The sequence below is a fragment of the Anopheles nili genome, chromosome 2 (assembly GCF_943737925.1).
Source record: "Anopheles nili chromosome 2, idAnoNiliSN_F5_01, whole genome shotgun sequence".
Taxonomy (NCBI): domain Eukaryota; kingdom Metazoa; phylum Arthropoda; class Insecta; order Diptera; family Culicidae; genus Anopheles; species Anopheles nili.
Genome location: NC_071291.1, coordinates 32,400,582 through 32,522,477, shown reverse-complemented (window position 1 = coordinate 32,522,477; position 121,896 = coordinate 32,400,582). Strand labels below are relative to the sequence as shown.

Here is a 121,896-nt window from a genome sequence, read left to right as displayed (position 1 = left end):
TCTTCCTTGTTACTTGCTTACTTCCAAACGCACCAACATCATGTTCCAGCATTCAATCGGATACTGGGGATGAATGTTTTTCTATATAAAATTACGTACGCCATTCCTCTGCGTGCATCTTTTTTTTTGTTGTACAAGCATCATTTTTCATCTAGTCGACGGAACCTACTCGAATGGACCAACGCATCGTTATAAACAATTTTCCCACAGCCCCTGTCATTCCTACTTCTGTCGAAATTCATCCCTCCAGTGCTTCTAGGCAGCGTCGTAAATCTACTTAGTGTGTGCAAGTTCGTAAACCATTGTTGTTGGTCCTCTAGGACCTAGTCCGCGGTAGTGGAGCAACTGTAGGGTGTGATTTGCCCGGAAGAACACACTTTAGTGTGGACAGTGAATACGTGAACCATACGGTAAAAGGACACAACGGGTCAGAGTTGTTTCGCGATTTATTCTTTGACCCGAGAATACGTGTGTGCATGGGGTTTTCTCTCGTTCATTTTCCAAGTGTGCTGTCCTAAAGGTTCCTGTGAGTTTTACATTCCAAATTAGTCCCGGAATAGGTTCGTCGAGCGCGCCTTTCCGCTTTCTTCCTCAACGGGTAGTGCATATTGTGCGGATTGCGTTTCCCGAGGTATTTGTGTACAGGCAAGTGCGCGTGTGCATGTGTGTTTTGGGACGCGCGGGCGGATTCCAGATTATCATCAGTGCATTCTCTTAATGTTAACCTCACCCAAAAGTGAACGAAAGTTTCATGTGTGCAATTTCCAATCTCTACCAAAGGTACAGCATACTCAAAGGATTTGCCTACAGCATCTAAAAATCTGATCTGTGTGTTTGTGTGAATGTGTGTGTTCACTTGCGTGTGTGTGTGCTATGTGTAAGTGTGTCGTGCTTGTGTTTAGTGGAAGATAAATAAAATAGAAAACAATATCGAGTGCATTAGAGAACCTTACATAGCGAATCACAGGATAGCTACTTCTCCCGAGTGCTCCCGGAAGTAGATGCAGGTGAGTTAGCGCCATAAACTGTCCCGAGCACTGCCGGAAGTAGATGTGAGTTGACTTGACTGTCTCAACTTACCTTTCGTGTTTTTTTCGTCTACTATAGGAAACATCATCTGCCAGTACATCAGAAGCTACAGCCGGAGAAGAAGATACGGACAGGGCGCCAGAATGTCACGCAATAAAGACAAGTATGAAAGCAACAACCCCCGGCGACAGCAAACATTTCTGACCGCCGAGGACATTGCCGCCGGAAAGAAGACGTGCTGGCATGGCATCGAGATAACGGGAAGCGTGCGCAACCTCAGCCCCACGCTTTGGAAGTTTGACCATCTAACTGCACTCTTCCTCAACGATAACTCTTTGCCGCGCTTGCCGCACCAGGTCGGCCAGCTGGTCAACCTCCGGACGCTCGATCTGTCCGCGAACAAGCTACGCAGCCTACCGGCCGAGCTAGGCGAACTCATACAGCTAAGGTAGGCACAGTCCGCTAGACCGCTTTTATGCTAAAAGACGCACTAGAGCTCGCATTTACGTTTTTGTTTCCTTTTAGGGAGCTCCTGTTAAATAACAACTATCTTCGAGTGCTACCGTATGAGCTTGGAAAGCTCTTTAATCTGCATGTACTCGGGTTGCATGGAAACCCACTCAACAAAGAAGTGCTCTCGCTGTACAACGAACCGAACGGGACGTCCAAGCTGCTAACATACATGTTGGATAATCTGTCAGGTATGATCACATTCCTTCCGGTTATTTTTCGCCCGATTATGATATCCTTACGTCTATTCTTAGTGGGAATACTTGAACAAGAGTGAACACACATTCTAAACATGTGCCATCAGAGGTTGGCATTACATGGAAAAGTTATTGTGTAGGAAGAATGTTGCAAGTAGTTGCAATTCTAAAATTCAATTTTATCAAACTTTTGTAAACGTTGTATTTATCTGGAATGTAACATAATTGTTGATATGTTTTATAAATAAGTTGCAATGAACCCTAGATACATCATTTATAAGTTTATAAGTTGCTCGAAGGTATTTTTTCTTCTTAAATGGCTCATCAACTAGTGTACATTCGAGGCCTGGCTTGCTGAGCTAAGATTTTTTTATGTCTTGAAATGTTCACGTAGCTGGACAGTCAGTCCAGCGTACGGGGGAGGCTCAATCGAGATTTGAACCAGATATCATCGTGTGTTTGTGTCACTCTCTAATATGTAATTCTGACAATATTATATTTAATACATGTAATATTACTTTAGCAACCGGATAATTCGTCGCATTCATTAATTATGAGTTGAGTTTTATCTTAAAATGCTTCCTCAATATAATATTCGATTCGTTTATTTAGCATTAGATATAATAGTTCTTTTCATAGCATTTAAATTTAACATTTATCCATTTAGCTCAATTAAGATCAATAAGGAGAACAAAAATCTATATGAAAAAGTATCTATGTGCAACCGTTTAAAGCTTTGAGAACATTTTTTAATTTTTTCATGAATACTGTTGTTTTTATGAAATAGGACTAGAATTTTTCCACCTAGAATTTGAATTTATTCGTGTCTGTATCTCTATTTTACAACATGAAGCTGTGCTATGGCCGTCCGAAGAGACTTGTAACTATCGTCTAGATAGTTTCTTTTCAATATTTTATTGTAAATGTTATTATGCTTAAATAGACGAGTGCACTTTCGAAGCCGTAAATACTTGACCTATTTTAGGTCTAAAGTCAGCAGCGACAACAATATTGAAACTTAAAAAGCGCTAGCGTGACATTTGGGCATGCTACAGTCTGAGGACATCCTCAACTCAAACTACTTGTGATAACGGTTGAAGGCAGAGCTATAAAAAAACATGTATTGTTCAGGCGTGACTCTGATGAGCCAACATTTTGTTCAAATTTATCACTATCCTCCTAGCCGTGTTCGACGCTTTAGAGGATTTCAAATAAAAAATACGCTTAAAAGATTTTAGGTTCTGTTTTTAAAAAAGTATCCATTCGTATGACGAAATATATATGAGCTGGACGTTAGTTTGGCTGCCGCGAAATTTACTTTTTTGACCTTTTGCCTGCCGTAAAGTTTTTGAGGACCTTTTACATGGACAGAGGCTGTGTGTTGAGTCCAAATTTAGATAGAGATTTAGATTTAGATTTAGAGCGATGGTGATGTTTGCTAGAAAGTCCGGGATTTGTGGTTGGTAGTTAACGGCACTCTGTCGCGAGCGGTTCCGGTTTTTCCTGGAATACACCATGACCATACAACAGTGTAGGAACAGGCCATGTTTACACCGTCGATGAATAATTTCTCTCACTATTTTGTATGCGTACCCTGCGGTGAATTTACGCATAAACTGGATTGGTTATCACCGAGAAATGTCATCAGAAAGTGTCTGTGTACTAAAAAGCACATCCTGAACTTGTTGGTATCATCGACCGGAAAGGCCGCCGGGTGATCACGTTTATGTAGATAGGTTTAATTTTAATTGTTAATCACACAATCGAGATCGATCAAGTCGATAGATGTACGTGACGTAGAAGCATCAAGAAAGTGGCATGTTAACGGCAGCTTTTTTCTCTTGTGTTGTTTTTTTTATACCAGAGGATTCCGTCCAGCATTGGATGCTGTATAGGAGTGCATAGCCTTAGAGAGAATGCGCGACTTCCGTATGCGCGATATCCTGTCTTTACAGCTTAAAAACTCATTTTGCAAAACGATGATAATAATTATGTTCGAATGCGCAAGCTCAGCTTCTTGTTTGACGTGCATTATTTGCAACGACGATATCATACACAATCCATGCAACGCTTGTCTTTGAATCCTCAGCAGCTCGAACGTTCGGGCACGCTTGGATATAATGATCAGTTTTGTGGGGCCTAATTTTCGTGCATCTTCGCGCAAACGTTTTTGCAACCTTGAATGAGCCGGACGTAGTTGTTAAGGCGGTGTACTTAAAGCGTGAAGGCTCGAAACCTTCATTCAATTCGCTTTGGTATGGGGAATGAAAAATATTGGACCACCCAACGGGTGCTTGCAAGCAGCGATATCCAGGCGAGACGAGTAGCAATCGTTGTGGAAGTTCATAAACATCGTTGGTTTTTGAATAATTAGTAAAGACAAACCTCCTACTCACGATGCAATCTATCACTGCAGTGGGAATCATTTCCACTTCTAGTTGAGTCAGAATAGTATCGATTATCCTTTTTAAAACCTAAACTTTAACAAAGTCTTTTCGGATGAGAACCGAAGCATTTTAGAACGTGCATAATATAACTGGTGCACCAGAATAGAATATATTGGGGAGAACCACCTTAATCTGAATCTGCTATAAAAGCATTCGTAGTATCCATTTGGTGGAATTCGCTTCTGAAGCTAATGATCTGTTTGCCTTGTGGCGTGCGGGTGGATAGTTAGGCATTCAAAAAAAAAAAAAAAATTCCCATGCATCGTGCCCTTGGGAAAAGTTTCATTGTATCTGTACCTTTTTCTTCATTTGGCAGTGTAGAACAAAGTCCTTTGCTGGAACTGGTTCGAAATGCATGCTCCTCGGCATATGGGGGCACTATTTTGCTTTTCATCCTATAATTTACGTTCGCTCGCCGTAAATGTCAGGTTGTGTTGAACCATCGAGCGGAAAGCGAAAAGAGCATCCGAGCACGTGAGGACGATAATTGTAGGGGTTCGATGGACTGAAGACTCTGTTTGTATTGCCATCTAAGACTAGCCTAGCCTCATGAAGCAACGTTCTCTAAGTTAGTGTGGCTTTGTTCAGCTTCTCTTGGTTTGGGGTGTTTCATCTATGCATTTCACCCACTAATGAGTATTGTCTTTTGATTTGATGTCATTTTTCTGAAGCTTAATTTTGTCCGTCCGAGTCCGGCAGTGTGCGAGTTCGTTGGTTGATTGTATTAAAATTCGAAACCGGTAGTAGGCGCCAGTGAGAAAAACGAAAGTGAAACCACTGCACACTTGTGGGGTCGCCTCGATGTTGTCCGACGGTGGTACACCTGCTGCCTGAAACCTCCTCTTAACTTTAGTCCCTCAATGCCAACCTCTCTGCTCATCTGGTTTGCTTCCTTTCCTGCGCGTTTTCCTTCTTGTGTGGCTCGCTATTCAGCTGGGTGTTTGCGAGGAAAGTTTGGCGTGAAAGTGTACGGCTGGGGATGGATTTTTTTGCATCATCGTGCGTGCCATGTGTAAAGGAGTTAGTCTCAAAAGCATGCCTAAAATGCTTCACTTTTTAGCAATTTTGCTACTCTGCTTTCTTCGTGGAATGGAGTTCTTCCCTGACACGAGACAAATATGATCGCATCCTTCTTTTGTTTGTATCGTAGGAGTATTATCCACAAAATCCTACGTACTTCAATGGAAAAAGATTGTTTGATTTCTTAAAAAAGTACAGTAACTAGTATCTCCGTATACTACATTTATTGCCATTTGCTACTCATTTTTTGTATTAATTCTGTACCCAATTATTTGCCCTCTGCTTTTCACGTCACTAAAATGTCAGAGTTTCCCATGGTGTGCACCTAAAGGTGTCACAATTTGGAGCTTTCCAAGGGTAGCAAAGAAAAGTGCGCATGGAAAGTGAAAACATTTCGTTTCCATGAGCGTTGTTGCGCGAATGCGCGATGCTCGATTCGTTACTTTTTTGCTCTCGTACCTTCACCAGAGCGAGTGCATCAGGGAGGAACGAGCTTCTGCCGTGCCGTGACGATGAGGGTTGCTTTGTTTTTGTGTGCAAACTTTCGCGACTTCAAGTCTTGCCTTTTCTCTTCTGCGCGCCTTTCCGTGGAAGAACCACACACCTGGTTCGTCTGGGCGCGTTCAATCCGCCTGTGGGTGCGCGCTTATCGGGCACTTTCTTTCGCTTGCCAGAATCGTGAACCGGGCCAAAGTTCACGGCAACCCTCGTGGCCCCGGGGACGGGATGATGGTGCGAAGCGTAAGTGAAACTTTAATGCCAATCGCCATTTGCTTCTCGCCGGCTGCTAATTGAGATGCGTTGTACGGACTTCGTGGGACTGTTTATATTCCATTTCACGTTGCAACGCACCAAAGTGCCTCCGGTTTTTTTACTACGGTTGGTCCAACGTCGCTCTGAGGAGTGTTTTTTTATGTGGGTTTATAGATTTTTGGTTAAATATTTAACATTTAACAAATTCATCCTTTTGAGTTGTTAATCATCTTCCTTGTAACAGTCCGTGGAAAATCTGACGTTAAAAATTGTTTGTTACTCTTTTGTTGGACCATAATGAAACTGGCCTAAAAAGGATAATAGTGACTTTAAAATTTTTATGTTTTTCCCTTGTTTGGCGAATAGATTGTTTTACTTCTTAATTGAAGGTAGCAGTTTTGGTTATTGATACATTTGATGATCTTGCTTCTTGCACGTGTGTAATATAAGACACGCAAGAAAACGTAAAATAAAGCTCAATAGTAGGTAATATAGCTACCAGTTTTAGTTGCCATGTAGTTTATGTTTATGATTTATGCTTTATGGTTGCTTTTTGAAAAAAAAACATCCTGTTTTTCCCGGTTATATGGATCAATCTGCTACAATTTGTTTCCCAGGGTACAGCTATCAGCAGTACTCGCCATCCCGCCATTCCCAAACTACGATCAAACGTACAACGACATTGTGATCGCGCGATCGAAATCAATAGTTGACGAAGAGCGATCTTCGATCGAAAACGATCGACAGAACACACTGGCGATGGCTTCAACGTTGCGCCCACGGTAGCAATTTTCTTCGACTTTCCCCTGCTTGGGGCAGGGTTTTTCTTTCACCGTCTCGGCTTGCCTGTTTCGTTGCCTTTTTTTTCGTGTGACTACGGGCTCGTTTCGTAAAAGCGCGAAGTGGCAGGAGGCAGGTGGTGGTCCCGTAGTTTAATTCCGAAATTACCGGAACAGATGATTTTATTGATTTTTCTCCCAGCTTTTTCAAACCGGCTCGCTTTCGGTCGTGGGTCCGTTGCGAATGGAGCTCTTTGGGGGAGCCCTCGAGATGAAATTGATTTTTGCTGCACCACACCACCAAGCGGCAACATCGACCCATCCCTTTAGCAATGGGTGGCAAAGGAGGGAGGGTTACGTATTTGGGGAGCGATTCTTTTTCGTTCTCCCTCCCGCTCTTTCTCGATTTGGCCCATTTTGGTTTTCGTATGATTTTTTGTTAGTCTCGGTTGCTGGTTATGGCTCCAGCCAACACCCTTGCCAAGGGGTTGACGATGCAGTTACTGAAGCCAAGCCCCCCCCCCCCCCCAGTCCCTTTTCTCTGACTCCCTGTCTCCCACTTGAACCGTGCATACGTTCAATAACGCTTCATGGCGCTGGTAAATGGTCGCTTCCGTCACGGATTTTTCAAATTTCCTTGCCAGTGGCTGAACTTTAGCGAAGGGGAAACAAAACAAAATCTGCACCGGAAAGGCGCACTCCGTTTCTCTTCGAAAGTGTAACCAACGAATGTAATTGCAAAATCAATTAAATAATTTTTGCCATTCGTCACCAACGCCGGCGCCATCGCCTTCTCTTGCAGCGCCAGCCCAGCCCGCCTGCGAACCGCTGAGGTTTTTGTTATTTTGCCAAGATTTGTATTACTTTGAGGTCATAATTTTTCATCCTACATTTATTTTCTTTCCGTTTCTCTCTCTCTCTCTTTTTCTTCGCAGGTAGGTGACGTCTCTTTTTGGCTTTTCGTTTATTCTGGATGCGCCTTTTCGGCGGTAGCTTTGTGGCTCGAAACCACCCAGAGCTGGGTAGGGAAAATGCGGATTCCACACCACCCCCCAGCGGTCGTTGAGGAGGGGGTAAGCGAGCGTTTCTATCTACTTTTTTGTGTTATTTATTTTTCCTCCAAAGTCGGCGCAATTGCAGCCGCGTTTGAGTGCCGCCAACATTTGGGTTATTCGTGGGCTGTGGAAGATTTCCTCTCCTTGCTTCAGACTGTGGCTCAGGACAATGGGCAAAATGGTGCCGAATGCGGATTAGTTTCCGGTCGGGTACTTTGTAAAGAAGGAGGAGGCGAGAAGGGAGCTAAATTCTCATGCCTTCCGATCAATATGCTTTTCATTTTCGATCACTTGGCTACCGTAAAGGTAGGCAAGGATTAATGGCATCCAATAGTTGACAAGCTCAATTTTTTAAAAATTTGTGAATTAGGACGATTCAACATACAAATTGTCATTTAGCATGTTTGTATAGCAAGTGTGTATTTAAGCGATCCTTTCCACGTTAACACATATGCACTCCCTAAAGCTGCATGATATAAGTTGTGGAAAACCAGGGCTACTTAAAATGTATCAGGCAGCTTTCGATCGGATACAAGGATTGCTGGGAACATTACCGTCTCCACCAGGTGAATGTGTAGTTCCGCAACTTAAATCGACCAAGGCTCTATTATAACAGCTCTCTCCCGCATGAAGGTGACGCATTCTTAAGTGCCCTTTCTTTGGTTGCGGAGGAGAGTGTAGTATTTTTTTTTGTTGAGCAGTTTTCTCTTTTCCAGATCCGGGTTTGATCATTCGGGTGGAAATAAAAAATGAACGCCTCAAAACAATAAAAAATATAATGCGTTCAGTGGTACGGATGCGCTTGGTTTGTGAATGTTTTTGTGTTCACTTAGCTAGTGATTGTTTTCGTTTAGTTTACGATCTAAATGATACAGCTCCTTATCGCATGCTTCGCAGGGCTAATAACGCATTTGCGTGTTCCAATGCTCTGAAAATAGATGAAATGTGAATCTTAATTTCGTCTCCTCGAAGGTCACAAAAACTCACCGTTAGAGTGACACTTTTATTCGCCATCAGCTATCTTGTGCTAGGGATTCCGTCGGCTCTGCAATGCGCAATGGGTGCGTGTGTGCGATGGCAAAGGAGTAGCATCCTTTGTGTCATCAGCTTCGCTTTCTTTGTGGCACTAATAGTGGTCAGATGGCATTGGTGCATCTTTTCAATAATTGTAACCGATGAGATCATTCCCTTTTTGCGAACGAGACTCGGTCACGGGTCGTGCTGTGTACCGTGAAAGAGAGAGAGAGAGAGAGAGAAAGTAGCGTAGGCTAGGGTGAAAAAAGTGAGTTTGTAGAAAGTAACAGAGAAGCTCTGGCTGCTCTGGCTCTTGCGGGGGTGTACTTTGTACCCCAATTGTCACGGTCGAATATCGCTCGCGTATTTGTCGCTGCGTTAGCAACTCAAACTCACGTGCGCCTGCAAAACACACAACACATTCAGGCAGGAAACCGAAGGGTTTGTCGCGTTTTATGCTGACTTCGGCAGAGCATAATCGAACAATCGGCTGATTGTTTCGCGCCTCCTCCTCCAACGGACCGTTTGATCGCGTCCCATCGCTACGCGTGTGAGCTGGGAATTTTTTTTTACCCATGAAATCATTTTCCCTTTCCCTTTCTCCAACGTCATGCCACGGATTCACAACCACCCAACGCGACATCATTATCACGATCTGGCGGGCTGGGTGGGAAATCCCTACATGCACCCCCGGTGTAAGTGAAAAGGGGTGGAACGTGCGAAGGAAAGAGCCACTCACTTTCGAATGTGGTCGAGATCCCCTTCCTTTCTCTTCCCCCCCCCCCCCTCCCGTCCTCTGGCGCTTGCTCTTGAGAGCGAACACTCGGTGAATTTTCTTATATAATCCCACCGCAAGCGAGAGAAAGAGAGCGGAGAACATGTGTGCGGTCGCACGCGAAGAAAGCAGCCGGCACAGTTTTGCGTGCGTTTGTTTTTATTCAGCATGCGTTCGCCCAGGCTCTCTCGCTCGCTCTCTCCCTGCTTTATTCTCTCTCTTTGTTGGGTCACTGTTGAAGTGAATTCACTGAGAGTCGCTGGGAAAAGGGCAGCTCCAGACGTTTGGAGCTCTCTTTCATTCCCACGTGCAACAGCGTCTCGAGCCCTGGTGAGAGTGGCACTCGTGAGAGTCGCGATCCTCGCTCTGATTGAGTGAGCGTACCGCGGGCTGCCCAGTGAACACAGACTGAGCGAGTTCATTCTGTGTTGGGTTTTCCGCCGAGCAAGTTCGGTCATCTCGCGAGGGCCATTTGAACGTGTGCCGGCATTTGTAGTGCGCCTTTCGAACGCACGGGATCGTTTCGTTCCGTTGCTGCGGTTGTTACGCGTTGCGTTTGGTGTTTCGATTTACGCCGGTCCGCGATCCGGTTCGCGGTTTTGAAGCAGTAACGTCCAGTAGTCGGGGTCGGGGTGTTTTCAGTGAAACAAGTGCGCTTGAAAGTCCTGCAAGACGCCTGCATTAACCAAGCGAACGGTGGTGTCAAAAAAGTGCTTCAGTTTTGTGTGTGTGTGTTTTTTCCGTGGCATTGTGCGCGCTTGGGACGATGACTCGGCGTGTCACCGGTTCGTGATTGTGTCGCGTCTGCGCAACCATGAACGGTGGCCTTCTACCGGCGAACGGTAGCGGCACCAGCTGCATGGAACGATACGCCAACCGTTACGTAGTGCATCAACAAGCGCCACCCTCCTCGCATCATCACCTCCGTTCGTCGCTGCCGAATCCCGCAACGGTGGCCTCTTCCGGGTACTATCATCCACCGCATCCCGGGTCTCATCCGCACCAGCACCCTCACCATCATCCCCAGCAGCCGCAACAGCAGCAGCAACAGCCGCCGGCCCATTTCCATCTGTCGTCGGCTCAAAACCACCCCAATCCACCGGTGGCGGCGACGAGTCCTGCGGCCGGTGGTGGCCATGCGCCTGGCTACATGGTTGGGGGATGTTACGGTGGGAGTGGTGGAGCGAGCGGGTGGACCGGTGTTCCATTGATTTCGACCGCCAGCAGCAACAGGCGGCCCCGAAAGGGCTTTGGAACCGGTGCCGGAACAAATCACTTCCAGCAGCAACAGCAACAGCAGCAGCAGCACTACAACAATCACACCCTCGCGAAGGGCGGTGAATTTGATGAAAATGCGAACCTCACCCGGTTGGCGCTGCACGCCCAGGGTGCCCCACTAATACTGTCCACGAATCGGTACCACCACGGCAACAACTCCAGCCATCACCACACGCGCAACCATAAATCATCGGTCGGTGGTGTGAAAGCGGGCGTCCCCTCCGGAGCCCCGGAAGGTTCGACAAATTGCCCGGTGCGATCTGTGTGTGGCACCTCACAATCGCGCGAACATCCGGCCTCAGGTTGCCGTGCCCCGGAAGTGGCACTCGCGGGTCAACAGCAACCCTACGATGTACCGCCAGCAGCTGGGCTTGAGTTGATGCCATCGAATGGTAGCGCCCCGGGCAACACAACGTCCGGCTCGACGATGTCTTCGTCGGTCTCGTCATCATCTTCCTCCTCATCCTCATCGACTGCTTCGACGACGACGACGACGACGGGGGCAGTGGTGGCTGCGGCGGAAACGACGTGCCTTCCGCGCATCATTAAACCCCGCAAGCGCCGAAAGAAGGATCGTAAACCGACAGCCCAGACCGGTGGAGTACCCGGTGCCGCCAGCTGCCCAGAGACCGGAGGCAATTTGGGGTGTTTGGAGTCGCACTTGTTGCTCCATGGCTGCAGCTCTGGTGGACAGCCGGTGGCGAACGGTGCCTTACTGCAGCCTCAGCATCCGCTGTACGGAACAATGGAACCACACGGTGGAGCCCCGAATGTGCGGGATCTTTTAAGCGAGCTAACCTATCTGGCCGCCCATGGTTCGGGTGTCCTTTTGCCCGAACGCTTGACAGCGGAATTGGCAAAGTTTCTCGCCGGTAGCAACACACCGGCACGGTTTCAACCCATGCCACATCAGCAACCACAGCAACAGTACTCGACACTGCACAGTCTGCTGTTGCAACTGCAACAACAGCAGCAACAACAGCAACAGCAGCAGCAGCAGCAGCAGCAGCAGCTAGAACACCAGCGGTTGCTGCAGCACGCACAACAACAGCAGCTACATCAGCAACCGACACCGCACCATCTCCAGGAGCAACATCAGCAGCTGCTGCTGCAACACCACCTCCAGCAGCAGTACATCTCGCAGGCTCATCAGTATCTGCAGCAACCGCATCAACAGCCAATGCATGATCAGCTGCCAACAGCTACGGTGCTGCCAAGTTACGCGTCTGTCAGCAGCGTCAGCAGTCCAGGGGCCGGAAGTGACTCGAATGACTCCGGGATAGCCTCGCTCGGTGTTGGAACCACTTCCGGGTTTTTCTTCCCACCAGCCGGACCGGTTGATACGACGCTTGCGCCGGAACCGACAACGTTTAACTGCGGTCCTGGCACGGTGTCACTTCCGGAACCGGCTAGTCCACCGTCGACCAGCTCGTCCAGTTGCAGCTGCCGGTTGTGTGATCCTTTCGGGCGTATTTGGGCGCATCCACTGCTGCACCGTTCGTCGGCAGATGGGCTTGATTCGGTGGAGATTGAGGGCCGTAAGAAGGATGTTGGTGTCATTGGGAGCAATCGGCACGGAGCTGGCCCGTTCCGGGGTGAGTGGCGCACGGCCACGGGTGGTGGCGGTGGGCTAGTGGCCACAAGCGGCTCATGCATCTCGCGAAAGGGCAGCTTTAGCGATTCCGGTTCCGATTCTGGGTGTGATTTGCTACTCAGCCGTTTGCCGGGGCTCTGCTCGACCGTGGAAGGCGAAGAAGAGGACGATGAGGAAGAAGAGGAAGACGAAGAGGAGGGTGTGCGGGAAATTGAGACGAGCAAGCGGGGCAAACGACATCCCGAGAGGGCAGGATGCGCCGGTGGAAAAGCGAACACCGAAGAAGACGACGAGTTGCTGGACGAGGGTCAAGAGGAAGAAGACGAAGAGGGCCAGGATAGCGGCTTCGTAGGTGGTGGACCCTTCCGAGGCTTGACTGCCGTATCCCGCACCTCCTGCCGAGGTCCTGCCGATGACGAACTCCTGCTGATCAGCGAACTCACGAAAAAGCTGCACGAAACGTTGGATCTCGTCGGTGAAGGAAGCTCAGATGTTGGCGCGGAGTTGGTGGGTCGTTTCCGGTCAAGCGGAAGCTCAGCGGCACCCGGGGAACCTCGGAGTGGAAGCTGCAGCAGCGGTAGTAGCAGCGGAGTGGATAGCCTGCTCGGAGGAGGCGTCTCGTCGCCATCGTCCTCGTCAGCATCGTCGGATGTAATGTTTGCGAGCTTCGACGCCGGTTCTAATCGACACCGCCATTTTGGTCGTCCGTTTGATGCCGAAAGCGGTGGGCATGTGATAAGTGTGGGTGGTGCGTGTGAAATGTTGCACAGTTTTTCCGCGAGTGATGCTCCTGCTGCTGGAACCATCGCGAACGATGGCCCGAGTGTTGAAGCAACAGCAGCAGCAGCAGCAGCAGCAGAAGCAGGTGTTGTTGGCGCGTTGTTAACGCGACGGGAAAGTGAGTTCGTGCAGTGTGAACAGCGCAATCCGCTCAGTCTGCGTCCTATCTCGGTTGTTGGTAGCCTGTTCTCGACGGTGGGCCCACAATCCAGTGTCGCCGCCCCAATTGGCAGCAGCTGGAAGGGCATGAGCAGCAGCAGCAACGCCAGCTGTCCGTTCGTGTTCGGCAGCAATAGTGATCATCATCAGCAACATCAGCTGTTTAGCGCGGAGTCGCAGGATTTCCGGCAGCTTCCTCGGCCATCGGGCATCGGTGATATGTTGAACTGCTTCGATACGGTGTGGAGTGGTGGCGATCACACGTAAGCAGCAGCTGGAAATAGTGCACACCACCGTCAACACCAACGATTCCAGCAACTGCTTCGGCAGGTTATCAGCGGCGGTAGTAAGCGGCATTTTTGTGGAGCGATTTTTCTGTTACGAATAGTGTTAAGCGATGCGTTTAGAGTTCCTAAAGCAAATAGGGAAAGGGCAGCGTAGTGTAACTGTTGCCTGGACTGTGGAGCAAATGATTCGTGCACATGCAACTCGGTATGAATGAAGCCCGGCGTGTTGGGTTTTGGCGTCAACCAAACCAACGACTGCTGCAGCAGCGAAGCTTTGGAGTTAGTTTGGGAAATTTGCTAACGAACAGTGACTTATGTTAGGGGAAATGGTGCCATTTTTGGTACTCGAGAGGCCACTTGTTGCAAATGGCTCAAAATGGTCGCACGAAATGATATCTCATGTCATTTGGAAATATTTTTCCTATCGGTTTGGCATAAAACGCATGCCTCTCATGTGTCTGGGTGTTGTAACTTATTACTATGAAATAAGAAAGGACTAGCTATGCGCGTGTGGTGATGAGAAGAATTCAAATTAGGGTTTTTATTTTGTTAATATTGTGTTTTTTTTATATTCGACCAGTGTCCCTAATGCATCACTTCGTTAACACACGGGCACGATTTAGGGAAGCCACGCGACGCCGTTTCTTCTTATTTGTAGCTAAGGCAAGAACTCCGGAAGACGCGCATAAAAAAACAAGAAAGCATGCACATAACGTTCATGCTTCTATAGGGTGTCGTCGTCGTCGTTGGATGGGAAATCGGGACGATTTTTGGGGTCCTAACACTAAAAACGCGACCAAACTCGGGCTGTTGACATGCAAACCGACCAGCCGTGGTTACCCGAAGCATTAACTTTTATGACCACCGGGTTGATATGAATGACAATTATCCTACGGAACATTAATCTCATTTCCCCCCGGGTCGTTTCCCGCTGTGGTGGGTTGTCGACGCGCGGATGGGGCCTGTTTTTTTTTCGTGGGTGATTTGTTTTCGAGTTCGCTTCGTTCGCTTTTTTGATGCACAACGGTCACATATCGTCGAGTAGAGCTCACAAATCTTTTCCTCGTCCCCTTTTCACCGCCAGTGAAACCAAACCATTGTCCTTTTCGGTTGCGGGGGTCTGCAGCTAGATTTAAAGGGTGACATTCGATAGGAAGAAGCTTCGTTCCTCTTCCTGTTCGCGTGTATTAGGGTGTGTGGAATAGGACAAATGCTCGAAGCGAATAGAAAAACAAAGTATTGTATGAGAAAAAAAAACTCAACCACCACGATCGCTCGATGGCGATAGAGGGTGCCGTAAGAAAAGCCTTTCCATGTTCGCCTGTCCACCAAGGGATATAGCCGAGTGTGTTGTCCGCGTTCGCGTCCGCGTCGGGATGAATTGTGACGCTTGTGACCTGATTTGTGGGCGGCGGTGCGTTTGTGACTCGAGTGTCCCAAAGCTCGGTTCGGTGCAGGACTGAACTATATGCGCACGCGCTTCCCAAACTGGTCGATGGAGGCGCGATGCTCACTGCCTACTAAGTAGCTATTGATCGTGGTGTTGAACGTAGAGCGGTTTCCCGGACCCCTACAATGTCGCGAAGCCTTTATTTTGTTGTTGGTTGAAGGCGCAAGTTCGATTATTCAAAACATATTTCTTCCCAAGCGCTAGTAGCTAGGAGAAGGTTTAACTCCTTCTCGCATGTGTTTCAGGAGGGAGGCATTTAGCTAAGCGTTTTTTATGTGCTTTTCAACTGAGCGTTAATGATCTCGCTAAAAAGAGTTTTTAGTTGCTTTGCTTTCGGGAGCACACTTTGCGGGAGCTTTGGCTACGCACGATCATCTGAGCTGACCGCCGCAGCAGCTTTCGAGGAAAGATCAGAAGCCTTTCCTTTCCCAACCAATTGCCACACGCATGACGCACTGTTGCAATGGTTGGCGGTGAGTTGTTTGAGGCGGCGGTGGTCAACCCATTGTGTCAAGGGGTAGCTGTTACGACAAGAAGAAAAAAAAATCATACAAATTTATGCTTCTCCTTCTTTCGCTAACCGGGGCTCAAACACAATCGACCCTCGCGCAAGAGAAAGAGGGCGTGAGTCGGTGGCTGTGTGAGTGTGTTTTGAAATTTTCTGCGAAGCATTAATTGTGGCCGCAAAAACAATCGAAAGCCTCCGCTGACGATGGGAGAAGCGACGGTTTCGAGGGTTTTGTTAAACAAAATCCCACATAAGCAAAAAAAAAAAGAAGTAGTCCACTCATGCCTCAGGTATGCAGAAACGTGTCCGACGTTCGAAAATATGCTCGCCATTTTCCTTAGCCCTGTTTCTTTTCTGTTTCCTAACTCGACTCGACGTTTTTGCAACTCTCGAACGGGGTGCGTCTGGCGAGCGTTATCAGGTCGGGTGTGCGTCAAGGCGAATTGTTTAGCGCGTAGAGATTAAAGAAAGAAGGCGTCCATCAAGAAACTAGTTGCGTTGTTTGTGTGACCCTGACGGGAGTGTGAGCTCGATGCCGCAATCGATGGCGAGCTACGAACGGTCCCGGGCGTAGAAAACACTTCGTAAGGCTGATAGCATGCGAATAGTTTATTGCTTTTTTGTTGTTGAGTAACTGCGCTCATGTTGTTTCGTTTTTCAAAGATATGTATAGCTAACGTTCAAGCGGCTCCAAAGCTACATCCTGTCAATATCATTATGAATTCTCTAATGTAAGAATTTTGTTGACATTTAATATCATTTTTCTACATTCGACACATAAAGTTGAAGTTAGGTTAGGTAGCAAATGGGTGAATAGAAAGTTTGAGCAAACAAAATACTGTTATATATGCACGAAATCATCTACGGCCATTGGAGAAGAACTTATGTAAATCTCTTCATTAGTCCACGTTAATTAATTAGAATCCATTTAGGCCGCTTGTCGTAGGCAATTCTCGAACGCTCGAGCATAGTAAAAAAAATGTATGCCGAGGTGTAGGAAGGGTTTCACGTAGGGGAAGCTTCGTTTTCGCTTCAATTTTCCAAACCAGATCACTTTTTCCCGGATGGTGGAACCGTGTTGAGGGCAGAAAGCGGAACAATTTTATGCACGTGTATGTGCGAGCGCGTGAGTGTATGTATGCACGGGAAGGTGTGCGCATCACCCCTCCCCCCTTCTCTCCTTCCTCCCACCGGTGGGATGTTTCGCTCGATGTGCAGCCAGCCAAATGCAGTCTCTTCGATGCCGTTCCCGATGTGCAGCGCCGGGTGAAATTCAAGTCAATTGGTCGCTGAAGGTGGCCTGGTGTGAAGGCTTTTTGGGGCTATGTTACTGATACGGGGGATCGATTAAGCCCGACAGCGGCAGCAGCAGCTGCACCCGGTCACGGACCTGAAGTCGAGTATGCCGCAGGAAATTAATAATTCAACAACCAACCCGGTTGAAAACGGGTTGCTCATTTTACGTTTCTCAAACCGACCGACAGACAGATCGTTTGAATTTATTTTTACCACACCACGCCGCTAATCGACGGCTCTGTGAGTAATCTTCCCCGGCAGCAGGGTGACTCATTTTTCCGGAAAGACATCAATGCGCGCGAAGTGACGAACCTCGAACAATTTTATTTTATTTAAACCAACTGCTGTTCGAAAATAGCTCGTCCGACTTTTTGCTCGCATTTGTTCTGATCGATCAACTCCGTGTGCGATATTGCCCTGCGCATGCCGCGCCCTTCCTGACAAGCCTCCGCACAGGAAGTCGTATTGAAGAAAAGCAAATAAACGAACACGTGCGGCGGGGGGCGAGCTTTCGCGCGCCATATTTTCTTTGCCCGTACTCGTGCCCGCGCACGGCCTACCCGTAATGACGTTTAATTGTCACTCGTGCTGGCCCAGAAAGCTGTTGATGCTTGGCACCGCGAGACGCGCCACAGGTGTTTCTGCTGGTGGCGCGCCCCAGTGTCAAGGTGAGCTGAAAGCCCGCGGTTGATGCGTTTTCGCTCTCCAATTACTAAATGTGTCTGCGGGTCGCCTCGGTGGCGAGCGCCACCTTGCGCCGGTGCAAGAAATAGCGCGCGGCGCTTGTACCTTGAAGCAGTTTTAAATGCTGCCTTCCTCCTCCGACCGGTAGCAGCCCATCGCGTGGGTATATGTGCATGCGGGAATCAAGGAGGAAAAAAAGAGAAATAAAAGACCGGCCGTAATAGCGCCTCATCTAATTGGAGACGCACTGAAAGCGCAATGTAGAGAGTGCGCACCAAACGAGTGAAAGCCCTTGAAACGTGCGCGAGCCGCGGGAAACGGGCGGATCCTCGGCGTGGTAAGCGATCGGAAAATTTGATACATGTGAGCCAAGCAGCCTGTTTCGGCACGCAGCACCGATGGCTTATCCGTTGGTGCTCTGTTTGCGCGAAGGGGCGCGAACGGCTCTAAAATAGGGCCCCCTCCTGGCCCTTTGCTACAAAGCCATCAAGCAATCAAGTACACACAAACGCTCACTATTGGTTTTCCGAGGAACGGCCGTTGAGGTCCAATTTCTCTTATTTGCAGTACATTTCAGGTCGCACTAATTTGTATTTGGGCGATGTTCAGACATCGGTGTGAGACTGTTCGGCGTAAAAAAAATGAGTGAAAGAATATGTTGAATGGTAGTAAACCACCCTAAAGGTTGATGGGGCGAGCTTTAGTGTGCGAAAATAATATGGTTTCAGTGTCGACTCTCGGTTTCACACGCACTTCACCTGGTTGTCCTTCATGTAAATCGACACACGGGCAGTATCGATTGATCGGTTCGTGTTGTCTCGTCGCATATTTTGCCTCCAGCAACGCCTAATCGAGATGTGGCACGGCTGAGATGTAGATTTTTGCCCGGCCAAAATGGTTTTGCAGCTGCTACCATTCGACAATGACCTCGTCGCAGATGTTGCGAACCGCACAGGGACAGCAACTGAATGACCATCTCGCTGTCGGAACGTGAACCACAGCCGGGCGAACCTGTTTCAGTAGCCCTAGGACATTTTTGTTGAATTTTGCTCCCCTGTCGCGCTATCCAGCTTCAGTATTCCGCACGGCATCCGAGTTTTTGTCTCGCTTTTGGATCGATGTTGTATTTTTTGTATTTTTTGTTTGTCCTGATCTGTTCGTGCATTGTTTTTTGGATCATTTTCCGAAACAAAAACGATCGGAAATTTATTGCACCTTGGATGAACGGCTTGCGACCGTGTATGTGACAGTTTGCAGGCTGGGCAAGCAGGTTTTTGGACGTGCTGCAGAATGATTCCGTGCAGTGGGACAAAGGCACTGTAAAATGCAGCCTATGCGCTACCGTCGTTTAGGCATAACGTCTCCTCAGAGCCTTGGGATGACACGAAACCAGTGATCCTATTTTGGTAGCATGTTGGTTCAACCCGAAAACATCGCCAATGGTTCCGATGGTTGGGTTTCTTCGTTTGGCGTTCTTTCTCCTCCATTTTGTTGCTCCCGTCTGTTCTGCTTCGCTTTGCGCACCTGTCCCCGGGGCTACGGAGTTGAACATTTAATTTTGCCATTTGGCCAACAATTTTCATTCTCACAATTGATTGCGCTAATGTTAACGGCGATACCCGGGGAACGATGGGCTCCCATACATCCTGTCCTTCACCTCGGGCGCATCATTATGCTGTGGCCGAAAGCAGCATCTTTTCGGGGGAGCAACGTTCACGTGTGCGGTGGCATCTTGCAACTGAAGCTCGAAAATTAAAGTTAAAAAATACCCCCTCGCTGTCATTATCATTGCCTGGCGCATGATAATTGCATACGCAGCAGCCGGTGATTATGGGAGATGTGCAATTTCGTTCTCGAGCAGAGGGTGCACACCAAATTGAACGCTTCTTCAGCCCAAGTGATGTCCATTTGCCATACGACGATTAGTAATCGGACATAAAGGTGCAAGAGGCGTGACGGTGACCGAGGGCGGGCTGTCGGTAGAGAGAAAGGACGCATTCGAATGCATTCAATTTGGGCAAATTAATTTCGCTCGTGAGGAAATGGAAAAACAAACGCAAGCTGCGCACACACACACACACTTACCGCCGTGGGATGTGAATATTGCGTGTTTGGTGCTCGGATTTCGATTTCTTAACGATCGCATCCTTTGGGGGGTATGGGTTCAAACAGTCGTATTTATGCTGTCGGGATGAATTCGCTCGTATCGATAAACACTATCGCGGTCCATTTGCGCTGGCATAGTTGTTATTTTTTTCCAATTTCTTTTTCTTTATTTTGGCTTCCAAAGTCGTGTATGCTAAGCAGCTGTACATTCGAACGAAATGTAAGGAAACATCTTTTAAATTTACTGTCCGTTTTGCTTGTAGACGATCGATCGATCGGTGCTATCAAATGGGTTTCAGTTCGGCGTGATTCGCGATTCGTTTTAGCAAATGGCAATCGAACAAGCGTTGCCGTTAAAATCTCTTTTGCTTTAATTATACGGTTGCTCCAACAATTGGTTAGGATGTTTTTGACGTTGGCAAAGAGCATAATGGCTAGCAGACACGACGAAGGCGCTCGTCCTCGTGCTCAAAAAAAAAACGTTAAATTTAAATGGAGCGAAAAAGTGATTGTGCCGATGGGTGGACAATCATTGATTCTCTAGCCACTGCGGTAGCAACTTCGTTAAATTGAAGCATTTTTCGATTACGTTAACATTTGGACACGGGCACGGTTGAAAGAAGCGACGATCGGTCGTTTACGGAGCAGCCGTTGAATATGAAAGTGAAAGTGACGGCCACCAACAGCGCTAATCTTACACGTGTGGCTTCTGTTGCTTCGGGTACGCGATTTCACTTTTCTATATCTGTTGGCTTTAAAATTCGCCTTCCGCTTCGTGCAATAGGAATTTCCAACGTGACAGGAAGAACAAACTGCATTCATTGGAAGATTGTCAATTTGTTACAATTCAAGAAAACCAACTGAATTTTAACTATTCCGTTTGCCGTATATTTCTATCCAATCTGAATTGTAAAAATGTTTAAAACTTTTCGTCACTATGCTTGCGTAAAAATTCGCCGACTAGCTCCCACTTCCGGTACCCTGTGTTAACGTTTTTACGGGCTCGCTTTTTTTTTGGCTACGCCTGTAGACCAGCAAATGGGCGGTTTATGCTAATGCTGCCGTGGAGCATCATAAACATGACTAGGCTCTTGCGCACCGTCGATATCATTGGTGCGCAGGATTGCCCAAATCCCGAAATCCGTGCCCAAAGATGCCCTTGGAAAGCCGGTGTGCGTTGGTCCGGTTTGTCGCTAAAACCGGCCAAAAGCGAGCAAACCACCACGCGCTCCACACGATGCCACCCTGCGGGGGGGTCGTCCGGTCGAACGCCGAAAGGAGGAGGATTTAGTGGCTAGCCTTGGGCCGTGCCAGAGACTCGACAGAGTGCTGCTGTCGCTATTTCGTACTGGTGTGGTTCGTTTTGTGTGTACGGGAGGCAAGATAGTGGTCGCATTGGATCGGTGTTTTCCTCCCTTGATGAAAAAAAAAACAACGCCCCCTGTTGCGGGACGATCCCCGCGGCAGGATTCCGAAGGACGCGTGCACGTTTTTGATAGGTTTTCGTCGCTTTTTCTTTTTTTGCCAACGCCATTTTACGAGCTCATTGGGACCTGCTTCGGGCGACGACGGTTACCTTTGCCCTTAGATTGCTGCAAAGACGATCGGTTGGTACTCTGTGGGGATGTTGTTCTGTTTCACTAGGATCCAATTTGAACTACCATTCTTTAATTACGATTGAGGTATTAACGGGGTTTCGTAAAAAAGTAAAAAAAAAACTCTAAATATACACATTTTTTACGTGATAGGTTTCATGGAGCTGTTTTTGGCTGACATGCATGACCTCTTTTACGGTGTGTTGTTTTTACACGGGGGTTTGGTTTAATCTTTGCTTCGCGCTCGCTCGAGTAGTATTGATATTAATCAGTAGAATAAACATGAGTTCACCGAGACAAACGCCACGTTGAGAAGTCACTCTTGACAGTTTCGAACACACCCCAGCACGTACTCAAGAAATTAATCCCCAAGCGACCGTGGTGATGGGCTTGGTGCTATCCGCCCAACCGCTTTCAGCCCACCGAAGCTCAGTAATGGCGCGTAATAACACTTATCAATCAAAATTATCACCTTCGCGAGCGCGCGTTGAGATTATTCCGTGAGTCAACACAAAGCCGCCCTCCTAGCCGTGGCCGAAGCGGCTCACTCGACCCTTGTGTCGGTGCCTCTTTTTTTTTTGGGAGCTTCTCAAGAGGAAAGGGTTTTGTTCTTCTTTCTTCGTGTATTTTTTCCTCATCTATTCGGTTCTACGCATGCTGGAAGAGCAGACTTGAAACGCGCAGAGCCTGTGATGTGTTTAATTGCTCGCTGATGACCGATCGAGTCCCGACCTAGCGAATGAGAAGTTTTCCAAGTAAAATCGAAAGTCTTTGCCGCCGTTCGCTGTGGGGTGCTTTTGTGAAGTAGTGCACGCGTATAAAGCCGCATACGAAGCCCCGTACGAAGCACCAAAGTGAAGAAGAAACCCCGAGTAATAGAAAAATGATAGAGAAAGCGAAATCGGAGAAATAGGCTAGTTGGGAAAATGTTCTTTTTTTTTCCATCGTCCTCCGCTCGGCATGATCGTCACGACCATCAATCAAAGAGCAGCATCGAGGCAATTGTTGGCGGGATTCGGTTGTGGACGGTCGAGGATAGAATGAAGAGAAGAATGCCTGCCTTTCAATCTACGGGCGCTGGAGTGCGGCTGGTGTGCTGTAAATAGTTGCCTTTCCTCCACGCTCGATCACCCGTCCGCTGGTCGGTGTAGAGAGGCGTGTTTTTAAAAAATTCTTTCCCTCGCTGGCAAGCGGGGTAGATTTTTCCTTTTATTCCGTATACCCTGGGGCTGTAGCGAGATCGTTCGGCAGGCAGTTACGGCTACAGCTTGGATCGTTTCCGTTGCGTGTAAAACTAAGGAGAAAACTTTTACGTTGTTCGTAACGAGAATGTTAATTTTATTCAACAACCGCCAAGATACGGCCGCAACGCTTTCCCGATCAAACGGGCTCGATCGTAACCGTGTTCAACACCGCGTCACCTGCTTGCGATCGATCGAAAGTTTGTAATTTTTTCCCTCCCCATTACTCTGATGGCTGAAACATTGTACCGCGGCAGGTTAGTTGTCGCCGTGTGCTTGGTACACTGAAATTTTCGGGGAAGGTTTTTTCGTCATGTAAATGAAACCGCTCGATGAAAAAAATATATATATATATAAAAGAAGGCACACACCACCCGCGGGTTGTGACCGTTCGATGGTGGATATTGCCGTGGTAAAATTGCCTTTTAATGATCTTCGCGATCGGTGAAGCTGCACATAATTCTCCCGTGCCCATTAATTTATGATCGTTCTTGTGCGAGCCGCAGCGTATCGGGCAGAATTTTGTGGGAAAATGAAACGCGAATTTTGTGCGGGGTGGTGAACAAAGAAAGAGAGAGAGAAGCCGGGACGCTCTTACACGCACGCACGTACTTGTAAACTGCGTTTGCCGTAAAACCGACATAATATTCCGAAGTTTGGTAACACAAAGCATACACCCCCGAGGGTGGCGAGCAAATCATTACAATACCCAGAAGCAGCGTAGAGAAACGAAAGCGACTAGCGCCTAAAAAGCTCGTCGAAATCGGTTTTCTATCTCCATCGCAGCATAACCTGCGTGTGTGCGTGGGTGGGGGTCGGTCACATAAAAGTGAATGGCGGTGTGTCGCGTTAAGATGCCCAAGCACCCGAGCGATGGTTTGCCAGCATCACGCAACCGGCTGTGGCGTTGTGTGCGGTGTGGCCAATTTCATGGATCCCGTGGTGATCGAGCTGGCGAGGGATAGCTAGCTAGCTCTCTTTCTACGTTGCACCATTGGGGCGACACATTTATTTCAATCCCTTCGTGCGATAGAGGATAGCCACCCTCGGGGCTAACGAAATGAAAAGTTTTCAAGGTGGATGGGAGGATTACTGCATTCGTCGTTGCCGTGGCGACGGTGGCATAGCAATTGGCTTATCTGTTGCAATCGCAGATGAAACGGAACGATGGTTAGTGGCGGCTCGAGCAGAGCCTTTCTTTGTCAGTACGCCTGCAAGGGAAACCGATCATAAGCCGTAAAATATGACGTCTAGCTCCGGAGGCTTTCCGGTTTCTTGGCTGTGGCGTGGCGTGGCGCAGAGGTTTCGTCGCTTTGCCATTTATTGCTGCTGTTTATTGCACATTTACACTTTTAGCGTGCCGGTAGCGCTGACGCACGAATGCAAGCCTTCTTGTGGCGCGCTGGTGCCTGGTCGTGTCGTCGCCCGCATAGGCTCAAGGCTTTGGCATCAAATGGGGCCGCGTACGATCACCGGCAGAGGGCTTAGCCTAGCAAGTGGCAAATTATTATGCATTTATTTGCATGACTGTGGTGGTCGACGGTGCTGGTGAAGCTGGCTGGCCAGTTATTGCAGTACCGGCGTCCGTAAATGTGCGCTGTGCTGCCAATCGCTTGATGGCGAATCGAACGGACGGAAGGAACGGAGGCGTGCGGGTTTTATGGTTGCAAAATATTCATGCAGACTTCCCGCAGAATGGTGCAGTGTAAGAAAGAGAGGAAAAGTGGTGAAACGATCAGCCCAATCTGCCCCGATCAGACCGTCCCCGATCTCTCTCGTCCCCGTTTTTGTGCCGTTGCTTTGTTTCGTTTCGTTTCCATAATTCAATTAATGTTTAGCTGATTAGCGGTAATTGTGTTTATTTATGCTCGCCAGACCGCCTGTGGGGTGGACTTTGATGATTGGTATGCGCGTAGATGGTACGTCTAGAGTGCGCCGCGTAGGTGTGGAAGTGCAGCTGTCGGTGCAATTACCCGTTCAACAGGTTTGCATCGAATTGTCAATGTGTGGCTGCTAGATCGGGAAGCAAGTGTGCTAAGAATCAGCAGAAAGATGCTGCATGCTTTGGGCTGTAGATATTTCTATCGACACTATATTGCGAGATAAGAAATTGTAATATTGGATGTATTCATGCGACTGGTACGGAGGACTTTGTAGTTAAAAAATACTTGTGTTATTTTTTGTTAGGCTTTTCGACACAACAACACTTAAGCAAAACAACACGTGCAAGCACGTTTATGTTCGCCACTTTACCGTACATTGCAATTTGACCAATGCATGTTCATAATTTATGAGCAACCCTCCATGAGCCAGCTGGCTTCAAGGCAGAAAATAGCCTACATTGCTAACTTCATTTTTTATATTTTTTCCCTTTTTATTTCTAATGGCGGTGGGCAGCACCCTGCTGGGTTAGCCTGTGACTCACACAACACACGTGGCCACACAGCATCCATCCCGGCATGGTGCGATGGCGTTGTGTTTTGTTCCACGAACGTTGCGATGATGAAACGCCGACGAACGCGTCCTCTCCATCGGTCGTACCCTGCCGAAGCCCTTTGGCGAGAGAGCGAAACAGAAACAAAAAGGAAGAGGGTGGGCAGCTTTTTGAAAGGAAAATTAGATGCGCCATCCGCTACCTAATCTAATTGGCGTGCTCACATATTGATGGCGGATGGCGATGTGAATCTTGGAAGGGAAGCAAACAAAAAAAATCGTCCCAGATATGGCCCAGGTTAGCCGCGAGTCGACGTGTGAAGTCTTCCAGCCCCAGTGTACTGTTACGTTATGTAACCGGGTAACCCAAACGGGAAATCCCTCCCCATGTCCCACCTGCTGAGACGCGCACCCATTTGCATGGAACCGTCTTTACCACTCGATGACCGGTCGTTACCGACCATCGGAGAGCCGGTGGTTTGGGATATCCGTAACAGAGGGATGTATTCCGTATGGCCAAGGTGTTTTGCTCGTGGTTGGAATTTTCGTACAGCTGCTCGAACCACCATTACCGCACGCCCCATCAACCGGAAGCGCATTCGATGCGGGATTTTCGTGTGACGCGCACTGTGTGTGTGTGTGTAAAATATTGCGTGAGCTTCTCGAAGATGTTGCAAGATGAAACACTAAAAAAAAGCAATATGATTTACTCTATTTTTTTCGTCTGGTTCTAAACGCTTCATGTATTAGATAGTTAAAACGCTAATTTAATTACTGCTGACATAGATATTCATTTCGTGCTTTTCTTGCTGAATGTTCTTTAGTGCTTCTTCCATTCGTTCCATTCCACCGTTGGCATCATGGCACGGCATGTTTTAGTTTCACTTAAATGAAATGGAGCATGTGTTCAGTGTGCCGTCTAAATGGAATTGCAATTACATCGCGTGCAGATACGAATAAGTTTCCTGTCTGACTCCTGTAACGCGGAGAGCTCCATCCGTTAAGACGTAGAACATTGCGTTTGTTAGTTAAACCAACTTGCTTGTGTTATTGCACATGTATAAGGGTAGAGGAACAAGATTATGGTCTGAAGCATTAATGAAGCATTTTCGAACATGCAACTGGAAAATTTCAATTGAATTAAAAAACGAAAAAGTTTGCATTCATTGCTCGCGTTTGATATATAATTAACATTCAACGGGGGTGGAAATTTTCAATAAAAAATTCATTTTATCGCATGGTTCAATCGCAGATAGTGATTTTATTCGCGCTTCAATTTCCGTTTCTTACTGAGCTTGGTTGTGGGGTTTGTGTTGCGTACCAGTGCGCCCATACCAAGCCAAAATGTACAATGATGAAATACATTTTTATTGAAAAATGAATTATTGTTAACTGCATGAAACCGCGTCGAGGGAAAAGGCCCAATCATGTCCCGTGAGAACACGAGTGTGTCGATATATTATTGGCTCATTTGTTTCGTACCAGTTCGGGATCGGAACCGAGTGATTGGATGCCCGGATCGAGATGGTTCCGTTTTTACATAAGCTTTGCAAATTGTGCCGGTGCGCCAAATTTGGCTTGAGATTTCATCTAACTGGCCACGCGGAGACCCATTTCGAATTTGGACGTGTGGCGGGGTTGGCATCATCTCGCAGAGGTCGAGCCAGATCCCAACCGATCGATCGCGCGTGTGCCACTTTCTTATGAGGGCGATGATTATGATTCGATCGAACGATTGTAGGATCGAACAACCCTGGAACAGATGGGGTGGATCGGTTTCCCTTTTCCCACCACGCCTAATTGAGTGTTGATCGTTTTTGGCGTTTTCGCTAAGCATATGATTTTGCTCGAGGGGCTATTCGTAGCTTGGCATAGTGGCGTTATGCGATACGTTGTGATGCTGCTTGAGGAGGTGTGCATTGTGGCCATCACGAGAGTATCTATTGAAGCAGAAGAACAAAGGGAAAATGTCTAGGTATGAAGGTGCGTGTAGCAAACGAGAATATAAACGTTTTGTCGATGTGTTACCGAAGACACCCCAGACGGAACGAAATTAAGCAGTATCAAAATACGTCTCAAACGTACAGCCAGACCGCTAGGGGGCTGGACTCCGTTCGCTTTCCATCAGTGCGGCAATAGTGTAGCGTTTTCAACTGCGCCCCCAACGCGTGTGTTTCATTTGCGCCGAATCATTTGCTCCTCTTTTCTCTTCATTTTCCCCGGAGATCGAATGCGAAGTGGGTTCGCGGGCGACGCAGGGAAGATGAACAGAGGGTGTGCGGGTAGGCTTAATTAGTGGTATTATAGGTTAAGGTTCGTTAAATGTTACTTCCTTTTTTTTTTAATTCAACGTTACTTCACCACACTTTTATCCGATACCACCCTACATATGGACGCGCCATGTTGTGCTTCTGATTTAATAGCGAAGGGAAAAAAACACCACCCGCAGCAAGCTGTGGGTCGATCGATCATAATCTACGCCTAGAAAAGGGCGGTTTTTAGAATGGTAGTTACATGTAGCCGACACGAAGGGTTTGGAAAATATGGGAGCGAATCATCGCACGTTTGTTCCCCTAGTTTCCTTCGCAGGTGGTCTAATTTAAGCTGCGACGCGAATTCTAAAATAATATCTATAATTTCTAATCGCGCAAGAGACGAGCCGTGTTTCGTTTAAAGTTCGAAATGTTATGCTGTTGTTATTATCTTGTCGTCTGTGGACGATTTGGGCTAGAAGAGAGGCGAGGAAAAAGAGAGCTATTAAAGGAATAGAGCTTTTAAAAATCAGGATTGTAAACAAGCAACATTACGTTAAAAGATATGTAGAGCGCTTTTTCATCTTACTCAAAATGTCGGGAGGTGGTTTGTGATCGATCAAAGCAAAATTTGCTGATATTTTCAGACGCATGTATATAGGGCTTGAAAATTGGATGAAAAGTGGAAAAATAAAAATAATTTGCACCCGTGTTATGTAACCTGCAATACCGCGCATAAATATTTTATAATATCTCTATAGCTTTTAATATTGAGCTTAAGTTGTTATTGATTTAGTTGCTGCTCGTCCTTTGTTTCACGTATCACGAGTTTCATTTTTGAAAGTATATTGCGCACAGCAAGAGAAATAAACTTTATACCTACTCATACACCGCTGAAGGAAGTCAGAGTATTTAATTAACACTTAAAAAGTATTGTTTTAAATACGTATAAATTTTAGCTGTTGTATTCTAGATGGATGTACATTTCATTATATCCTTACGTGCATAGCTGTGTTATTCGAATTTTGTTCAACAATTGGCAGATTCTTGTCTGTATTTTTCTTTCTTATGTTCCCTGTCGTTTCAATGTTATTGTAGATCCATCAAACGAAATATTTGTTTTGTTTGATGCGCCGTATGCATTACGATATATTTTATCCCTCCAGTTTTTGTGTAAGCGTTTTGTCTCTTTTATTGTGCATAGCTCGTAAGATGCAGTTTCTAAACGAGACCAAGTATGGACACTATCAGCTAGGTTTTATTAATTATAAAGATATTGCGCGCATAAGTGTGTGGTGTGAATAACACAGCCTGGATATACCGAAATAAAAATGATGCCTTTAAAATAATAGATCTATGTTTAAATAGCAATGAAAGAAATCTGTTTGTACTTTTCTGTTTACATTTTTTGTTGTGTGTGTCTGTGAATCTACCAAAATTATGAACCAAACTGATGAAACGGACATCAATATAAGAGCCCTCATGATGATTTTGGATTGTTAATTTATGCATGGATTGACGCATTCCACAAAGATTATTTAACGCGCTTGTTCGAAGCGGGACCATATTATCATTTTACTGTAGCCTTGCAAATTATCGTCCTGTCCGTGGCTTCGGTTCAAGGTCTCTAGATAAGTTCATAAAATGGAACCGGTTAGAGGGTCCAAATTGCTGATTGGAAAGTTTTTTTTCCCTGAGCAACTCTCGCAGAGGAATTTTGGCTCATCGTCGTAAGAATTTCCAATTTGCCTTGGCTTCTTTTAGGATGACGAAATCGTCAAATCTCGTTTGCGCTCGTCTCCGTCTCTGTGGCATCAAGATTGGTTACCCGTGGCGATAGCTAGCAATCCAGTAGATAACCTGCCGCGCGCACGAAAGACTTCGATGCCGCCGCACGAAACGAACCCATGTGAACGTTGTGTCGATATTCGACACCGCGACGTGTGTTTGCTCGTCTCGTTAGTCATTTTGGGGACTTTCTCTTTCGCTAACTCTGAGTGAACCTAGGTGATTTGAATGCGAAATACTTGCCAACACATGAGCGAGCGCCTTAAGGCCGATGGAACGTTTGCGGTGGAGCTAGTTTGATTGAATGCAAGGGCTCACGAGTGCTTTGGTTGTGTTGTTGATTTTACAGGGTTTCTTTTTTATTTTTGGCCCCCCAGGCTTTTCTTTTTTTACTGAGAAAATTTCTCTAAATCGCAATTCTTTCGCTCTCTCGCTCACCTCGCTTTCCCTACATGCTTCGAACTCGCTCTTGCCCTTTAACAAACAGAAAGTGAAAAGAAAAGTGTGTGCGATGCGTTCACAACTAGCTGCTCGTTAGGGTGGTGGTATCGTGGAGACGAGATTTCATTTCCCCCGTCTATTCATCAGACGTCTTATATCTCTCGCTTTCCCGCATCGCAACACCGATTGTACCAGCGAGTTGGAGAACGATAAGTTGCGCTCACCGCATGATGAGGTTGTGGTTTGGATTTAATTTCTTTTCTCTCTCTTTCGCTTTTTTTTACATTTTTTATCGCTTATTGTGTCTCTGCCTCTTCTAAAGTTTCTGGCACGGTAACGTGCCGCTGGTATTGCGCGAGTTATCGATACGAATTTCAAGTTTCGCACAAAACATAAAACGTAGCACAGCTGCGAAGAAGATGCGTTGTTTTCCCTGCCCTGGTGGGGGGCGCCCGGACAAACCCGAACCAACCGGAGAATGGTCCGATTTCGGGAATGGCTCCGAGCTGGCGCCTAACAATTCCAATTCAATGCTAATTCGATTAATTTACAATCATTATCAGCACTGCGAGCGTTCTCCTCGTTAGGAGCGAAACTGCTTCGTGGGTAGAAACGCGTGCAGTTAAACGCCGTTGAGCGCTGGGAAGCTAGCACACTTTTCCGGTGGGAGAAAACTGCGACAGGTGCCTCGCGGAAGAGTTTCCATTTCAGCCGGTCGTTGGAAATTTGGATCAGACGTCAAAAATTTCCCATTGCCAATTTGACGGGTCAATTTCCACCTTTCCACGCTGCTCACCGGTGGTCCTCACCACCCGCCGCGTTGTTGATGACTCAGTTTTCTCTTTCTCTTTCTCTTGTCTTTCTCCTTTTCTGGCTGGTGTTTTGAAGGTTAAGTGAGAGTTTAAATTGGTGGTTTTAAGTGTTTCTGTCGGGTCGGATTTTTTCTTGTTCTTCGTGAACATTTCATCTCACAACCGACAAGAAGAAACAAGGGATGGAAGCTGTAGCGAAGTCGTGCTCCACAATTTGACACTGAAAATCATGCACCCCCTGCATGAAGTTGTAAAAAAACGTATATTATAATGAGCTGTCGTGTTTGATGCGTTTGTTTTTTGTGTGTATATTTCCACGTTAGTCTAATGTTGTCGTGGTTGCTAATTACCGATTTGTTTCTCTCCGGCAGAAGCAAGAGTTGACTGTGAAAGGTGAAAGTATGAGGAAGTGAAGAGTTGATGGGAGTTATACTGAAACCCTTTTTTTCCTCATCAATATATGTTCCATTTGCCATTTTTTTGCTTATAAACTAGGTTTTAGAGCGGAACTGCGTGGGAGGAAGTATCCGATCTTTTTTTCCTTCGTTTTTTTTCTAACCTTTTTGTAGCTTTTGCACAGTCGGGCCTTGCAGGGCAACGCCGCAACCTACAATTTTTGCTCAAAAAGTGTTTGGGCCGTGATTGGAAAAGATTTTACCGTTCACATTAAGCTGAGGTCGTAAACCAGGACGATCCTCTTATGCACCTGTCCAGGAATCTATGGTGGGAACCGAACGCCACCGTCCACAGCAAAGGCTGTAATTCGTGTGGGTCTAAACGAAAGAAATGACGGTTTGATGGAGGATTGTAACGTTAGGTGAAAATAATAACAAAAAATACCACCACCGCTAGCGCTCGTACCACACTAGCTAAGAGTGGTAAGGACAGTATAAAACTTAATCTCTATTAAAGCACAACATTATTGCCGTGGCTTTCCCGACGCCCCTATGGGTTAAGGATCGGGCTCGCACCAAAACGCGGTTAGATAGTGGGAACGCTTTTCGTCGCTGCAGCCATCAACACGCCATTTCTGTGAGCTTGCGGTCTCGTTGGTGGTCCGTAAAGCGGTAATGTATTTTTAAGTGCGCCTGCTAGGGCTCCTACTGGTCGCAAGCTAAGGCATGGTAAGTCTAGAATGCAGTCTGAAGCCAACGCCGACAGCAAGGATCGGGCAACATGGTTTACGGGACGATACGAGCGGCGAATGATTTATGGAAAAACTGATCGTAAAATTATAAATCCTTGCTGCTTTCTTTTTGCGCTGCCCCGTGGAACAATGTGCTGGAACAAATAATTCCGCTCAACCGCTGATTGTAGTGCAGTTTTGCACGGTTAGGTGTTGCTGTGTGTTTATTTTGTGCTACTAAACGTCACTGTAAGCGCTGCATGACATTGTGCTGAGACATTCACGGGGTTTCCTACTTTGTTGCAAAAAAAAAACTTCTTATGGTTTGCCGTTTTGATACTTGTAACAGCTTTATGTTGCCTTTTTAGTCACATGCCGCTTGTTAGCAAAACTACTTGCATAAAATACTGTAAGGTTTATTATCTTTCAACACATGGGTCTAAGGCAGAAAAATTCCTTTCTAAATCGTATCTAACAAATTTCGTTCTTCCCTTGTACAGTTACCAAGGTATACAAACAATCGAACAAACATTATGTCGGTTCCGATGCTTGAAACTTTGAATTGAATGAGCATCTACGAAGAACTAGATGATCTTGATCGTGCCAATCTTTTTCGATCGTGATGAGCAGGGCCAAACAGTGGTGGTTTTCAGAACTAGGGCAAACAATGCTCCTTCTCTACGCCATACTAGAACCGTCGCAGTATTTCGTTCATCCGTTTTTAAGATTCAATACGTAACGAAGAGGACGTGAGACGAGGAGGTAATTGTTTCCCGACGAGTGGATTGGCTTTTATTCGAGCCGAAATGTCAAACGCGTGGTGCGCTGGGAAAAAACGCTTCGTCAGCGTTGGCCCTTTCGATTTTCTTAGTCACGATCGCATGGTAGTAGGTTCTTCAGGTTGTTAAAAAAAACAGGATGAAATTTCGAAACAAGATCACTGTTTGTAACCAAGCTCGTGCAAACTCGTTCGCTTGTCTTCACTTAGTGAACGAAACATGAGAAAAAAATGTTCGAGAACAGTAGAGCATGCAAATGCAAACGGCGGTCGCGTCTTCGATCGGTACTTGACGTGTGTCTCATTGTCCCATTGCCGGTTCCATCGATCGAGATCACCTCATCGAAGCCTGAGTCATGCTTTTACGTGGTGTGTCGCTGGAGAGCGGTCATCATTTCACTTTCAAATCGTCGCGTCTACAAGCGGTCCACGATCGGATCGTGTCGCTTGAAGTAGCGCTTTCTATAGGTAGAAGCGATGCACGGATGCACATGCAGCTCTGGGGAAATTGAATTTTTATAACGAAACGAGCGGAAACGGGTGGTGGTTCGCGTTAAAAGAAACATATATAATTCAACTGTGTTAAAATATGTATCACAGCTTTACAAACGCTCACCGCGAGCCTTCTTTTCCAGCCGGTTAGAGTTGAACGGCCTCCTGTGAGTAGGAAGACTGCACACACACACACACATTGGTCGAAGGAGGGCTTGTGCACGTGGAAAGGTATCAAACCTGAACTGGACAAAAATACCTGAAAAAGGGCGCGTGCGCTCGATCGAAAACCGTCTCCACAGCAGGCTACTTTCACTTTCCGGCCAGGAAGCGGCCCGCTTGGGAGGCGGTTTTTTTTCACCTCGTCCCTAGAGCGAGACGGCGCGCGAGGGTGTCGCGAGTTCCGCGCCACGTCCCGCGACACTTTCTCCCGCGCACGTGCCCACCACCAAACCCCCCTTCGCCGTGGGTTTCGAAAGGCAGCAGGTCCGGGTTTTGCTCAACATCCGGTCGGCGATGGTGGCGAATCGAATCGTCGATCTCTCGCGGCTGCACCGGTTTCACTTTCGTTGATTTCTCCTGCGCCTTGGCAGGGTTGCTTCCTGCCACGAGGAGCTCTCGCCCCCCACCCCTCACGTCGTTCGCGGAGGCCCCGCATTTTGGTCGCGCCGTCTTTTGCGTTATTTATGGACCGGTCACTCGCTGCATCCGGTGGTGCTCGCGATCCACGTAAGTTGGGGGTTCCCTGGTTGTTTTTTTGTCCGCTCCCCGATCACTTTGAAGCCCGGCTAATGCACAATCACTTTTGCGGTGTGCGAGCGAGCCACAGATACTTCACACCACGACATTCTCGGTATATCCACGGGCAACACTTTTGCTTTCCCAATTGCGCTCCCCTTGGGCGTTGTTGCCGCGGCGCTAGAAATTGAAATTTTCCTCCTTCTCGGTTTCGCGTTCATGATAGGCGCAGTTGGCGGTTAGATTTAATTTCCAATCATTGCCCGCGTCTCGCAACTCTCTGCTCCACCGGCACACCAGGGCACGTACTGGCGCAAACGAAGATAATAAACGCGCGATTGAGAGACGAGCGAAATAAGCATCTCGAATCGGTTTTTCCCTGGCGTCGGATTCTCTTTTCTTTCCGCACGAGCTTTCCATTTCGACCGTGCGTGGGTGCCCGCTTAACTTTCCGCGGGGGTGGGGATTTTCCATCAACCTCCCCTCTCGCAACCCTTTTGGTTCTTTCCTTCCAACAAGTAGCCGGTGGATCGATTTTCCTGCGGACCGTGTTTGCGGGTGAAAAGGAAATTTTAACAAATCTTCGCCCACCAAAGTGGGGCGGCGCAGTGCGGTGAATTTCGGCACGATTTTCTGGGCCGTTCGCCCTCACCTCCCCGGCTGGTTTGAGGTTTCGTTTTTCTGCTCGCGTACGAAATGAGACGTGGTCATGTTTTTTTTTTGGAGCGAAGAAAATGCGGAGCAAGGTTAGACAATTGAATGGTGTCGTTCGGTGGCGGGTCTGAGTCGGGGAAGGAGGAGGGAGAACGCAATCACATTTTAATAAGCCACATTTTCCATTGCCCTCCTCCTTCCTCTCCCCTTCCGCTTCTCGTACCTCACAAAGGTGTTGGAGCAAAGCACGAGCGCTGCTTCTAAAATCTTCTCTTTTCGGGCATGGGATGGGGTTTGTAATTTGCTGCAGTTTCTGTTGCGTTATTCGAATTGCGATCGATCAATTGCTCTTCTGGCCTGTGGCTGTGTCGGAAGCAGCGAAAGAGCGGAGATTGTTTGCGCTCAAGGCAAACGCCGTTGCGTCTTTCGAAGTCGTTTCGGCAATGGGGGTGCGTTTCAATGTCCGCACGGTTGCGGTAATGTTGCCTACCCTAACATACAATTTGCTGCTTTTTCATAATAATTCTGCCATCGAATTCATTCAATCCTCCAAGCGTCATGTGCTCGATTTATTTGCATTATTGTGCCATCAACAAACATAGCCAAAATGCAAAAACCTTTGTCGAAAAAAAAAAATCGTTCTAGCTCGATCGACCCTCTTTAATCTTCCTGGAAATCACTCACGGTAGCTCCGGTGAGCGGTAAGGCCCACATTTGTTTAACGGTGTAGCGTGAATTAACCCGAAGTCGTTAGGCAAACGTGTGAACGCGCTAAAACCTTTCTTTTGGCGGACTTAGCACACCTCGGCCCAACTGAACGGCCGTTTCAAAATGCCTCATCTCCGTTAGGTCTCGCGAAGGGTGAGCAGCGACAAAGTTGGAAATGCTTGCGGGCACTTTCCATGCTCGCGTTCGGCAGGAGAGCTTTTAAAAGCCGACTTCTGAGGAAAAGCCATGAAGCCAACGACAAATTGTTTTTATCTCCTTTTTTGCCAGTCTCCACTCTGGGGTCGAGAGATAGCATCGCACGATTGCACGAGGACAGCGATCCGATCGGCCACGGGGTGAGACTGATTTTTTTTTTACACAACAATCCCACCTCACTCTGGACACCGCTGTGTGCCCTTCGCTCCGTGGTACCACTCTCTGTGGCAATCACCCCCAAAAAAGTCACTTAACGAGAGCCGCCTGGTTGAAGCTGTCGAAAGTAAGTCACTGGGGAAACGCATCCGTATCACCGCACATAAAACCGACGCTTTGATAGCGAGATCGGAAGATCTAGCGACGGCTTGTACCGGTGCCAGAGGACGAAACGCGTTAAGCAACAACCCCGAGGTCGGTTGTCTCACACGCCACGGGTGACATTTCAGGGTGCGCACGGAGAGGATCCATTGCGCATGGGAAAGAAATCTTTTTCGCTGGGAAATCACCGTTGGGGGCAGGTCTACCGAGTGATGGAAGGCGACGTGTGCGAACTCGAACTTACGGTCGATGTGAAACTACCGCGAGATGGAGACCGCGCAATTTGGTTCTGTCGAAAATCGCAATGTAGCGTTACGTAAAACAACCACAAAAAAAAAAATCAGCACAAATCTGAGCAACCATCGTCAGTTGCACAACACGCGAAGAAAGCAACGTGCGGCGATTGTAAAAGCGCCAAAATATTGCAGGAAGCCACACTCCAGCTGGTGGGAATGCGAGAACGTTCATTTTTCGGTTAAGGATGATTAGCCGAGCGCGCCGTGTGAAAGGAAAACAATTATTTGCTAATAGATTTCCAGTTTCACGCATGGTGGTCCGTCTGCGCTTGGTTTGCTTTTCTTGCGAAGGAGCCCGCGCGTTCCCGTGGGCAAGGGTGATTTTTTTTGCCCTCAATTTGCCCGTCACATTCAATAATGGGAAGGCAATCAGCGAGCGGTTAGAGCGTATAGAGCTTTTCCCGCACAATCCATACGCGGCGTTTACGTATTCGCAATTAAGCGAGGGATTATGAGATTACCATAAAAGTTCTTTTTTTTTAGCTTCTTTCTTCACTCGCGCTTTAAACCCTCCACGGCCCACAATGGAGGGCAATTGTTTCCCGATCGCGGGTACAGAGAAGGGAAAAACCACTAGGAGGGTATAGGTGTGCTCCTGGTGTTTGCTTTTCTCCTTTCAGCTTCCATTTTCGGAAGCCGAAGCCGTGTGCCGGTGCGTAGGGTCACTTTTCTCGCACCCGATTGCTGCGTACAAAATGGGGAATCGATGCTTCCGGAACGGGTGCGCGATGATGCGGAAGTAGTTTGCACTCAACGTCCCCGAGGTATCTTCTCGCAAAGCAGTACCTCGGACCGCGATGTCGGCCACACAAAAATGGAGAAGAAAAAAGAGCCCGTGCGGATGTGTGATGGACGGCGGCACACACGTTGGCGTTTTCTTATGTGGAAACGGCGGAAGAGAAACGCTCGAACGCGGCACCGAGACGAGAGCGTGCACTGAAGAGTCATCTGCCCCTTTTATGGTTGCTCATGGTGCGCATGGTTTTAGCATACTTCACCGTTCGGTGCGTCGGCTTTTCTCGCCATTTCCACGGCCACTGGGTGTTGTTTTTTTTTTGTTTCGAGGCCATCAAGTAACCGGAACATAACTTCCGTAATTCCGCCAACCGTGTGAGAGCACCCTCCCCGGGGAAACAGGACGAGCCGTCTTAAGGGCGCGCGCGCGGGCAATGGGATTGATCTGGTAGGGAGCAACCGGTCCGAAGTGGTGTCTTTAAAAATTACCTCAAGCGAAAACAAACTCATCAGCGCACCTCTCACGTGTCCATCTGTGTGCCGAAGCGGCAGCGAATCACCATCAGCTTCACTTTCTTTCCGTTTTCTGCGCCTGTCCGGTGCGGTGAAACGAGCTTAATCATGCAAACATGCATACAACACGCTAATTGCACTCTTGTTGTGATTCCGAGCACAGCCGAGAGGAGTCAAGGGTCGTGATTGTCGAATTCTCATAATCCCTGCCCTTTTTGGGTGTTGTGAATAATGATGGATTTTTGAAATGGAAAATTGAATTTTTAATTGCTTCGCAAACTTTTCGTGCTTCCTGTTTTTAGATGAACATGTGTTTTGAGCGTATGCTTCGTATGACCCGTTGTAAACGAACACAGGAGTAGCATTATGTTTGCCAAAGTAGAAAAAAGGCTTTGGAGGAGAATTGAATCAAAATGTGTGTGGAAAGGTTTAAAATATGTCACATGCATTTATGCGAGCTAAAATGACGATAAAACGTTGACAAACCGACCCCATAACCGACACACTCTCTCTTGCATTACAAGGTGTTTGTCGTTGTTGATTGTAAGCAGACTGTGTGTCTATGATTCAACTAAACCCAGGAATGTATTTCTCAAATCCCAAACAGTCTGTTACATTCCGTTGCAAGAGCCCCATTCTCTCAAGCAATGGTGATGAAAAATGGTTTAAAATAAGCATGAAAATTGGACCCCAGACTCAGGCTTTATGTGTGTGGGAGAGCTGTTTGTATTTTTCGTTCACTTTATTTCAAACGGTTCACTTGTGTGCCCATTTTTGGTGGCAACTGCTCTAGAGCACCATCGGCGTGCCAAGTCCGATATTGCCAATTTATGCATGTTTTTCGTGGGGGCTGTCCGTGGGGTCTGTCCCGTCCCGTGCGTGGGTCCTGCGTTCCTGCATTTTAACGCCGCTTGCCTGGCTGGCCGATCCGCAGAAGTGAAAAAAAAACTTGTTCACATTGAAGTCGCTGATCTCTCGGTAGGCTTTTGGTGGGCTTTTGGTGGGCTTTCGTGTACCACCGGTCGGTTGTAACGAAAGTTGCACGGATGGCGTGTGACGGTTAAGTGTTCGAATTTGGCGCCTGCCTACGGACGGGACGATGGGGTCCCTCGTTTGCCCTTTTTCTATAACTGGCCGTTTTACGAAGCCTCGCACCAATGCAGTCTGAGTAAAAACTGGTGAATGCAGTTTTGCGAAGGAAATCGAAAGCGTTTCCCCACGGTGCAACAGCCGTTGACCTTTCGGTTGGTGTACATTCCCGGCGCAAAATCGCGCGCCGTTCGAGTCACGCGGCACAGTAATAAGCGGACGACGAACTTCGGTCACTCTGTGGAGCGCATGCCCAAAGACGAAGACCTAAGCCCCCTCAGTAAGCGATCGGCTAAGCCCCAAAGGGGAGGCCAGTATCTTCTTTTCTTCTAAAGCGTGGAGTTCCGTCCTGCCGTGATGCAGCTCTTTCATACTTTCACTTTCGTGGGCTCCACGCTCGTGACTTGACACTTGCGTTTTGAGCAGGACTGCGACCGGGTGGCCGTCGCGCCTGACATTTGTCGGCAGGCTTGGCTCCGTTTTAGGAAATCACGTCGATCGGTGGTTCGGTTCGCGAACGATCAGCGAAAGTGAGGCCTTCAAACTGGTCATCAAGCTGTGATTGAATCATTTTTTGATTGCACTGCTACGCCGGATGGATACTATGATTATTGTCAAAGATCCGTCGCGGTCTCACCTTTTATTCTTCAAAAGTTTAAATGTGTACTATTCTGTTAATTTGTTGACAAAAAATTTTAGTTCATTAGCATGTGCCATAAGCTCTCTGATCCTTTTATTTTTGTTGCAGCAAACAATTTGTTTAATACTTTTTATTAGCTACCGAAAAGAGAAGTTAACAAATTTTCTAACTGATTTTATGAATCGATAATCATCTTAAGCGTATGCAGGTGCTTTTACAATTTCGAGAAGTTCTTCCCGCCTTGTGCGTTACAGCTATTTCGAATGTGTATCGGGAAGCGCTGCATAAGTGGCTTTTCAATTGATCGATCAAGAGCATACGGAAAAGCCCACAAGAAAAGCACCATACTGCCACCGACGATCAATCAACAGCGATGTGAATCCGCGTCGTTAAGCCCCGGAAAGATGAACGTTCAACACATCATCCGCTCATCACACGCTCTAGCTTCAGCCACGATATCGTGGGGATGCCGGCTTTGTGGTCATCTGCCGCTGTGTGTTTTCCTCTTTGACGCTGTCTCACATTTGCGCCCTTTTTCTCCTCATTCGCCTCACCAGCTCGACACTCGGCGTAACACGAGCATGACCATAAAAGCACACGATTTCTCAGGTGCAATGAGTATGTGACGACTGGATGCGTGCTGGTCAGGGCCGCTGAAGCTTCGTTTGTCACTTTGAACGCTTCGCAGCCTTTCGTTGATGGAATACGACGGCTTTTTAGTGTTCCTACCGTGCTTAATTCGTCCGTTTTTGTACAGTTCAGGCCGGAGAAAGAGGTGGGCTTTGCTTCTTTGTAATTGATTGCCAATCAATTGGCGCACTTTCGATGGAATTGGAAAGTTTCGTCTGCAAACAGCTAGATGAACCAGAGGTTGTTGATATTTTAAATTGCTGTTGGAGTCTTCATAAAAATTTATTCTTCGATTAAATTATTTTATCAAACCGTTTTAAGTTAAATATATTTCATTTTAACGATAATCGTGTCAAGCTAAATTTTTGATGAATAATGGCGCTTTAAAACGTATTTATTAACTTTTGGAAAGATTTGATTAGAAGCTATATACATCAAGCTAGATTTGTTTTGAAATTGGAACAAATCTAAGCCAGGAAGTATTGAACGTCGTAATCCGTTTAATATGTTATAATTAGCACAGATTCGTGATTTTATTGATGCAGCTATATGAGGAGCGAGTAGGAGTCCTTTGCATACAAGCCATGCTACCACTAAAATTCTAATGATTTCCATCGTTCCTGAAGCGATCCCGATCGCCATTTTTGAACGATCTCCTTAATCAGTATGCCCCAATTGGTTACACGACCACTTGCCAGAATTTGAACCAATCTGGCGACTTAGTGTCCGTTGTGGTCAGCATATTGTAAAAGATTGAAGGCGAAGGGTTAATTACAGCAAAAATCGGTCACCATCTCGAATCCCTACGGGGCACGAGCCATCCGTGCGTTTCGATGTCAATCTCCCAATAAATTCGCTCGCAGGATTGCCAATTAGCTTTGCCGAAGCTAGTAGGCCCAATAAATGCTCGATCAGGCAGTCTCAACCTCCTTCGTAGTGTGGCTAAAATGATGCCGCTGTTTATGGTTGGACGCTGGTTTTATGCAGCACCATGTGTACCTAAAAGCGCTCCAAAAGCTTTGTAGGATGTGTGAGCACACGTTCTCGGCGGGTGGGAATGACTGGGCTCGAAGTGTGTCCGTTTTTACAGCGGTTTCGTCACCAATTAAAGCCATTCCCGCTCCTTTATGCGCATCTCGCTGTAGGCCAACCACGCCCTAGTATTCCTATTGCTACAGTATTGGTATTCGCGGATTGTTGAGATATCGGTAATGCGGAGTGTTAAAAGTATGATTTAAAGTATGGTTTTGGGGTCAAGTAGATTGTTGATTCAGACTTGTTGGTAATTAGCGTTCCACTTGTATCGTCGTATGTGTGTCCACTGTTTCTTTTTATACACATGGCGCGTAGCTTTCGTTTTCGTACGTCAGGAATGTTCCATTTTGGGCTTCACAAATCATTATTACATTTCATTCATATAATCATGGGCTCGCATCCTGTTGCTCATTTGCCCTGTTTGTTCCTCTTTTATGCATCACTCGTGTCCCTCATTTTTATTTATTTTGTTGTGTTCCCTGTTCTTTGCAACGGGCTATCGTCCGACCTGTATAAACGTAGAACCATTTCGTAAAACAGTCGGCATAGTTTGACCTGTTTCGAATTGTATTGCAGTCGTAATGCACTGCATGAAGTGGGGTGAAAAGTACCTACTTATGCCACGCACTCATTCCATAACATTCTACCAGTATATAGCATCGTTGCGATAGTGCTTTTCCACGCGGCGGCATTTGTACTTTTGTGTTTGACATAGTTTATCAACCATCTGAACGCATTGCATCTCAAACAGAATCGAAACAGCTACTGGCTCTGGCCACGGTTTACCGCGGGATGGTGTTTTAATGTGTGTTCTCGTTCTACTTTGCCACCAGACTGCTGGGGGCTGTATCAAGAAGACAGGAAGTCTGCTCCGTAAAGTATGTTTAAATTTATGACATCTATGCACCTGTGTGTGGTTTTCGGAACACATTGGTTCCGGCATTTGTCAACAACTTGCGCGAGCTGATAATGTTCTGTTGGTTCTTATGCTGTTTTTCCTGGCTTAAATGGTGTTACTTTTTTTTTACTAGTGACGATGTATTGTATTAAATTTCAATTTTAGTTATATTGTTAACACACTAATTCGACCTGTTATTAATTTTAAACTATTTTACTGTCGTTACAGGTGCGTTTAATGAAAGATTGTAGTTGCAACTATATGATACTGAACACAGTGAGTAACAGATAAAACGAACATCAACATATGTGGTCTATTTGAATGCGGAAGCAGTCAAAGCACTTTTAGATAGCAATATTATTCACAGCCGACAGAGAGATTAGGAAAAGAAATTCGATTCGCGAACTAGTGACCCCTTAGGCCGTTCCATTTAACCCAGCTGCTCATGCAGTCATATGGGCCGGCGAAAGGAAATAAGGGGAGGATAAAAGATCACAGATCCGATCATAGGTCGATTTTGCACCGCTTTCCTAGGCGTAAATTATCGATGGAAACCAAAAAAAAAACCAGGATGAAAAAAAAAACCCTTTCTAGCTTATCATTAACACATTAGCCTGTCGGGCAGACCCCGATCCCGAGTGGGCGTAGGGCGGACATCGCTGGATACCGGAAGAGAAACACGTTGTTACTTGGCCGCGGTCATCCTCTTTCCCCACCTCTGGCTTAGTGGCCGCCCACTTCCTTGCTTCCGCCCAAGGCAGCCAGCAAATTGAAGGCGGGCTCTCGATCATAAAGACCACCCGGCCCAACCGCCCAATCAGCCAACTGCCGGCGGTGGAACCGCACCGATTGATCGTAATTTTCACCTTAGCCAATCTGATACGAGAGCACTTGAACCTTCTGGCCTTTCTGCTAAATAAAAAAAAAACGGTAGAAAAGGATTCACCCCTTCCTGGGGTGGTTCTCCTCAATGCGGCCTTTTAGAATGCTGCAACCCGCGGGCGTGGCATGCCGCCGCCATCGCCGCCGATATAGTTCGATTTTCGAGTGTGCAATCACTGGCAGCAGCAGCTGCTGCTGCTGCTGCATCGCGAAAGTGAACCCTTCTCGACTGCCCTACGGTGCATCAAATGCCACCCCCACCCGGGTGCACGGAGGAGGGGCCCTTGGATGGACGGCGCGGAGTTGCCGATGGACGAAAAACAAAATGCATCAAAGCAAAAGCGTGACTGGGATCGTGATTATGGTCATTAGGTAAACCCTTGTGCGCACGATTTCGGCATCTCGCGCCGGACCGTGTTGGGGGTTTTGACGGGGAAGCGTTACTGGGGAGTGGGAGGCTTTGGCTGAAGGGAGCCCGCAAGTATTTATTCCGTCTCCCTTCGCGGAACGAACGAATGACTCCATTTTCGTTTGCTCCAAGCGGGCTGGAATAATTCTGTCCGAGCATCTTTGGATGCCGTTTGGAGCCGGCAAAACGTGGCAGCACGCCGGGGTGCCCGAGCGCCTGTTGGCGTTTTTCACAATGTACACGAAGGAAATTATAATGCAAAAAAAACGGAGCCAAACCTTCAGCTTAAATGTCGGATTACCGGGGATCGAGCAAAGCGGAGCAGAAGTGAAGAGATCAGAAAAAAACACAAACTATCCAAACTGAGCTCAAACTGTCAAATGGAGAAGGAAAATGGGGAAAACGGGTCGATATGGGCAGGATATGTGTGGCCATGCAGAAGGAGCGCTTGTTTTTATGTTTCGTAGAGCGTAGGGTGAGCTACATTTTTAAAAACATTACATTACAGCAGTGAGTACAGTAGATTTCAATTTTTGTCAACATATGTCGTAAATCTGTGACGAAAAAAAAAACCGACGCAAAAACGCGCTTTCATACTTGCTCCTTGTAATCGGATGATCGGCTCGTATTCGTACATATTAGCGACAAAACGATCATACAACGATACCGATCGCGACCCGCAATCGACAGACGATCGATGTGTGGTGAACATATTATGCTCCCCCCAGCTCAGGAGTATCCAGGGGTGACTGAAAGCTGAAAGAAAGTCGCCCATCACCGGTTCGTTATCGGGCCCGTGTGGTTTTCGCAAGCCGATTGTGTGCCCGAACCCAGCGGCAACAACGTTTCGCCCTTTTTTTTTTGGTCCCAATCAGCCCTCAGGACTGGGCAGGGAAATTAGGGATCTCTGCCGTTGATTGGGTTGTTCCTCTCCCGCGGTGTTCGTGATGTATGTGTGTGTGTGTGTGTGTGCTTTGGCTTCGCATACGAAAGAACGTCGGGTGGCCGTGACCGGCTTTTCGGCGCATGATGAAATGTAACGTCCGCGGGCTTGTAAGGGGCCACACGCGCCGAGGGACTCGACCCAGTTTTACACGTTCTCGTATCTCCCGTCCTGTCGTCCGTCGTTGGCGTTGTATTGGCGATGATGGGTGGGACGTTACCGGTTCAGGAGGAGCACGTGCAGAGCGCTCTATGTGGAACAAAATGCCAGTGGGTCCTTCCGGGTCCACGCACACCGGGACTGCTGTGTGAGAAGTAAGCGCTTCGGGTTTTGTTCTCTCAACACTTCAGCCATTTTGTTGGACTGAACGGCAACGTGACGCTAAAACAATAATTTGCGCGGCGAGCAGGATAAGAGTGTCACAGGGAAAACATAAAAATTATCTTCATCCTGGCAGAAAGAAAAAGATGAATGCTTGACCCAGTAAAAGGCTTCACTGGATTTATGTTACATTCTACAAAAAGCTGTATTTCATTTAAAAAAACAACGAAAAAACAGGCAAACCTCTCTTCTGCTTCTCAAGGTTGGAAGTCATTTGGTGAACCGTCGGACCCTCCACTGCTGAACACGCTTTCGTGGGGTTTCGGCCCTTTTTCATGATGCTCCATCGTGCACTGAAATTTGCAAGCAGCAGTCGCGGTTTTTTGCCTGTTCCCGGTGGAGGGAGACGATTTGGCGAAGGCGCATAAAACGGAGCAGATTTTTGGCCGGGAGGCTTGCGAAAAGGGTGCCCATAAAAAGAACGGGCCGTTCTCCGTTTTTGTATGCCGGGCGAGAACGGTGCTCTAAAGCGACACTTTATAATGGCACCCCCTTGGCCTGTGCCGCTTATGGAAGGAAAGAAAGAATAACCAAAGCCGGTAATTACAATCTTACGGCTGTCGCATCTTACGTCACATCATTTGACCTGAATTTTTCGTTGCTATCCTTTTAAAATTACACGTCTTCACAATTATTAAAGGTCTTGATATCCGTTCATTTTGTTGGGTTTCCATGGTGTATGACATAGCTGTGTCGGATGCTTTTCTATACGTTTAACACATTTGTTATGATGTATTTCGTCGACAATATATGAAGGATGATCAAGAGGGATGCCCCTTAAAAATCAAATCGAAAGTTGCCAATTAAAAAGAAATAGTTATTTTTCTTCTGTATCAGTTTTTATATGATGTTCATTTCGTGGAAACTTATACAAGGAAATCGTTTACCGAAGCATCAAATGGATAAAAAAAAATTAAAAAAATCAACAGATAAAGACGATTTCCATCGACGCCAAATTGATGATGTAAAATTAACCCATCTTACGCACTTCCAATGTCTTTAGTTGATAGTTTTAGCCGCTATAAGTGCCATGTTAGTTTTGCGATTAACATCGCGCATTTTCAACGCGAAAGGCTAGCGAATGCTAATGAATCCAATTAGGTGCGTCCAAAAGAATTGGCCTCAGTCGCGCTTCGTGCGACGCTTAGTAAATCAAACTTTTCTCCTTTCGCTCTCTAATTAGTGGCGTTGACGCCGGCAAAAGCTGCCACTAGACGTTTGGATTAACTCCAACACAATCCATCCAATCAACTGTGGGATGGGGAACTGCTGGAAAGTGTGTCAGGATTTGGCCGATAAATTAGCAGGTTTGCTTTTAGCAGACATTCGCATTTGCCCAGGGTTATTGTATTGGATGCACTTGCATTTTTCGGCATATTTGCTTGCCCTAGGAGCTCAGGCAGAATAAATGCAATATTTCCTCGATCAGTCTTAACCCCTTTAGGTTAGTAATTGAAAATCCCCCCTTGCGTTATGATTCAAATCTGGCTTAGGGGGTTTTCGTTTTTTATTTTCCTTGCCCATTACGGCGCTGATAATGGATTCTGTTGGCTATTTTGGGCATTGATGAAGCGTTACGCGGAAATTAATCATAATCTCTAGCATGCAGATACACGAGCCGTCCTTCCAGTTTCAGCTCTCGACGGTTCTTCGGAAGCCGTAGTCAACATAGATAACACCCCCCTACAGATGGGTGGCCCACCTTCTGCGTTCGCGCCAGACTTTCTGCCCTAAATGTTTAGCTCCAGTTATCAAGTGCAGACATACGTTGTACTGGGAAATGGTAAGAAAAGAGGAACGAGTTGCGCAAATCATCGGCTAAACGCGAGATCACACGGGAGCTTTCCTTTCCGCCGGTTGCCTTCTATCTCACCCCCCTCACTCCCTTCCTCCCTCTCTATCTCTTTCTATTTTACCCCACGGGTGGTGAATGTGTAGACACATTAAAGCCGCTCTGCTCCGAGCGAGCCGTTTAATTGAAGTGTTTGAAATGTTGCGGAAAAAAACGTCGATCAGATGTAGATCATCATGGAAAGGAGGTGCTGTGGTGAGCTTTTGGGAGGGGCGGAGGATAATGAGAGAAAGGAAGCAAACGCCCATCGGCTGAGGAGAAGCCGCTTCGGTCGAACCGAACCGGAAAAAAGGGGGGTGCCCGGCTGAGCCGATTCAGATAATGAAATGTGTGAACATAGTTTCACTTTTTTCATAATTTCCATTTCTTTGCACCGGGCGGCTCCACAAGCTGGTATCGCAAGTCACCGCCGCCGGCCAGCAGCTGGTAGGAGATTGAAAGAGAACGATAGTGGCGCTTTTCCTCGCGGCGAGTGTCGCGGCATTTTTTGTTTCTTCTGCATTAACATACGCGCCTTTTTCTGTGCCGTGCTGTCTTTTTTTTTCTTGTTTCTCGCTCCCTCCCCAGTAGGTCTGCCCCTTTTCGACAGCTGCTTTATAAACGCGAAGTTATGCTGGGGCTGGAAGTGAAGCGCGATGGAGGAAGCAGCAAATAATCAGTTCAATTGCGTGTACGCGCGATCCGTCGTGCAAACAATGGACACTCATCTGCATCCTTACCGGGGCGCGGGTGTTTTCCCATCCGGTTGTGAGGGGTCGTGGTGCTTTCTTTTTGTTTTTCTCCACCACCATCGTATTTAGTGCGGTGTTGGGTGGTGGCGCAGACGCGCATTGTTTGCATTTAATGCCTTCCACCCGCTGGCGATCGACGGCCCTTTCGTTGGAGAGGGTGTTTTGGGTTCTGTTTCACTTTTTAACGAACACACGCAATGGGCCCATTGTTGGGCTTGCGATCGGAATCGCAATGGCACACCGGCTGGTTTTGGCTGTCGTTTTGGGAAATTTGTAATGTCCATGGTTTGGGTGGGAGGGGTGGTTGTAGACATTTGTTTTCGTTTTCTGTGGACAACTGGGAGGGCTATTTTTGCTTGCATTGGGTTTATTTGACAACCGCAAATACCGCTGGTGGCAAATTTGTTCTTCGAAGGTTATGTGCGAGCCCACCATCGACGATCTCTGCCAATTAAACATTTGGCTTAAATGATCATTTTGGCTTGATCCTCTTTTTTGCTGATTTTCTTTTTTTTTTACTCAAGAAATCAAATTCCATTTTGAATGAGATTTTATTTGTTTGTTTGGATGAAAAAAATCCATAAAGATAGGTTGGAGAGGAGTTAAGGTTTCAGTAAGGCGGCAATCCCACAAAAAAGCTCCACAGCGGTAATCCATAATAAAGGATACAATTTCCAGGAAGCGCCCTATGCATTTATTTCGTTCGTATCTCTTCCAGAAAATCGCAGCAAAAGAAAGTGTGCAAAAATGGCGCAAAAGTAAACGAAAAAAAAGGCTCTCCACTCGGAAGGGTCCATCGCGAACTAGCGGCAGACAATTTCGGCAAGGCTTAAGGACTTTTTTGGAACGTTGCCGAAGCGCAATATATTTTTGAGCCGTCGGTTCGGAGTGGTCTTATTCTTATTCAACAAAAAATTAATTCGAGATGATACTCCCTTAGGCGATTCGACGCCATGAGGCACATCGGTTTCTGTAAAGCACTCTTGAGGAAAATCCATTGGTTCTCTGTGCGAAATATTATTCATTTAAATTGTTATGCACTTTAAGGGCATTGGAAGGATTTTCGTGCGTATTCTCTTTTCGTGCAGTTTTCTGTATGTTTTAAGTCACCAAAAGCAAACCAAACGAACGCCTCCTCGTGCCCTCTAGCACCATTTTTTCTCTCCTTCAAAACCATTCCCGTCTCCATCGTTCTGCTGCCGCCCCCTGAAGCCCTTCGTAACAACATCCCGTTGGCAACGTTTTTTTTTCTTCGAATTCACATCCTGCCAACGTGCGCGGTGAAGCGTGCAAATGTGCATAAAACGGTCCTCTTGCCTGAGAAGGCTGGCAGCTCGTTGAACTGGACAGAAGAGAGACCGAATGCAGCACGCAAGCGGTGGTCTGGTCTGGTCACCCCTTGCAATCCTCCCTACTGCTGCTGCAAGCAACCCTCGGTGGGGTTGTTTTGGTTGGCATGAATGCAAGCCTTCAAGGGCGCTCTTCTGTGGGATGGAGCCGGCCCGATGGAATAGGGTGGGTACGCGGACGTACAAGCGAACACACGCATCTCTCGACCCCGAAACCCTTCAAAGCTGTAGGCCCCAATTGAAGCCCATCTTGGCCAAAGGCAGCAAAATGGTGCGGGAAGAAGGGTTGATTTTTTCGGCTTTTTTTTCTCCGGCTCCCTTGAACGATCGAGGATTAACAACTGCAGCGTATAGCGGCTCGCTTGTGTTGCTGGCTCGGAGTTTTTGAAACCGTATGGGGATGAGTTTGCTTCTTCTTTTCTTTTGAGGTATCATAAAACTGACAACTGGCATCCGCTAGTCTCCATCGCCCTTACCACGAGGGCGCTCAGCTTGCGGAAGCTCCCTTTCGAGAGATGCGTCCATCTGAGGGTTCCTTGGAGGCGGTGAGAACGCCGCTGGCTGTGGCCCTGTGTGTGCGGCAGGGTGTGAGGTCGAAAGGTCGTTGACCGTATTGGTGAACATTGCGAGCGAAGCATAGCTTTCTCGTGCATGTGCCGTTAGCGTGTTGAGGAGGTGCCACGAAAATGGTGTCGTCGTCGTTTAACCGTTGCGATTGCGAGGATGGCAACGGAGAGCAACATTCAGGTCCTTAAGCGTGTTTGAAGCGCATTATACGACGCTGGAAAATGAAATCCTTTCTCAGCATTATTATGCACCATGACACGGGTCTTCTTTCACGGGCAATCAATGGCGCGATCATTATCAGCACCAACAGCTAATTAATTTTTGGCCCATGGCCTTTCGGTTTCGTTTTGCACGCGGCGATCCCCATTTTCGAGCGTCTTTTGCTCATTCGCTGGTGTAGCCAAATGAGCCCCCATAATGCCGCAGCGATGGTAGCAACTAAAACCAATAACCATTATTCTATCTGCTAAAAGGGAAGTGCTCGTCACCGGAATGGCAAATCATTGATTCATTGAGGTCCGGTCTCGATCGTTAGCAGTTCGTTCCGGCATTCCTTGCTGCTGCCTTGCTGCGTTTCGTTTGGCAAGGGTGGATTTGTTGTTACCTTTTTGTTTCGTTTCATGGTTCAAGGTTAGCACACCGATCAACTCGCGCACCGATAGCAGAGCCCTCCTGCTAGTGCGTGTTCCCAACACCGTCAAGGCCCGTGCGTCCAATGCGCCGCGCAAACATTAATTATCGATTCAGGTCACATATCGCATTGCTCGGGCACTCGGACGCCATTCCGAAGGAACCCCCAAAAAGGTAGCGACTGGTCTGCGGACTCTTCAAGGGCGCCGGACGGAACAGAACGACGGTCTCGGGATCGGTTGGGAACAAGGACCAACGTTCGATGGAACGTTCGTGTTTCTCAATCCCAGGGGTAGCGGCGAAAATTCGCCTCCTCGCGTTATATCTCGTGCATCGCGAGCAGTCCTGGCGCGCCGTTTGGCCGGCGATAGAGATTGAGAGATATCGATACATCGGCCGACATCGTGCGCCATGGAGTATCGAATCTGAAATATCATCCAGCGCTAATCTTGCCGAAGGTGAAGCATAAACGGCCGTGACCGAGAACCGGCCTTTGGTTGGGCACTCCTGCTTCCCTATCTCGGTGGGGCGTGAAATTCGGTGCCGAGCTTTTTCGGTGTCGGGTCGGGTTGGTTGCCGCTTGCCGCGGTTGCTATTGTTTTGCCCCCGAGGTCGTACACCGATATCCGCCAGGTCTCGCGACAAGGGTAAGCCATTAAACGATCACTCCAGCCTGTCACTCGGTAATTAGATTTTAACTGAGATGATCGCTCTTGGAGGAGTAGGGCTCAGGCGATACGGCGTCCCAGGTGCCCGGTTTCTGCTCCGTCGGGGCTACATCAAACCGTAGCTAATGGCATTTTCAGAGCCTGTATGTAGCGAGGATAGCCGCTCATGGTGTTCGGGGTCCGTGGAGAGAAGCTTTTGGATCGTCATTTCCTGCAACGGTTCGAACTGCCGTTGGAAGCCATACGCGAGCGTTCATTAAGGAGCAGCAGCCGAAGCGTTTGTTCATATTATGTTGCAGCCCGGCCTTCTAATCTAGAATTGTGTAGGAGACTTATTGGGGAATTATTCGATTTAAACGAGTGCTTGTTGTAATAGATATGCTCTTTATATCATTATCATTATCAGAATCAATCGAGGTATAAATATCCTTACATTTTACAAATAATAGAAGGGCTACACCATCTTAGATCTTGCAATTGATGTTCTAATAAAAAAAGAAGTAGCTGAGCATTAGTCACGTTAGCTATGGCTTTAAAAGTACAAAATCTTGTTCGAATCATGTCCAAGGTCTCGGGTTTCGTGTGAGCGTGGGACAATTCCGCTATATTAATGACATAGTCGAACACAGACGGTGACTTTGTTTCTTTGAAATGAGTTCACACAGCAATTGTTAATGCTTTTTTGAACCAACGCACGATGTCGCACCCACGGGCAGGAACAAGTCTCCCATTGCTTCTGGAATTCGTTTACGGTCGATGCAAAACTTATCAAACGCGGCAACTTCGCACTGTAAAGCGATAAAATTCTCAACCATTCCGATTGATTCTTCTTCGAGTTTTTACTTTTACGATCGTTAACCGTTTTTCGCTGGATAAAAAAGCTGCACCGTTGTGGCGTGAAAAGGAACAGCAAATTCTTAGCTTTTCTTTCTGCCTTTGCCTCATGCGCCCATCAAACACCCATCAGCCGGGAAAGGTGTGATTCGCTACCGGCCTTTTTGCTGGCCGAGTAAATATTAATTCTACGCTTCCTGTCGTCTGGAGACCCTCGCCCAGCACACGCTACGTGCGAAGTGAAATTCCACACGCATCCGATTTATGATTGAATTAATTTTCACTTTTCCCATCCGCCTTCTCGGTCTCGAGCGGCGGCTGTCGGTGCTACTGGTTGGTTGCCAGATTCATCGTTGGCAGCTCGGCAACATTTTACTGCTCGTCGGCGCATCATCAAATCCGTTTCCTTTTGAGCTGCTTAGTCGATGCTGAGCGTTGGGAAGAAAAGCCACCATCACACACGCGCGCGCGGGAAAATGAACGTTCAGGGAGTCGCGCCACAAGTCGCTTCGGTCGGCAGTCTTCTCTTCTCCGGCAGCGGCGTTTGATGGGTCCGAGCATAAACACCGAGAGGCGTGAAGATCGCTTAGACGGCACAAATCTAAGCCGATGCTGCGCGAGATGTAGATTGCACCGGCGGGAACTAAGGGCAAAGACCGTTCGGTAGGGCTTTCGAGGTGGCTTGATTTATGGTGGCCCAAGTGGTCGGGTACTTTCTTGGGTTAATTTGTTTTCGTTCGCCAGTTGTGCGAGTTGTGCAACGCGCGATTCCAAGACTTCACTTGACGTGGCCCACTCCCGGCTCGGGATTTTGCTTCCCAGCTGGTTGACCCGGGCTGACAGTTTTTGATGGTCGCTTTTGATGTAGCACGTCATTCGGTTTATTTATTTTCCATTCCACTGATCAAGCCTCGTTCTCCCGGTCCGGGGGCCAGCGATAATCGCACGCGGAAGATCTCTGGCAATGGAAAAGCGAAGCGAGGGCGCGCAATAGAAGCAGCAGAATAGATCACGGGCTGGCGATAGGAAGAAGGGCTCGGTGAAATATTTTATCATGTCAGCGCGCTGACCTGACCCGGCAGGCCACAATGTTGTAGAATGATAATTAACTTGTGCTTTCAGGGGGAAAACGGGTTGCTTTTCTCGCTTACCACCCTTAGGGTTAGATCGGTGGCACACCTGTACGTCGGTCAATCGGGAAAAGCACCACTAAGCTAGCACGCTTTGTTGCCGATTGTTGCCTTGGAAATGCTGATGGAAAAAACAGGAAGATGCTTGTAAAATTGGGAAAACGTTAATACTTTGTTATTTTCGTTTACCTTTTCCGCTTCCTGTCGTAGAAGTGCACGGTTTCGGGGCATCAGTGTGAGCGGGTTTGCCCTACTATGTGCTTTTTATCATATTAATTTGTGTTTATTTGTGCATGGTTTTGATCGTAGTTATACGCTTCACGCCATCTTATGCTCGTTCTAACCGTAGGGTTGGAAGGTGCGTTCTAATTCTATTGCTAATTAAGTGGAGAAATCGGTGAAGAAATTAGAGTGCGTGATTACCCTTCCGAGTCCTGTGAAATGACTCTTGCTTTTAACCATCAGTACATATCCCTATTAGAGCTCCGATTCTACTGGATTCCCACCATGGATCAATGAATGTTACATAAAAGTAACATTATGTAGCACTTTGGCCGTTGTTTTCTTATTTCTTGTCTGTACACCTCCTCATATTCCGGCGAGCTTCCAGTGGCAACTACTGCTATATCTCCGCCAATCGAAGCTCATAAATAACGAACTAAACTACGAAAGAACGAGGGATAACTTGCTGCAGCACGATGGCCGTAATTGGCCACGAGTAATTGCTGGAATAGCTCCAATTCTAGACTCCGATCGCAAGTGTTGCAATGGATTGCGTCCGAGACGATGAAGCATCTGTGGCAAACGTCTAAGACAACGATGTGCACTTCGACGGGGGAATCTCGATGCCAAAACTGGTTTCTTCCACCCTCTACGGTGCATATTTATTGACTGGGAACTCCCAGGTCACCTCAGGGGTGGAATATGATCTTCCACCGTCCGCTTGAATGCCAGTTAGACCCAAGTCGGGTTGCCATTCAAACGTTTCTAGGCTCTCGATGGTGTAACACCTTGGCGATCCAGTGATCGAGCTTCCTGACACCGACTCAGCTGCCCGCTTCAGGTCAGGTCGCTTCCGCACACGGTGTGGGAATTCTAAGACACCCTCACACGCTTTACAACCCCTTCCTCTACACGACGAAATGGATGGATGTGGTTAGGGGAAAAAAACCCAACGATCACCACCCTGTTTGTGTTTGCCTTCGCTCGTAGTAGCAAGACGCCGTGGTACACATTTCCCGACAACACTCCCATGTCTAGCAGGCTAGGTGCGGCACCTTCACACACCTTCTGCCAAAGTGTGGCCACCTGCAAAATGGCGGGAGCACAGGCAAAAGCCACCGGCCGGGTGGTGGTGTAGCGAATTCATGCTTGAAATTACGGTTTCACCTATATCTGTATCCCCAACCGGCGTCATCCACGAACGGTGGGTGACGCGGACTGGCCAAACCGGTTCTCCTGCAGCCTGAGGCTTCCTCAGGTGCGGCAACACCTGCGGGGAGCAGCTACGTTCCCTTCGCGATCTCGTTGCGATCGTTTAGCGCAGAAGCCGCCCGTTGTTTCCGTCGAATGGCAAAATCGTCTGCCCTTCATTTCCCCTTCTAATCGAGGGAACCCCGCGTGCGTCGATCAACCCCGCTTTTACACACTTTAGCCCGCAAACACGCGAGTCCGATCGTGCACGAATCGGCCCTTTTGCGAGCCCACCGCCATTTCCCTCGGACGGGAGCAGCGGTGCGCTAATCGATCTTCAATGAATTGGCTGTTAGGCGCGAGGGTGTGCGTACTTCTACGCTTCTCTAGCTCCCTTTTTCTTTCGCCTGCGGAACTCTCCGACCTGACCGCAAAAACCCGGACGCTTCCGTCATTATCTGCCGCTTTTCGCATGCTGCTTCGGCGCTATGCTTTAGAACTTGCCGACCCGCGGATGGCTATCGGGAAAAGCACATGTTTCTTTCGTGCTCAGGAGTTGACAAATGAAGCTCGCAGTTCGGAGCACCTGCCGGACTGGATGTCCTTTGCTAATAGACTCCATGGAACCTTGCCAGTGCCGCTAAGGAATGCTGCACCATCGCTTACTGTCACGAGCGAGCGATCACGCACACGGGGACCACGTCTGTGTCGTGGTGTCGGCAATGAATCTGTCATCACAGTGGTACAGTGTGTCCTCGACAATCGCAACACCACGCGCGTCAGTTACAACTCTCCCTCCCTTCGGTCTAGATGATGTCCTTTTATGGCGTCGTTTATTCTCGCCCCACAGCTGCTTCTTGGTGTTGTTGAGCCAGGAAGTAGACCGTCTTGACAGTCTGAGTTATGATGCTATGGATGAGGCTCATTCCATCATTCGCCACCTCGAACTCTTGTGTGTAATCGAAGGATCACCGAACCGGTCACGGTGCGGTCGCGTATTCCAATTCCCTTTGATCGCTGAGAAGAAGCTAAAGCTCCCCCGCATGCGTTTCACTTTGGCTTTCACGCGAATTCTCGCTGCTGTCACCCTTGTGATGCGGGTTGACGGATTGTGTCCCAGAGCGCTTTCCCCATCCCACATTCTGTTCCGCTACGTCCGACCACCTTCTCTGGGTCATTGTGGAGGCGTTCAAAAGCGCCTTTCTTTCTGCTTCTGTGTGTATGGGGGTTGTTCATTTGTCACGGTCGGCTTAGCTTGAGACCTGCCCGTATAAGAGCAGATGAACTGCGATGTATCAATTAACGAATTCGATAGTTTTTTTGCCACCACACCCGGCCGGGAAGGAGTATCTGACGAAACGCTACAGCTAACTGATCAATCGCACGTATCATTTTCATCGCTCGCAGAACCCAAACAGAGGCGTCGAGTTCGTCAGTCACTCTGCTGATGGCTACATTTTCCTGGCCAGTCTTTCCTGTCAGTGAGGTGGTGGTGCCACCAGCCCGTAATTAATCGATATCGGTTTTAGTAGATCACGCACCACCACCACGCGGCAAGATCGAGTAGATCAACTGAGATCCCTTTCGGTTGGTGCGCCAGCTGGCAGCTTAACCGGGCAAAGATGAACGAGCCCCCCTCGGTCTGGTTTAGATGAGTTTCGTTTTTTTTCTTCCCTGTCTACTTCCCCTTTCGGCATAGCTCTTCATTCCACCCTTTTCACGATGGCGGCTAGACACGCGGCAAACGATTGCACCAGTTCGCTCCCAGCGCTTTCGCGCGTACGGATAAAACCTTGTAATTAGCGAACCCCCGTTTGGCGGGAGGAAACACCAGATAAGCTAACAACTTTCACATTCGCAAGGGGAGAGTTGCGAATGGTGGCCGCCTGCCACAGTGAAAGGGTTCGTTGTTCGATAAAGGAAGCAATGGAAAGCCCGTCTAGAGGCGGTGAAGAGGAAAAGGAGTATCGAACCCGTTCGCACAGGTCAGCATCACTCTCGATCTCTCTCACCCGGCGCGATATCATTTTCAATTCCTCTTCTTTCATCGACTCGTTTTGTGTATGGATGTGTGTGCATCTGCAGTGCGAAACGCAGCGGAACAGCGCGTCCGGCGGGAGCACTAGCATAACCAGATTGCTTATGCTGCTGATCATAAATTCAGCACCCCAGACATGGCAGGTCCCCTCGTGTCGTTCTCGTTCGTGATATTTCGCACAGGAGAAACACTGATGAACTGGTTCGCAACCGACAGGAAACGTTTCGAACGGTACCGCGGATGCACGGGTGACAGTTTTGCGAAAAGTGGTGGCCGCGCTGGTCGATCATTATGTTTTCACCAAGTGGCTCCAACCCCCGGGATCAGGTTCGCAGATGCGTTGAAACTGCGGTGCACTGATAGTGCAGCATTAAAACATGATTAAATAGGGGCAAACTCGATTGGAGTTGAACGATGACATGCATCGTTTGGTTCGCAAGAGACGTGCCTAATGAAAGCTGGACATTTAATATGAATACACTTGCTGTTGCACTAATAAAGCTGTCATACGTTTATTGAACAGTGTTGCAATGTAATACTTACTTTAAGGATTATAAAAATGAATTTGTTATTTCATATTTACTGTTTCAATTTTTCATCTAGATCGGCACTATCGTGACGGTTGAAAATGCATATAATTGATATAAAACAGCAACAGCAGTGAATTCTCCTGTTATAGCACTATTCGTGTCAATTGGATTAAAAATCCAATAATTTTATTTAATGGCTGCTAGAAGTAAAAAAATAAACCAAATAAAACATTAACGTAATTGAATGGGTAGAGCTTTAAAAGCTATTTCATACTTTGCATTAAATGACGGTTTGCGCTTAATATGGTCCATAAGTATGCTTTATTTGATAAACACACCTACTGTCGCTTCCGGAACCGCTGAATGAAGCGGGTTACTAAACAGTTCCCTGCGGCCATGGCTGCAACACTGTCTCGCTTTTCACGAAGCATCGGATGATCTGAGAGTGTTTGAATAAAAAAGAAAAAGAAAAAAAAAACAGTATATAATATATTTCTAGCTCATTCCCCACACCTGGCCCACTCCCTCCCTCCCTCCCACTTCCCTCCCGGAAGGGATGGATCAGATCGGGTTGTTTCACTTTTCGCAACAACCGGCCCCAAACCATTTGTCATAACGTTGTGACAGCGAAGCATAAACCGTTCATTTTTATTGCATTGCGGCGGCATCGGGGGCTCTGGTGGCTCGATCGCCTCCACCGCAATGTTGCAACCGCACCTTGGTTGGGGGCTTTGGACCGGCAGAGATCACAATAGTTTTGTGTGCTTTTCCTTGCCACCCCTCACTTTCCCCATTGCTAGGCAAACCCCTTTCGTCGTGAAGCCATTTTTTGCCGGGTTCACTTCGCCAAGCTCGAGGGTTCGTGTCAAAGGTGGCCGATGGGGTGAGGGCGATGGCCGGCGGGTGGAAATCATTTTAGCAACATTTTGCCGTCGGTTGGTGGTTCTGCCCCCTTCCTCGACCACTCTCCCCATCCTCGCCACAGAGGATGATCGATGAGATGATAACATTTCGCCGAAGCCCGGAAGGAGACAATTTCCCATGGTGCGGCACGAGAGTCAGGGTGGAGAGTAGAGAGACCACACGGAGGGCTGAATTATGGACCCCCTTTCGCCGGTTATTATCAGCGTCGATTTATGTCGTTAGCGCTCGACGAAGGTGTAGAGCGTGGCGTGCCCCGTTCCGTCATGATCGGACGGGAGCTTCCACGTTTCGCGATCGCGCTCATATTTCTCAGCCATTTTTCTTACCATAGCAGAGAGAGAGAGAGAGGGAGGAAGCTTTGCGTTCCCGCCAAGATGGTGCAAGCCATTGACCTCGTTATCTAGTGACCCAGTGTGTAAACCCTTTTCCGGCACCCCAACTCTCCAGTGCGACGCTACGAGCCCGCCGCTTCCAGCCGTTGGCGAAAATAAAACGACCTCCGCGAGAGAGCTCCATCGAAGGGGTGTCATCCTTTTCGGGAGCCTTCAGGGGGGAAATCGTGGGGGTAGATTTTCCGCTCCCTTAGCGCTTTAACGACGCCCGCGTTCGTGTGCGGTTTCGCTTTCCACCGTTGTGACGTTTCGCTTTCCGCGGCGCTGTAAAGAACGATTATTTGGATCGGTTGGTGGGCATTATGAGCGAGCGAGTGAGAACGAACGATCCGTGGCCTGCATTTCCGTGGCTTCTCCATCCATCATCATTTCGTGGTGGAGCATTTTTTTTTTGGCACCTAGCCCTTCAGAAGCGCCTCACGCGGCAGCAGCGCCTGTCGTTTCCGTTTTGCTTTAGGCGCACCATCGCGACCTCTCTAACGACGCCACGGCGCGGTTTATGGTCGATGATTAATTGCTTCTGACGTATGGAGCAATTGCTGCTGCTCGTCACCTCGATCGGTACCGAGGGGCATTGTTACCTTTCACCACCGTGGCTTCGGTGCTGTTTTTTTTCGGCTGTGGTTCATTTTCTTACCCACGCCACGCGCACGTTCGCTCGCGTGGCTTTTGTTCCGTTCCGGTGGTGAGCCGATCGGTTTGTTAGGGTGACATTTTTATTATGCTCATAGTTGCGCTGTCGTGGACTTGGAGGCTTCACAACGCCGCTTCACGATCTCGCGATCTCGAGCAGATGGTGATCTAAATTGTGTTTTCCGGTGCGATTATACGTTAGCCACGTTTTGTGGGCTCACGTTTTTGGGACTCAATCGCAACTCGCCATGCTTTCGGGTGCAACGATACCACCCACTCGTGAGGGTGGTGGGTGTCCTGGATTTAATTCACGAAAAGCTTTCGTTGTGGAAGTAATATGTGAATGTTTTCGAGACCTCGTTAACATTGTGTCTGGAGAGGACTAATTGTGCACGTTTCCCGTTTAGTCGTTTTTGTTGATTTACATACGTCAATTTTCGTTTATTAAAAACAATCAACAAGCAACAACGAAGTTTATATGTCATGATTTTCGGCTTTAAAATTTAAACTTATTAGATAGTGAAATAATGTCAGCAGAACACACAGAATTCGACGAATTCTTACAACCCTTTTTTTGGAGTTAATATAAAATCGTTTTTTGACTTCTTGCACCTTTGGATATAAAACTATATTCTTGTCCTTTTCTCCCAATTGCTGTGGGCGAGTCGATATCACTTGTGCTATATTCCCCCTCCAGAGCTACTCCTACTCCATCTCCTCTTATGTTAATGCCCTAACCTTTATGGCATTCTAGATCCGCCTCTCACCTGCCGGAGTGAATCAATCGCCTGCCATGCCAAGTGCTGTTTGAGAATGTGTTTTCTTCTATCTCACCCAGGGTGCCAATAACACACACGCGCGCTCGGTTCGGTGCTTATGGCCACTTAAAAGAGCATCAATTTGTCTAGCCCGCCGGCCGAGGGCTGGTCGTCGTTTTAGGGCTACAAGTGGAGAGCCCTCAACGCTACTCTCCCTCCCGTTCCGCGTGGCCACCATTCGCCATGTCATTCACACCCGATGTGGAACGATCGATTATAAATTGGCGTAGGTGGGGAACGGAAAATTCTCGCGCTTGATTTTCACATCGCCATCGCCGCGTACCGCAGTGCCATTGAATGGTAATTGCGACCCGCCGGTGGGTGCATAAATCGTACGTTGTTTCGCATGTGGCGACCGCGAGCGAGATCAGTTTGAACTAAATAGATGCAGATACACTCCCGGATATATGTGCAGGCGAACGTGGTACTGTGCCCTTTGGGTCATTGACACCGTAGAATGTCGTACCTTTATCGTGGCCGCCACGGCGAGAATTACCTCCAACGGCGGCAGTGGTGGTGTTGTAAGCAGTCACCCACCCGACAGCGATCTCTTTATTGCAGCCAATGCATGTGTTTTTTCTCCGCCTTTTTTTTCAAACGAAAAACGCAAAGGTACCAAGTGAATCCCATATCCGCGGGCGACGTGTTGTTTGTATACATTACCACCGAACACGGTGTGATAGGAACGAGCCTCCGGGCGCTATGGAATGGCCCCCGTCGTCGTTTTGTGGCTTGTGCAATTGGCAATTGCACTGCGACGCCATATTCAATGATAATTATTGCTTTCCATCCGTGGTGACAGCGGCGGCAAATGCAAACCGCTGCATTCCGCCGCCACAAGGCGCGCACGGATGGTAATGAAAATTCATTTTCTCCTTTGATTTTAATTCCATCTCATCTCTCGCTCATACGCTTCCCGGGTGTGGAAACCTTTGAAGCGAAAGGCTCAAGCGGGTGCGTGTAGGAGATAAGCGGTGGAATAGAAGGAGCTTCGGGAAGCAACAAAAAAATCATGTGGGCGGGTGTAGATGAGCTTGAAAATGAAAAGGACTGCTCAGGAACCGGTTCCCTTCGGTGCTTCTCTCACAGACGCGCAGGATAAAAAGGCTGCAAAGCAATCGCTCGGAACGTAGCGTGCCATCAAAATCTTCTGGGCTTTCCACCAGGCTGCTGCCCCTTGCTGCTCTGCCCCGGCGATCCCCAGAACTGACGCGTTGGTTAACATCTCTTTTTAAGCTTCTTTACAGCGACGACTATCGGTCGGATGGTGCTGGATGGGCTAGACGAAATTATCTAGACATTCTCTTGTGTTTGTGTGCGTGTGTGGACACGGCAGGATTCTTTTCATCTCCGTTCCTCCGCTTGTATCTTGGATGGTAAGGTTCGTCGCTTGTTCGCCCTCAGTAAAGAACAAATCTTTCGAATGTCTGAGACTAATGGAACCTCTGAATCTCGACAGACGATCGAGAACGATGCTTGAGGCTCGTAATAAAGTAAAAAAATTCATGGGACAACGAACTTCATGAATTCAGAACAGTATAAGCATATTCCGGCTGAATGGTAGGGATTTTTCTTTATCAATCGTAAGCCAAACCGCCGATCCATTGGGAGAGCCGCCTAACCAAATGGATACAGCAAACCAACCTCGCACACATTCATGCATCGATCAGAGAGCGTTCATATTGTTGCAAAGAATGCTAAAATGTCGGAATCGTTCCCGTTTCCCTGCTCGTTGCCACAGTTGCTGAAAATAGTTTCACTATTGTCGCTGGCAACGTCGAAAGGCGAAATTACAGACTGAAATCGATTTACGTCAGCCGACGCGCGCCAGCGTGATCTTTCGTTTCGGGTGCGAACAATCGCAGCTCTGCCGCCAAAGAAGAACGAGCAAATAATAGTTCATTCGAGAAGGGGAATACTTCTTAATTTGGGCTCACATAAACCGCGGCTAGAAATGAAAGCCTGAGCCCGTCATGCTGCGATGGGGGTGCGCATTCTTAGACGGCCAATCGCGGGGGCATCGTTACCTTTTAGCGGAGTTTGTTGAAAGGGAATCGGAAAAATAGAATGTCATGATGATGAGCGTCGCGACGGCATGCAGTGCTGATGGTGATCGATGAACTTTTAAATTTAGTAAAATTGGACCCATTCATTTTTCTTGCCGTACTAAAGCCTGGTGTTTGGCCTGCGTAAGAGATCCGAAGCGTCTGTAAGCGATATTCTAAATCATCCTCCTAATTGAATTATGTATACGGCTTCATATTTTCGAATTATGTTGTCTAACACTGATGCGCTTCTGAGAGATTTTCAAATTGATACGTCTATTTTGTTCAGCGGGATAATATTACTTATCTCAAAAGCAGTCAAAAAAGAATGTTAGTAGTCAAAATAAAGCATCGGAGGTGTAAGCATTTGACTGAAATCTTTCCGCCAGTGCTTTTATGTTGCCCTACTTTCGGATTCGGCCATTAGAAGCTCTCGTTTTATTGCTATATCCTCGCATTTACTAATGTCAGCAAAAAGAAATCATTGAACACACTCTAACTGATTCGCCCCCAGAAACGAACCTCTTTTAACTACACAGGTCGAAGCGGATGCGCCGTTTATGATGGCGCCCTTCAAACTTTCAACTTTCCTCACTCGAATAAAACGAATTTTATGTGCATCCCCTCAGGGTGGAACGAACTCGGACGAAGGTCCCGAACAGGTCGTGTGACAGAGTGCGTGCCCTTCTGAAGCCTATCTCTCTCTCCTTGCACGTTGCGCTGCGTGGTTTTTTTTCCTTAAAATTTCTAACCAACCCCCATTTTATGATTATCAGGAAAGAAGCGTTGACCAAGGTTGATGCCACCCAGCCACCTTGGGGGTTTTTGTTTTAACCAGCTCCAGTCCATTATAATCGCTGCGCTTGGGGAACCTTGGGATTATTTCGGTTTATTAGGAGAATGGTACAATCAACTCGAAATGTGGCGTTTTCCAGCACACACACACAAAATCACCATTTGCATATCTCGCAGACAATTGGGGAACGCGAGGAACGAAAAAATCCACAAAGGGGATGCGACCCAGTCGAACATCTTTTTCACTTTCACCCGTAAAACCCCAACGCCGTGAGGAGTGCGGGAGCATCCGATGGCATTTCCTGCTGTCAGCTTCCCTCGGGGCGTACCCCGGTGGTGATTTTATTTCTCTTAGCGTTTCGATTGGTCCCAGAGGGTGGTGTTTCATCGCGATGCTCAGGTTTGTGATCGATGCTTGCCGAGGGTAGTATTGAGAGCCGCACCGTCACCGTGTGAGGTTAGTTTGGAAAGAGCCGGTCTGTGGGATCCATCCCTTGAAAGTAAGGGACGTTCGGGGACGCTTGGGTGCTGGAACGCTACTTTGCCTATGCCGCACGATTTGATAGATTTCTCCCTGATCCATGACATGTCCGCGATGGTCCGTTGATTGGTTTCTTTGACTTTCTTCGTTATTAATGGGTTCATGCGCCGTTGGGTACGACCGTTGGGAAGATACTGAACGATGAGGGTTCTTCTCCTGACGGCGGTCTTTCGGTATCGAGGAATCTCTCCATAGCTCTGGAAGTTAACCGGATTGGAGCAATTAAGTCTGTCCGCTTTAATCGGATGAGCGTGGTTTAAGTGCCACGCTTTGGGGCAGGGTCGAGCATATGAAAACTGACCCGTATATTATGTACGCAACAGCTGATTTTCTTTTTCCAACGACGCCACCAGGTATTCTCATCCCTAAAGGTGTGCCCCGCTCAAATAGTAGTACCTCCCGACGTATCTCCAGACGCACGATATAGCGTGTCTTCTGGTCGGTTTGACATTTAACGTTCTTCGTGACATTTGCAAGAAAATCATTAGCTCCCGCACAACACAAGTGCTTGCGGTGGTTCTGTTGCGTCATTCCATGCAGTACTTTGTCCGCGGTGTCGGGTGGAACCTTCCGTAAAGGGGCCAAAAGTCGTGACGCGTCTCACTCACCACAAGTGTTCTAGAAACACTCCTAAACAATCGGCATGGCTTGGAGCGATCATCTCTGCTCGCATCACTAAACGGTGATTTGTTTGCCGTTCGAGTTTGCCGTTTCGCTCTTTATCTCAGCCCGCATCGGATAAGGTGTAGTAAAACTAATAAAGCTTGCGTCTCGAATTCCCGCAAAGCGAAGCACAACCAGAAAAAAACCTCCTCCAGAGTAGCCGGGCTCCCAGTCTACACGCTTCGCTAACAGTTAGGGGTACGAATCGCAAGCTCGTAAAGAAGTCTAATGTTTCTTTCCCGTCCATAAATCACGCCCCGTTTGTTCCGGGTTGGTGTGCCGGCGTTGGCGCTACCGGAATTATAGCGATCATGATCAGGAGGCTGACCGTCAAAGGCTGGTCGGCAAATTGTTGGCTACGTCGAAACTTGTGCAGTTTTTTTTACGGCCATCGCTCGGTCGGGTCAGCGCAGGTGCCTCGCCACTGGCGTCCAGGCGGAAGTTGGCGTCCCGAAATAAAAAAGTAAAAAAGAACAAGTCAGACTAAATGGCAAGATATGGCGGCGCTATCGATGCGCGCGATGAAAGCCGCCACACTGACCCCATGGCTAACAGTAGTTCGGCCGGACTCTTTACCTCAGGTTAGCCGTGTGATTTGTGGCGTTTGCGATAGACGGAACGATATGTGGGTGTGGGTCGTCAGCTCAAAATGGACCATTGGTAACTACTGTTAGACTGTGCCAGTTTTACGCCGAAAGAGTTTACGCTACGGATCGACCAGGAAACCCCAAACCGACCCTGTTATTCGCTTCTGGAGGGTGCGCCGTCGTCACCACAACGTAACGTATTCGTGTCCACCGTGCCGTGGAAAGTGTATTAATTGAATTCACCAAACGGCAGCGGCCCATTACCGTGGTTGTTTTCTTTTTTTTCGGTTTGTTTTTTTTTCTTCTGCTCAGTCGGACATTTCGCTACCCCCCCCCCCCCCCCTCAGACCACAGGTTGTGGTTATGGAAATTAAGGAAAGCCTAATGCTGACGATTCGACCGGTGATTAGTTCGCCGATGGTTTGATGATTTTTGCTTTCCTCCGGCCGATCTGGGGGCTCTTCCTGGTTTCCGAATTGTCGGATCCCGGTTTGGGACTCTTGCATTACTTTTAATGGCTTCATTCCGCCGGACGATATGAGCTAATATATTCCACCCGCATTGGTGTTGAGGAGCGATTGAAGGAAGCGGAAGGAACTCGGGTCAGAATGTAACAGGGGGTTGGTGGGTGGGTGAGAGGCTTTCTCGCGAACGCGAATCGAATTTCTAATGCATTGTTTTTTTTATGCAGATTTTTCCATTTTTTTATTTTGGACTCTTCTATGTCAGTTTTTTCTTTCCTTTCGAATGATGAACCGCGAATCATTTGTTTTGCATAGATCTGATTAACGAAAAGTAGGTAATAAATGGATCTAAATGGCTGATCAAAAATGTGCTGCATTTTACCGTTTCGTTGTGAGGTTCTTCAAATTATATTTCAAATTCAAATTATTTTTCAAACATCTCGTTTTTTGGGACTATAAATTTACGTATTTATAAGTGTTTAATACTTTGGGATGGTTTATAAATGCTTTCAAGTTGTGTAATTTGAGGCATCCTAACGAATATATTATTTATATAGCTGTAAATTTCAAATATTGACATATCAGACTATATTGATCACGCTTTCGTCGAGTTGTAACTAAAGCATCGTGACAAGCACAGACCATGATAAGCACCTTCCAAACAATAAGCACATATCATGCACAAGAGCTGCGCATCTAGTGTCATGAGAATGCGCTATTCGATAAAGCATCCTCTCCTTCCTGCGTCGACGCAACGAACTGGTACGCTAGTTATGCAAATGGGCCCTTGTTTTTAATTGATGCTTCCCAAAACGAAAACGGGTATTGTGTTCCCGTTCGTGCGCCTGGGACACAGTGTTTGTAAGTGTTTCTTTTTTTTCCTGTTGTTCTCTGACAATAGTACCAACCGTTCGTTGGCAAGCAACACAATCACCTATTAGGTTTTGTTTTGTTTTGTTGGGCTTTTTTTATGTACACAGAAATTTCATCAACATTCACTTCCTGTGACGATAGCGCCCTTTTTTTGTTTCGTTTGTAGAAAATAATAATTGAACGCACTTATGTTTTTAGCGGGTCAAGCGTTTTCTGCTGTTTGCTTCGTTTGGACAGCTTTTTCGGCTAGCTTTGGGGTAGTAAAATGATTAACCTACCTAACTAGAGATGCTTATGAAGGAATGCCTCAACAGCTGGCTCAAGCAAGCAATTCAGTTTGGCGATTTTCTCACAGACAAAAGGTTTATGCAAAACGGAGCAAGGAGCATACGAGTAGCGACGATACCTTTTCACGACGCATCGGAAGAAGTCAGCAGTAGTAAATAAATTAACTACTACTGGCTGCGCTCTATGTTCAAACCATTAACCATTATACATAAAATAGCAATAAAGAGCATTAGTGTACCTTTTGTCACATATGTTACATTCGCGATAAGATAAAACTTATCAGTAATAATTCATGAACCAAGATAGAAATAGAAAGGTTACTATAGAAAATTAGGTTACTTCAGAACGATATTTCCCTTGACCCCCCCCGGGGTGTCTTCACACTTTTAAGTGAAGGAGCTTTACGTGTTTTAAGTGAGGAACATCTCGCCTACTATCATCCGGCACCCGCTCGAGAGGATATTGTTTATCGCAGGCCATCGTACTCGTTACGACCCCGCGTTACGTGCCGACGAGAGGAAAAAAAATGGACACAAGTTCGTTAACTTCATCACCTCCGCCGCGGGCGCGTTAATGTGTTTGGTGGTCGCAAGGATGATCTTTCCGCAACGTGACTGGAAGGTGTGTTGATTCAATGGTTGATTTGAACGCCCCTGGGTGTCTCTTTCGTTTCTTACTCTTGAAGCGTCACAGCGTTCCTTTGCGCTGGTGAAATCATTCGTATGCACACTGCGTAGTGCAGCATCTCAAAGAGTTGGTTTCTTTTCGAGAACCGTGAGATGAGCACAACACGTACACAAAAAATAAAAGACATAGTGATGCCATCGTGACACAGGCTGGGTTGTGTATTTGCATTTGTTCATTCACCCACATTTTTTGACTCTTCTTGGTCTTTTTTTTTATATTTCATATTCATTGAAAATGCTGTAGTTGAGTGCGTTTTTGCATGGCTGCCTCGGTCCACTTTGTAGAGTCATATTTTTTTGGTCGACTGCATCCTCTTACTCATCTCGTTGAAGTTTACGGGTGCGTTTTTTTGTTGTTGTTTAATTTTATGCAACTCGCCTCCGCTTGACGAACGGAACAGATCAAACGAGAAGCGGTGAATGTAAATATGGTCGGAATGCTGAGAGGTGACATTAATGTCAATTTGTATATCCGTTTCGCTCGTGTTGGCAAAAAAGAGAAGAAGCCGCAAATAATTGGAAAAGTGGTTCGAAATTGTCACAGAGTGACCGTAAAATGTCTTATTCGAGATTCGAAACCATCATTGCACTCAAGAAGATACGTTTATTTCGATGCTTTCATATATATATATTTTGGTAGATATGAACGTGTATAAACGTTAAGCCAATAATTTTTGTATTAAACATATTTTTGAAGCCTATTCAACAACCTTTCATGGCGTGGTATAGACAATCGATACAAATTTCTCTCGCGCGTATTTTTTTTAAACTTTCTACACGCACGAAACGGAAATAAAGTATCAATAAAGCTGTTGCACAACGTTTTTCCGTTCCCATTGAAGTGCGGTCGATAATTGCTGCTAGATTTTCTCCGTTCCCAATCGAAATCGACACAAAAATCATATAAAATCCGAACTTATTTCTCGGCGCATGTGTGTTCCGATAATCTCACGCATGCTCTCGCATGAGAACACTGCCCTACCGGAGCACGAACCCAATGGTGGTATTTCAAATTTTCCAACTGCATTTCCCACCACCCGTCTGTCCGATCATATATGTGGCCCACAGCGACCGCAGACGCCGGATATTCCGAATGGGTCGATTATTATCATGTTGTCCCAAGAGCGAAGGGTAAACTCCACCGAAAGAGTAGAATCGCGCTGTCAAAGGGAAGCCGTCAAGCCGAGAGTGACAGACCGGGCGCATTGTTCCCTTTTGCGCGCGTTGTGTGCGTTTACAGCCATGGTTATGAATATCGGGCGCCCGCTAGATATGGCATCCGCCACGCCACATTGCTGAACTAGTTTCCATGTTGCTCTGACTGTGGCAAGGAAGAACGGAAACTTCATGATGGATCGGGTCGAGACACGAGACGGACATTAGCCGCTCGTCATAACGTCCAGAGACTGTGCGAGGAGAGATAGAGCTCGGTCCCGAAAATGGGGAACTGCTGCTGTTGGCGTTTGGTGGGGACCTGGCTAGCGGTTAGTAAATCGGTCACCATGTAAATGTTGCTTCCAACGGACAAGGTCGTAGGACAGTGAAGAATGATCTTCATCCCTTTTGTCGTGTCTCCAGCGAGAGTCTGGACCACCCGGTAAGATGTGATCATGTTTGCACCCGGAACTTTGAAAGTGCATCCTACATTTACTTTATCTTCTTTCCATCTGTCGGTTTGTGTTATTTTCGGTTTTCCCTGTACGCTTTTACGCGCGTGTTAAACTCACGGTCAAACCCAAACAAGAAAATTTTGGGTGAGGTCCAGCTGTGACAGACTGGAGGATTACAATTGGACCTTCAAATTTAACCTACTGACTGAGTTGTACTTCTACTTTCTCGTGCGAACCTGTTCGTGAGCGGAACGATTCGGGATGATACGGGTGTCCTCGTAACCCGCGCGGAAGTAACTTGAGCCTCGAGTTGAAGGCAATCTCTCTAAAAGAACAGACCGTCAGAGAGGATACTGACTCGCACCTTCGACCGTGGCGGAACCGGTCGAGCTCATAAGAGAAGTGCTCATCCGTTTGACAGCTGTTCGATTTCTTCCGCTTTCTCACTTACTGTGACCCCAAGGGAGAGCCGTCAAATGTTTCATAATTACCGCTCGAGGGGTTGATTTATTCCACTGGATTGGGCTTAATAATTTCCTCTGGAACACAAACCGAGCCGAGTAGCTAGTGCCAGCCATACTTTCACCTGATTCCGACGAAATATGTCAAGTGAACGGTTTCAATCGCAGCAGTTTTGGGTTACATTTATTGTTCTTCAATTTGTGCAGCATGTTGCAGTAGTTTTACAATTGAATGGAATCATTTAAAAATCATCGGAAACCAGCCGCAATGCAAAACTGGAAGTTTCAATAATCAATAATCAACGTTCATTCATTCATGTTTTCGTTAAGCTGCTAAGCATGTTGATGCTTTCAGTGCGGCAGTCACGACAGAATTCGTTTTCAAGTATCAATAAATGAAAAATATTCGTGATATTCCGTTCGTCAGATCCGCTATTCGATACACCAGATAGGAGAAGTGATCGAGCACATTGTTTTGTGGCGGATAAGGTATGCCCGAATGCTTCTGTCACGAATGATAGATCACCGTTTGCTTAGTTTTGCTGCCGAATTTACATAATTCCACTACTTTCCGCCGCCAAGTAAGGATTCGATTAGGAAAATAATGGGAGCATTAAGCATGGTTTTCAATGTTTTGTCTATGCTTTGGCCATGAGCCGACAGTGAGCAGACTGTGATCGGTTCCGTTCGGTTTCGTTTCCACTCGGTCGATTGTAGTGCTCCCGTTACTGTCGGGCGGTTTGCGGTGTACGGGTTATGAACTTTTTGCATTTATTTCGTGCTCCACAGGCGCTGTAAAGATTGCCAATGCGAAGCAAAAATCCAGGTCTCGTTACGGTGACCCAAATACGAGAAAGTGTAGTTGAAAACAGGGAGTATTTGTAATACATTTTGGAATTGTTTGTTTGCTGTCGGAATTGCTGTTTTTTTTTTTGGTATAACTTTTTGCTACCAGTACGCGTGTTGTAAATTTTTCATTTTGCTTTTTTATGAGGGTTATTATTGCTTGTAATTAAATATCATTGTTACCTTCGTTGGATAAGTGCGTACTCATCTGTTAATGAATTAATCTTTGAATCAAATGGCAACGACAAATTCGGAGCATGCGTAGCGCTTTTCTTTTCTGCTCGATTGCAATGTCCCATCATCCCAACCGACTCCACTGCTTCCACATTAGCATATCGTTATCGTTAGCGCCAAGGTCAAACCTTGGCGGGATCGAAACGATGCGAACGGCTTTACATTTTACAGTGCCACGCGCAACCCAGCAGAAGTATAATGCCCAGCTCCGTTTGGCAACCGAGAAGGAAAAGAAACTCACCAACAGCTGCAGCATCGGCGTCGGTTTATGCTTCCCGCACGGGGAGGTCCGTTGTACTGTACCGACTTTGCATACGCTGAATGGGGGCTATTTGTCCATGGTGGCTCAATGCTAGGGTTGGCTATTTTTTTCCAAGCGGTTTGGGTTTCTTTTTTGCGTAAACCATGTAGGGGAGCTCTTGGAAGCTTAATCGGTCACCTGAATGCCACAGACAGAGCCAGGACTACGAAACCACGATAGTGTAGGCACCTTCCCGTTCGAGATCGTGGCGCTTGCCGGGGCAGGGGCTAATTAGACAATTTATATGCCGGCCTCGTATTCGCGGCCTGAATAGCTACGTTTGAGCGCCAAAATATTATTTCCATGTCGGTTGACTGGGAAATGGTGGGTTCTCCCGCAGCTCGTTGGCAAATTGGAGGGCGTAAAAAAGATCACACCACCCTCCCCGGGTGGAACACTCCACAAGACGGCCAAAGAACCGCACACGTGCATTGTATTGTGTGCGGAACGATTAGCTGGAAGTGGAATGTTACTATGTTTGGGCCCGTTTCCCAGCGGGTAATGTAATATCTTCCTAGTTGGTTTGGTAAAGGAAAAAGAAAATGAGTTGATTTTAATATATCGCGCATTCCTCGGGAGTTGTGCGTGGGCAAACGTTGAAGGTTTTGTTTGTTCTATCAACGTGCCGGTTCTTATTTCACTGGTGGAAAGTATTTATTAAATTTTTCTGACACACAACTACCGAATGCAATGTGTCTTATTTATTGTTTACCAAAATAAGAGAGGGAGTAAAACAGAAGGCCAGGGAGCAAATGTGACTAATAATTTTAGGGTGGGGTTTTTTCGGCCACATACACACACACATACCACACAAAAAGAAACAATGCTTCGGTGGCGTTCTAACCGATTTCCATGCGTGCGCGATGTGCTAATTTGATGGCTTTTAGGCGTTTCGTTAACAGATTGGCGGGGTCCTCAAGCCACGGAACCACCGAAACGGAAGGAGGGCTTTTGGGTTTGTTTTTTGTCGAAGCATGAATCGGCGGGTGTATTTTACTGGCGGCAAAAAGACGGCAAAGCTCCCGCGCACACCCCGTCCAAAGAACGACACCAACCAAGCCCGAGGCGGCGTCTCATAAAAGAGGGTGGTGCTGGTGTGAATTTACCTATTTAATTTATGCACAGCCCGTAAATTGGCTCGGTCTTCTGCCCGGGCGATTGTTCTGGCTCTGCAGCGCGCCAATGTCGGTGATTCACGATGGATTTTGCCTTGCTTCGAAACCGACGCCGGGTGCTAATGGCTTGAGGCGGGTTCTTCTGACTAACGGCAGGTCGTTGACATTTTTGGGTCAATAGGATGTATATTTGGGTGGCAAAGTAGGGGGGAAAATCTATCACTAACTTTATGCAACACCATCGGTGTCAGTGGCGTTTCCGTTTTGAAATTTTTAATCAGTTCTGACAGCTTTGAAAAATACTCAAATTTCTCTCCAATGCTAATCGATTTTATATATTTATGTCTACTTTCAGGTATGAAATGGCTCGACTTATAATACAGCGTTTGTGGCTCCTTTTTTAACATTCTGTTTGATGTAGTAAGTATTATTGTGAATTATATTCGCTGTAATGTTTGATCGACATGGATGCAAGGATACTCATTTCAAATTCGGTCAGGATTGAGAGTAAACTGTCGTAATCAATATTTATTACAAACAGTACTTGCTACGATTTTCTGATGTATGATGAAACCAGTAAGTTACATGATCGTTATATTTTTTGTTCAGCATTTTTAGTAGTCGCCTGTTGAATCGTAATGCTTTTGGAAAATAAAAGCCTTACATTTTCACCGGATATGTTGCATATCTTGTGATGTCACCGGAGTCTGCTGCGCTTGAATCGTGGTCAAAATCCCAATACCCAGTTACGGTCACATGTAATGTGGATGGATAGCTTTCTCCGTTCAGTTGTCGCATGTCATCGTGCGCAGTGCTATTGTCACCGGGGAAGCCCGGTTATGTGGTTGCGATTCACATAAAAAAGTACCGATGCCGTAACGTAAAGCTCGGCATGTGAAGGGGCTGTTAGTTGTCTAGTCCCTTATACACCACGCGCATGGTTGATTTTATTATGTTTTTTTTTTCAATTCACTTTTCGGCACACCGTTAGATGCAATGGTAGGGCCACAATGAAAGGCAACTACAATGCGCATCCGCCTGGTTAAGGGACACGTTCAAATGCAGCAGCGACGACCACCGACGCCCTTTGCGGTCCTCACGCGTCCATTAATGTCGTCTGCACAAATTACTCGTTCGAGTGAGGTTTTATTTTACGGTACTGCTTCAGACTACCGAGTGACGGTAACGATAATTCGACGGTGGGATCCATTCTGTCTGCTCTGCCCTGCTCCGTGCCCTGGACAATGCAGACGTCCATCAAGTGGGGAGCGATTGTCACGTAACATGCATCGCTCTACGAATCAGCTGTGGCATTATGATTCGCAGTTACGCGTTTATTTGTTGGATGTAATTTTCATCATGAGAGCTTAATGCTGTGAAAAAACTTTTTACGCTAAGATTTCTATATGTAGGATTTCCCTATATTCTCGATTTTGGTAGTTACTATCGGTATACTGTTACAAAAATTTCAACAAAATTAAATTTATTAAATAAATATAGCAAATAATTGAATATAAAATAGCAAAGTTGTTTAACATTGGCAGAAATTAAGTATCAAACAGGCTACATGCGTTTTGTATGTTGCAAAAGGAATATAATTAAAAAAGTTTCATTAACAAATCCTTTAACGGGATCATTTCGCTTTCCTCGTCCTCATGCTGTGTTTTTGCAGGCAGTCTGCGCTTCATATATCTCTACTGGATACAGAGAAAACGCGAAAGTACGCCAACAGAGAATAATTGATGATCATCGGAGCCCCTTTTTGACATCTCTCTTATGATCAGTCGTATGTTAATTCCTTTATTTTTTTTTGGCAACCATCACACCCTCTTCAGTGTCGGGAATGGCCGAGGGAGTGCAATTCTATGCTTTGTTGAGATCCCGTTCGCCACTTGTGACCAGAAACGAGGCTTAGCCACCGACCGAAAGGAAGCTAATCAATCAACGGGCGCACAGTTTTGTGTCTTGAATTTTCAATTAGAGGCGCTTTGATACAGAAATGATTTATCTATTCGCATATCTCGGAGTTATACCTCTGAACTGCGCGATGAGGCCCCGTCGGGTGGATGGGTCAGCAGTATTTTCTTTCTCAATTTTCCACCATCGCTTGCAAACATGTGTACGAACTAAAGCCCAGTTTTTGCTTACAAACTAACAGCACACGCGCTGACTGCTGGCAATGTTAATTCATTTTTAATACCTCCCAAGAATCTTGTTCCAGAATGCGCGAACGTATTTGTTGCTAGAAGGTCAGATTTTCAGTTATAATTGCTAGTTCGGCTCAAGAACTCACGGCAATTAAAATGTAGAATCGAAACGATCGTTTTTTTTTTTTTGGCTATACATCTAGGCCAATGAACTTTTTATGTTGGATCGTTGAAGTTTATCGACTTTCCCGGTATTAAATCCTTTCGAACTTTCAAACTTCGTGGAATTGTATCACAATTAGATCAGCTTAACAATCCCGCACAAACATGGTGTTGTAATTGTGGACAGTATTTTATTCTTTTCCCACCATAATTAAAAACCGAAACGTTGGCAACGCGTCAGTTTGAATTCCTGCGCATGTCGACACTGGGGCCAGGTCGACTAACGACCTCGAAAGAACACCCGCCCGTCGGTCACTGACTAAAAGCTATGCAAATCGTCACAATTTAAATTCCCGCGTCCTTCGTCACGAAATAAGATGAGGACATCTCGGTGCCGCCGGTGCGCCAAACGAATCCGTCCCTGTCAGAGAGACGCATTTTTCTAAGGTTTGCAGATTAAAAATAATGAAGCACATCGAAAGACCAAGAAAACGCGTCTCCATTTGAACCAGCGACGAGCTGCCAGATCCGAGCGCGCAGGCGAGCTGTCGCGACCACAATAAAACGGTAAGAAAAATGGAACCATGCGCCATAAATCACACGAACTCAGGAATCACACACCGTACGCCGTACGGCTTGCCCATGTGCGGATCTGAAGGATTTGTTGCTCTTTTTTTTGCTTCGTATTTCTACTCGACGAACAAAAACGTTAGAATCAAGCAAGAAGATATACCCTGGCGTCCATTTGAAGCGATAAATGGCGTATCGTCCAGCTTCACTTATGTCGCGCCTGCGGTCACGCACAGGGCACCGAAATAAAGAGTGTACCGCCGCGAAACCTTTCCCCGTCGATGGCGGGTCACTTCTGGCCGATTGGCAGATTCCAGCACGCTCGCTTCTGGAATGGAGTCAGCCACATAGAACCGCGCTGGTTGGTGAACTTGCGCTGCCTCGAACGTCGGAGTGAAACTCGTTTAAATCCTCGACCTCGCGCCGGTCGGCAGGCGCATGGTGAGCTTATGAGATTTTATTAAGATGTTTACATGAAACGTCTGCCTCCGATAGGATCTCGAGTGCGCTTCTCCACGCGAGACGTTGCGTCTCCTTACGCCACCAATTCGTCCATCCGTTCCTGCTTGTTTGAGGCTCGAATCGTTAGCAAGAATGTGGTTAGAACCAGATAATCATCTTTGCTGTCGTTCGCATCAAATATGAAAGCGTTGCCAATTATATGCAAAGGATTCGTCGGTTGTAGACGATCGTGTAGGCAACATCAGTGGCGGCTAATTTACCGCGCCGCCATCAAGTGCCCAATGAGCTTGTTATATGGTCGAACGCCTGGGCTGATAATTCTGTCTGGCGAGGGCAAAAGCGTGACGTTGAAGTTCAAATATATAATAAAGCTCACTCAAATGTAGCTTTTCCGATACAATTTATCTTAAGTGTGAAATTTCAAACCGGAGGTCTCTTCAGTAAAAAGTGATAAAAACGAAGAACACAAATAGTATTATATTACGCTTATTACTGCCATGATTCCGGTGCATGGTTGATACATATCGATCAACGTGAAGCTGTTGCCATTGTACAACGTTTGATAGAGCTTATGTTACACCGCCAAACATTGGCATGTACGAAACAAGAGCCTCCATTGTTGACTCAAGGATAAAAACAGAGGTTTCCGTTATCGAGCTGATCTTTTTGGTTTCCTCTTGTGAACCCCCCAACAAGGTGTTGAAAAGTGATCTCCAGTTCGCGCCCCATTGATGTGATTCATTCTTCCTTGTTGTGCGAATTTCGTGCCCAACATATATCATTTTTCCCCCCAAAATGTCAGCACCAGTAAGGAGGGCTAGGAAGTTACCTTCTCAAGTGAAGCAAAAAACACACTAGGCTCACGAAGCACCACCTCAAGAGAGACCTGAATTAAACAAACCCTGGCGAATGTAGCTTTGAAAACGCGGTCATGTTCGGTGGTGCACAATTGACAATTTCACGTACCGGTTTCGCATTTCCGCGAGGGATCGGCGGCAAGAATTCGAACCCAGCGAAAAATGGCGTGAAATTGAAGACAAACAAACAAAAACCTCCGATCACCGTGTGGATTGAAATTTCGATCGCGATCGCTCGATCACGACGGAAAAGCGTAGGGCACAGTGTCATGAAGGAAGGAAGGAGAGAGAAAAAAAAAACGTTGTCTTGTGTCTGGTGGGGCCGTGCTCTGAATTGCGTGACGTTTTTGCGCTTCATCTCAGGCTGGTGATGCCTCTTTTATTCTCTGCTTCCCGTCCCGGAGGAGGCGGAATTATTTTCGTTTTCGTTGCCCAAGATTTCGGAGGAAGAAAAGACCCCGACCGATTGGGCGGTGGGAACGAACAGCCGCGAGAAGTAAATATAAACAAGAGAGTGAAATTGCATCCTCCCGATACACACCACCCCGTTCGTGCCCATCGTTGCGCTGAAAGCAAAATGGGCATGAAAAGTAAAAACAAACAGCATTTACGCTGGAACAATTGAGGTTTCCACGGGGTGCTTCTCCCATTTCCCACCCAGGGTGCTGCGGGCTCTTTTCCGGGTGGGTTCTCCGTTCGAGGGAAATTGGTTCGAATTTCCCGCGCAATTGCCACCCCCCGGGCGTCGCTCGATCGATGATAGGTTTGACTGCAGCGCGAAGGCGGAGAAAGTGCTCCGATCGCGAGAGGAAACAAACAGGGCGCTAGAAGACACTAACTACCCTCGCCCTGGCTGGGGATCCCGTGTACTATGCGTCCGGGAAGCTTCAAAGAGTCTAAAGTAGGAGAGGAGATCATGATGAGGCTTGGCGGCGGCTTTTGCGAACCAAATTATGTATCTGGGATGATGAACGAGACTTGGTGCCTTGGCGATATTGGCTATTGTGAAGCGTTGGGGTGGTTTTTTTTTTCATTATTTGGGTGTACTTGTTTTTGTAGGTAAATGGAACCGCGTTTACTCGAGGAGCGTCTCAAAATGGCTGCCCTACAGCAACAACCTTCCCCCGTTCGGCCCCATAAGGCCTATTTTGAGCAGTGTTTTTGCTTTCCTGCTCTTACGGGTCCCTTAAAACTTTTAAGGGTTTGCTTACATGCGAGGAAGGTCGTGCACAAGGGAGTACAAGGGTGGATACACGGAGGACTGGGGTGTACGGGTGTGTAATGAAACTGTCGAACCTTAGAGGGGACGTACAAAAGCCCGGCTAAGCACGACGACTTAATTCGACTCCTGCCCGACAGCGAGTTTACCAAGAACAATGGGGGAACCAATTTCGTTGTCAGAAAACGGGTGATTTTCTCGCCTCGGTGCGCTCCTCGGCACCCGTCGCCACCCACCCTGACTGCGGACCACTTTCGCTCTCCGGCAAAGATCAAGGCTCGAACCGCGCAAGAAGGGCGCTAGATCGTTCATCCAATACCCGTCGGCAAAAGACTAGCGTCAATTGGACTGTTGTTATAAGGAAGAATTGCTGAGCATGGAGGAAAACAACACTTTCTGACACATTAATGGAGTTCGAGGGGTGATCATAGCGGAGATCGCTTAGAGAACGCGTTGATTATGTTTTTTTTTCTTGCCCTCGTGAATCCAACGGATTTATGCAAATAGCTTACCAGTTTCTCTTCAACATAAACTATCTTTGAAGATTGAAAAAATTTAGATCCATATTTTTTTTAAGCAAAACACGAAGAACAGCTGTTTTGTCAAATGCTTTGGATTGGTTCTCTTTTCGAGAATTTCTGCTTATTTTAACTGACTTAAAACTGATCTTGAAACGATAAAAAATATTAACTGTTACAAAACTTGATCTTTCATTTATTAAATTACAAAATCATCAAGATTTTTGGGCTATAATACTGCTCAAATATGTATGATTGAAACTACTAAAAGCTAGCAAAATTCATCTTTTGTGAGCGCGTTCGCGATCTTACTGCATGATGGTGGCATTAAAAGTATTTGTTTTAAATTTTATGTGTGTTATTTTGCTTCTCGTACACTCATGCATAATTCATCCACCCTCCAGCTTCTCGAAACCTTTGGCGTTGTCAACTTCAAACCCCAATTCAACGCTCTTCTACCGCCGTTATCGATCAATCCAGCGGAATACTGATTTTTTTTCTCTCTCTCTTGAAATGTCAACGATGATACGCTGGAACCGATGACCGATGGGTTTGGAAGTTTGCAATGCCGAGTAGCCCTCAGGGGCGAGCATTGTTCGTCGAGACAAACACGATCTTTGTCTGTCGGTCCGTTCCATGTTTGGTCGACAAAAAAGGGTTGGCCCTGGTTCGAGACCTTGAACAATTTTTGGCGTGCTTGATGTGTGCATGTACGTCGTTTTATGTTTTGGAAGAATTTCGAGAACCATTAAACCAATAATTCTGCCACCAGACGCGATCCCAAACGAGCCCGGTCACGCTTTTATCGGAAGCGTTCACGACGTGGGAAGCTACGACAGTAACACGCGATTGTGATACATTCTCGGGAGCGTTTAGAAACTCGCCTCTTTGAGTTGAAAAGGTTGATTTTTCGTACAGCTCAAAACTGAATCGTAGATTTCGAGCAAGGTACACAATTCCTTTAGCGCAGACAAAGATGTTGCCAAACGAGTATAATAAAACTAAATCCGCTCCCAAACAATGTTGGCAGCGAAAGAGTTGACTTGCCCGAACCCCGTACTAGTCAACATCTTCGAAAATCCCTTCGTGTCATGCTGCTAAGATCTTCAAAAAATCATCAACCAGGCCCTTGAGACTCGAACGAGCCCGAGATATTGAACAAGGCCCCACGAAACATGAAACCATTTATCGCTGTCAAACGTGCTCGCCAAGATCATTTGATATGCTCGCCGGGAGTGTTGGTGTGTATTTTCTTCCCCTTCAGACCCGTGCTTGCGTTCTTCCCTGTTTGTCGCACCACTAAAAGGGGGGGATCCAGTTCATTCGGCGTGTTGGGCCGGTTTCGCGCGCCGCGGTTTTGCGGGTTACCTCGCGACCGGTTGCGTATTTTGGTGTATCGCGCAGCAGGGGCTAATTGTAATGATTTATTGTTTCACGTTCCACGTCCGAAACGTACCTATTAGCCGATGTCCTGGCGATGGAGTCGCCTCACGCTCATCCTCTTTTCGGGGGCAGGTCACGCGCAAAAGAATGTGTTAATTTGCGGCAGGGCGCGTAGGTCCGCTAGGCAGGAGGCTTCATCTAGCCTTCCTCGGCATCATCCCCGTTTTGTCCAAATCGAAGAAATCGCACGTTTTAGCCATGTTGTGGGACATAGATTTATGTATATTTATTTTTTAAATTTATTTTCTCCGTTCTCTTCCACACATCTTTCGCTTCCTCGGCCCACTGAGCCCGACTAATCGTTGACTAATCGGAGCTATTACAAGCGTTCGGGTGTCGCGTTATGCGAGCAACCTTCCGGGAAGAATGGAATTCCGATCCTCGATCGCGAAAGTTCACCTGCCTTTCTTTGACGCTTCGCCACGTTCGATCGGGTGAAAAATGTTTTGCGTTCTACTTTATGCGAGCCGGACGAGCAAAATGGGATTCTCTAAGCATTTAATTCCGTTTAATTTCGACCTAATCGCAGAGCTGGAATCGTGCGCCCGGTCATTTATCATGTTTCTTTCCCCTTTGGTGAACAGGCTTGTGGCGAATCGAACAAATGAATTGGGCATCTAATTTGGCAAAACTTCCTTGGCCGGAGGAGAAAGGACCCAGTTGGTCTCCATCGTGGTGCAACATAATTTAAAATTATATGCTAAACTTTTCCAACCTAAGCCCTGGCGGCTGAGTGGCTGAATTCAATGCATGACCCCTTTTTGCATATCCAACTTATATGGTTCTCAGGTTGATGTGCGATCAACTTATGCGTGCTTTTTAATTATTTTAATTCATAAAAGAATGAATCTTTCCATTCATAGGGTTTAATACCGGCTAATCGGATGTTTACCCCTGGGGTGATTATCGGTAGGAACTTTAAAAAGCCATTAAATTTATTACTTAAGCACTTGGCGTTGAAATTGATTTCGCTTTTTATTTCACTTAAGATAGGCACGCTAGATAAAGGGCGAGATGGATCAGCTTCTGTAGAAGGTCTGTTTTACGGGGTGATAAAATCGCTAAACTCTTCGGATTGCGAATAGGCATTCCTACACACGCGCTGTCTCTGCTTCAATGGCTCTTTGCGAATCGTTTCTGATTATATCAATTCCTGTAAAATCTTTTTCTTTATTATAGTTGTACCCCAGCGATTGTGAGCTAATGCGATCGTAAAGACGACTTTAAAATGCGTTTATTGAACCTTTTCATATGACTAAATATATCCTTCGATCATATTCACTGACCTTAAGCTTATCCATCAATCTTTTTTTATGCATCAGTTGGAATTTCAGAATATGGGTATTATAATATATCCGCTTTTTTTGTAAACTTAGATGCACAATATGAAATTAAATCAACTTGTTGCCTGCGTTTGGAGCGCATTTGTTTTGCTATCGTTCATGTTTGCATTCATTCCTTGATGCATCAATTTAAACGTCCAAAACGAAGATAAAAAAATCCCATTTATTGTTAGCTGTAGGAGGATATCATTCATTTATTGAAAAATTATCAAATCCCACGCGCAGCCACATTAAAGCATGAATGATGCTCCAAAACGCGAAAATGACACTGACTGATGAGTCGTAAAAAATATCTGAGTGGTTTTTGAAAGGCAGAAGGGGGAGACAGTGCTGGCCAGCGTATATGTTTTTTTGCAATTTTTTGTTTCATTCGTTCGGTGGTTTTGGAACGCAAATTGCTGCAATCGATCCAATATCGTTCGTATCGATTCCTGTCGTGGAATGCAATTCACCTCATCGCTTCCAGATTATTTTTCTACCCGTCGGGGGATGACGTTTGATGAGTGAGGGCAATCCCCTTAAAAGCTAAATATGCCTAAAAAATCCCACTCATGTAGCGCTCGTGTGATTGAGAGTTATTTAACAACTCGACAATTTTCGTTCAGCCTTGTTGTACTAGTTTTTTTTTGTCAAATTGACTCCATCGACGAAAAAGGCTCTTGGAGGTGCACTTGCGTGCGTGAGCTCACGTCGGTGTCTTCCACGAGACAGTTGACAGCTCTTTTCATTGTGCATGTCAAGATTATTGCTCTGGCGTAACGTAATAGTGCCCTTTTTTGTGGACGAATTTTTGGCGCTCAAAATATAATCGTTTTTGTTCTGGCTTGAGCTGTTCGCTGCTCCCTGATTATTGTTTTCTTACGTTGATATTGTACCATCTCGCAACCTCGGCTCGTTGGGGTAAGCATTCAATTGTTCCTGTTGTGACATTGAAATGTTCTGAACTGATGTTTTTTTCTTCTTCTAAAAAAACTGTTAACGCGTTTATATATTGTACGAATATTATCATGCAGTCTATACGAACATTACGAGAATTACAAACATGCATACCGGTGTATCGGTGTTTACAAACATTATTCCGTGAATTCAGTATTTAATTATAACATATTTTGATAAGTTTGAAAATAAAAATATTAGATAGAATAAATGATAGAGAAATGTCTACAATTTGAATAATACAATCAACATGAATTGCGCATTTCGATGTTCATGAATCATTTTTATTTTAATATTTTTGTAGGTTCGTTGGTCCTACGTAAATGCAATTTGAAACAGACCGTAAACATACTTTTCAAGTGCCATTTAGCACGTTTGGCTCTGGAGGCTGTAAATAAAAGCATTAATTTATAATTACCTGATCCTTTCACCATGCAGCCCTGTTGCTGTCCCTTCCTGTGTTTGCCCATTTCTTTTAACCCTGAATTTAATCGGCTCACCGCAAAGGCATTCGCACGGAACGCAACGTCACATAATTGCACATTCCTAACGGTACCAGGTGCAGCCTTTTGTGTTCCATAACCCTTAGCTGGGTCTCTTTTTTCCTTTTGCTCTTCGGGAGGCCCTCAACAACTGGTTGGATGGCGGGAAATGTGGCCGAGGTGAAGGATGAAACGTGCGTGAAAGTTGTTTGTCCTTGGATCGTCCTGTCTCCCGTCCCTCGAAGCAAGCAACCGTATCACGAAAGCTGGTTCGCAGGTGTTTCGGTTCTGACTGGGCCGTTTGCTAAATGTCACCAATTTGCACCAACACAACGCCACCGTACGACGCATTAGCGCACAGTTTTCCAATAGGTGGCGCAAAATTTCAATTCCAGCCCAAGCCTGGTGGGAGATCATTCAATTAATTTTCCTGTTCAAACGCGCAATGTTCCCTGGGGTGGGAAATGTCCTGCGGTGTGGTGGTGAACGGTGGTGACATACGATATAGATACGAGAAAGGTGAGCTACGGTTGCTTGCATTTCGCTCGCTCGCTACCACGAACGGCAACGCATTGCCTGGCGCAAGAGGAAAGGGCAAGGTGACATATCAAAACTGTCATCATTATTTTTATGATCACTTTGCACCAGCAAGAATGTCCATTAGTGTACGCTGTCTGGTGCATGGGGCACGCGGGTCGTATAAAATGTCTTATGCAGCGATAGTTGTTTTATTGCATCATTGCATTTTCTCACTGCTCTTTGCATTTGCCGCTATACCATCTTCGTTAGGGCAGATAACATTTTTAAGGATTATTTTTTTATGATTCCATTTCTTACGTGAATTGAGCAAACCTTATTGCAACAGAAATCTTACGTTCTAGTGTGGTTCTAGTAAACAAAATGTTTCTTCTACTAATCTGACATGAGGTGATGTTTCGAACATATCTGTTTACAGGTTTTGCCATGTATTGACGGCGTTCAAAAGCTTTTTCAATTAACTTGGGCTGTTGGTTGTTAACCATTACTTCTTTTTCTCGAAGAAGAAGGGTTGTCCAGATCGGCAAAAGATGGCAGTTGCATGTAAAGGCTGCAAGTGCAACAATGTTTACACTATCGTTATCACGTAACAATGATCTTAGCGTCCGAGCGGTAGGCCAGTGCTTTTAAACATTTATTTTTTCGCCAATCGTCACAACCCCGAAGCCTGAGAAAATATGTTGGCCAGTGATCGGTTTCATATGCCTTTTTGCAGAATTTTCCTATTGCGCCATTCTAAGCCTGCTGTGCAAGATCGATCATTACGATAACGAAAGATGATGATGATGATGATGAATAACGCATCGCCTGTTGTGCGGATTCAAACGAACGATGTCAACGATGTGATAGGCGACGAACCTTCTAGGTGACCCTTCTTGTGTTTTGCTATCCACTCTGATCTACCTTTCAGACATCGATGCGGTGAAAAGTGAAGTATTGCAGTCTGAATGTGTGTGTAAATTTTCACATTCATTTCTATGGCAATGGCACGGGGGCACGCCTACATCATAAATTAAATCCGCTTCGTTTCCGTACGTATCGGCTCAGTGCGCAGTTCACGGCGAGCTCGTTCCACATCAATTGTTTATGGGATCAGTGGTGCTTCTTTTTTACCAAAAGGCAACCATATCCATCGTTGCATTTGCATTCCGGTACGGCTAAACAATAGACAATAAAAATAAATCTCTCCACCCTAGCAGTAATGTGCATACGAACCGACCGCGATGGAGATATAATAAAGTGCAATAAAAATGTAGATGGATCAAATCATCCGTACGCTTGCTCATTGAAAATCAAAATCATACACGGCTTGCGTAGCGGAATAGATTACTTTCCATCGTGAGTCTCATATGTCATTGTGTAAGAGACATTGGTAACGAAACAGGGATTTCCGCAACAATCAATTTTCTTTTACATTTGATATTTTTATCAGGAACAAGTGTTCTTGAAACATTCATTAATTATATCAATTTAATTGGTAATAGTGCAGTTGAAAACAGTACCAATTTTGTTTTATTGAATTGTTCATTTTTACTATGTTTTACTACAAATGACTTACTACAATTTTTTATTGCAAATGAGCTATTTTTTGTCGTAAAAAATCACTTTTTCCCGAGGTAAGATCACCTTCTAACGCGTTCAATGTTTAATTTGTTCTGAAGATTATTCCAAGGGTAGGCATCATCACCGTAATTGACTCTCAATTACTATAATCGCGTGCAATCATGTCCAAGACCCGAAAAGGACAGACGTAAGTGCTCCACTCTTGACCGATGCTCAATTTTAGCTCTCAGATCTTAATGATCGCTTGTCGTGCGCCCTGTATTGCGCATGTATTACCGCACAACAGTCGGTTCCAACGATGAGATGATGTTGGCGTCGAGAATCATCTTTTGCATGATGCTGCACGTCAATATTTATTTCTCATGTATGATAAAAAAAACTTTTGCGAAAATGCTCTGCAATTCATCAATGTTGCATTCTCTGGGAGTCCATAAATTAAAATCAGTTCCGCTGCAGTGTTGTTTGTAAATAGAACCAGAGTAGTGAAAGAGATCTGTCGTGCACGGAATACATACCTTTGAGACAAATGTTTTAATTTAGCACGATTTACCAATCACAGCTTTTTTTTCTTTGCATTTGTTAAACCTGTTTACATTACCCGTGTAGATACATTTTCATAAGTTTTCATTTTACATTGTTGAGTTACTTGCAATTGTGATTTATGCGATGATCCTTCTATTAAGTACACGAAAAACATTTTATCTTACAATGTTCCTCATTTACTTTACTATTTTGTTTGTAATTTGACATTATAGATTGACAACCAATGAATGTAAGCATTCGTATGATAACAATATCTAACTGTCGTTTTTTTTTGTTAAATTATGTCAAATGCAAGAATATTTCTCAAAAACAATATACTTTGAAAAAGGTTTGTTTTTGAATTTTCTTCTGAAAACAAATGTTAACGTTTGCTGTAAGTTGAGATAACCCTTTTATTTAATGAAAGGCGTAATATTTTGAATTACATACTGTCCAAACTAAACAAAAACGTTACTACACTCTCATGGGAATGGAAGAATTTTGCGTTACGTTTCCACGACGAAGTGACATTAATCCATGCCGCACGAAAGCCATGCGAATAAAACGTTAAATATACCAAGAAACATAACATAGTAGAAACGAAATCGCGAAAAACGTTGACAGATACTTGTCAGCAGAATGGCCGTCTTTCCACGTTTAAGCTATGGAACTGGTTTAAATTGTTAAAATTAAATCTTAGGTCGGTTGATGTTCGCCGACCGGAATGATGAAATGTGTTGCTGAGATTTCTTTGATTATTTTGTGCTTCTCAAACAGGATCAGATGACCCGCTATCTTTGAGAATCGTGAAAATGTAAGTGGCTATTTCTGCATAGGAGTCGAAAGTTGAACGACCGACCGATCCAACTGCGAACCACCGAGAATCTCCTAGAACCACACTCTAAGTTTGTTGGCACTTACTGTTAGTCGAAACCCAATTCTTAGGGAGAAATTGAAACGAATGTCTGGTTGTGGTATAAAACTAATCCTACAAGCTTGAAATTAATTACCGAAATAGCAACACGAAGAAGTCGACACAGGTAAGCGGTGGACGATAAGTGGTTGAACGTAAAACAGTAGAGAATAGACAAATAAGTTTGAATTACGACGACCTGGAGGAATGAAAGCTCTAAACATGAGTCGTGCAGACGATATGTTGACAAAACCAACAGTTATGTAAGAAGAAACTATTATGTATGTTGAAGAATGTTCAGTTTAAGGGTTTACATTTAAATTCTATCGCTGGCTTATGCTCATCTTAACCAAACTAAAGAAGCATTGCTCCTAAACTATCAGATCATATTAAACAGCTCGCTACGAAATAATGAGAAATCGTTTCGGAAAGTTCCAACTAGTACATTGATATACGAATCTGGCAAATAGTGTTTTTAGAATGAAATTTAATTTTTTTTAACTGTAACAATTTATCACCTTATGGCACATAAAGCGCTTTGATTTTTCTGTTGTTTGATAAGTCACTTCACTACATGTGAAATATTCCATGCTAGATGCACGGCATCAGGGATGAGACATTCCTTCGATGAGGTATAAAATTAACTGATCTCATTAATTCTACTAGCAACAAGTGCTAAACTTAAGCGACCAAATACCTGAGTCTTCAAAGATGTTATCATCCAAGTGTTAAAGAAACCACTTGTACCTTCATCAGGGCTCAACGTTGTGTCCACACCGCAAAAGTCACAAAATAGATGTGGAGTCGATTAAAAGGGACATAATAAATCGCAAAGCATTAACGACCGGTCCTAAACGAATAAGATTTCCGAGTTGCTAATTAGGTGTTAAGCTGGGATTAGCTCGGTATTGCTCTAGGAAATGAAGCTATAAATCAAAGGAAAAAGACGGATAAAATTTGCGCCCAACAAATCGTACACGATTTTTTCGATTGAATTTAAGTTTTTTGTGCAGCTTTGGGAATGGCAATCGTTTTTCTGTCATTCAAAAGCACCTCAAATTTTCAAAGAAATAAATAATGTTTACTAGCACGCTTTCGATTTGTACCAAAATAATAGTTTTATTTTAATTATTATTTATTTAGGGACGGCTAGGTCGTTTTGAGATTTGTATAATTGTTTCTGGACTGAAAGGCATTTCCTCCCAACAGCCGCTGTGAGCCTTATCCCGGGCTAACTCGGCTAAAAAATGATAGTTTTGATAATGCGATAATTATTTTTCCCATCAAAAAGATATCATATGAACTATCGAACGCCACGGTATATCAACGGTTGCGTTCCTTGAATTCCAACGTGATATTTCCCTCGCTCTATCGCTCGCCGTCAGCACAATTTATGCGATTGGGGCTCGTTCGAAATCCGTTGCCCCGTTCTCAGCGTGCACAAATGGACCCGTGCATTTGCAACGTGCACATGGGAACGTGTCGCCACTGGTAAACTACCGCTCGTGGAAGGGAACTGAGGTGAAACAAAAACATCACCGAGGGCGAATGTTTATTTTACACCGCACCGTCACCGCAGGTTGCTGAATCGGCACAATACTGGCAAGCAAGTATTTCACGCAAAAACTGTCGATACCGCGAAGCCGCCGATTAACTATCAGCGTCATCGTGCGAGACCTACAAGATCGAGAATGCAAGCGACGGCGAAAGGGAACTCCTGAGATAGCAGCGCGAATGCGGTCTATCGTAAAAGAATTTACTGAACTGCTGGGATTTGAAACCTTCAAGAAAACTAACCGCTACCGAAGAGGTTCAAATGAAAATTAAACCGTTCACTGTTGGCCCTTGTTTGCGAGTTCAACAAATTATCGTGTTGCAATCGATATAAATAGGCACAATGTAACAAACATTGTACGGTCAAATATGTGCAGTCCATCTAGTAGTTGATCAACGGTTGCGTGTTCAATCAAACAACAAATATAAACAGATCCCAGACGAGGGATACTTCCGGAGTATTTTTTTTTCCGGAGTATCTCCAACTATGCCAGCATCCCAACGTTGAATAGGCATTTTTTATAGGAGGAGATGGCTTCACAGGTATTCAATTAATCGAGCAAAAACTGCCGCGAAAATGAACTGCAGTTTGACCGATCACCCACTTGACTTCGCGCTGCAATTAAACCTGATCGTGTGTTAACCTTCATGACGATGGCAAATCGATTCAACTAACCTCCTGTGGTTTTATGACTAAACAAGCCCCTGTTGGCATCGTAGCGCAACGCATACATGATAATTGTGAGATAAAAATAAACATGTACGATACTCAAACAGTTTCTTTGTTATTTAAGGCAGATCTGCGCCTTCCCCTATCAATGGCTCACAAGAGCGGTTTGCGCCGTAAAACTGCAACCGACAGGATTTAATGTTAAGCCGATAGGTTCAACAATAACTTGCAAATCGCATCCAAAACTTGAATCCGATAGCGAAGCAAAAAGTACGTTGCTTGTGATTTTCTATGGGCAATAAAATTTGACCTTGCATCTTTTCACCGGCAGCTAGAGCCAGATCAGTTGGAATTAAAATGGGCCGACCGGAAATGGGTATGAAATTTCGAAAAGATGCTCAAAGAATCTGTTAATGATGACTGTCCATGCTCCACTGCAATGGATAATTAGAGTGATTTAGTTTGATTGGCGATTTTTTGTGAAATTGAAATTCGCAAATAATTGATGCTCGAGATCGTGCCCAATTTATATTGAATGAAATGAAAGGATGAATGAAGCATCATGAATACATTTATGTTGCGTTTCGAATTATTCTAGTAAAGTTTATACGTGTTTTTTACGATACTCTTTGATATATAGCACTCCCCAGAGAAAATAGCAATATGAAGTATTCGCAACTCGCGTTTGATTGTGTGATGTTGATTAGCCACAAGATCGCAACACACTTTACTGTAAATAGCCTGTTAAATGCGGAAAAAGGTCGTCAGTATCAGTGCAACAGATCGACGTTAGTTTCCATAGGTGAGCCTATCTCTTCCACGCTACTATCGATGGTTCGAATTGATTCCTCTTGGGGTTGAATAAGCAAGCTTTTGAAGGAACATGAGAACAAAATGCGACGGAAGGATTAACGGGAAGTGGAGGCAGGAATATGCAAACATCATAATTTCCGCCCCTTATATCTGATACCGTCGTCGGATTGTTCATTCTACGAAGAGGCTTTTCCACAACACCTGATGAGTGGGCTTCTCGCGGAGGTTTCATTGAATTTCCAACCCCCAGCCAATTTGACGCCATTGTGCTGCCCAGGTCACTTTTCATCTTGGCTCTTTTTGCTTCATGTTCTCTTGCCCCAACCGAAGTCTCTTCTTCCCTTCTAATTCTCTGGCAGCACTCGACACGCTGGTAAGCTTGTGATTGCCAGCATCTGCTCTGACGCTAGAATGAGATCCCGGTGACGAATAGAGCGACAGGGGGACGTGTGTTTTCCTTTTCACTGAGCGATGTAAACCTACTTTTTGTATCCACACGGACGGCTCGAGATTTTTGCTAAGATCTGTCTGTCTGGCCAACTTGGTTGCCATCTGCACGCCTAAGCCAGCTGTCCTCCCTATCTATGGCTATGCTCTTAACGCAAAAAAGCTGCTTTTTCTACGGCTCACTGTTCTAGGAACACGAGTGCGAGCTGCTTAAAATGCGAACCGCCAGCACGGATAAAAATACATCCACCACCAGTGGTGTGTCAACCATCCCCATCATAATCTTCGGGTTGGGATCAAAAGGTGAAACGTGTTCGTACGGCTTCGGGCTTTTCACCGTTTCAGGCTTTCACCGAGCCAATCAGTCGGTGAAAATGGTAAAAAGCGATAAACAAGCGTTCCGCCTCCGCCTCCCCAAACGGTACGTAAATAAATAAATGTGTAATAGGAACCACGCGATTTTGCGGATCATTTTCGCTGGCCCAATTTTCACCCGTTTCCGCAGCTGCAGGAAGAAGGAATCTGTGCGCCAAGGTGCGCTTGAGATTTTCCCATACCGATTTCACTCTCGCTGCGCTATTAGTGCTACGAAAATGGTGAAAATGGATATCGGTTCCGGTGAAGGAGGAGGAGGACTACTCTTTCCACATTTTCCGACTGATGTGCTAATCATGGTCATGATTTTTTTTTGTGTGTAAATGACTCTTTGCAATCTTTAAAACAAATATAGAGTTGTACGTACATTGTACGCGACCAATTGAATTTAAAGTATACTTAATCCTTCTAATGAGTTTCTTGATTGTTTTGATACGAGTTTGAACTGAATTCTACAACAATCGCGAAGGGTTATAAAGAATAAACTATAAGGAAATCTATACTATATTATAAATATATTATAAAGAATAAACTATATAAAGAATAATCTATAATCTATTAATCATACTATTTAGTTTGTTGAATTGCTTTGCGTGCACACATCGAGCCGAGGAATAATTTAATTTTCTACCAAACCATGCAGGTTGACTGGCCTTGCCGGGGCCCAACCCTGGTTTGCTGATTTCTGTCATCTCTCTACTTGTTATATGCCCACATTAAACACTCTTACAGGGGATGTGTCACGCATTAGACAGAGGAGCGTACCCTTGCAGAATAATTTTAAATAAAAAAAAACTTCATAGACGAGCGATCCGATGCACAAAGAGCAGCATGCACACGACGGTCATGACCAATGCGTTGGATAATCGTAGTTAACAAGCCATCAAATGCACAACCTACGCCCTGCTGCATTGCCATCTTCGTTACGTGGTGGTGCAGTTCGTCGGCTAAAATAAATAAATCCCAGCTTTCGTGCTGCTTTTGCTCCCTTTCTAGCGGTGGGATGGCGCGAGACTCATTACCGACGCGCCGTTGGTCCGTCGTCTGGGAAATACCACCCGTGAGGTGGAAAGCATCCCTTGCAGCGTGAAATCGTGAAGCCAAAGGCGCGAATAATGGCCACTTTGCGAATTAACTCGCCCGATAGCGGCGAGAACGATTAGCTCGTGTGGCTCGTTTCATGTCCACCATAAATTAAGCTATAAACCACCTCGAGTGTCGTTTAGGCACGCTTAAACGGGCGATTGTTTGTGGTGGCCGGGCGCGCCGGAACTCTGCGAAAGCCAAGAAATTGTGCCGCCTTGGCCACCATTTTAAATGTTTATTTGAAAGAGACAAATTGTGCACTCTTCTGCATAAACGAATGTGCCTGCCACGACGTAACACAGGGCGTGCTTACAGAATTGATTTCCTTTTTCGAGGCATTTGCTCTACAGGGAAGTGAACGTGGTAGTGTACTGGTCAGGTCGGCAAGGGCTTCCAATTGACCCTTGCCAGTCAGGGCTACAATCTGCGGCAAACCAGTAACTAGGAAATGGTATCGATGTTGGTTCAATTGTACCTGCCATTGACTCGATACGCTCGGTGTTTAATGGCCGCAGTGAAGGGTTCATCCTTCAACCATTCAACTTTTGTTCGAAAAACATACAAGCGGTTTGAGAAGAATAATTATTAGTTTCTTTTGTAGTTTTATATGCCCATGAACAAAGCATGTACAGCATTCAGTGTCATCTTATTTGAAGCTATAAATGTTTTGCTGCTTTTTTCATCTAAATGCAAGGAATAAGTATGACTAGATCATATCTAGGTAGTTACAGCTATTTTCTCTTTGAGCGATAGCTAACGTTAGTTCGTGTAATTTCGCACCAGCCTCTTAGCATCGCTACCGTGTTCACGCCAAAGATATGCTATGATTGCCTTTCGTGACATTAGATGTGCAACAACGACTACGGTGGTTTGCACGAAGTGCATCCGCGTTTGCACAATTTTCCAATGAATTGTTACACCTAAAAACATACATAGCATTCAATTGCAACATCATCCCCATACAGTCAAGACACGCTAAGGTCCCGTGCAGCCTACAAGTTCAGCTACGTTCATGTTCTGGTGTTTTATCGGGGTGCGGTCGTTTAGTTGCTATAGTAACTGAATCCTGAACTCTTGTTTTTTGTTTTCCACTCCGTATTATGAGCCATTTTTGCTTTGATTTCAGCCAAGCCTGTACCCTACAACTACACGTGGCTTATTTATTTATCTGATTGGTTTGCGAAGCAGAAGCTTCTCGTTAATTACTGGCAAGCGCAACGATTTTATCCGCAGCCTCTCCCACCAGGTTTCGCTTGCGGGGCTTCTGTTGGGTGCGGTTCACCACGACCGAGATGAAGGAACGTACCAGCGTGCCGATCGAAAACGGGCTCGCTTGCAACAGAGTTACTCTGATCGACGGTTTCCTCTCACTCCTGGAATAAATCCCTGCACTCTACCGCCCAATTAAAGTCTCCCAATGTCATACCGTGGGTCTTTTTTGTTGTCTTCTTACCCTTTTCCAAATGCAGCTTCCCTCTGCAAGCAAGTTGCAACGCCGGTAGAAGCCAAGTGCTCCTGGTCTGATGCTCACTGACAGTTGACAGCAAGCGGTGTAAATAAACAGAATGTTACCGCGAAAACAACAAACCAACTTGTCCCCATCGGAACGGGACAAACATGATCGGGGGCGACAAATGACACACTCTCTTAAACCTTCCGGTCTTTCGTTGCTGGCATTGTTTGCAACTGGGAGTAGGCTTATCTCGGCCTGGCGCTCCTTACTGCGTCAACCAAAGCAATAACCTTTCGCTTCGTCATCACATTTGCACTGGCGGCATGTAACGGAAAGACTCAACCAACGACTGAGCTAATCTGAGCAATTTGTAAATCTATTTTTTTCTTCTCTCTCGTGTCATGCCGATCTTTCCGCCAACACACGAGATTCCGCTGCGGGAAGGAAAAGTTCTGTCGAGCACTTCCTGACGCGCTGCTGCCCGGATATCCAACGCAAACCAACTTAACCCACTTCTGGAGAACAATTTCCGCTCAACCTCAACCAGCGCGGCGACGAGTGCGCTTGGTTGCTCGTATCTAGATGCATCTTCGAGCTTGATTTATTGGGCCAAGGGTTATTAGTGCGACCCAGTTCTATGGAGGCAGTTAAAAGCCACCATGCTCTCTGGATTGGCTTCCTGCAATTGCCACCACACTCCCAGATGCCACCTATCTCGGACCAAGAGCTAATTGGTTGACCTTAAGTTCGGTTGCCGTCGATCCAGTTAAATCTACGCCGGCATTCAGTAGCCATTGTTACATGTGCGCTGCAGTATGCATAGGGAAAAGAACGAAGGGTTTGGCTTATCTGTTTGGCAAAACGATTGACCCCGGTAGTGGGTTGATAGGGCCCCAGGCCTAGGTAGGATTGCAACTTCGTTTTAGGTGCGTCCAATCGAGATAGACTACCGCAGCTCTTGCGCCAGTGATAGGAGCTACCATCGTTTCATTGCGCTATATTTCCTAATCGAAAAGCATAACAACAACAAAGCGAATAGGGAACTTTTATCGCACCTGCTTTACATCCTTGCTGAGGTGTAAACTTGGTAGTAAAAAGATTTATATCCTCGCTCTCTGGCTGCTTTGTGAGTAAAAATCACGGCATAAGTGTGATCATATCTGGTAACCAACGATAGTCCCGCTTCGAACACTGTCGACAATCGTAGCAAACGCATTAGCACCCATTGTGAGAGTAAAGGCGATACGGTCGAGATTTATCTTTTGCAACTGTTGGAGAAAAATGTGACTACCTTGAAAGGGATTATTCTACGTCAACTTGTGATTAGTCGCTAAGCTGTTTTATGGTGTGTTAAACGAATTGCTTTTGTGCTAAACGAATCGTTCAAACAAGTTGTTCATTGAAACAGGAGAAATTTTTACGCCAATGGAAAATCTGTACCTGAATATATTGCTTCCTCTAGGTTGGATTCATAGCTTAATTGGTATAATGTAATGTTCTTTTATTAGAACTCCATCGGGTTGTTTTAGGTAACGGAACAATATCTAAATGGTTCATATAAATTGCGCATGTGGCAGTTTCATTACATTAATGTGCCATTTGCATTTTTTACCGTACCTGGTTTTAACCAAATTTAGATTGAACATTTAGCTATGTCAGGGTACATTCTTAAAGCATTCTAGTAAGATTTTTTAACATTGGCAAAACTCGCAGTAAATGAGCAAAATCCAGATGTTGATCAGCGTTTCGTTGGAAAGTGTGTTACTAGAGCTAATCGTGGGTTGATGCTGCTGCCTTCGCACACTCAGCTGCCACACGCGATTTCGCTAACAATTCGCCAAAGAGGTGTTGGTCGTTTGCTTTTACTCGACAAGCACGAAAAGACGAAGAGGTGGCGTACGGAAAAATCATCCCCCAACCATTCGTTTCGCTCGAGTTCCCCGCAAGATCAGTATTTCGCGACGGAACCGCACAGCAACCTACGCAGTTTCCGCAGGGATATTATTTCTGCAAACCCGATCAAATGTGTCATGATGCCGTCTTTTTGTCTACCTTTCCCTTCGCTTACTTCCGGTGGCTTGCTCGATACGGCTATATTAAACTTTCATACTCCACGGAGTGCAGTAGGTGGCTATGTTGAACCCTCAAGAATGCCCTTCACCACCAATCTATGGGCTTTTATTTCAACAACTTATTTTCCATCCAATTTCTTCGTGTGGTTTTTTTTCTTCTACTCAGCTTCTTCTGTGCATGCACACGACAACATGGGTGTCGTTTTCCTAGCTTGATTTTGTTAGCATCTTTTCCGTGAATTGTTAGCCCGGCAGCTAACGATGAGTGCTGCGTTCGTTTTTCAATTGTGTTACCTCGCGTGTTCGTATTATTCCAAGCCAAAGAATGCATGGAAAACAGCGCCGATTTTTTGGATTTCGGTGAACGCATGCAGGCAACGATCCGTACGATCGTACGTGGGACAAACAAATGTCCAATTAGAAGCTGGCAAAACAAATATTTCATTTATCGCGGACGCCGTTATACGTTGTCACGTTGCCGCATTGGTACGCTGGTAAAGCGAACACGTTCATCATCCGGCGGCAAATGCCGAAAGAGCAACATTGTTAAACGAAGGTTTCAAATGTCGCATGTATTGTTGAGCCCCACGTGGTTGCCTCGTATTCAGTCAGCTGAATTTAGTCATTGAAGTGTAAACTTTTGGCAAATGTCCGAGGTAGTTTGAAAAATCGGTTTGTTGACAACTGGCGGTGAATGTGTTTGATTAGTTGCCTTAAATGCAAAATATTCGGTATAACTAGCAGGATACGGATCCTAATTAAATATGCAATTTCAATGGCGCTAATGGTGTAAATTATCATTTTTTTTGTTTTATTTTTTACAGTTTCGGTAACCCCACCGCCACAGCGTCCCTGGATTCCGCTAGCCCGGCCAAATCGCACACGTGGTGCATGTAAGTATTATTGGCATTCCTTACCACCGTAAGGCATCATAAAAACAATCGTTTCCATTCGTCCCAGGTATATTCACGGTCATGTGCTATAACGTGTTGTGTGATAAGTACGCGACGCGGCAGATGTACGGCTACTGTCCTAGCTGGGCATTAAGTTGGGAGTACAGAAAAAAGGTAATATCAACAACAGCGGGACTTCGAATTTGGTAGGTTCATATTCGCTTCCTCGTCCACAGGCTATTCTTGACGAAATACGGCACTATGCGGCGGATATCATCAGCCTGCAAGAGGTGGAAACCGATCAGTTTTTCAACTTCTTTAAACCGGAACTGAAGAACGATGGATATGAGGGCATATTTTCACCAAAATCACGCGCCAAAACGATGTCGGAAGCGGACCGAAAGTACGTCGATGGTTGTGCGATATTCTTCCGCTCTTCGAAGTAAGTGACAATTTATTTCCTTTGTGTTGCTTTTCCATGTTTTATCTTTACTCAATTTAATGTTTGTATTCCCGTGTCTTCGCAGGTTTTCGCTGATTAAGGAGCATCTGGTTGAGTTCAATCAGCTGGCGATGGCGAATGCTGAAGGGTCCGATAACATGCTCAACCGCGTCATGCCCAAGGACAACATCGGGCTGGCTGCGCTGCTAAAGGTGAAGGAGGGCGCTTGGGAAAGCGTCACGCCCGAAGCCGCTCAGATATCGCAGCCGATCCTCGTGTGCACCGCGCACATCCACTGGGATCCGGAATTTTGCGACGTGAAGCTCATCCAAACGATGATGCTGAGCAACGAGCTGAAGACAATACTGGACGAGGCCGGACTGAGCTTCCGACCGGGACACAAGTTCGATGTAAATAACGTGCAACTGGTACTGTGTGGTGACTTCAACTCGCTGCCAGATTCGGGTGTGATTGAATTTCTAAGTGCCGGACGTGTATCAATGGACCATCAAGATTTCAAGGAGCTGGGCTACAAATCCTGCCTGCAGCGTATATCAAATTGTGATACACCAAATGAATTTACTCATTCCTTTAAGCTAGCGTCAGCGTACAGTGAAGATATAATGCCATATACAAATTATACATTCGAATTTAAAGGTATTATCGATTACATATTCTACTCGAAGCAGGGCATGGTGCCGCTGGGCCTGCTCGGGCCGATTTCGTCCGAATGGCTGCGGGAAAACAAGGTGGTCGGTTGTCCACATCCGCACATACCGTCTGACCACTTCCCGCTGTTAGTCGAGCTCGAACTGATCCACATGCCATCAGGCGCCCAGCCACCGAACGGACTAATCGGTCGGAGGTAGCAATAAAACTGCTAACAAAACAATCCCAGCAGTGTGAGGCAACGGGCAGAATGACACCGTGCATAATTGACTGCATAGTACGCACTCCGCCACTAGCAAACCACCACCACCACCCACAACTCCACCACTGAACACAATCACTAGCAGAAACATCATTGGTACTCTTAGTACACGGCATCATCCCAAAGGCGGAAATATGAGTAACGCAACATAGGCACGAGGAAGCCATGATAAATGCAGCATCACTACGCAGTGTTGAAAGGAAACAGGTTTAGCGCAAAGGAGGATAAGACTCTTCTCAGTAGTAGATAGTAGCATCCGACGTGGTTGCCGCATCGAACCATCGAGTTAGCGCTGCACACATCTTTCAAAAGCAGACACTCAACATCACCTTCAAACAAGCGTGAAGCGGTTGTGTCCTGGTCAGCGAAATGGAAGGTAATCACTATTATGCAGATGATATTCAAATGACATCCAACGATTGCATATGAAACAACCATACACTCACACATAAACTCTCACGCACACGAATACGACACGCAAAATTTGACTGTGCTCTCGAAAAATGACAAAGAACATCCATGCAAACGGCGAGTATTTTTGAATGTAAAACGAACACCTAGCGGCAGGCGAAAAATGAAGAAAAACCTACAGAGAATGTTACAACACAAACCGGTACTGTTACTTGAACAGACCGATGATCCACATTAACCAATATAGAAGCCACGCGGAAATGGCTTTGTGGATCAGGGTAGTGAAGAATAAAAAATAGAACATTTAATAAATAGAAAATATGGCCAATGAGAGGTCCATCAAAAGGAAGAAAACATAAGAGAGGAAATTGACAACAAATAGATAACCTACAAAGTATGGCTTAACGTGTTAAATTAAAACAAATGGAATCCTCTTAAAGAACAAGAGATCTTGCTACATCATTAACAACCAACTACCAAACCATGATGAATTTGTAAACAAGTAAGATGATGGAATGGATAAAATCAAAAACGGAAAAGAACGGTAGTGTGAAAACAATACAAAAAGGTTCGAATCTCAGCTTTAAACGAAACGAAGCGCACGCCATGGCAATGACATGGCATTGCGATAACAGCATTCCGGGGCGGTTTTACGTCACGGTATTAAAATGATCAAACACTCCTTACGCTCTGTCACCTTTTTTTTTTAAATATAATCCATGGCATTATGTAATCAGCTTCAGTTATTACTTGTTGAATTTTTACCGAACAAGCCAACCCTGAAGCTGGTTACCATTCTTTCTAAAGCATGAACTTTTTTAGAATACTTTTTCACAAAGATAAATAATGTTTTTCTTTGTAAAAGGTGGCATTTTTATGGTCACTTTTGGACTGTTAAATCTATCTTCCCTTTTGTCAATTTTATCGATTAAAGCCGAGACAAGAACCGAGAGGATACATTTGTAGAATTTCAACAACAATACATGGCAGAAAATTGTGCTTAGCGTTGCTTTCCAGTAGTTTTTTTTCGTTGAAAGATGTTTTTTGTTTGAATAGCGACGATTCTAAGTTCTAAAGGAAAAAGCTTTATCTTTTGTTTAATTTAAGTTACAAATCTCACAAATAATCCGACAGAAACCGCACATAAGGTTTTGATTTGAATCATGAATGCATTTTCTCCATACTTTTTCATCAGCTGAATATGTTTCATGTTTTAGCTATTACATACGAACAAAGAGATTGCGCGCTATCATGTAGGTTTTTGTCTTGAGTTTTTTAAAGTAGTGAAAGAGGAAGAGAAGGTTCCGTTTTTAGAAAATATTGATTATAAAATGCAGCAAAAAGGGAAACGGTGTGACCGCATGCGGCAAAATAGTTACAACCGAGAGGTAGAGGATGTGAACGAGAGCAAACAACATAATCGGTAACGTGGAAATAACTGGAAGAGGAGCGTACATATATACGAACTGGTGAGAAACGTTACTGGAAAAAGGGGAGATACGAGCAGAAGATTGAAAGCGGTAGAAATTGTAGAAAAGTATATCCCTAGCATTTTAAGAAAAGAGTTTAGAAGTAATAAAAACAACCTAATTGAAGATGAATCTAACACGCAGTGGAAAGCGATAAAAGAAGGCAGAGTGTACTCACACCTAACGAGACGAGCAGAACACCAACCAGGGTGTGCTAACGCCAGAACAAATTAGATTGCGCCAAAACATGACACACAAAGGCCAACACAGCAAACTCGGGGGTAGAAAGAAAAAAAAATCGTGACAAAAATGCAACTTTCCACACAACAAGCACTAACCATCTATCATCCACAGTTTCTACCAGTAGACAATGTGTCGATGGAAAGCATCGCACAGTAGCTCAGGTGGAAGCTCCACTCAACGAAAAGAGTACAAATGTTTTGATTGGTTGAATGCACCAGAGGAACCAAACAAAAAAGTCCATCATTACTGAACGGTGTGAAGCGCGTTCGTTGGCACACAAGAATGGGAATCTTTAGGAAAATGACTGCATGAACATACCATCTCACGTTCGGAAACAAAATTCTAGGCTCAAGTAAGGTAGGTAGAATGCGATTGTCGATTAAAGAGTTTTAATTTAACTAAAGCCGTAAGACTACCGAGGCTGTAATCATGTATTAAACACGCCGAAACCTCTGCGAAAGACGGTGACCATAGCAGCATCTGAATTGAGACATCTGATTCTTCAGCTTCTAAAACTGGATGATGCTGCCTTCAATCACGCGCGTACAGGAACAGCAAGTAGATTTGGTGTTAACAGTGTCAATACTAACGTGTTTGTATCGAAAACAATTGTAAATTAATTGCTATATCGCATAGCAGTGTTGAGGTATTTTGCATCGTACCTGTATTTTCGTTCACATTTGAACAGGTATCTTTAACGTTTGCATAAAACTACGCAACATTGAATGAACAATGATACAATCAAAAATGCTTGAAAAATTGTAGGAGAAACGTGAACCAAATTGCAAGAAATTCAAGGTAGATCAGGCAATTTTAAGAAAAATACAAACGAACATCGGCATTTCTTGAAGGCATGAACAAGGTTTTGCAAAATATTTTGTTAAGAGCCGCTATAAATCACATACCTTTCTAAAGGTTAGCTTTGCTTTATATATATATAAATAATTTCCTCATTTTAGTTGCAAAATTTAACTTCAACACTCTACCTACAATATCGAACAAATCGCATCTTACACATGCCCAGTTTGTAGTAAGACAGAACAGCTTTTCGTCAATATCGGTAGGATAACGCCTTGCAAAGTTGATTTTCTGCTCTGGTCAAACGAATCAATAACGCACATTCAAACATCGCAGCATGCTTCTGCAAGTGCAATTTGATGTAAAGATTTTTGCACGTGTGACTAACGAACGTAACTCTGAAGCAATCTTCGGCCATGATTGCTCGCATGTTGTACGAGTGATACATGTTCCATACACTGTATGATCTACGAGCACAGCATGAACACTCTTATTCTTTTGCACGTCAAAAGCAAGAGAGAGTTCCTTGTTGGTAGTAGCAGCAAATGGTTCTATAGCAGCAATGCACATTCGTACCCACTGAGGTATCTGTTCTGAGGTCTAAACAACGGCGAGAGATAGTTTATTTTTTATCTCATTTTAAACAAATCACTAAGGACTGCTCTGGCGTAAGAAACTTCGTTCGTCGCAAATTCGTCCGTTAAGAAGGAGCGCTGCATTGACGAAAATCATAACAGTTTATAGCGCTAATCATCTGCATCCATCAAGATCGTCTAATTTAGAACGGAAAATACGTGGGAAAGCGAAGAAACACGGAAACATTGTGAAAGCGGACGAATGACCCTAACGAAATGCACACAGGAAGTCATGAAAAGAACGACAAAAGAAGAATAATAAATGAATCATTTAAAAACTATCGGGTTCGTATTTTTAATGACCTAACTTTATTCTGTTTACAAATGTCTAGGCTGACTGGGTGACTTTCGGTGCCGACGAAACGTCCGGAACAATAAGGAATAAACTAAATATACTTGAAAATAACATCCTTTTTGTCGTCTGTAGTCTGCAGCTCGAGCGTCACTGGGCATTGCAGCCAGTAGGACAGTAGCTCCTCGCAGTATCCTATAAGGAAGTACATTTTTCTCGCCGGTATAGCTCGACTCATAATGGCAGCTATCCTGACGTGATTATGCTGGCGCTTTATAATAACTTCCGATAGTACCATGCCGTGCCAAGTGCCGGTCATGAACCTCCGGATGAAGTCGTCTTCCAGCATCGTTTGCGATGGTCGCAGCTCACCCTCAAGGTTTGCTACAGAAAAGAAATGGTTTCATTTAGCTCCTTGTTGAGGTTATACTATAATATACAATTTAACATACATGTGTTCCAAGAGTTCCACGCTTTGCGATGAGCAATCTGATGCGGAGGGTTAGCCATTTCATAGGTCAAAGGACGATCTCCTTTCGGTGTAATTTTGTAGCGGCCCGATTGTGACTTGGCCGCGACTGCCGTCGTATGCACGCATCGTTTCGCTGCTGCAAATCTACGAAGCTAAAGAGAAAGCGTTGATTTTCTTATCTGACACAATGCTTTGGATAAATTAACATTACCAAATTCACGCCGGGAAGCATTGCGCACAGTTTAGTTACTACTTTTCTTCGCAGTCACACTGTTTGTTATGACATTTATAAAGGCCAAGATATCTGCGTATAAGCTGTGCCCATAGTGACGTACTGTGTGTAATTAGAATGTAAATGTTTGTTTTCAGCTTTACGAAAGAGTTAGAACATTATTTTGCAACTAAACTTCAACATATTTTTTAATGGATTATGCCAAAAGAGTTTCCTCCTTACTTCGGATAACAAAAGCAAAACTATTCGTGTTTTCTTTGCATTATCACGTTATCAGATCTACTACAGCTCGTTATCGGTTGCCAGTTGGACATGTGTCAAAATAGTAGGGAGGAAAATTTGGAATGCGTGCAGAAGAAGAAAAAAGTTGGAACGTGAGGGGTTCCAGCTCGTTGTTAGTTTTCGTTCTTCATTCTGCATTCGGGGCAGAATGTAAAATTGCCTTCGCCAAAGTTGCCAACTTACAGTTTAATGGGTGTAAATGTGTGTTCTGTTATTGTTTACGAATTCGCTCTGTTGTACGGGGTACTGCGCCTAGCGAAATAATCTGAAGAAAAGTGCTGCTGCCGAGTTGTATATATGATGTTTTTCTCGAAAGTGTCTCGTAAAAATAACAAACCGCAGCATGAGAAACGCTGGTAAAATGTTGCTCTGAGCTGGTGCAGTGCGGGCACCTAACGGTAGCGAACGAATTTAGCAAAATCCTTTTTGGGCAACACACACCGTGCCTCCCTTGTTCGCGAAAGAAAACCATCACCAGCTACGCCTATGACAGATCGTGTTACGAAAACGGAGGCATGGAAAAAGAATTAATATGCATCATGTAATCGGTGCCATGACCCCTGCAGCATCATCTAAGGATATGCATCCGTGTAGTGCTGCCGAACGATCCGGTTAAGTGGCCTTGTCGTTTTGCCAAGTTTCAGGTGAATAGGAATTGGATCTCATGCGGAAAAGTGCTAAATCGGATACGTCAAGAATGCCCAATATGGAGCAGGAAATCGGTAGCTGGGACTCGGTGCTGTTGGAAAACCTTTCCGAGGAAAGCTTCATCAACAACCTGCACCAGCGCTATAAACGGGATTTGATCTATGTAAGTTACTCAACATGCACTATGGTATCAATGCATGGTTCAATCGAACACACCGCCATACACGCATGCACGCTTATGCTCCTTTTTTTTGCAGACCTATATCGGGACGTTTCTTGTTGCTCTGAATCCTTATAAACCACTTCAGATTTATAATCCGGATCAAGTCCGCAAGTACGCTACCAAAAGTCTTTTTCAACTGCCACCCCACATGTAAGTAGTAAAGAAATAACCACCTAACTGTGCTACGCCAATTTTGATTGCTCAATATCACCGTTTCCTGCCGGTAGATTTGCATTGGCCAATTCCGCGCATCAGTTTCTGCTGAATTACAACGAGGATCAATGTATCATTATGGCGGGCGAATGTGGGTCGGGCAAAACGGAATCATCGCACATGATTGTTCACTTTCTAACACAACTCTCCGAGATGCGCCGCAGCCGGACTCCGATTTTCTCGCTTCGCGGCTCCAACCCAAACTCCAGACAATCCACACCAAAACATTCTACAATCAGTCGCGTAGGCTCGTCGTTCGAAAGTGCCACACCAGCGGGAGGCCGGTTGGACAGTATAATGAAGTACAATTCGTCTAGGGTATGTAGCCCCGCTATCGACGTCCGATTGCATCGTTATGGCAACGAACATGACCTTTTTATAACAAGCTATTTTCTTTATTTTATTTTTTGACTCGAATCCGCAGCAGCAAAAATGCTCCCACGAGAAGACGGTTGAGTTTGATCTGATTTCACATCACAAGAGCACGGAAAACCTGCCGGCAATGGTCAACTATGGCTTCATGCCCGTGGCCAGCATGCCCAAGTGCTTGAAGCATTCGAATCAATCCATCAGTCGATCGACAGAGGGCAACGAGTTTCCGACCAAACCGACCCTTAAATCGGCAGGTAACAGCGCGTGTCCGAAGCACAACTGTACCAGCAGTCACGCTGACATTAACCGGTTGTGTGGAGCTTCGCCATCGCCCTCATTGCAAAAGCGTAACAATCCGATGCGTTGTTGCCATCAGAATAGCAACAGCAGCACACGATCGATTCACAAATCCTCCTCATCGATCGCGCTCACACACGATCATGGGACCACCTCGCCGTCAACGTTCCATCGGCGCCAGATGTTGAAGTCAATATCGAAAGAGGTGTACATTCGCGATCTCGAGCTACAGAAAATGCGCGAAAGGGTCGCACAGGCCGAAGTTTTTCTTGAAGCAATGGGAAACGCAGTGACGGTGAAGAACGCCAACTCTAGCCGCTTTGTAAGTATCACAGAGCCTTATAGCATTAGCGTTTACTTACAATCTTTTTACACGTTTTTAGGGTAAATTTTTTGATATCGAATTCGATTACAAAGGTGACCCAGTAGGAGCGCACTTAACATTATGTAAGTACATATACGAGTATATTTAGTTGATTTTGAACATATCTAAAAGTAGTTTCCAATTGTTGAATTTTTATACTCATGCCGCATACGCAAAAAAGATATGCTGGAAAAGGTACCTATAACTGGATTCGCAGAAGATTCAAATTTCGCTAAATTATGTTGAATCGCATGTATAGTGATTAATATGCCGTTGTAAATTATTACTTCATTACAGTCTCGTGTTACCACCCGCGCTACTGGGGAACGAAATTTTCATATTTTCTATCAATTACTTTCTGGTGCCGACATTCAACTGCTCAGTAAGAAATAAATAACAATTTAGAAAAAAGGCCTTTCGTCATTACGCACGAAAGGCTTTTTTGAAACGAAACTAACACTCTCTTGTTTTGTTTCAACAGAATCACTTAAATTACAACGAAACATCGACAAGTACGATCTTCTGAAAAACAGTTTCTCCAATGAGGACGATCGAACAAATTTCATCTTTACAAAGGTAAGGCAAATGCATTGGATGGACAATTGATTGATTTACTCAAACTCATGCTGATCTACTTTTGTGTGGCGCAGCGTTCTCTGGATATACTGGGCTTTGGGCAAGATGAAATCTTTTCGATATTCACCATTTTGGCCGTGGTGCTTAAGCTCGGTAATTTAACTTTCATTCCAACCACCAACATCGACGGTAGCGAAGGATGTGAGATATCGAATGAGTACGGTATGTATTTGATTAAGCGAGTGTACCAAGTCATTATTGCAAACGGTTTGTAATGATACATGTTTCATGGTTCTATCAGAACTAGACGAGATCGCGCAGCTTCTGCAACTGGACAACCAATTGCTGTTCAACTGTTTGACGCGACTGGGAGATAACTGGGCCCAGCTGGAACCGGATGGGACCGAAATCGATGCCTGCTATGCGTCGCGCATCAAATTTACGCTGTGCCGTACCTTGTATGGGAGGCTTTTCGCGTGGATTGTTTCACGAGTGAACGACGCACTAAAGCTCAAATCCGCCACGGGCACCGGTGGCAGCCGAGGGAAAACGATCGGTCTGCTGGATTTCTACGGTTTCGAAGCACTGGAGAAGAATACGTTCGACCAGTTCGCTATCAACTACTGCACCGAGAGGTTGCAACAGGTGCGTTGTGTGGAAAAACGGTCACCTATTTCGATGCTGTATTGCTAAAATGAGTGTTTTGTTTTAGCATTTCGTTAAGAGCGTGCTAAAACATCAGCAAGATCTGTACGTGAACGAAGGTTTGGATTGGATTCGGATTGATTTCTTCGATAACGCTCCCATCTGCGAGCTGATTGATAAGCCATGTTTCGGCATCCTGCACCTGCTAGACGAACCGCAGGTTGTCAACGATGGGCTGTTGCTGACACGGCTGCACCAGTGCTGCGCCGGGCACGCAAATTTTCTCGCCCGCGATTCATCACTGCCTTCCAATTGTTTCCAGTAAGTTCAACCATACATACAATGTTACATTATCGTGGCTAATGTTTGCTGTTCCATTCGTTCCATAGAGTTCGCCACTTCGAGGGTCCGGTTGTGTACACGACAAATGGGTTTACTGAGAAAAACCTTGACGTGCTGCCGAGGCACATCAGCAGCTGCCTGTTTCAGAGTGATTTGCTGATTGCGTCCTGCCTTTTCCCGGAGGGCAATCCGAAACGCCACTCGAACCGCAAACCATCGAGCTTAAGCAACAACCTTCGAACCTCGCTGCAAACACTGCTGAAGTTGCTCGAGCTACGCTCAAACCACTACATCTTTTGTATCAAGCCAAACGAGCTGAAGCAAGCAAAGATGTTTGAGCTTGGGCTAGTGCAGCATCAGGTTCGCTATCTTTGGTAAGTATCCAGAGCTCCGCGCGTTACATTATTACATAGGATCATCAGAGAATGTCTCTACTCATCTGTTACAGTCTGATGCCTCTGATTAATCTGTGGCGTAATGGACACTGCTTCAACATGGTGCACGCCCGGTTTGTGGCCCGTTACAAGCTGCTCTGTCAGTACACCTGGCCTCACTTTACGGGGACGGTTGTAGACGGGGTGGCTTTGATCATACGCAGCGTGCCGTTGCCCGGTGCCGAGTTCACGATCGGGCGTAAAAAAGTGTTCATTCGAAGTCCCCGCACGGTGTACGAACTGGACGAGTTCCGTAAAGTGCGCTTGAACGAATTGGCCGTACTGATCCAGAAGACGTATCGCTGCTACACGAAGCGGAAACGGTTCTTAACGCTTCGTCATAGTCAGCTAATAATCGCTAGCAGCTGGCGCAACTGGAGGGTGAGTGAAAAAAGTTAAAGGATAATTGATCGTTCTCTAATGAGGGTCATAACATTTCGTTTACTTTCGCAGGAACGTGAGAAAATACGCATGATAGAGTTCCGCAAGCAGGCCTTGTGGGCGGTGCAAGTGATTGGGAGATTTTTCGTTCTGCTTAAGGTAAGTCATGGATCGCGTCCTAGCCCATCTACCATGATTAATGCCTATTATATTGCAGACACGCGAATTTTTGCTAACGTTGCTCCTGCGTCTGCCGCACGATAACATGAGTCCGATCTGTCACGACTGGCCAACGGCACCGACCTTCCTGACCGAAACGTCCCAACTGCTGCGAACCATATTTCACCGCTGGCGGTGTTACAAGTACCGTAAATCGTTCGATCAGCCAGCGAGGAATCGCATGCGCGAAAAGGTGACCGCCAGCATCATCTTCAAGGATCGCAAGATATCGTACTCGCGGAGCGTAGCCCATCCGTTTCACGGGGACTACATTCGACTGCGGCAGAACATCCAGTGGAAACGGGTCAGCTGTGAGCACAACGATCAGTACGTTGTGTTCGCCGATATCATCAACAAAATAGCGCGTTCCAGTGGAAAGGTAGTACAGGGCAACAGTATGCTAACGCTGAGAGACAAAGCAAAAAACAGAGGGATAAGAAGGGACACGTGTTGATTCGATTGTTTCCACTTGTCTTTGCAGTTCATCCCAATATTGTTGGTCATCTCGACGAACTCGATGCTGCTGCTGGATCAGAAAACGATGCAAATCAAGTATCGCATCCCGGCGTCGGAAATCTATCGCATGTCACTCAGTCCGTACTTCGACGATATTGCCGTCATACACATCCGCGCGGTAAGTGTCCGCCATCTGGCCCCTTTCAATTCTTGGGGATATTCTTGGTCGATGGCTGCTCGTGTATCGGTTGCTTAACTATGGCACCTTTCCCCGCCCCCACCCCACTATGAACCCTGTTACGCACCATTTATGGACAGCATAATATGTTATGAGTTCTTTGTCGCAGCTTTCGGAGCAGTGCGAACAGAGCGAAAAATGCCCTCTTGCCGGTTTCCATCTAAATGTTTACTTTATTTCGTGTCCTTCCATCGTCGTGCCTCATTATCACCACCACTATCACCTACCATTGCCTCTTTTACCCTCGCATAACACCACGGCTCTCCTCCCCGTAGGATAACTATTGCTCGTCGAACATGTCCGATCGGTCGGAATCCCCCACCGGATGCTTGTTTCAGGTATGTAGTCTCACCCCGCCGTAGCACAAATCGCGCCTAATCCGCCTAGGATAGACTCCAGTAGCGCCAAGGAGACCTCCATTTTTTTCTTTTTTGTGCAACAGAGACCGTGTAAAAAATGGAAATGCGATTTTTTTGGCCCTTGTTTTCAATGTGCTTCCAATTTTCCGATGGAAAGACTTTTGTGTTAGTTCGAAAACAATCGTTAGATGTAGTATTTTTTTTTAATTTACATGTTACATGCATACTAAATTTGTCTAAATGTTTGCCAAACCAACCCCTTGTGACGCTTTTAGTGGCCATTAGAAATTCGTGTTTTATGATCCTCTGCCATAATGGAAGACGAACAAAATATTAAGTATGCTTTTGTTAGTTATAGTGTTTTTTTGAATAGTTTTGCGTAGTACCGTACCACGTGGCGGGGTTATAAAGCGAAGCAGCTTTAGTACGAGGGCTCCAACATCTTCACTATCACACAATTGTATTGCGCGCCACATGCATTACGTTAATTAACATTTTATTTCTGTTTCCTATCGTACAGTCGGAGATTGGCAAAAAGAAGGGCGACTTTGTGTTCCAGACGGCCCACTCGATCGAGATAGTGACGAAACTCTTCCTGGTCATCCAGAACGCCACCGCCAAATCGCCAGAAGTCACCATCAGCACCGAGTAGGTGTCCTTTTTAGCTCTTCCTCCATGGCTCCGCTCTAACGTCTGCTTCCGTTGCGCCTTTCGTTACAGTTTTGAGGCCAATTTCGGCGGCCAGACCGTGATCTTTACGTTTAAGTGCGGCGGTCTGGTGGACAATCCGTACAATCAGACCCGCGTCACGCGCAAAGGAAACCGGATGGAGGTGATCGTGTAACAAAACGCCTCCCCACCGGCACAGACGGCGGCCCTCGTGGACTGTCGTGCCCGGCGACGGTCGCTGCTGGTGGTCGACAGCTACACGGATGAGGATGGTATGGAGTTCGGGGTGCGGGGTCTGGAGTTCGCGTAAAGGGATGACGCGCGCTGCCGCCCGTTGGAATTTAATCAATTAGCAACAAGCACATCCTGCCGGCGACCATCCGGAGCCGGAGCAGGGATGTCGACTTAAGGGCAATTTTAGCAAGCAATTCTTACACTATTTAGCTCATTACGAACTAGTTCTATTCAGTAAGCACGCCGCGTTCGAATTAGACATGGAAACAAAAAGAAAGAGAACAAAGTACTACGAACTCTTCTTTCCCACCCTGAAATGAAAACTTTAGCTTCTTTAGTCACATTTCTAGCACTCCAATTCTACCGTACTTCTTAATGGATTAGAACGAATTTTTAGCCAACGCGCGCACGACAAAGGGGTGACGAAAGAACGTGCCAACGCGTTAGGCACCGGTGGGAGTTTTTTTTCACACCGTTCTTTCTTCTTGGGTACTTATATTATGCGGTACATGATATCGCACCCATGTACGATGGGCGTTTTTATATAATCTTTCCTAGGTATAAACTGTTAATGTGTGTAGCGTCAATGCGAGAAGATAATTATACAGTAATAACAAAGCGACAATGATTCATTTTGTTGATCGAATTTATAATTAGGCCCAACTAAACTGATCATCGGCGTTGCGGCGAACCCGTAGCCGTGCAGATAGATTAGAATGTGAGTCGAGTACCGCGACGACGAGACGGGTCGGGTTAGAGATTGGTGTCAGTAGAACTTTCCCTACGGTACGGTTTTGCAAAGAGTTGTATTTCAACGTGTTACTCTAGGTACAAATATGACGCAGCGGGGATAGCTTCGTATCCCTCTGTATCAACTCAACATTAGTTAGCTGGAACGCGAAATCGTGTAGCAGAAGCAAAGCAAGGATGTTTTGAAAAAGCGGCTTGAACGGTGTGCACTCTTCTGCAGCAATCGGTACGGCTCTGCTCGTTACCTTCATCAGCCCATTTGTCTGTTACCGGTTGCTGTTGCCCGTTAAACTTCTTTGTCCCCCACGCCCATAGGGCCAAAATTGATGTACGTTGTTGATTAGCCACTTGAATAGCTTCTTCATCTTCCTGGGGAAGCAACATAGTAAAAGAAAAAAAAAAGCAAAACCGAACCGATTGCTTGAAGAAAAGGTGCAATACCACCGCGTAACATAGCAATGGGATGGAAAACATTTGTCAAATTACCACTCGATTGCCACGTGATCATCGGGCACGTGTGTTGATCGTTCCGGGTCGAAGCGATCGGAGCAAGTAGGCAGCAGGATCGTTGTTGATTACCGTAACTGTTGATTACTAAACCACGTGTGCAGGTTCGAGTGACCCTTGTCTTCGTCGTAACCGTGATATGTTAGCAATTCCTACGTTTTTTAACTGTACGGGACCCATAAGCTAAGTTTTATACGCACAGCAAGGTAAATGCAGTGAACAGTTAGAGAGGCGTACTAGTTTGATCTTAGATTTCCCGACCTTTGATCCCATTACCTGTTGAATTTATTAGCCGTAATCGTAGCTATGTGTACACATTCGTGTTCGTACTATGTGTGAGCAACGTAGTTTTTTTACATATATATATATATATCGGTTGTCTATTTTTTTAATAACTGTTTATCTAACTAATTCCACCGGTAGGTACATCGGTATCTCGAAAAGCAACGTATGAAAACGAAACGCTCTATGGCGGCAACAAACTGTTGCCAGCTGCAAGCGATGGCTTGTAAAAACCGTCTAACGAACAAAACTACACGTTCTCGCCATAGTCTTAGGTAGCTAATAACGAACGCCCCCACAGGGGGGCGTTCTCCTTACACGCTAATGTCCTCCTCTATGGGTTGTGCGATATGATATGATAAAAAATGGGGTTGCCGTACCGACTGCGGGCAATGCCGTGTCAATACACACAGAAACAATCACGCTTGGATGACTTAATTCTAAACCGCAAAGCAGCACGAAGCAAAGGCATAAACATACGTACCTTCCAAATCCGATTCGGCGGCCAATCGAAAGCGAATCATTTTATAACGCGGAAGGATACGGGAAGCTAAGAGGAAAAATCTCAAAACTATCCTAACACTATCGCTCTTACGATGTCACGGTTATCCATTGCATGACCTCTTCCTTGATGAACTTCAGCACGTTGACAAGAAAAGTGTTATGATCTTCATTTACATTAGCCAATTTAAAAAAAAAACGTTAACAGTATATTTTCGGTCGTCTTGTACGACAGATAAACGTTAGAGGAAAGCAATTGATTAATCGCCGAACCGGCCGGAATGATTGACGTAACGCTTTTTTATACTTAACATATGAGATACTATCTAAAAATTAAAGCAAAACAAAACACTCACACACATACATTATCCATGATAGAACGTCGTGCGTCGTGTAGAAATTGAGCTACCGGTAGCAATTTCTGTTTGTTAACCAAGGACGTGCCGAAGGACATGTAGTTAGTGGTAATAGTGAACAGAATAGTGCACCGCCTGTCAAGTTAGGCAAAATTTGTTTCTTTTTTGTAGAGTTGCGAGCATGCGCGGGTCAAACCGGGGACGATTGCGGCGCACAAAGCAACCGTAAACGAAATAATATTAACATTTATAATACACAAAGAAATCACACTTTCATATATATATCTTCCCTTGTAGCAATAACAAAATATAGAGACCCGTAAAGCAGAGAGAATGGTGATCGGGGGAGACCCACAAATCACACTACTTATACCAGCAGCTATAAATATTCGGATAATCTTAAACCAGGGGTCTCCAAACTTTACACCATGGTCCCGTGGGCGTGTGATGACGGGAAAAAAACGTTCATTTGTGACCTGCTACCATTACCCCATAACTATGCAACAATCACAAAAGATGGCGCAAAACCTTGTACGCAGGTTCCCTTAGGCAGGATATACATAAATGTTCATGTTTTTTACCTATTCATTGTTAACATTTTCCGACTCTTCGCGGCGGGTCGCCATTGCTGCCACATGCCACAGTTTGGAGACCCCTGATCTAACCGATTACAATTTAAGTAGCAAAAGCAGTACACATTCAAACATAACATTAGTGCCAAAACTTAATTGAAAGCAAGTAGCCAAATTCACACATAAACCTTACTAATGAATGTAATGTCCGGGACCGGAGCAGCCGGCTGCAAATAAGGAGAGGAGAGCAGTGGGGAGTGGGTCGCGCACGTTCCTTGATCCCTGTCCTGCAGTGTCCTGCGCAACAGGACAGGATTTGGTAGGGAAAAGGAACGAGCAGTAACTAATTGTGAATCCGCAGTATAGGATGGGGCGGATGGATGGTTGAATGAAACAAATCAATGACGCTTACTAATACTTATAAATATATACATATTATATACATACTTACATATATATATATATATATATATACATATAGAGATATATATACATACATATGGAAAATAGAGGTACTTATGAACTATATTGAAACAGAAGTGTAAAACGTAAACGGAAACGATATTATAATGCAAAAGAAGTATGTAGGAAACCAGGAAATGGAACTAGCGAAATACGGAGTTGATAATGGAAGTGGACTAGTAAAGAAAGGAAGAAAAAAACTAATTCCGTAACGGGAGCTCGTTCTCGGTCAGCATCAGAAGGAATTAAAACAAAAAAAACACAACAGCACATAAACCCACATTTTCTACGCATAATTTCTCACAATCACATCTGTAAGATCAACAATGGTCGATCGCTCGAATCACAATTTTCCCAAACTGGCGAATTATCAGAAAATGATAGACTTGTTTCTACTTACATTTCTAAGCCTACTGTTGTGCCAAAGCTTTTGGGTTTTTTTTTTACCCTATTTTGTCTGTTTTTATTTCTTTCTTTTTTTTGCGACGGAACTTTGAAGTTACCTTTTACGAGATGCGATCGCGTTCTCTTAGACTGGATGCTGCCAGATGAAAACATTAGCAAAACTCGTGTAGCGTAGCTCGTACGGTAGGATTGCATGGAAGCCATTCCGTAATGTCTATGTGTAGCGAATACTTACAAAAAACTCTAGCGCGACAGATGGAGGGGGAAAAAAGGACGCATTACGCCACAACAGCAGCGCTGCACAAACCGAGGCCGCCGTTTTCTGTGCGAGAAAACAGGCCACCAAGGTGTAACAACAAACAAAAAAGGAATTATACGGGAGATAGAGTTAACATTAGCGATTTTATGAAACATTTTCTCGGGCGAGAGCGCGCACGGTACAGAAGCTTGAAACGCTGATCCAAGGATCCAGCAACGGACTTGAAGAAGGAGATGGTCTCGAATTAAAAAAAAAACACATACACACACACAAACTAAAGTAACAGTAAAAGTAAACTAAGGGCAATGTTAGGAGCAGCGGATGAAACATTAACGTAGAGTATGTATCAACGTCGTCCTTCCTTCCTAGTCACACGATCTTTTTTTTTTGTTTTCTGGAGTCAATCCGGGGATAGGTCAAACTGCTGCAGCATATAACCCGTGCAATACCCATCCAAGCAGGCCCGTCGATGGTTTCGTTGGATGTGAAAGGCGCGGAAAACCCCAACCTACTACGATTTCCGCATTTTCCGCAGGTACGATTGACACTCAACGGAGGGCAGAAGAAAACTCAACACGTTTCGCTTATTCACACTGATATGCTAATATGGCAACTTAGCTCAACATTAACTTTGTGGCGTCCAGGGGTTTTAATTAAGAGAGAAAAGCGTGTACATTGAGTTCGCTAATTTGAACTGGTTCGGTTCGTCGCTCAATTCATCATGCACACGGTTTGACAAACGCGAAACTGATGGCACGAAAAAAAATGCTTCTTGCATTGTGTTAAAAATGGAATGAACATGATAAACTGAACCATTTGAGTTTTTTCTGTTAACTTCTGCGGTGCAAGTAATGCTTGCTTGCGATTTTGGGTATGGTTTCGTACTTGTTACGATACGGTCGGCTTGATTTTCCCAAAAATAAAGGACGAATTTTTAATAGCGAAACATTTGCGATTGCGGAAGATGGCGAAATAGCAATTAGAAACCAACATAAATAAAGCAAACACAAAACACCGAAAGGAAAAGAACGTAGCTGCCAATGGGCTGCTGGTTTACGATCGCGAATTGCCATTTGCTGTCTCACACACCATTGTTAGAGCAATAATTTTTAATTATACATACATATCTCATCATTACCGACGGGCGAGTGCATGCGAATGGGAAACGGTCCCTGCTAACTAGGGTGATTGTTGGAAATTAAGCGATAAAAGAAATCGGAACTCTTTTAGGGCAGAAATCGACCGGCAGCGTCGAACGCGGCACGAAGATGAAAGTGTAAATGTGGCCAAAAAGGATGAAACAAAATACAAAATCATTTAGTATCTTACCTAAAAAATAACCGCCTATGTGTTTCTCGCCTAATGTTTTGGTGATCTTTGGAAAGAAATTGCATATCAAGATCAGTGAAACTTGCCGCGAATGACAATTTTTCTTTATGTTTTTATGACGACCTGGCCGTATTGTTCTCAAAACTAAATTTCTACTTCATAAATACATGATTCATTCATTCTCTATAATTTAGCATAGTCCATGGCCAGTGGGCATTTCCTTCCATCAAAAATTTGTAGTAATTTATAAAAATATTACGATTTAAACATAAAAGAAAAAAATCGCAACAAACATAGTCATGGAGAATCTATGCATGCTCATAAAAATGAAGAAACAAAAACCAGTGCATAAAGCAAATGAGGAAGAATAAAGTTTAATCAATCTGTGAAGGGGTTAAGTACAATAAAACCCTTTCCAAACCCACTACAAGGGGCACATGAATCCGTTTATCCGATAGCTTTCAGTCATGCCCAAACGCCGGCCGAGTTGCAACAAATGCACAAAAATCAAGCGCACATGGCTCTCGTCGCTAAACAGCTTCGATTCGGCGTCGGATTTTGAACGCCAAAATCGCCTACTTTGAATTCGCTAGTAACGAGAGATCATGCGTCGAGGAGGCTGCATGTACCAGCTGGATTTCGGTCCGAACATTTCCCCTCTTTTTGTTATCAGTACATATCGTCGATCTTTCCGGCGCATGATAATCAGCATCCCATCTCATTCGCTCTCGTTTGCTATCGATCACAACGTTCTAAGCACACTGTAGCATCTTATTGAGCGTCATATCTTATCGGTCATAATTCGGTCGCAGTATTTTACCGGTTATAATAAATAATGTTGCTGCATACATTAAATCCTTTTTTGATACAAAACATAGCAGCAAACTGTGTGCGATAAATTTCTGTTACTTAAACCACTGTTCCTCATATTATTGAGCATCTTTTTATCACAAAACTATATTAAACTAGTGGGATTATTAAACACGGTGTCCAACTAGCACACATCACTCCATAGTGCAGGCAATGGTCACCTTCTAAGCTCGCCTGGTACAAAATATAGTAGCTTGTCCTTTTTGCGCTCACGTGCTGCTCGTGTTATCCGAAATAGTAATCTTTAAGACCATGGCGCACGTTTTTTATCAGCAGTGCCAAATCTGGCGTCGTTGCGCGTGGACCTGGCGCACGTGGATTTCACAAAATTCTATCGATAATTCTGATCGGGAGGATTTTCGACGACGGATTTTGAACGCCAAAAGCGACAAATTTCAAATCATGAGTAACAAGAGATCATGCGTCGAAGAGGTTGCAGGTGCCAGCCAGAGTAATGTTATCAGTACATATCGTCGATCTTTCTGGCGCATGATAATCAGCATCCCATCTCATTCGCTCTCGTTTGCTATCGATCACAACGTTCTAAGCACACTGTAGCATCTTTTTGAGCGTCTTATCTTATCGGTCATAATTCGGTCGCAGTATTTTACCGGTTATAATAAATAATGTTGCTGCATACATTAAATCCTTTTTCGATACAAAACAAAGCAGCAAACGGTGTGCGATAAATTTCTGTTATTTAAACTACTGTTCCCCATATCATTGAGCATCTTTTTATCACAAAACTATATGGAAATAGCGGGTTGATCAAACACGGTGTCCAACTAGCACACATCACTCCATAGTGCAGGCAATGGTCACCTTCTAAGCTCGCCTGGTACAAAAATATAGTAAGCTTGTCCTTATTGCGCTCACGTGCTGCTCGTGTTATCCGAAATAGTAATCTTTAAGACCATGGCGCACGTTTTTTATCAGCAGTGCCAAATCTGGCGTTGTGGCGCGTGGGTCTGACACAGGTGGATTTCACAAAATTCTATCGAAAAATTCTGATCGGGAGGATTTCGACGACGGATTTTGAACGCCAAAAGCGACAATTTTGAATTCGCTATTAACAAGAGATCATGCGTCGAAGAGGTTGCAGGTGCCAGCCAGAGTACCACGCTACATGTATTGGATTGCCCCTCCCAATGTTATCAGTACCTATCGTCGATCTTTCCGGCGCATGATAATCAGCATCCCATCTCATTCGCTCTCGTTTGCTATCGATCACAACGTTCTAAGCACACTGTAGCATCTTATTGAGCGTCATATCTTGCTGGTTATAATTCGGTCGCAGTATTTTACCGGTTATAGTAAATTGTATTGCTGCATACATTAAATCCTTTTTCGATACAAAACATAGCAGCAGCACACAGTTTGTGCGATAAATTTCTGTTACTTAAAACATCGCACACAGTTTGTGCGATAAATTTCTGTTACTTAAACCACTGTTCCTCATATTATTGAGCATCTTTTTATCACAAAACTATATGAAAATAGTGGGTTGATCAAACACGGTGCTCAACTAACACGCATCACTCCATAGTGCAAGCAATGGTTTGTTACTTAAATAACAGTTATCCATATTATTGAGCATATTTATTATGACCGTCAAAATACTGCGATTGAATTATGACCAGTAAGATAAGACGCTCAATAAGACCCTACAGTGTGCTTAGAACGATGCGATAAATAGCAAACGAAAGCAAACGAGATGGGATGTTGATTATCATGTGCTAGAAAGAGCGACGATATGTACTGATAACATTAGGAGGGGCAATCCAATACATATAGTGTGGTACTCTGGGTGGTGCATGCAACCTCTTCGACGCATGATCTCTTGTTACTCACGATATGAAATTTTTCGCTTTTGGCGTTCAAAATCCGTCGTCGAAAATCCTCCCGATCAGAATTTTTCGATAAAATTTTGTGAAATCCACGTGCGCCAGGCCCACACGCAACAACGCCAGATTTGGCACTGCTGATAAAAAACGTGCGCCATGGTCTTAAAGATTACTATTTCGGATAACACGAGCAGCACGTGAGCGCAAAAAGGACAAGCTACTATATTTTGTACCAGGCGAGCTTAGAAGGTGACCATTGCCTGGACTATGGAGTGATGCGTGCTAGTTGGACACCGTGTTTGATAATCCCGCTAGTTTAATATAGTTTTGTGATAAAAAGATGCTCAATAATATTGGGAACAGTGGTTTAAATAACAGAAATTTATCGCACACAGTTTGCTGCTTTGTTTTGTATCAAAAAAGGATTTAATGTATGCAGCAATGCAATTTATTGAAACCGGTAAAATACTGCGACCGAATTATAACCAGCAAGATATGACGCTCAATAAGATGCTACAGTGTGCTTAGAACGTTGTGATCGATAGCAAACGAGAGCGAATGAGATGGGATGCTGATTATCATGCGCCGGAAAGATCGACGATAGGTACTGATAACATTGGGAGGGGCAATCCAATACATGTAGCGTGGTACTCTGGCTGGCACCTGCAACCTCTTCGACGCATGATCTCTTGTTACTAGCGAATTCAAAATTGTCGCTTTTGGCGTTCAAAATCCGTCGTCGAAAATCCTCCCGATCAGAATTATCGATAGAATTTTGTGAAATCCACATGCGCCAGAACCACGCGCCACAACGCCAGATTTGGCACTGCTGATAAAAAGTGTGTGCCATGGTCTTAAAGATTACTATTTCGGATAACACGAGCAGCACGTGAGCGCAATAAGAACAAGCTTACTATATTTTGTACCAGGCGAGCTTAGAAGGTGACCATTGCCTGGACTATGGAGTGATGCGTGCTAGTTGGACACCGTGTTTGATCAACCCGCTATTTCCATATAGTTTTGTGATAAAAAGTTGCTCAATAATATGGGGAACAGAGGTTTAAATAACAGAAATTTATCGCACACCGTTTGCTGCTTTGTTTTGTATCGAAAAAGGATTTAATGTATGCAACAACATTATTTATTATAACCGGTAAAATACTGCGACCGAATTATGACCGATAAGATAAGACGCTCAAAAAGATGCTGCAGTGTGCTTAGAACGTTGTGATCGATAGCAAACGAGAGCGAATGAGATGGGATGCTGATTATCATGCGCCAGAAAGATCGACGATATGTACTGATAACATTACTCTGGCTGGCACCTGCAACCTCTTCGACGCATGATCTCTTGTTACTCACGATATGAAATTTGTCGCTTTTGGCGTTCAAAATCCGTCGTCGAAAATCCTCCCGATCAGAATTATCGATAGAATTTTGTGAAATCCACATGCGCCAGAACCACGCGCCACAACGCCAGATTTGGCACTGCTGATAAAAAGTGTGTGCCATGGTCTTAAAGATTACTATTTCGGATAACACGAGCAGCACGTGAGCGCAATAAGGACAAGCTTACTATATTTTGTACCAGGCGAGCTTAGAAGGTGACCATTGCCTGGACTATGGAGTGATGCGTGCTAGTTGGACACCGTGTTTGATAATCCCGCTAGTTTAATATAGTTTTGTGATAAAAAGATGCTCAATAATATTGGGAACAGTGGTTTAAATAACAGAAATTTATCGCACACAGTTTGCTGCTTTGTTTTGTATCAAAAAAGGATTTAATGTATGCAGCAATGCAATTTATTGAAACCGGTAAAATACTGCGACCGAATTATAACCAGCAAGATATGACGCTCAATAAGATGCTACAGTGTGCTTAGAACGTTGTGATCGATAGCAAACGAGAGCGAATGAGATGGGATGCTGATTATCATGCGCCGGAAAGATCGACGATAGGTACTGATAACATTGGGAGGGGCAATCCAATACATGTAGCGTGGTACTCTGGCTGGCACCTGCAACCTCTTCGACGCATGATCTCTTGTTACTAGCGAATTCAAAATTGTCGCTTTTGGCGTTCAAAATCCGTCGTCGAAAATCCTCCCGATCAGAATTATCGATAGAATTTTGTGAAATCCACATGCGCCAGAACCACGCGCCACAACGCCAGATTTGGCACTGCTGATAAAAAGTGTGTGCCATGGTCTTAAAGATTACTATTTCGGATAACACGAGCAGCACGTGAGCGCAATAAGAACAAGCTTACTATATTTTGTACCAGGCGAGCTTAGAAGGTGACCATTGCCTGGACTATGGAGTGATGCGTGCTAGTTGGACACCGTGTTTGATCAACCCGCTATTTCCATATAGTTTTGTGATAAAAAGTTGCTCAATAATATGGGGAACAGAGGTTTAAATAACAGAAATTTATCGCACACCGTTTGCTGCTTTGTTTTGTATCGAAAAAGGATTTAATGTATGCAACAACATTATTTATTATCACCGGTAAAATACTGCGACCGAATTATGACCGATAAGATAAGACGCTCAATAAGATCCTACAGTGTGCTTAAAACGTTGTGATCGATAGCAAACGAGAGCGAATGAGATGGGATGCTGATTATCATGCGCCAGAAAGATCGACGATATGTACTGATAACATTACTCTGGCTGGCACCTGCAACCTCTTCGACGCATGATCTCTTGTTACTCATGATTTGAAATTTGTCGCTTTTGGCGTTCAAAATCCGTCGTCGAAAATCCTCCCGATCAGAATTATCGATAGAATTTTGTGAAATCCACATGCGCCAGAACCACGCGCCACAACGCCAGATTTGGCACTGCTGATAAAAAACGTGCGCCATGGTCTTAAAGATTACTATTTCGGATAACACGAGCAGCACGTGAGCGCAATAAGGACAAGCTTACTATATTTTGTACCAGGCGTGCTTCGGAGGAGGCCATTGGCTGCACTATGGAGTGACGCGTGCTAATTGGACACCGTGTTTGATAATCCCGCTAGTTTAATATAGTTTTGTGATAAAAAGATGCTCAATAATATGGGGAGCAGAGGTTTAAATAACAGAAATTTATCGCACACCGTTTGCTGCTATGTTTTGTATCGAAAAAGGATTTAATGTATGCAGCAATACAATTTACTATAACCGGTAAAATACTGCGATCGAATTATGACCGATAAGATAAGATGCTCAATAAGATGCTACAGTGTGCTTAGAACGTTGTGATCGATAGCAAACGAGAGCGAATGAGATGGGTTGCTGATTATCATGCGCCGGAAAGATCGACGATATGTACTGATAACAAAAAGAGGGGAAATGTTCGGATCTAAATCCAGCTGGTACATGTATCCTCTTCAACGCATGATCTCTCGTTACTAGCGAATTCAACCTTGCCGATTTTGGCGTTCAAAATCCGTCGTCGAAATCGATGCCGTTTAGCGACGAGAGCCGCGTGGGCTTGATTTTCGAGCATTTGTTGCAACTCGGCCGGCGTTTGGGCATGACTGAAAGCTATCGGATAAACGGATTCATGTGCCTTTTGTAGTGAGTTTGGAAAGGGTTTTATTGTACTTAACCCCTTCACAGATTGATTAAACTTTATTCTTCCTCATTTGCCTTATGCTCTGGTATTTATTTCTTCATTTTTATGAGCATGCATAGATTCTCCATGACTATGTTTGTTGCGATTTTTTTCTTTTATGTTTAAATCGTAATATTTTTATAAATTACTACAAATTTTTGATGGAAGGAAATGCCCACTGGCCATGGACTATGCAAAATTATAGAGAATGAATGAATCATGTATTTATGAAGTAGAAATTTAGTATTGAGAACAATACGGCCAGGTCGTCATTAAAATATAAAAAATTGCACTTTTTGATTCAAGTAACGAGCTACGCAAAGAAACGAAATATTATTATAGGACTCTGAATAGAACTCCTTGCTCCAGGCAAAAGAAAACTACGCAAAAATGTAAATTATGTTGTAATTAAAAAATAGAATTTATTGATATTGAATACATTCAAGCAGTTTTTAACTAATTTTTTGAAACGCTGAACCAGTTATCTTTTTTTACCTTAAAATCTCAACAAAAAAGAATAAAAACTTTTAATTTCATGAAACTACAAATAATAAAGGGTGAAAATTTTTTGCCTCTTTTTTTCAAATTTGCAGGACTGTGAAGGGGTTTAAAAAATAAAAAGAGAGCATACCAGCCAGAAGGTAGTAAATTTTAAAACGAAAACGCAAAACCTCACACTTTGAAATTCGAGTGTTAGTACCAATTTTGCCTAACGATGGCGCTAATCATGAAAAAAATAAAATTGCTTTTGCTATTTGCTAATAGATGGCGCTGCACAAACGTTTCAAAAAACCCATAATTGTAGTTTCAAATATTTCAAGCGTTTGTTTAGCGCCATTTATGAGTCAGATTCTGTATTTTTTACGAGTGAATGCTTTAATATTTGAAGAACGAATCATGTACAAAATACACAAAATGACCCGCAAGCTCTTCTTTGCCGGTGAAAAATATTGTAACAACATAAACGCCACCACTAAGTTAATCGCACGCATCCTGCAAAAAACGAAACGATTCGTGAGCTCGCTGTGCTTCCCGTTCACACTCATCCGTTGGCTATCGCTCTGTGTCAAATTGACGCCAAATTCCCGCCTGCGTTTAGCGTAACGTTTTGTGAGTTTTCTAAATTGTGTACAGTGATATACTACTCTCTTTCTGGTTATTTTGTTTCTGCCAACCTTGTTGCTCACTTATCCACCTCTCATTTAAAATGTACAATTTCACCTCTACTGCAGACCCCCCGTGCATTTGATTGAGCCTGCAGCTCCAAAAACACTAGTGGTACAGTGAATGAAGTATCCCTAACTCTAAACATGTCATCTCCCTTAATCTATTTGCTTGCTGCCATAATGCCCCCGCTTGTTTGACGACATCGTCTTGATTGAGATCACAATATAATGGTTGTTTGTCTGCATCGGTTCTCCATTCTGACACCACCAGGCAAAAATGTCCTTTACGAAAGTTAGTGCTTGGGTTTTTTTTCTTTTGCTAAACGCCCTGATTGTGAATCATATTTACTTCCATGCTCTTTGCTGCCCGATAGCAGTGCCTAATTCTTTACCCTAGGTCGTAAGCAACACCCTGCCGTGCCCTCGTTATTGCAATAAGAAAACATTTATTGTATTTCAACCTTTGCTGGTTGTTCTTCATTAAACGCCATTTCTCTTGGAATACAAGGACAATCCTGCTTTCCTGCCAGCCGGGGAAGGAGAACCCTACATGTGTTTTATAGTGTGTGTTTGTGTGTATATAGGCACGTATAGTTTAACAAAGTCTAACACAACGGGATTTGTGTACATTGCATGGACCCCCAGCCCAGTTCGCCCCAGCGGGCTGCCCTGCTGTATTCGGCCGCAATATATGACGCTCCGTGCTACTACTAACAATATGACGACGTTGTTTGTAAAGTGCCGTAACAATTCGAAACGATTAACACTAACCGACGGGGTGTCTCTCGACGATTTACCCAAGCTCTCTATACCCTCAGCTAACCTAAAGTGCACTCAAACGAATGTTAAATCTATAATGCTGTCGATCTGAACTACGAGTAAGTACTACGACTAAACCATCCCGAACGTCTGGCACGTCGTGCGCTCTCGTATGTGATCCTGTCTCTAATCTAACTTGTTCGCTTCTTGCGAACATTCGGAATATGTACCCGAAGGTGGCATTTACATTGTAAACCTAACAGAACCTTAGATACATGTATGTTGAGCTCACCGAAGTCGCATAGTATCAAAACGAAGGCGAATTATTAATAAACTTATCATTGAACAAGAAGATTTGTACGAGTTAAACTCATCGAACAAAGCAATATAGAAACTAAATGGAGAATCCACGTTAATGAACCTATGTCCTTAGGTTCCGTCCGGCACGCTCTTCTTTTCTCTCGTGCGAAAAAGTTGATTTCCTTTAACTTTTGAACCAGCTATCACTTAAAAGCCTGCACCTGAGGTTACACTCTTTGCGTCTGCTTTTTCTTGCTCTGTATTGCTCGGCTCAACCCCGATAATGATTGGAAAAAAAGGTTTCGTTGATTGTTTATACAACAACAAAACTGGTACAAGTGACCAAAAGGAATGCCAATCAGGCGAAGGACTCTTTTCTTCTAAGATGTTCCTCATCAATTATATCATGTACCAGACATTCGGGTTATACGATAACGTTGGTTTGCAGTTGAATGTCCTCCCTCTGTCACGACGATGGACTGTGCCAAGTAGATTGTGATTAATATTCGATTAATCGACCGATCGTCCTTGCCGGCATGTCTATATCTAGCGGTGTTTATTACGACGTAAGTGGAATTCTTGTAATGTAATGCAGCTTCGTAGCTTTGCTAAACGTAATCTGCTGTCATAAGTGAGGTCAAAGTGTGCAAACCTAATAGCAAACGAAACAGAAAAGCCTAAACATTCGTGCGCGTCTACATCGTTCACTCGTCCTCATCTTCCTCATCGTCGTCGAATTTGAGCCCAGGTTCAACCTTTATCATCGGTTGGTTGGCGATAACGGCTGAATCGTCGGACGACGTTACCTCCGGATCGGTGACGGGATAATTCCACGACTGTATCTCGGACGTGCCGTACACCTGGTAGATGATGTAGGTGCTGATCGCGACCACTGATGACACGCCAAACACGTGCAACCATTGGTTTATGTTTTGCTGCGGAAGACAAATTACAAATTACTCTCTGATTGCTCTCTGGTTGACCCTCCAAAGGACTTACCGCATCCGTCACCATAAAGCCGGTAACGAGAGGCTGCAGAAAGGAAGCAGTCATGTGAATAGTCTGCGCAAACGCCAACACCGGTCCAGCCAGGTTTGGTGCGATGTCAACGATATTCGCCATAGCGCCCGCATACGACGCGGTGATGAAAGTGACCGCAACGAACCACAACACCAGCACGGTGACAATCTGATACCCGAGATAGCCGACCAGCAGCACCAGCACACCCGGCACAATCTGGGACAGGGCAGTGAACAGTTTACGCACGTTCGTAAGCGTCAGCGTCTTATGATCCATCAGCAAATCGGCGACGTAGCAGAACAGCACGGACGAAAGGTACGAGCAAAGGAAGGGCGCACCCGAGAGCAGCCCGTTCTGCTGAATGTCGAAGCAAAAGATCTTTTGCATGTACTCCGGTCCGGACATGATGAACGTGTAATGCACCCAGATGCGCCCGAACGTGGTCAACCCGATGGCCCACACCGGCATCGAGGTGAAAATACGTCGCCAAGGCACTCGCATGCCCTGTCCATTCTTGATGTCCTCGCTCACGTTCAGCTCAATGTACTCGAGCTCCTCGGGTGTGATGCGCGGATGTTCCTGGGGCGTGTTGTACGCGAGCAGATACCAAAACACGCACCATGCCATCCCGATCGTGCCGGTAGTGTAAAACACCTCTCGCCAACCGAAATGCGCGATAATGAAGCCACACAACGGGTACGTCAATCCGATGCCGATGCTAAAACCCTGAAAACTGCTCATGAACCGACTCCGTTCGACGGGTGGGATCCAATAGCCAACGATCGCGTACATCGCTGGCCAGGTAAGTCCACTGGCAAAACCCTGCACCGAGCGTAACAGGATGACCGCACCGTAGTGAAGATCGGCAGCACGTGGGATCAGTAAGCTGCAGGCCGCCGTCAGGAACTGGGACCATCCAAACACGTTCTTCGTGCCAAAGTATTGCGTGGCCACACCACCTACAACCTGCGATAGCACGTAACACCAGTAGAAAGAGGACTTGATCACAGCCTGCACAGTCGAATCCCAGTCGAACTTGGTGTCCAACGTTGGTGCGAGTCCGTCCAGCAACACCGTGGTTGCGTTTGGCATCGAGAGCGTGAAATTGTACTCGCCACCTTCCTCAATCGATGGCACTGGACCGGTGGGAGCGTTGGTTATGCAGTGATCATTTCCGGTCGCGTTCGTGCTGGCATCTTGCACCATTGCCACCAG

General features: G+C 45.4%; 4 protein-coding genes across 4 annotated transcripts in view; 2 read left to right on the top strand and 2 right to left on the bottom strand.

The window, feature by feature from the left end:
* Window positions 1-852: 852 nt before the first annotated feature.
* On the top strand, window positions 853-94,130 carry LOC128722157 (CCR4-NOT transcription complex subunit 6-like). Its single transcript, XM_053815994.1, has 7 exons — window positions 853-1,007; window positions 1,108-1,477; window positions 1,555-1,730; window positions 92,751-92,819; window positions 92,887-92,993; window positions 93,056-93,261; window positions 93,347-94,130. The coding sequence occupies exons 2-7, from the start codon at window positions 1,173-1,175 to the stop codon at window positions 94,128-94,130; spliced, it is 1,647 nt and encodes a 548-aa protein (XP_053671969.1). The 5' UTR covers window positions 853-1,007; window positions 1,108-1,172.
* Window positions 94,131-98,040: 3,910 nt separating this feature from the next.
* On the bottom strand, window positions 98,041-98,759 carry LOC128732096 (28S ribosomal protein S24, mitochondrial). The gene is made up of 3 exons (XM_053825259.1): window positions 98,724-98,759; window positions 98,493-98,664; window positions 98,041-98,424 (listed from the first exon to the last, which is right to left on the bottom strand). The coding sequence occupies exons 1-3, from the start codon at window positions 98,742-98,744 to the stop codon at window positions 98,135-98,137; spliced, it is 483 nt and encodes a 160-aa protein (XP_053681234.1). The 5' UTR covers window positions 98,745-98,759; the 3' UTR covers window positions 98,041-98,134.
* Window positions 98,760-99,717: 958 nt separating this feature from the next.
* On the top strand, window positions 99,718-105,637 carry LOC128731024 (unconventional myosin-Ib). Its single transcript, XM_053824119.1, has 19 exons — window positions 99,718-99,837; window positions 99,932-100,047; window positions 100,125-100,428; window positions 100,535-101,101; window positions 101,163-101,226; window positions 101,325-101,338; window positions 101,441-101,525; window positions 101,625-101,719; window positions 101,794-101,941; window positions 102,021-102,364; window positions 102,432-102,685; window positions 102,754-103,080; window positions 103,155-103,521; window positions 103,594-103,680; window positions 103,739-104,119; window positions 104,222-104,374; window positions 104,710-104,772; window positions 105,314-105,441; window positions 105,514-105,637. The coding sequence occupies exons 1-19, from the start codon at window positions 99,724-99,726 to the stop codon at window positions 105,635-105,637; spliced, it is 3,735 nt and encodes a 1,244-aa protein (XP_053680094.1). The 5' UTR covers window positions 99,718-99,723.
* Window positions 105,638-119,774: 14,137 nt separating this feature from the next.
* Window positions 119,775-121,896, bottom strand: part of LOC128722137 (vesicular glutamate transporter 3) — a 3,086-nt gene continuing 964 nt past the window's right edge. The window contains exons 2-3 of the mRNA XM_053815973.1: window positions 120,661-121,896; window positions 119,775-120,596 (exon numbers count right to left, since the gene is read on the bottom strand). The exon at window positions 120,661-121,896 is cut by the window's right edge and continues 89 nt beyond it. Of these exons, the coding sequence (XP_053671948.1) occupies window positions 120,366-120,596; window positions 120,661-121,896 (1,467 nt within the window). The 3' untranslated portion in view covers window positions 119,775-120,365. The remainder of the gene's footprint in view (window positions 120,597-120,660) is intronic.

What these genes read in the sequence shown, in the direction of transcription:
- LOC128722157 (XM_053815994.1), top strand. Translation starts at nt 1,173, where the DNA reads ATGTCACGCAATAAAGACAAGTATGAAAGCAACAACCCCCGGCGACAG. An exon ending in CATGTTGGATAATCTGTCAG is followed by an intron (nt 1,731 to 92,750) that starts GTATGATCACAT and finishes TATTTTTTACAG; the next exon opens with TTTCGGTAACCCCACCGCCA. An exon ending in ATATTCTTCCGCTCTTCGAA is followed by an intron (nt 93,262 to 93,346) that starts GTAAGTGACAAT and finishes GTGTCTTCGCAG; the next exon opens with GTTTTCGCTGATTAAGGAGC.
- LOC128732096 (XM_053825259.1), bottom strand. Translation starts at nt 98,744, where the DNA reads ATGCTTCCCGGCGTGAATTTG. An exon ending in TGCTTCCCGGCGTGAATTTG is followed by an intron (nt 98,665 to 98,723) that starts GTAATGTTAATT and finishes CTTTCTCTTTAG; the next exon opens with CTTCGTAGATTTGCAGCAGC. An exon ending in GTGGAACTCTTGGAACACAT is followed by an intron (nt 98,425 to 98,492) that starts GTATGTTAAATT and finishes TCTTTTCTGTAG; the next exon opens with CAAACCTTGAGGGTGAGCTG.
- LOC128731024 (XM_053824119.1), top strand. Translation starts at nt 99,724, where the DNA reads ATGCCCAATATGGAGCAGGAAATCGGTAGCTGGGACTCGGTGCTGTTG. An exon ending in ACGCCAACTCTAGCCGCTTT is followed by an intron (nt 101,102 to 101,162) that starts GTAAGTATCACA and finishes ACACGTTTTTAG; the next exon opens with GGTAAATTTTTTGATATCGA. An exon ending in GCACCGAGAGGTTGCAACAG is followed by an intron (nt 102,365 to 102,431) that starts GTGCGTTGTGTG and finishes GTTTTGTTTTAG; the next exon opens with CATTTCGTTAAGAGCGTGCT.